The following is a 144,179-nucleotide window of genomic DNA, read 5'->3' as shown; positions in this document are numbered from 1 at the left end:
TCTGTGTCCCTCTGTGAATCTGCTGCCAGGCAACATTTTAAATCGAGTACCAGGCTTTCAGGCCCTGTCTGTGTCCCTTTGTGAATCTGCTGCCGGGCAACATTTCTACCTTTTAATACCTTGAAAGATGAAAGTGAAAGTACTTTTAAAAATAACATAAGATTTACCAAAAACCTTTTATAAGAGAAACTAACTTTTTCAAAGCAGGATGATCAAAGGGCTTTCAGGCCCTGTCTCTCTCTCCCTGTGTGAATCTGCTGCCGGGCAACATTTCTACCTTTTAATACCTTGAAAGATGAAAGTGAAAGTACTTATAAACCATTTTTGGTAAATCTTATGTTATTTTTAAAAGAGATACTAACTTTCAAAGTAGTTTGAGCTGGAAGCTGAAGTCATGGCAGTGAAACAATGGCTGCCACATCCCCGAGATGAAAACGATTAGTCCCGCCCGCACACACACACACCGATTGGCCAACCATCAGGGGACCGTACTGTAGGATTGGTCAATCGTGACGGCACAGGATTGGTCGAACCTTGACGTCAGTCAATCAATGCTAGCAGATAATGAGTTTAATTTTGAAGGTTTTTTGCATAAGGCGCGAACAATTTTCGTCCGACCGAAAAGTAAATACTTACGAGCGTCCCGGAAGCATAAGCTTTCTTCGGAGGCAACGCGCGCGTAGGTACGCCGTATAACGTTCGAGCGCATAGCCGGCCAGACGCACACCCGAGGACAGACAGAAGGACAGACAGAAGGACAGACAGATCGACTCCTTTATATATATAATAGAGACTAGCTGAAGTGCCCGGTGGTGCCGAGGCTTTTTCGAGGGCATGTTGTTGTTGGAAGAGAGAGAGAGAGCGACTGGGGGGAAGAGAGAGAGCGACTGGGGGGAAGAGAGAGAGCGACTGGGGGGAAGAGAGAGAGCGACTGGGGGGAAGAGAGAGAGCGACTGGGGGGAAGAGAGGGCGGGGAGGGCAGGGAGGGGGAGGAAGGGCAGGGAGGGGGAGGGAGGGCAGGGAGGGGGAGGGAGGGCAGGGGGGGGAGGGGAGGGGGGAGGGAGTGGGGGAGAGAAGGGGGAGCGGGGGAGAGAAGAGGGGTGAGAAGGGGAGAGAAGGGGGGAGCGGGGGAGAGAAGGGGGGTAGAGAAGGGGGGAGAGAAGAGGGGGGAGAGAAGGGGGGGAGAGAAGGGGGAGAGAAGGGGGGGAGAGAAGGGGGGGAGAGAAGGGGGAGGGGGGAGAGAAGGGGGGAGAGAAGGGGGGGAGGGGGGAGAGAAGGGGGGGAGGGGGGGAGAGAAGGGGGGGAGGGGGGGAGGGGAGGGGGAGAGAAGGGGGGGAGCGGGGGTGGGAGAGTGAGAGACAGAGGGAAGGAGAGAGAGAGGGCGAGTGGCCCGCGGCCGCAAATGGAGCCAAGCCCCGAGAACAGGTGCGAGCCAGCTTGAGACTGAGAGACAGCCACGTCTGGTTGCCGGGGTAACTCTTCCCCCCCTTCCGAGCCCCCGTCCTCCCGAGCACCGGCCGCGCCGCCCCGCCCCGCACTCCCAAGAGCCCCGCTCTCCGAGCCCCGGCCGCCCTGCACTCCCGAGAGCCCCGCTCTCCGAGACCCAGCCGCCCTGCACTCCCGAGAGCCCCGCTCTCCGAGCCCCGCCCGCCCCGCACTCCCGAGAGCCCCGCTCTCCGAGCCCCGCCCCCCCCGGCCGAGCCGGCTTGAAGTCCGCCGATTGCGGCTGTGAGAGACGGCCGGCGGGCCCGGTTGCCGGGGTAACCCTTCCCGCTCACCAAGCCCCGCCCGAGATCCGCACTCCCGAGAGCCCTGCCCCCCCACCCGAGCCGAGCGGGGAACAGAGAGAGATGCCGCGTCTCAGCTGCTCCTGCTGTGCGCGCACCCTGACCCTCGTGACCCTCATGGCTGACGCCGTTGCCCCGGGTAACGTGACACCGGGGGGGGGTGAGGAGCTTAGCAGAAGCCATGGGACAATTACCTAGCTCAGGCCTGGCTGGGCAAGAAAGGCCCAGGCTTTGAGGCCTAACAAAAACGGGGCAAGGTAGGAAAAAGAATCTTCAGGTTAGAGAAAATATTTACAAATGAATGAAGTTTTTTTTTAAACAATTTAATAAAAGCAATTTTATTTTGCTGGAAATGTATATTTGAAAAGAAAGACGCAGAAAGCAGGAAAAGAATGGAAGCAAGATGGCGGCTACTCACCTCGGTTCAGAACGATAAGGCCCGCCCACACACGCACCGATTGGTCGACCGTCAGGTCACCAAAGCGTAGGATTGGTCAATCGTCCCATCACTCGACCGTAGGAGGGCCCGGCCGCACGCGCCAGCAACCCGGCGTACGATTGGTCGACCTCGAGGTCACTCTGTCGCTAATGAGCGGATAATGAGATGCTAATGAGCGGAATGTTGAAGGTTTTTCGGATACCGCGGGCGCAATTTTTGTCCGGCCGGAACATAAATACGCTTACCATCGTTTTGGAACGCTGAGCTTTCTTTCGACGTAACGCACGCGTAGGTACGCTCTGTAACTTTCGAGCGCATAGCCGGACAGACGCACACCCGAGGACAGACAGAAGGACAGACAGAAGGACAGACAGAAGGACAGACAGATAGACAGACAGATCGATTCATTTATATATATAGATATATAGATACTTATATTACCATATATTTATCATATTACATTACTATTATTTCCAGTGGTAATTGAGGCTTTTTTGCACTATTCATCATATCCTGCAACTTGGACTGTTATTGCTATACTTTCTGCTTATTTGCTTATTGTTTTTATTTATACTTGGTTTTTACTTTTTGCTTTTATATTTATATGCTTGTATTGTGGGAGTGAGTGGGGAGTAAGCATTCCATTGTACTAGTTACATATGGCAATAAAATGATCTTGAATTTTGAATGTAACCTCTGACCCGCCTCCAAACCCGCCCTCTGAGCGTCGGCAAAATCATGGCCAAAGAGTTTCCAAAGGGATATAGGTAGGTTAAGTGAGTGGGCAAAAATTTGGCAGATGGAGTATAATGTGGGAAAATGTGAAGTTATCCACTTTGGTAGGAAGAATAGAAAAGAAAAATATTATTTAAATGGAGAGAGATTACAGAATGCTGCCTTACAAAAAGTTAGCATGCAGTTACAGCAAGTAATTAGGAAGGCAAATGGAATGTTGGCTTTTATTGCAAGGGGATGGAGTATAAAAGTAGGGAAGTCTTGCTACAACTGTACTTCTTCTTAGGCAGTCCCTTGGAACTGAGGATGACTTGCTTCCACATTAAAAATGAGTTCTCAGGTGACTGATGAGTCCAATGTGGGACCTACAGTCTCTATCACAGGTGGGGCAGACGGTGGTTGAAGGGGCGGGTGGGTGGGGTGCTTGGGTTGACGTGCGCTCCTTTCGCTATTTGCGCTTGGCTTCGCTTGCTCCCGGCGAAGAGACTCGAGGTGTTCGGCACCTTCCCGGATGCTTCTCCTCCACTTTGTATGGTCTTGGGCCAGGGGTTCCCAGGTGTCGGTGGGGATGTTGCACTTTTTCAAGGAGGCTTTGAGGGTGTCCTTGAAACATTTCCTCTGCCCACCTGGGGCTCTCTTGCCGTGTCGGAGCTCCGAGTAGAGCGCTTGTTTTGGGAGTCTCGTATCGGGCATGCGGACAATGTGACCCATCCATCGGAGCTGATTGAGCGTGGTCAAAGCTTCAATGCTGGGGATGTTGGCCTGAGCGAGAATGGATTTGCAGGATCTTGCGGAGGCAGTTTTGGTGGTACCTCTCCAGTGTAGAACTGTACAGGGCATTGGTGAGACCACACCTAGAGTACTGCGTACAGTTTTGGTCTCCTTATTTAAGGCGGGATATACTTGCATTGGAGGCAGTTCAGAGACGATTCACGAGGTTGATTCCTGAGATGAAGGGGTTGTCTTATGAGGAAAGGTTGAGCAGGTTGGGCCGATACTCATTGGAGTTTAGAAGAATGAGAGGTGATCTTATTGAAACACACAAGATTCTGAGAGGGCTGGACAGGGTAGATGCAGAGAGGATGTTTCCCCTCGTGGGGGAATCCAGAACTAGGGGGCATAGTTTCAGGATAAGGGGTCGCCCATTTAAGACTGAGATGAGGAGGAATTTCTTCTCTCACAGGGTCGTGAATCTTTGGAATTCTCTACCCCAGAGAGCTGTGGAGGCTGAGTCAATGAATATATTCAAGGCTGAGGTAGACAGATATTTGAGCTACAGGGAAGTCAAGGGTTATGGGGAACAGGCAGAAAAGTGGGTTTGAGGTCAAGATCAGATCAACCATGATCTTATTGAATGGTGGAGCAGAATAGAGGGGCTGAATGGCCTACTCCTGCTCCTATTTCTTATGTTCTTATGTTCTAATTCCATTTTAGCACAGCACATAGCGCTATTTCCAACTGATCATACTATCTCAGTGGGCACTCTGTACTGTACAACTTGCAGGCTGCATGGTTAACACAGACAATTTTGAAACAGACTGCAGCAAATACCACTTTAGAAAATACCTGTGGTAAACCACTTTTATCGTTCACTATCGTTACACTATAGTTATCACTGTTATATCGTTACTCTATGGTTATCACTGTTCACATTGTTGTATCACTATATGAGGTCGCCTCTTGTCACGCTGCTATACCTGGGCTGACCACTGCTGACTCCGCCCATGACTCCACCTACCTGCCCAGGTATAAAGGTAGTCGACTGGCTGGCATTCCTCCTTGTTGTATCCGATCACCCACGAGGGTGGGCTCTGTTATTTAGCCAATAAAAACCTATAGTTACTTTCTTAACTCGTCGCTTTTCATTGGATGAATTGATAGGTATATCAATTTTATTGGCTAAATTTTAAAATGTCGACACCTGAGCAGTCAAACGACCAGCCAAGCGACCAGCCAGACGCCCAGCTACAACAGCCATAGCAGCCGGCCTGGCTGCGAGCCCTCAGACCACCGTACCTGGATCTAAACCCACAGGCAGCAAACTCAGCCCTCGACTTCGAACACTGGCTGAGCTGCTTCGAAGCCTACCTGGGAGAGTCCGGCGTGCCTCAGAAATCCATGCTAAGGGTTCTGAACGCCCAAATGAGCCCTAAAGTATTCGCACTCATCCGGGACCTTAAAACATACGAGGACGCCATCAAACGGCTGAAAAGACAGTACCAAACCCCAGTAAATTCCATGTATGCCAGACACCTCCTAAGATCCCGCCCGCAACAGCCAGGAGAGCCCGTGGAGGAATTTTTACGGGTGCTACAAGCACTCGGCAGAGACTGTAACTTTAAAGCGGTAACGGCGGCAGAAAATACTGAAGACAATGTCCACGATGCCTTCGTGAAAGGCCTGCAGTCCGACTACTCACGGCAAAGACTACTGGAAGCAAGGGACCTCGACCTGGACAAAGCTGCAGCCCTCGCTCTCTCTCTAGAGGTGGCCCATCGGGACCTCGAGGCATACTCAAGGTACTGTAACTCGCGACCCTGGGACTTGGGACCGACCCCGACCGCGATACCCCCCGCAGCAACCCCCCGGGACCTACCTCAGCGTCGGCGTCCCGGACCCGATCGAGACCGCCACCCCCGGTACCGGCTCCGACATCGGACCCCCGCGATCGGGCCGCCGGCTGCTTCTTCTGCGGCCAGGCGAAACACCCGAGGTCGCGCTGCCCAGCCAGGAACTCTACCTGCTCAAACTGCATGAAGAAAGGCCACTTCGCTAAGGCCTGCAGAGGTGGATCATCAGAGGCCAGCAGTGCCTCATGCGAGCTGTGGGGGCGGCCATCTTCCTTCAAGGCAACAGAGGCCAGCATCCCCACGTGTGAGTCATGGGGCGGCCATCTTTGATACAGGCAACCGACACCAGCAGTGCCTCATGTGAGTTATGGGGGCAGCCATCTTCTCCGCCATTTTGTCCAACCTCGTGGGAGACGCCATTTTACCCACCACGCCCGACCGCCACCGTGCCCCTAGACCCGACTACCGCCTCAACCGCAGACTACAACAACTCGCTCAGCTATACACTAGCCTCCGTCACACTGGACCAGGCCCGCCCGCATCACCTGTCCAAGTCGATGATGGACATCAAAGTAAACGGCCACGCCACGACCTGCCTGTTCGACAGCGGAAGCACGGAGAGCTTCATCCACCCAGACACGGTGAGCCACTACTCCCTCCCTGTCCTGCCAACGCGCAACCGGATCTCGATGGCATCGAGGTCACACGCCACAGACATCAGCGGCTACTGTGTTGTGACCCTGTCGGTTAAGGGTACGGAGTATAAAAATTTTAAACTCCTCGTCCTGCCCCAGCTATGCGCTGCCGTCCTACTAGGCCTAGACTTCCAATCCCACCTCCAAAGCGTCACGCTAGCATACGGCGGACCCCTCCCCCCACTCACAGTCGACAACCAGCAGATTTTAAACCGCCCACCGTGTAACACCTGCGGCCTATCCACCCTCAAGGTCCCGCCACCTTCCCTGTTCGCTAACCTCACCCCCGACTGCAAACCCGTCGCTACCAAGAGCAGGCGGTACAGCGCCGGGGACAGAGCTTTCATTAGCTCTGAGGTGCAGCGTCTCCTGAAGGAGGGCATCATCGAGGGGAGCACCAGCCCCTGGCGTGCCCAGGTCATGGTCGTTAAGACCGGCAATAAAAACCGCCTGGTCATCGACTACAGCCAGACCATAAACAGGTACACCCAGCTGGACGCATACCCCCTTCCCCGCATATCTGATATGGTCAATCAGATTGCGCAGTACCGGGTATTCTCCACCATCGACCTTAAGTCGGCCTATCACCAACTCCCTATCCGCCCTGCGGACCGCCAGTATACAGCCTTCGAGGCGAACGGCCGCCTCTACCACTTCCTTAGGGTTCCCTTCGGCGTCACCAACGGGGTTTCGGTCTTCCAAAGGGAGATGGACCGGATGGTTGACCAGAACGGGCTGCAGGCCACGTTCCCTTATCTAGATAACGTCACCATCTGCGGCCGCGACCGGCAGGACCACGATGTTAATCTGGAGAGATTCCTCCGTACGGCCCAACGGCTGAACCTCACCTACAATAAGGATAAATGTGTGTTTAACACCTCGCGCCTTGCCATCCTCGGCTGTGTAGTAGAGAACGGAGTCATCGGCCCCGACCCCGAAAGAATGTGCCCCCTCATGGAGCTACCCCTCCCCCACTGTCCAAAGGCACTGAAGAGAACCCTGGGGCTCTTTGCCTACTATGCCCAATGGGTGCCCAATTATGCGGACAAAGCCAGACCCCTCATGAAGTCCACATCCTTCCCCCTTACGGAGGAAGCGTGCGCAGCCTTCTCCCTCATTAAGGGAGACATTGCCAAGGCCACTATGCACGCAGTGGATGAGTCCATCCCCTTCCAAGTCGAGAGCGATGCATCCGACTTCGCCCTAGCCGCCACCCTTAACCAGGAGGGGAGACCGGTGGCCTTCTTCTCAAGGACCCTACAGGGCCCTGAGATCCGACACTCGTCGGTCGAGGAGGCGGCCCAGGCGATTGTGGAGGCGGTACGACGCTGGAGGCACTACCTGGCAGGCAAACGATTTACCCTCCTTACCGACCAACGTTCGGTCGCTTTTATGTTTAATAACAATCTGAGGGGCAAAATCAAGAATGACAAGATCTTGAGGTGGAGAATCGAGCTCTCCACCTACGATTATGATATCTTGTACCGGCCAGGTAAGCTGAACGAACCCCCCGATGCTCTGTCACGAATTACATGCGCCAGCGCGCAAAGTGATAGACTTCAGACCCTCCACAACGACCTCTGCCACCCCGGGGTCACCAGACTTTACCACTTCATTAAGGCCCGCAACCTGCCCTACTCCATCGAGGAGGTCAGGACCATGACCAGGAACTGCCAGACCTGTGCCGAGTGCAAACCGCACTTCTTTAGGCCGGACAGAGCAAGCCTGATCAAGGCCACCCGCCCCTTCGAGCGCCTGAGCATCGACTTTAAGGGGCCCCTCCTGTCCTCTGACCGTAATGTGTACTTCCTCAACATTGTTGATGAGTACTCCCGTTTCCCCTTTGCCTTCCCCTGCCCAGACATGACCAGTACCACGGTCATTAAATGCCTGAACGACCTCTTCGCCTTGTTCGGGTTCCCAAACTATATACATAGTGACCGGGGCTCCTCCTTCATGAGCGAGGAACTCCGTCAGTTCCTACTAGCGAGAGGTATTGCTGCAAGCAGGACCACCAGCTACAACCCCCGAGGGAACGGCCAGGTAGAAAGAGAGAACGCGACGGTATGGAAGGCCGTCCTCTTAGCCTTAAAGTCTAAGGGCCTCCCAACCTCCCGCTGGCAGGAAGTCCTCCCGGCAGCGCTGCATTCCACCCGGTCACTACTTTGCACTGCCATCAACGCCGCCCCCCATGAACGAATGTTTGCTTTCCCCAGGAAGTCGACTACGGGAACCACGCTACCAACCTGGCTGACCTCTCCGGGGCCCGTCTTGCTGCGAAAGCACGTGAGGGCCCATAAAACGGACCCCCTGGTCGAGAGGGTGGACCTCCTGCACGCCAACCCCCAGTACGCCTATGTGGCATACCCAGACGGGCGGGAGGACACAGTCTCCTTACGAGACCTCGCACCCTCGGGCACTCCGGAGACACCACCTTCACCCCCCCCCACCAGCCCCCCAATTCCAGACCAGGTAGACGGCACGCCGGAACCGCACGAGCCTTCGCCGACCACGCAGACACCAGCATTAACACCGGATAATGCAACACCGCCGCTGCGACGATCAGAAAGGCTTACGAGGCCTCCGGACAGACTGACATACCAGAACTGGTAGTACACTTCACCCCGCCGGACTCAAATCTAAACAAGGGGTGAATGTGGTAAACCACTTTTATCGTTCACTATCGTTACACTATAGTTATCACTGTTATATCGTTACTCTATGGTTATCACTGTTCACACTGTTGTATCACTATACGAGGTCGCCTCTTGTCACGCTGCTATACCTGGGCTGACCACTGCTGACTCCGCCCATGACTCCACCTACCTGCCCAGGTATAAAGGTAGTCGACTGGCTGGCATTCCTCCTTGTTGTATCCGATCACCCACGAGGGTGGGCTCTGTTATTTAGCCAATAAAAACCTATAGTTACTTTCTTAACTCGTCGCTTTTCATTGGATGAATTGATAGGTATATCAATACCCCACTGTAACACACTGCTGTAGCACAGATTGCATTATAAAAACACCGTATTGTCTCAAATGCTGTACTATAGTAAAGACTGCAGTGTAGTATTGACGCTATTGTAAGATAAGACCACACTGACAGAGGTTTCGAAAACAGATCTGTATCAGACTGTTTTGTAATACAGATCATACTGTAACAGCCTGTGGCATAATAGGCCATAACCCAAAAGAACATCAAGTAAAATGATTCTGTGATAGGCCATACTGTAACAGACTGTCCTGTAATAGGCTACAATGTAATAGACTGTAACACTTTTATTATTATTTATTCAGTCCTGGGATGTGGGCGTTGCTGGCAAGGCCGGCATTTATTGTCCATCCCTAATTGCCCTTGAGAAGGTGGTGGTGAGCCGCCTTCTTGAACCGCTGCAGTCCATGTGGTGAAGGTGCTCCCACAGTTCTGTTAGGGAGGGAGTTCCAGGATTCTGACCCAACGATGATGAAGGAACAGCAATATATTTCCAAGTCAGGATGGTGTGTGACTTGGAGGGGAACTTGGAGGTTACAGGCAATTGCAGGGCACTCAGATTAATGTTGGTGATGGGGAAGCTTTTAGAAACAATAATCTGGGAGAAAATTAACAGCCTCTTGGACAAGTGTGGACCAATAAAGGAGAGCCAGCACGGATTTGTTACGGGCAAATCGTGTTTGACTAACTTGATTGACTTTTTTGATGAGGTAACAGAGAGGGTTGATGAGGGCAGTGCAGTAGATGTTTTGTATATGGGCATTCAGAACCATTCAATAAAGTACCACATACTAGGCTTGTTAGCAAAATTGAAGCCCATGGGATAAAAGGGGTGGTAGCAGCACGGATACACAACTGCCTCTGGGGTAGAAAACAGAGAGTTGTGGTGAATGGCTGTTTATTGGACTGGAGGGAGGTATACAGTGGCGTTTCCCAAGGTTCAGTACAAGGATTACGGTTCGATAATAGGCCATACTGTGACATGCTGTTCTCTAATAGAGCATTAACTATGACAATGTACTGCAATAGGCCATACTCTACCAGGATAAACTGTAATAGGCCATACTGTACCAGGATATACTGTAATAGGCCATACTGTACCAGGATATACTGTAATAGGCCATACTGTACCAGGATATATTGCAATAGGCCATACTGTACCAGGATATACTGTAATAGGACATACTCTACCAGGATAAACTGTAATAGGCCATACTCTACCAGGATAAGCTGTAATAGGCCATACTGTACCAGGATATACTGTAATAGGCCATACTGTACCAGGATATACTGTAATAGGCCACACTGTACCAGGATAAACTGCAATAGGCCAGACTGCACCAGGATATACTGTAATAGGCCATACTGTACCAGGATATACTGTAATAGGCCACACTGTACCAGGATAAACTGCAATAGGCCAGACTGTACCAGGATAAACTACAATAGGCCATACTGTACCAGGATATACTGCAATAGGCCATACTGTACCAGGATAAACTACAATAGGCCATACTGTACCAGGATATACTGCAATAGGCCATACTGTACCAGGATAAACTACAATAGGCCATACTGTACCAGGATATACGGTAATAGGCCATACTGTACCAGGATATACGGTAATAGGCCATACTGTACCAGGATATACTGTGATATGCCATACTGTACCAGGATATACTGCAATAGGACATACTGTACCAGGATATAGTGTAACAGGCCATACTGTACCAGGATATACTGTAATAGGCCATACTGTACCAGGATATACTGCAATACGCCATACTGTACCAGGATATACGGTAATAGGCCATACTGTACCAGGATATACTGTGATATGCCATACTGTACCAGGATATACTGCAATAGGACATACTCTACCAGGATATAATGTAATAGGCCATACTGTACCAGGATATACTGTAATAGGCCATACTGTACCAGGATATACTGCAATACGCCATACTGTACCAGGATATACTGCAATAGGCCATGCTGTACCAGGATAAACTGCAATAGGCCATACTGTACCAGGATATATTGCCACCACAAAACAAACTTTCCAATCCAACTTTATCCATCTATGCATCCAATATGATATCAAAAAATGAACTAATCACTCTTGTGCATTCCCTTAGTGACTGTCTTGCATGTGTTTTTGTCTATCCTAGCGCTCTTATGCAGTGCTACCCCAGTGGCTGCAGCATGGCTGGTGGAAGGCTGCTGACTTTCAGTGGGGGACACTGCAGTTGGCCTTGCTGGGTGATCTTGAGGAGCTGGTGGCTGGGAGTGTCAAATTGAGTGACACTGTTTCTTCTTCTTCTGCTTCACTCTTCACTCTCCTCTCCCTCTTCTTGTTCACCCACTGGCTGGGCAGGCTGGATTTCTTAGGTGTCTGAAATGAAGAAGGCACAAGAGTAGGATTCTGGTGAGGGGAGAAACATAGAAACATAGAAACATAGAAGATAGGAGCAGGAGTAGGCCATTCGGCCCCTCGAGCCTGCTCCGCCATTCAATGAGATCATGGTTGATCGTCCAAATTCAGTACCCTGTCCCTGCCTTCTCCCCATATCCCTTGATCCCTTTAGCCTTAAGAAATATATCCAACTCCTTCTTGAATATATTTAATGAATTGGCCTCTACGGCCTTCTTTGGTAGAGAATTCCACAGGTTCAACACTCTCTGTGTGAAGAAATTCCTCCTCATCTCTGTCCTAAATGGCTTACCCCTTATCCTTAGACTGTGACCCCTGGTTCTGGACTCCCCGACCATCGGGAACATCCTTCCAGCATCTAGTCTGTCTAGTCCTGTTAGAATTTTATAAGTTTCGATGAGATCCCCTCTCATTCTTCTAAACTCCAGCGAGTATAAGCCCAATCTACTCAATCTCTCCTCATACGTCATTCCGGCCATCCCAGGTATCAGCCTGGTGAATCTTCGCTGCACTCCCTCCATGGTAAGAACATCCTTCCTCAGATAAGGCGACCAAAACTGCACACAATACTTGAGATGTGGTCTCACCAAGGCCCTGTACAACTGCAGCAAGACATCCTTATTCCTGTACTCAAGCCCTCTCACTACGAAGGCCAACATACTATTTGCCTTCTTAACCGCCTGCTGCACCTGCATGCTTACTTTCAGCGACTGGTGCACAAGGACACCCAGGTCTCGTTGCACTTCCCCTTTTCCCAATCTATTGCCATTCAGATAATAATCTGCCTTCCTGTTTTTGACACCAAAGTGGATAACCTCACATTTATCCACATTATATTGCATCTGCCATGATTCTGCCCAATCACCCAACCTGTGCAAATCATACTGGAGTTTCTCGGTATCCTCCACACAGCACACACGCCCACCCAGCTTTGTGTCATCTGCAAACTCGGAGATATTACATCTAGTTCCCTCATCCAGATCATTAATATGTATTGCGAATAGCTGGGGTCCAAGTACCGATCCCTGCGGTACCCCACTAGTCACTGCCTGCCACTCGGAAAAAGAGCCGTTTATTCCAACTCTTTGCTTTCTATTATGTCCATGTATGATTGAGACACGGACAGCAGGAGTTGAACAAAACAAGTCTTTACTGATTGAAGTCAATCGGGAAACTGAAACTACAGAGGCTTACTAGCGCCTTTTATACAGGGGTGGTCACTGCCGGTACTGCAGTCTGAGACCAGTTATTCTCTTAAAGGCACATACACAACAATTCCTCCCCTTTTAGATAAACAGTACATAACATTCATTTAACAACTAAATGATAACTAATTACAATCACAATTATGGTTGCTAGATACATTGGTTAAGTTTAAGCAATTATAAGTTCAGTCTTCACAGAATCACACAATGCAGATAGAGGCCATTTCGGCCCATCGAGCCTGCACCGACACATATCCCACCCTATCCCCGCAACCCCACGTATTTAATCCCCCTAACACTAAGGGTCAATTTATCATAGACAATCAACCTACCCCGCACATCTTTGGACTGTGGGAGGAAACCGAAGCACCCGGAGAAAACCCACGCAAACACGGGGAGAATGTGCAAACTCCACACAGACAGTCACCTGAGGCCAGATTCGAACCCGGGTCCCTGGCGCTGTGAGGCAACAGTGCTAACCACTATGTCACCATGCTGCCTCTTTGAGGAGGCTTCCTGATTCTGTCTGGATAACATCTCTTTGGGGTATCAGGTTCTTCTGGCAAGGTTGAGTCGGGATCAATGTCGTTGTTTGGTTCATCTGCTTCCAATATCACCGATTCTGCGGTAGCTGCAATTGGTACATCGATTTCATTGCCAGGTGCATCAGACCGTGGTGTGGAGTTGACGTTTTCCAGTGACTCTAGAATCTGGTCAGCATGGCATCTTACAATGCTCTCTCCAACGTCCACGGTATACATGAGAGGTCCTTGCCGTGTACAAATCGTTCCTGGCTGCCATTTCTCAGTGCGGTAGTCCCGGGCCAAAACTGGTTGACCTATCTTAAAACTCCTGGTCGGCCTTTCATTCATATTCTGAAACTGCCTGTTCTCCACATCTCTTTGGACGTTTGGCTTAACCAAATCCAAGCGGCATCGTAGTCTTCGATTGAAGAACATCATGGCTGGAGTTTGGTTGGTAACCGCATGTGTCGCATTCCGGTAGGCAAACAAGAAGTTGTCCACCTTGTGTTGTCGGGGTATATCTTCATTACACATTGCTTTGATAGCCTTCTTGAATGTTTGAACAAACCTCTCGGCCAATCCATTAGTGGCTGGATGATATGGGGCAGATGTGTAATGCTTAACACCATTGTTCTTTAAGAACCTCCGGAACTCTTCAGACACAAACTGTGGTCCATTGCCAGAGCAAATCTGTTCAGGCAGCCCATTCCTGGTGAATATGGTTCGTAAAACTGTGATAGTTTTTTCCGTGGTGGTTGAGGACATTTTTATTACCTCTGGCCACTTTGAATGTGCATCCACCGCAATTAAAAACATCGAGTCCATGAAGGGACCAGCAAAATCAATGTGCACCCTTTGCCATGGAGATGAGGGCCACTCCCATGGATGTAGAGGAGCTTGTGGTGGGGCGTTTTGGACCTTCTGGCATCCTGCACAGCTCTTGATCATCTCTTCGATTTCTCTATCGATTCCCGGCCACCACACAAACGCTCTGGCTAAGTTCTTCATTTTTACCCCACCCAGATGACCCTCATGAAGCTCATTGAGCACTCTATCCGTCAACTTAGGTGGAATTACTACTCTGGATCCACACATCAAGGTTCCTCTGCACACTGACAGCTGTTCTCTTCTCGGCGAGAATGCTGGCAGCAGTGGTTCGCCATGTGCTGGCCATCCCTTCACCGTTAAATCATAGACCCGTGATAGTGTCGGGTCATTCCGTGTTTCCTTTTCTATGTTTGCATTCGTCACAGGGAGACATTCGACTATGGTCGAGTGGAATAACTCCATTGGATCCACTGCAAGGTCTACTTCTTCCACCATCGGCAACGGTAGGCGTGACAATCCATCAGCATTCCCATGCTGTTTAGTTCCTTTGTACTCGATGTCATATTGGTGTGCCCCTAGGAAAAGGGACCACCTCTGCAGCCGTTGCACTGTCATTATCGGTACGCCCTTCTGAGGGTTGAAAATGGAGACAAGAGGTTGATGATCGGTTAGTAGAGTAAATTTTTGACCGTGCAGGTAGTGATTGAACTTCTTCACCCCCCACACTAGGCTGAGGGCCTCTCTGTCAATCTGGGCGTAGTTACACTCGGCAAAAGTTAATTGGCATGACGCAAAAGCTATCGGCCTCTCTAAACCATCAAGGAATTTATGTGACAGTACCGCCCCAATGCCATAGGGAGACGCATCACACGCCAGTCTGATCGGCAGTGCTGGTTTGTAGTGAGCCAATACTTCTCTTGAAGTGATTAAGTCCTTACTCTTCTGAAAGGCCCGCTTACAGTCATTGCTCCATTTCCATGCTACTCCCGTTCGTAGCAGGGCGTTCAGTGGGTGCAGAATTGTCGACAAATTCGGCAAAAACTTATGGTAGTAATTCACCAATCCGAGGAATGACCTCAGTTGCGACACATTTTCAGGCGCTGGGTTAAGGAACAACCGCTTCAATTTTGTCAGGGGATTTATGTAACCTCTCTTCATCAATCACGTGGCCACAATACGATATCTGTTTCTTAAAAAACTCGCACTCGGGGCGGTTGGCTCGTAGCCCATGTTCCCGTAGTCTAGTGAGCACCTGTTCTAGGTTGTTAAGGTGTTCACTGTCATCTTCACCTGTCACAAGGATGTCGTCCAAGTAACACTGAGTCCCCGGAATCCCTTGCAGGACTTGTTCCATCGCTCTTTGCCATATCGCCGGAGCCGATGCTACTCCGAATACCAATCGATGATACTGGTAAAGACCTTTGTGAGTGTTTATCGTGAGATACTTCCTAGAGGATTCTTCAACCTCCATCTGCAAATATGCTTGTGCTAGGTCAATTTTTGTAAAACGCTTCCCTCCAGACAGTGAGGCGAAGATGTCTTCTATCCTTGGAAGAGGATATTGTACTGTGTGAAGGACTGGGTTCACCGTCACCTTGAAATCCCCACAGATGCGAACCTTCCTTGGCTCCTCAGACTTATTGCTTAACGTTTTCTTCATGACAGGAACGATGGGTGTCGCCCACTCGCTCCAGTCGACCTTAGACAACACGCCTGCCTTCTCCAGATTCTCCAGCTCTGCCTCGACGGCTGGGCGAATTACATATGGTACCGGTCTTGCTTTGAAAAACTTGGGAATTGCACTCTCTCCTATTTTTATCGAGGCGGTTACGCCTTTGAGAGTGCCCAGTTCTTGTTGAAATACCTCTTTGGCGTTAGCTAAGATTGTTGACAATCGTCCAGGAGTGACGTCGTCATCTTTTTTACCATCCACCGTCATTGCATGAATGGAGTGCCAATCTAAGCTTATCTTCCTGATCCATTCACGTCCCAATAATGGTGGTCCACCATTTTGCAGTATGTATAGATACAATTTCCGTATTTTCTTGCTGTTGTATTCGACAGGCACCCTTATTTTTCCTCTGGGGTATACTTTTTGCCCCGTATACGTCGTCAAGACAATGGATGACTCTCTCAAGGGTATGTGTGAGAATAGCCGCTCGTAGTCTCATCGATTCATGATGGTTAGCGCTGATCCTGTATCCAATTCCATTTTAACTTGGGACCCTGCTATCGTGAGGGTGACCCAAATGGTTTGGTGATCCTCTTTTGCGATTACATTGTGAAGTTTGAGACAGCTTAGTCTCCTGTTCCCGGGTTCACTATCGCTCATCTGGTCTTCGGAACTACTGTCCGTCATCTTTTGTACTTTCTTGTACGGTTCCTTAGTAGCCTTTTTGTTGTCGCTGGTATTCTTCCCAGACCTGCAAACTCGTGCAATGTGTCCATTCTTTCCGCATTGCCTGCATATTTTGTCCTTGGACCAGCAGTCCTTCTGGTCATGGTTAGTTCTGCCGCAGCGATAACATTTTGCAAATCCCCGTGTCATTTCGTGGGTGCCGTATTCCTGTGGCTTTTGTTGAATTTCCGCAGCTCCCCTGGCTGCTGCTTCGTATGATACTGCCACGCTGACAGCCTTATCTAGCGTCAGCTCTTTCTCTGAGAGTAACTTCTTCTGTGTTCCTTCACTCAGGAGTCCACAGACAAATTTGTCCCGTAGGGTATCTGCCAGTCCTGCTCCGAACTGGCAGTGCTTTGATAGCTTGCGTAGTTCCGTAAGGTACTCAGCATTGCTCTCATCTTTATGCTGAGCTCTCCTGTGGAATTTAAATCTTTCTGCTATCAACAGCGGTGCAGGGTTTAGGTGTTCCTGTAGGACAGCAACAATTTCGTTAAAACTCGTCGCCTTCGGTTTGGCTGGAGTAATCAGGTCCGCAATAGGCCGTACGTTCTAGTGCCCATTAAGTTTCGCAATACCGATGCCTTTTTCTCATCGGCTCTTTCGTTTGCCTCGCAATATACCTCGACTCTTTCCACATACGTGGTCCAGTCCTCTATTGTATTATCAAAGGCAGTGATACAGCCAGTCTTCGGCATCTTGAAAATCTAAAATGGCGCCTCCCGCGCTTTGCCTTCTTCCCTGATTTAAGATGGCGCCTCCCGCGCTTTGCCTTCTTCCCCGCTGTTGCTAGCGCTGCTTTCCGCGGTTTCCGTTGCAACCTGCAGCTCCTCGCGGTTTCCTGCGCGTTTAATATTTTTTTTTTCCCGTCGTGGAACAACCCTGTGGGACTCTTGCCTCCCTCTTCTCGGGTCTATACGCAGCCCGGCTTCATAGCACCAGCCACACCCTGTGTGCTCCACCCTCTCTCTCTCCTCTTCCCGACAACGCTGCTCGGCCCCGTTGCAAGCCACCCGCTCGAGTTCTAGACCGCCGCAGCCCAGGAAGGATCAGTGTACTACCTGCCACCAGCCCGATTAGCTGAAGCACCGTCGACAGGAACCAGGCCCCGCTTTCGACAGCTTCTCCAGCAATCTTCAACTCCGCTGACTCAGGGGTGGATGTCCACGGTCGCCGCCCGTTTCTACTGCTTCTTTCTTCCTTCTGGCCTCGACCTCTGCTCACTTCGCTGCAGGAATGGATCCTAGGAGGTGGTGCAGACTGTAGGTAAGTTCGTATCTGCTCGTCGCCAGTATTATATCCGTGTATGATTGAGACACGGACAGCAGGAGTTGAACAAAACAAGTCTTTACTGATTGAAGTCAATCGGGAAACTGAAACTACAGAGGCTTACTAGCGCCTTTTATACAGGGGTGGTCACTGCCGGTACTGCAGTCTGAGACCAGTTACTCTCTTAAAGGTACATACACAACACTTTCTGTCTGCCAACCAGATCCAATCCCATGTGCCTTAATTTTGCACGCTAATCTCTTATGCGGGACCTTATCGAAAGCCTTTTGAAAATCCAAATACACCACATCCACTGGTTCTCCCTTATCTATTTTACCAGTTACATCCTCAAAAAATTCCAGTAGATTAGTCAAGCACGATTTACCTTTTGTAAATCCATGTTGACTTTGTCCGATCTGGTCACTTTTTTCCAAGTGCTCTGCTATTGCATCCTTTATAATGGACTCTAGCATTTTCAGAATCGTGCCATTTATAGTATACAGTCTTTCCATATTAATCTTCCCAAAGCGCATCACTTCACACTTCTCCACATTGAACTCCATCTGCCGTGCTTCTGCCCATTTCACCATCCTGTCTCTGGCAACCTGAAGCCAATAACTATCCTCTTCACTAGCTACTACTTTGCTAAGTTTTATATCATCTGCAAATTTATAATGCTGCTCCTTATACCCATGTTTAGGTCTTTTATAAAACTTGAAAAGAGTAATAGACCCAAAGCTGACCCATGGGGAACATCACTGCGAACCACCTCCCAGTCTGAAGAACATCCATCCACCACCACCCTTTGCTTCCTGTCACTAAGCTAATTTTCTATCCATATCGCCATTTTTCCTTTAATTCCATGGGCTTCCATCTTCTTAATAAGCCTTCCGAAAGTCCATATATTCAATATTTATTGCGCTACCTTGATCAACCTTATCTGATACCTCATCAAAGAATTCAATCAAGTTAGTCAGACATGATTTACCTTTAACAAGTGGTGCACTTTGATTAATCCATGCCTTTCCAAATGAAAGTTTATTTTGCCACGATAATGGTTTCCAATAACTTTCCCACCACCGATGTTTGGCTGACTGGCCTGTAGTTTGATAGCAAAATACTGCAGATGTTGGAAATCCGAAATAACAACAGAAAATGCTGGAAAAACTCAGCAGGTCAGGCAACATCCGTGGAGAGAAATTTGAGTTGACGTTTCGGGTCGAACCCTTCTTCAAAACTGGAAAGAAAAGAAACTAGATCGAAGGCAGGGCTGCGATCAGACAAAAGAATAAAAGAAACAAAAGAAGTAAAAGAGATTAGAAGCTAGACGAGATGGTAATAGGCTGAGATTAGGTGTAAAGTGTACTGGCAGGGCAAGAGATAGCTGCCAGGTGTGAGAGAGAAACAAAAGGAAAAGGAGTGGAAAAATTACACGAAAAAATGAAATAGGGGCCGAGCTTATGATCTGAAATTGTTGAACTCGATATTGAGTCCGGAAGGCTGCAGAGTGCCGAATCGGAGTTTCCTGTAGTTTCCTGGTTTATCCCTCTCCCCTTTCTTGACTAGTGGTATAACAGTAGCAAGCCTCCAGTCCTCTGGCACTAGTCCTGTATCCAATGAGGCTTGAAAGATTGTGACCAATGCCTCTGCTATATCTACCTTTGATTCTTTCAGCAACCATCCGGACCAGGTGACTTACCAACTTTCAGTAATGTTATTCTTTTTAGTATGTCTTCTCTATGGATTACACTGCTGTCCATAACTTCCCTCTCCTCTTTGTGGGGAAGTGTGAAATTATCCACTTTGGTAGGAAGAATGGAAGAGCAGAATTTTTTTTTAAAGCAAAAGACTAGTAAATGTTGGTATTCAGAGGGATTTGGGGGTCCTTGTACACGAATCACAGAAAGTTAACATGCAGCTATAGCGAGCAATTAGGAAGGCAAATGTTATGTTAGTCTTTATTGCAAGAGAGTCAGAGTATAAGGGGTACAATAGCACTGTGGTTATGTTACTAGACTAGTAATCCAGAGGCCTGGACTAATGATCCAGTAGACACAAGTTTAAATCCGACCAGTTGGGGAATTTAAAATCAGTTAATTAAATAAATCTGGAATAAAAAGCTAGTATCAGTAATGGTGACCATGAAAATATCAGATTGTTGTAAAAACCTAAATGGTTCACTAATGTCCTTCATAGCATAACAACAACAACAACTTGTATTTATATAGCACCTTTAACATAGTAAAATGTCCCAAGGTGCTTCACAGGAGTGTAATAAGGCAAAAAATTGACACCAAGACACATAAGGAGAAATTAGGGCAGGTGACTAAAAGCTTAGTCAAAGAGGTAGGTTTTAAGGAGAGTCTTAAAGGAGGAAAGCGAGGTAGCGAGGTGGAGAGTTTTAGGGAGGGAATTCCAGAGCTTAGGGCCTCGGCAACAGAAGGCATGGCCACCGATGGTTGAGCGATTATAATCAGGGATCCTCAAGAGGGCAGAATTTGAGGAGCACAGATATCTCGGGGGGTGGGGGTTGTGGAGCTGGAAGATATCACAGAGATAGGGAGGGGCAAGGCCATGGAGTGATTTGAAAACAAGGATGAGAATTTTGAAATCAAGGTGTTACTTAACCGGGAGCCAATGTAGGTCAGTAAGCACAGGGGGTGATGGGCGAGCGGGACTTGGTGCGGGCTAGGACACAGGCAGGAGAGTTTTGGATGACCTCATGTAGAGTAGAATGTGGGAGGCCAGCCAGGAGTGTGTTGGAATAGTCAAGTCTAGAGGTAACAAAGGCATGGATGAGGGTTTTAACAGCAAATGAGGTGAGGCAAGGGTGGAGATGGGCGATGTTACGGAGGTGGAAGTAGACGGTCTTAGTTATGCCGCGGATATGTGGTCGGAAGCTCATTTCAGGGTCAAATACGACACCAAGGTTGCGAACAGTGCGGTTCAGCCTCAGACAGATGTTAGGGAGAGGGATGGAGTCAGTGACTAGGGAACGGAGTTTGTGGCGGGGACCGAAAACAATGGCTTCGGTCTTCCCAATATTTAATTGGAGAAAATTTCTGCTCATCCAGAACTGGATGTCGGACAAGCAGTCTGACAATTTAGAGAATGTGGAGGAGCTGAGAGAAGAGGTAGTGAGGTAGAGCTGGGTGTCGTCAGTGTACATGTGGAAACTGACGCTGTGTTTTCAGATGATGTCACCAAGGGACAGCATATAAATGAGAAATAGGAGGGGCCAAGGATAGATCCTTGGGGGACACCAGAGGTAACGATGCGGGAGCGGGAAGAGAAGTCATTGCAGGCGATTCTCTGGTTACAATTAGATAGATAAGAACCAGGCGAGTGCAGTCCCACCCAGCTGGACGATGGTGGAGAGGCGTTGGAGGAGGATGGAGTGGTCAACCATGTCAAAGGCTGCAGACAAGTCGAGAAGGATGAGGAGAGATAGTTTACCTTTGTCACTGTCACAAAGGATGTCATTTGTGACTTTGATGAGAGCCGTTTCGGTACTGTGGCTGGGGTGGAAACCAGATTGGAGGGGTTCAAACATGGAGTTCTGGGAAAGATGGGCATGGATTTGGGAAGCAACAACACATTCAAGGACTTTGGAGAGGAAAGGGAGGTTGGAGATGGGGTGCTAGTTTGCAAGGACGGAGGGATCAAGGGTTGGTTTTTTGAGGAGAGGGGTGATGACGGCAGATTTGAAGGAGTGGGAGACAGTACCTGAGGAGAGAGAACCATTAACAATGTCAGCTAACATGGGAGCCAGGAAAGGAAGTTGGATGGTCAGCAGTTTAGTGGGAGTATCGTCGAGGGAGCAGGAAGTGGGTCTCATAATGAGCGTGGAGAGGTCAAGAGGGGAGATCAGAGAGAAACTGGAGAAAGATACGAGTTCAGAGCTAGGGCAGGGAGGAACCTTAGAGGAAGTTTGGCCCAGTGGGCTAGGGGAAGGAAGTGAAGTGGCAGCGGCAGCTGATCGGATGGCCTCAATCTTAGAGACAAGGAAGTCCATGAGCTCCTCACACTTGTTGGAGGAGACAGGGGAGAAGGGTTTCAGAAGACGGTTATCAGAAGAAAATAGTAGCCAGGGGTTATCTTTGCATTCCAGAATGATCCTAGAATAATGCACTGAACCAGTCACATAAATACTGTGGCTACAAGAACAGGTCAGGCTGGGTATTCTGCGGCGAGTGAGTCACCTCCTGACTCCCCAAAACCTTTCCACTACCTACAAGGCACAAGTCAGAGGCTCTTCTGTAATAGGCCATATTTTACTAGACTGTTCTGTAATAGGCCATACTGTAAAAGGTTGTTCTGCAATTGGTCAAACTGTAACAGGCTGTTCTATAATAGCCCATACAGTAATAGCCTGTTCTGTAATAGGCCATACTATAACATTCTACTGTAATTAATCATGCTGTAACAGGCTGTACTCTAATGGGCCATACTGTAACAGGCTGTACTCTAATAGGCCATACGGTAACAGGCTGTACTCTAATGGGCCATACGGTAACAGGCTGTACTCTAATGGGCCATACTGTAACAGGCTGTACTCTAATGGGCCATACTGTAACAGGCTGTACTCTAATGGGCCATACTGTAACAAGCTGTACTCTAATGGGCCATACTGTAACAGGCTGTACTCTAATGGGCCATACTGTAACAGGCTGTACTCTAATGGGCCATACTATAACAGGCTGTGCTCTAATGGGCCATACTGTAACAGGCTGTACTGTGATAGGTGATATTCTACCAGGCTGTCCTGTAAAAGGTCATACTGTACCAGGTGTGCTGTAATTTGGCCATACTGTAATAGACTGTTCTGCAGTAGGCCATACAGTACACATGTCTGCAACTCAAGGAACTTCAGCTCAGAGTTGTTGAGCTGGAGTCCAAGGTGCAGACAATGCAGGGTATCAGGAAGGGGCGAGTTACCTGGACATTTTGACCCAGGAGACGGTCACACCCCTTAGGTTAGGTAGTGCTTTAGAATTGGTTAGTGGTCAGGGACAGGAGGGTGTGACTGTGACTCAGGCCGGTAAGGGGACCCCAGGTGCAGTGGTGGAGGAGCTTCAGCCTTTGCCCTTATCCAACAGCTACGAAGTACTTGGTACCGGTGTGGATGAGAACAAAGACTGCAGGGAGGATGGGCAAATTGACCACGGCACCGTGGTACAGGAGGCCATTCAAGTGGGGGGAGCGAAAAGGAATGTGGTGGAGGTAGGGGATAGTATAGTCCGGGGGATAGATACAGTTCTCTGCAAATGCGACCAGGAGTCCCAAAGGCTGTGTTGCCTGCTCAGTGCCAGGGTTAAGGACATCTTCTAACTTTTTACTATTGGAATAAGGTCAGAGATTGATCTGGAAGGGACGGGTTGATTTGTGATAGAAGGGACTGCACTGGAGAGGGTACAGAGGCGATTTACAAGGTCAGTGCTGGGGCCACTGCTTTTTTTGATATATATATAAATGACATGGATATTGGAATACAGAGTAGAATTTCTAAATTTGCCAATGACACCAAACTTTGGGGTGTGGCAGTCAGTGAGGATGATACCAATCGACTGCAACAGGACATAGAGAGGCTAGCAGAATGGGCAGACAAGGGGCAGATGAAGTGTGAGCTGATGCACTTTGTCAGAAGGAACAGGGAGAGGCAATATACACTTAATGGCACAGTTTTAAAGAGTGTGCAGGGACAGAGGGGCCTGGGAGTTAATGTGCACAGGTCCCTGAAGGTGGCAGGGCATATTGAGAGAGTAGTTAACAAAGCATATGGGATCTTGGGCTTCATAAATAGAGGTATTGAGTACAAAATTAGAGAAGTTATGCTGAACATTTATAAAGAGCTGGTTAGGCCACAACTGGAGTATTGCGTCCAGTTCTGGTCACCACACTTTAGGAAGGATGTGAAGGCCCTTGAGAGGGTGCAGAGGAGATTTACCAGGATGGTTCCGGGGATGGGGGAATCTTAGCTTCAAGGACAGGTTGGAGAAGCTGGATTTGTTTTCATTAGAGCAAAGGTGGTTGAGGGGTGATTTGCTAGAGGTGTACAAGATTATGACGGGTTTGGACAGGCTAGACAGGGAAAGGCTGTTGCCACTAGTTGATGGTACAAGGACTAGGGGACACAGATTTAAGGTTTTGAGCAAGAGATACAGGGGGGATGGGAGGAAAAACTTTTTTACACAGCGAGTGGTGATGACCTGGAATTCGCTGCCGACGGAAGTGGTGGAAGCGGAGACACGCAATGTTTTCAAGGGGAGACTGGATAGGCACTTGAGGGAAATAAACTTGCAGGGCTACGGGGATAGAGCGGGGGAGTGGGACTGACTGGATTGCTCTACAGAGAGCCGGCACGGACTCGATGGGCCGAATGGCTTCCTTCTGTGCCATTATGGCTCTATGACTCTATGACTGGAGAATTTTAGCTATGAGGAAAGGTTGGATAGAAAGAAATACTTGCATTTATATAGCGCCTTTCACGACCACTGGACATCTCAAAGCGCTTTACAGTCAATGAAGTACTTTTGAAGTGGAGTCACTGTTGTAATAGGCTGGAGTTGTTTTCTTTGAAGCAGAGGAGGCTGAGAAGAGACTAATTTAAGGTGTCTAAAAATATGAGGGGCCTAGATAGAGTGGATAGATAGGACCTATTTCCCTTAGCGAGCGGTCAATAACAAGGGGGTATAGATTTAAAGTAATTGGTAGAAGGATTAGAGGGGAGTTGAGGGGAACTTTTTTCACCCAGAGGGTGGTGGGGGTCTGGAACTCACTGCCTGAAAGGGTGGGAGAGGCAGAAACCGTCATCACATTTAAATAGCACTTGGATATGCACTTGAAGTGTTGCAACCTACAGGACTACGGACCAAGAGCTGGAAAGTGGGATTAGGCTGGTTGGCTCTTTTTCAGCCGGCACAGACACGATGGGCCGAATGGACTTCTTCTGTGCTGTAAATTTCTATGATCTCCTCCCGGCTGGAGTATAACTTGGAGAAGGAGGGGGAGGATCCAGTTGTGGGTTCCATGTAGGAGCCAACAACATAGGGAGAACTCGGAATGAGGTCCTGCTGAAGGAGTTTGAGGAGCTAGGGTACAATTTATAAGGCAGATCCTCAAAGGTAATAATCCCTGGATTACTACCTTTGCCACGCGCAGATTGGCGTAGGGATAAACAGATTAGAGGTTTAAATGCATGGCTGAAAGAGTGGTGTGGGAGGCAGGGGTTTCAATTCATGGGGCACTGGCACCAGTACTGGGGAAAGAGAGATCTGTTCCGTTGGGATGGACTCCACTTAAATTAAACATAGAAACATAGAAGATAGGAGCAGGAGTAGGCCATTCGGCCCTTCGAGCCTGCTCCGCCATTCAATGAGATCATGGCTGATCATCCAAATTCAGTACCCTGTCCCTGCCTTCTCCCCATATCCCTTGATCCCTTTAGCCTCAAGAAATATATCCAACTCTTTCTTGAATATATTTAATGAATTGGCCTCCACCGCCCTCTGTGGTAGAGAATTCCACAGGTTCACCACTCTCTGGGTGAAGAAATTCCTCCTCATTTCAGTCCTAAATGGCTTACCCCTTATCCTTAGACTGTGACCCCTGGTTCTGGACTCCCCAGCCATCAGAAACATCCTTTCTGCATCTAGTCTGTCCAGACCTGACAGAATTTTATAGGTTTCGATGAGATCCCCTCTCAATCTTCTAAACTCCAGTGAATATAAGCCCAATTGACACAATCTCTCCTCGTACGTCATTCCTGCCATCCCAGGTATCAGCCTGGTGAATCTTCGCTGCACTCCCTCCATGGCAAGAACGTCCTTCCTCAGGTATGGTGACCAAAACTGCACACAATACTCAAGGTGCGGTCTCACCAAGGCCCTGTACAACTGTAGCAAGACATCCTTGTTCCTGTACTCGAACCCTCTTGCTACGAAGGCCAACATACCATTTGCCTTCTTGGGCTGGGACCAGTGTCCTGGTGAATAGACAGGGCTTTAAACTAATAAGTGTAAATTTATTAGATTAAAGAGAACATTCAAGGTTGTAGAGCAGAGTAGCGATTTAGGTAAAATCAAGCTGATTGTGTCAGGAAGGGACAGAGAGGTTTTTTAAATTTGTTTTTATGGGATGTGGGTGTTGCTGGCGAGGCCAGCATTTATTGCCCATCCCTAATTGCCCTTGAGAAGGTGGTGATGAGCCGCCTTCTTGAGCTGCTACAGTCCGTATGGTGAAGGTACTCCCACAGTGCTGTTAGGCAGGGAGTTCCAGGATTTTGACACAGCGACGATGAAGGAGCGGCGATATATTTTGAAGTCAGGATGGTGTGTGACTTGGAGGTGGTGGTGTTCCCATGCGCCTGCTGCCCTTGTCCTTTTAGGTGGAAGAGGTCGCGGGTTTGGGAGGTGCTGCCGATGAAGACTTGGCGAGTTGCTGCAGTGCATCTTGTAGATGGTACACACTGCAGCCACGGTGCGCCGGTGGGGGAGGGAGTGAATGTTTAAGGTGGTGGATGGGGTGCCAATCAAGCGGGCTGCTTTGTCCTGGATTGTGTCGAGCTTCTTGAGTGTTGAGAGTTTAATAATGGTAATAGGGCATCAGCAACTCTGGCCACATCAGGGAAAAATAGTAAAACATTAAAATTAAATGTGCGATATCCGAATTCTTAACCAGATCGATGAATTAATGGCACAAATAGAGATAAATGGGTTTGACCTAGTAGCCATTATTGAGACATGGTTGCAGGGTAAGAAAGGTTGGGAACTAAATATTCCAGGGTGCTTGACTTTTACAAAAAATAGGCAAAATGGAAAAGGAGTTAGTGTAGCCCTGATAATAAAGGATGAGATAAAGGCACTAGCCCAGGAAATCAGAATGTAGAATCAGTATGGGTGGAGCTAAGAAATAAAAAAGAGCAGAAAACACTGGTTGGATTAGTTTATAGGGCCCCGAGCAGTATTCATAGTGTCGGACAGAGTATAAATCAGGAAATTTTAAGAGCATGTAACAAGGGTAATGCAATAATTGTGGGGGACATTAATCTTCATATAGACCAGGCAAACCAAATTGGCAAAAGTAGCTTGGAGGACCAGTTTATGGAATGCATTCGAGACAGGTTTCTAGAACAATATGTCGAGGAACCAACTAGGAAATAGGTCATTGTAGATCTAGTATTGTGTAATGAGACAGGGTTAATTAGTAAACTTATGGTAAAGGATCCTCTGGGGAAGAGTGATCATAATATGATAGGATTTCACATTAAGTTTGAGACTGATGTGGTTAAGTCCGAAACTAAGGTCTTAGATTTAAACAAAGCCAATTACATAGGCATGAGAGGTGAATTGGCTTTGGTAGATTTGGAAATTAGATTAAAAGATATGATGGTAGATAAGCAATGGCAAACATTTAAAGAAATACTTCATATTTCTCAATGAATATACATTCCTTTGAGGAATAAAATCTTCACTGGAAAAGTGGTATGGCCATGGCTAACTAGACAAGTTAAAGATAGTATTAGATTATAGAATAGAATCATAGAATGGTACAGCACAGAAGGAGGCCATTCAGCCCATCGAGTCTGTGCCGGCTCTTTCAAAGAGAAATCCAGTTAGTCCCACTCCCCCGATCTTTCCCCATAGCCCTGCAATTTTTTCTCCTTCAAGTACAGAGATGAGGAGGAATTTCTTCACCCAGAGAGTGGTGAACCTGTGGAATTCTCTGCCACAGAAGGCAGTAGAGGCCAATTCATTAAATATATTCAAGAAGGAGTTGGATATATTTCTTGAGGCTAAAGGGATCAAGTGATATGGGGAGAAAGCAGGAACAGGGTATTGAATTTGGATGATCAGCCATGATCTCATTGAATGGCGGAGCAGGCTCGAGGGGCCGAATGGCCTACTCCTGCTCCTATCTTCTATGTTTCTATGTTTTTTAAGTATTTATCCACTGGGTACAGTAGCATAGTAGTTATGTTACTGGACTAGTAACCCAGAGTTCAAATCCCACCACAGGCAGCTGGGGAATTTAAATTCCATTAAATAAATCTGGAATTAAAAGCTAGTATTTTTGGGATGGCAGGCTATAACTAGTGGGGTACCACAAGGATCTGTACTTCGGCCTCAACTATTTACAATCTATATCAATGACTTAGAAGAGGGGGCAATTCTAATATATCCAGGTTTGCTGATGATACAAAGGAAAGTAAGCAGTGAGGAGGACACAAAGAGGCTGCAAAGGCTGTACTTTAGTAGGTTGTACTGTGAAGACTGAACTGTAATAGGCCATACTGTACCATGCTGCACCGTAAGAGGTGAGAATGTAACATGTGCAGGTCTGCAACAGAAGGAAGTGATTTACTTGCAGAAACACATTTGTTTTGAGAACACACAGCTCCGATGGAAGCAAAGGAAGTGAGAAGTTGGAGGTTGAGTTAAGTGAGAGATGCTGTACTCACTTTCAGCCTGACCACAGTGTTGAGCTCCATTAATAACAGACTGCCATTTCCTCTCCAGGGCTCTGCATACCCTAGAAGTTAATAACTACTTCAGTGATGCAGGTTTACGGGGTTGCACTTGCCACAGCTTCGATTGCAAATGGTCCTTGCTAATCATTTCAAAGCAAAAAAAACATGGAGTCGCTGCATACACAGATCACAGCTGGTCTGATATCTCCAACTTCAGCTCAGTAAAGCAAAGCAAATCAGAGACAAGCAGACTACAAGGTGGAAAGTGGGGCCATTGAACTTCTTATACAACCATTGGACCTGCTTTTCCCCACTACATCCCCAGTATAAAGGCCCAGTACAGAGTATCACCAGCATACAGGACAAGAACAGAGTATCCCCAGTATACAGGCCCAGTACAGAGTATACCCAACATACAGGCCTAGTACAGAGTATCCTCAGTATACAGGCCAAGTACAGAGTATCCTCAGTATACAGGCCCAGTACAGAGTATCCCCAGAATACAGGCCCAGCACAGAGTATCCCCAGTATACAGGTCCAGTACAGAGTATCCCCAGTATACAGGCCCAGTACAGAGTACCCACAGTATACAGGCCCAGTACTGAGTATCCCCAGTATACAGGCCCAGTACAGAGTATGCCCAGTATACAGGCCCAGTACAGAGTATCCCCAGTATACAGGCCCAGTACAGAGTATCCCCAGTATGCAGGCCCAGTACAGAGAATCTCCAGTATACAGGCTCAGTACAGAGTATCGCCAGTATACAGGCCCAGTACAGAGTACCAACAGTATACAGGCCCAGTACAGAGTATCCGCAGTATACAGGCCCAGTACAGAGTATCCCCAGTATACAGGACCAGTACAGAGTATCCCTAGTATAAAGACCCAGTACAGAGTATCCCCGGTATACAGGCCCAGGACAGAGTATCCTCGGTATTCAGGCCCAGTACAGAGTATCCCTGGTATACAGGCCCAGTACAAAGTATCCCCGGTATACAGGCCCAGTACAGAGTATCCCCGGTATACAGGCCCAGTACAGAGTATCCCCAGTATACAGACCCAGTACAGAGTATCCCCAGTATACAGGCCCAGTACAGAGTATCCCCGGTATACAGGCCCAGTACAGATTATCCACAGTATACAGGCCCAGTACAGAGTATCCCCAGTATACAGGCCCAGTACAGCGTATCCCCAGTATACAGGCCCAGTACAGAGTATCCCCAGTATAGAGGCCCAGTACAGAGTATCCCCAGTATACAGGCCCAGTACAGAGTATCCCCAGTATACAGGCCCAGTACAGAGTATCCCCGGTATACAGGCCCAGTACAAAGTATCCCCGATATATAGGCCCAGTACAGAGTATCCCCAGTATACAGGCCCAGTACAGAGTGTCCCCAGTATACAGGCCCAGTACAGAGTATCCCCAGTATACAGGCTCAGTACAGAGTATCCCCAGTATACAGGCCCAGGATAGAGTATCCCCAGCATACAGGCCCAGGACAGAGTATCCCCAGTATAAAGGCCCAGTACACAGAATCCCCAGTATACAGCCCCAGTACATGGTATCCCCAGTATACAGGCCCAGTACAGAGTATCCCCAGTATACAGGCCCAGGACAGATTATCCCCAGTATACAGGCCCAGTACAGAGTATCCCCAGTATACAGGCCCAGTACAGATTATCCCCAGTATAGAGACCCAGTAGAGAGTATTCTCAGTATACAGGCCCAGTACAGATTATCCCCAGTATACAGGCCCAGTACAGATTATCCCCAGTATACAGGCCCAGTGCAGATTATCCCCAGTATACAGGCCCAGTACAGAGTATCCCCAGTGTACAGGCCCAGTACAGAGTATCCCCAGTATATAGGCCCAGTACAGATTTTCCCCAGTATACAGGCCCAGTACAGAGCACCCCCGGTATACAGGCCCAGTACAGAGTATCCCCAGTATACAGGCCCAGCACAGAATATGTGGTTAGCACAGTTGCCTCACAGCGCCAGGGACCTGGGTTCGAATCCGGCCTCGGGTGATTGTGTGGAGTTTGCACATTCTCCCCGTGTTTGCGTGGGTTTCCTCCGGGTGCTCCGGTTTCCTCCCACAGTCCAAAGATATGCGGGTTAGGTTGATTGGCTGTGATAAATTGACCCTTAGTGTTAGGGGGATTAAATACGTGGGGTTACGGGGATAGGGTGGGATATGTGTTGGTGTAGGGGTTACGGGGATCGGGTGAGATGTGTCGGTGCAGGCTCGATGGGCCGAAATGGCCTCTATCTGCACTGTGGGGTTTCTGTGATTCTGTAAATATCCCCAGTATACAGGCCCAGTAGAGAGTATCCCCAGTATACAGGCCCAGTACACAGTATCTCCAGTATACAGGCCCGGTACAGTGGATCCCCAGTATACAGGCCCAGTACAGAATATGCCCAGTATACAGGCCCAGTACAGAGTATCCCCAGTATACAGGCCCAGTACACAGTATCCCCAGAATACAGGCACAGGACAGAGTATCCCCAGTATACTGGCGAAGTATAGAGTATCGCCAGTATGCAGGCCAAGTACAGAGTATCCCCAGTACACAGGCCCAGTACAGAGTATCCCCAGTATACAGGCCCAGGACAGAGTATCCCCAGCATACAGGCCCAGTACAGAGTATCCCCAGTATACAGGCCCAGTACAGAGTAACCCCAGTATGCAGGCCCAGGACAGAGTATCCCCAGCATACAGGCCCAGTACAGAGTATCCCCAGTATACAGGCCCAGTACAGAGTAACCCCAGGATAGAGGCCCAGTACAGATAATCTCCAGTATACAGGCCCAGTACAGAGTATCCCCAGTATTCAGGCCCAGTACAGAGTATCCCCAGTATACAGGCCAAGTACAGAGTGTCCCCAGTATGAAGGCCCAGTACAGAGTATCCCCAGTATACAGGCCAAGTACAGAGTATCCACAGCATAAAGGCCCAGTACAGAGTATCCCCAATATACAGGCCCAGTACAGAGAATCCCCAGTATACAGGCCCAGTACAGGATAACCACAGTATACAGGCCCAGTACAGAGTATCCCCAGTATACAGGCCCAGGACAGATTATCCCCAGTATACAGGCCCAGTACAGAGTATCCCCAGTATACAGGCCCAGTACAGTGTATCCCCAGTATACAGGCCCAGTACAGATTATCCCCAGTATACAGGCCCAGTACAGAGTATCCCCAGTATAGAGGCCCAGTACAGAGTATCCCCAGTATAGAGGCCCACTACAGATTATCCCCAGCATACAGGCCCAGTACAGAGTACCCCCAGTATAAAGGCCCAGTACAGAATATCCCCAGTATACAGGCACAGTACAGAGTATCGCCAGCATACAGGCCCAGTAGAGAGTATCCTCAGTATACAGGCCCAGTACAGAGCACCCCCAGTATACAGGCCCAGTACAGAGTATCCCCAGTATACAGGCCCAGTACAGATTATCCCCAGTATACAGGCCCAGTACAGAGTATCGCCAGTATACAGGCCCAGTACAGAGTATCCCCAGTACACAGGCCCAGCACAGAATATCCCCAGTATACAGGCCCAGTACAGATTATCCCCAGTATACTGGCCCAGTACAGAGTATCCTCAGTATACAGGCCCAGTACAAAGTATCCCCAGTGTACAGGCCCAGTACAGATTATCCCCAGTATACAGGCCCAGGACAGATAATCCCCAGTATACAGGCCCAGTACAGAGTATCCCCAGTATACAGGCCCAGTACAGTGTATCCCCAGTATACAGGCCCAGTACAGAGTATCCCCAGTATACAGGCCCAGGACAGATTATCCCCAGTATACAGGCCCAGTACAGAGTATCCCCAGTATACAGGCCCAGTACAGTGTATCCCCAGTATACAGGCCCAGGACAGATTATCCCCAGTATACAGGCCCAGTACAGAGTATCCCCAGTATAGAGGCCCAGTACAGAGTATCCCCAGTATAGAGGCCCACTACAGATTATCCCCAGCATACAGGCCCAGTACAGAGTACCCCCAGTTTAAAGGCCCAGTACAGAATATCCCCAGTATACAAGCACAGTACAGAGTATCGCCAGCATACAGGACCAGTAGAGAGTATCCTCAGTATACAGGCCCAGTACAGAGCACCCCCAGTATACAGGCCCAGTACAGAGTATCCCCAGTATACAGGCCCAGTACAGATTATCCCCAGTATACAGGCCCAGTACAGAGTATCGCCAGTATACAAGCCCAGTACAGAGTATCCCCAGTACACAGGCCCAGCACAGAATATCCCCAGTATACAGGCCCAGTACAGATTATCCCCAGTATACTGGCCCAGTACAGAGTATCCTCAGTATACAGGCCCAGTACAAAGTATCCCCAGTGTACAGGCCCAGTACAGATTATCCCCAGTATACAGGCCTAGTACAGAGTCTCCACAGTATACAGGCCCAGTACAGCGTATCCCCAGTATACAGACCCAGTACAGAGTATCCCCACTATACAGGCCCAGTACAGAGTATCCCCAGTATACAGGCCCAGTACAGAGTGTCCCCAGTATACAGGCCCAGTACAGAGTATCCCCAGCATACAGACACAGCACAGAATATCCCCAGCATACAGGCCAAGTACAGAGTATCCCCAGTATACAGGCCCAGTACGGAGTATCCACAGTAAACAGGCCCAGTACAGAGTATCCCCAGTATACAGGCCCAGTACAGAGTAACCCCAGTATACAGGTACAGTACAGAGTAACCCCAATATACAGGCCCAGTACACAGTAACCCCAGTATACAGGCCCAGTACAGATTATCCACAGCATACAGGCCCAGTACAGAGTATCCCCAGTATACAGGCCCAGTACACAATACCTCCAGTATACAGGCCCGGTACAGTGTATCCCAAGTATACAGGCCCAGTACAGAGTATCCCCAGTATACAGGCCCAGTGCAGAGTATCCCCAGTATACAGGCCCAGTCCAGATTATCCTCAGCATACAGGCCCAGTAGAGAGTATCCTCAGTATATAGGCCCAGTACAGAGTATCACTAGTATACAGGCCCAGTACAGTGTATCCCCAGTATAGATTCCCAGTACGGAGTATCCCCAGTATACAGGCCCAGTACAGATTATGCCCAGTATACAGGCCCAGTACAGAGTATCCCCAGTATACAGGCCCAGTACAGAGTATCCCCAGTATACAGGCCCAGTACAGAGTATCCCCAGTATACAGGCCCAGTACAGAGTATCCCCAGTATACAGGCCCAGTACAGAGTACCCACAGTATACAGGCCCAGTACAGAGTATCCCCAGTATACAGGCTCAGTACAGAGTATCGCCAGTATACAGGCCCAGTACAGAGTATCTCCAGTATACAGGCCCAGTAGAGAGTATCCTCAGTATAGATTCCCAGTACGGAGTATCCCCAGTATACAGGCCCAGTACAGATTATGCCCAGTATACAGGCCCAGTACAGAGTACCCACTGTATACAGGCCCAGTACAGAGTATCCCCAGTATACAGGCCCAGTACAGAGTATCCCCAGTATACAGGCCCAGTACAGAGTAACCCCAGTATACAGGCCCAGTACAGAGTACCCACAGTATACAGGCCCAGTACAGAGTATCCCCAGTATACAGGCTCAGTACAGAGTATCGCCAGTATACAGGCCCAGTACAGAGTATCTCCAGTATACAGGCCCAGTACAGAGTATCCCCAGTATACAGGCCTTGTACAGAGTATCCCCATTGTACAGGCCCAATACAGAGTATCACCAGTATACAGGCCCAGTACAGAGTATCCCCAGTATACAGGCCTAGTGCAGAGTATCCCCAGTATACAGGCCCAGTACAGAATATCCCCAGTATACAGGCCCAGTACAGAATAACCTCAGTATACAGGCCCAGTACAGAGTATCGCCAGTATACAGGCCCAGTACAGAGTATCCCCAGTATACAGGCCCAGTACAGATTATCCCCAGCATAATGGCCCAGGACAGAGCATCCCCAGTATACAGGCCCAGTACAGAGTATCCCCAGTATACAGGCCCAGTACAGAGTATCCCCAGTATACATTCCCAGTACAGAGTATCCCCAGTATACAGGCCCAGTACAGAGTATCCCCAGTATACAGGCCCAGTACAAATTATCCCTAGTATACAGGCCCAGTACAGAATATCCCCAGTATACAGGCCCAATACAAATTATCCCCGGTATACAGGCCCAGTACAGAGTATCCCCGGTGTACAGGCCCTGTACAGAGTATCCCCAGTATACAGGCCCAGTACAGAGTATCCCCAGTATACAGGCCCAGTACAGAGTATCCCCAGTATACAGGCCCAGTACAGAGTATCCCCAGTGTACAGGCCCAGTACAGAGTATCCCCAGTATACATGCCAAGTACAGAGTATCCCCAGTATACAGGCCCAGTACAGAGTATCCCCAGCATACAGGCCCAGTACAGAGTATCCCCAGTATACAGGCCCAGTACAGAGTATCCCCAGTATACAGGCCCAGTACAGAGTATCCGTAGTATACAGGCTCAGTACAGAATATCCCCAGTATACAGGCCCAGTACAGAGTGTCCCCAGTATACAGGCCCAGTTGAGAATATCCCCAGTGTGCAGGCCCAGTGCAGAAAATCACCAGTATACAGGCCCAGGAGAGAGTATCCCCAGTATACAGGCCCAGTACAGAGTATCCCCAGTGTACAGGCCCAATACAGAGTATCCCCAGTATACAGGCTCAGTACAGAGTATCCACAGGTTACAGGCCCAGTTGAGAGTATCCCCAGTATACAGGCCCAGTAGAGAGTATCCCCAGTATACAGGCCCAGTACAGAGTATCCCCAGTATACAGGCCTAGTGCAGATTATCCCCAGTATACAGGCCCAGTACAGAATATCCCCAGTATACAGGCCCAGTACAGAATACCCTCAGTATACAGGCCCAGTACAGAGTATCCCCAGTATACAGGCCCAGTACAGAGTATCCCCAGTGTACAGGCCCAGTACAGAGTATCCCCAGTATACAGGCCAAGTACAGAGTATCCCCAGTATACAGGCTCAGTACAGAGTATCGCCAGTATACAGGCCCAGTACAGAGTATCTCCAGTATACAGGCCCAGTACAGAGTATCCCCAGTATACAGGCCTTGTACAGAGTATCCCCATTGTACAGGCCCAATACAGAGTATCACCAGTATACAGGCCCAGTACAGAGTATCCCCAGTATACAGGCCTAGTGCAGAGTATCCCCAGTATACAGGCCCAGTACAGAATATCCCCAGTATACAGGCCCAGTACAGAATAACCTCAGTATACAGGCCCAGTACAGAGTATCGCCAGTATACAGGCCCAGTACAGAGTATCCCCAGTATACAGGCCCAGTACAGATTATCCCCAGCATAATGGCCCAGGACAGAGCATCCCCAGTATACAGGCCCAGTACAGAGTATCCCCAGTATACAGGCCCAGTACAGAGTATCCCCAGTATACATTCCCAGTACAGAGTATCCCCAGTATACAGGCCCAGTACAGAGTATCCCCAGTATACAGGCCCAGTACAAATTATCCCTAGTATACAGGCCCAGTACAGAATATCCCCAGTATACAGGCCCAATACAAATTATCCCCGGTATACAGGCCCAGTACAGAGTATCCCCGGTGTACAGGCCCTGTACAGAGTATCCCCAGTATACAGGCCCAGTACAGAGTATCCCCAGTATACAGGTCCAGTACAGAGTATCCCCAGTATACAGGCCCAGTACAGAGTATCCCCAGTATACAGGCCCAGTACAGAGTATCCCCAGTGTACAGGCCCAGTACAGAGTATCCCCAGTATACAGGCCAAGTACAGAGTATCCCCAGTATACAGGCCCAGTACAGAGTATCCCCAGCATACAGGCCCAGTACAGAGTATCCCCAGTATACAGGCCCAGTACAGAGTATCCCCAGTATACAGGCCCAGTACAGAGTATCCGTAGTATACAGGCTCAGTACAGAATATCCCCAGTATACAGGCCCAGTACAGAGTGTCCCCAGTATACAGGCCCAGTTGAGAATATCCCCAGTGTGCAGGCCCAGTGCAGAAAATCACCAGTATACAGGCCCAGGAGAGAGTATCCCCAGTATACAGGCCCAGTACAGAGTATCCCCAGTGTACAGGCCCAATACAGAGTATCCCCAGTATACAGGCTCAGTACAGAGTATCCACAGGTTACAGGCCCAGTTGAGAGTATCCCCAGTATACAGGCCCAGTAGAGAGTATCCCCAGTATACAGGCTCAGTACAGAGTATCCCCAGTATACAGGCCTAGTGCAGATTATCCCCAGTATACAGGCCCAGTACAGAATATCCCCAGTATACAGGCCCAGTACAGAATACCCTCAGTATACAGGCCCAGCACAGAGTATCCCCAGTATACAGGCCCAGTACAGAGTATCCCCAGTATACAGGCCCAGTACGGATTATCCCCAGCATAAAGGCCCAGTACAGAGTATCCTCAGTATACAGGCCCAATACAGAGTATCCCCAGTATACAGGCCTAATACAGAGTATCCCCAGTACACAGGCCCAGTACAGAGTATCCCCAGTATACAGGCCCAGTACAGAGTATCCCCAGTATACAGGCCCAGTACAAATTATCCCCAGTATACAGGCCCAGTACAGAATATCCCCAGTATACAGGCCCAGTACAAATTATCCCCGGTATACAGGCCCAGTACAGAGTAACCCCGGTATACAGGCCCTGTACAGAGTATCCCCAGTATACAGGCCCAGTACAGAGTATCCCCAGTATACAGGCCCAGTAAAGAGTATCCCCAGTATACAGGCCCAGTACAGAGTATCCCCAGTATACAGGCCCAGTACAAAGTATCCCCAGTGTACAGGCCCAGTACAGAGTATCCCCAGTATACAGGCCCAGTACAGAGTATCCCCAGTATACAGGCCCAGTACAGAGTATCCCCAGTATACAGGCCCAGTACAGAGTATCCCTAGTATACAGGCTCAGTACAGAGTATCCCCAGTATACAGGCCCAGTACAGAGTGTCCCCAGTATACAGGCCCAGTTGAGAATATCCCCAGTGTACAGGCCCAGTACAGAGAATCACCAGTATACAGGCCAGTAGAGAGTATCCCCAGTATACAGGCCCAGTACAGAGTATCCCCAGTGAACAGGCCCAATACAGAGTATCCCCAGTATACAGGCCCAGTACAGAGTATCCCCAGGTTACAGGCCCAGTTGAGAGTATCCCCAGTATACAGGCCCAGTACAGAGTATCCGCAGTATACAGGCCCAGTAGATAGTGTCCCCAGTATACAGGCCCAGTACAGAGTATCCCCAGTATACAGGACCAGGACAAAGTATACCCGGTATACAGGCCCAGTACAGAGGCTCCCCGGTATACAGGCCCTGTACAGAGTATCCCCAGTATACAGGCCCAGTACAGAGTATCCCCAGTATTCAGGCCCTTTACAGTGTATCCCCAGTATACAGTCCCAGTACAGAGTATCCACAGTATACGGGCCCAGTACAGAGTATCCACAGTATACGGGCCCAGTACAGCGTATCCCCAGTATACAGGCCCAGTACAGAGTATCCCCTGTATACAGGCCCAGCACAGAGTATCCCCAGTGTACAGGCCCAGTACAGAGTATCCCCAGTGTACAGGCACAGTACAAAGTATCCCCAGTATACAGGCCCAGTGCAGAGTATCCCCAGTATACAGGCCTAGTGCAGATTTTCCCCAGTTTACAGGGCCAGTACAGAATATCCCCAGTATACAGGCCCAGTACAGAATACCCTCAGTATACAGGCCCAGTACAGAGTATCAACAGTATACAGGCCCAGTACAGAGTATCCCCAGTATGCAGGCCCATTACAGATTATCCCCAGCATACAGGCCCAGTACAGAGTATCCCCAGTATACAGGCCCAGTACAGAGTATCCCCAGTATACAGGCCCAGTACAGAGTATCCCCAGTATACAGGCCCAGTACAGGGTATCCCCAGTATACAGGCCCAGTACAGAGTATCCACAGTACACAGGCCCATTACAGCGTATCCCCAATATACAGGCCCAGTCCAGAGTATCCCCAGTATACAGGCTCAGTACAGAGTATCCCCAGTGTACAGGCCCAGTACAGAGTATCCCCAGTAGACAGGCCCAGTACAGAGTATCCCCAGTATACAGGCTCAGTACAGAGTATCCCCAGTATACAGACCAGTACAGAGTGTCCCCAGTATACAGGCCCAGTACATAGTATCCCCAGTATACAGGCCCAGTACAGAGTATCCCCAGTATACAGGCTCAGTACAGAGCATCCCCAGTATACAGGCCCAGTACAGAGTGTCCCCAGTGTACAGACCCAGTACAGAGTATCCCCAGTATACAGGCCCAGTCCAGATTATCCTCAGCATACAGGCCCAGTAGAGAGTATCCTCAGTATATAGGCCCAGTACAGAGTATCCCTAGTACACAGGCCCAGTACAGTGTATCCCCAGTATACAGGCCCAGTACAGAGTATACCCAGTATTCAGGCCCAGTACAGAGTATCCCCAGTATTCAGGCCCTTTACAGAGTATCCCCAGTATACAGTCCCAGTACAGAGTATCCACAGTAAACGGGCCCAGTACAGAGTATCCACAGTATACGGGCCCAGTACAGCGTATCCCCAGTATACAGGCCCAGTACAGAGTATCCCCTGTATACAGGCCCAGCACAGAGTATCCCCAGTGTACAGGCCCAGTACAGAGTATCCCCAGTGTACAGGCACAGTACAGAGTATCCCCAGTATACAGGCCCAGTGCAGAGTATCCCCAGTATACAGGCCTAGTGCAGATTTTCCCCAGTTTACAGGGCCAGTACAGAATATCCCCAGTATACAGGCCCAGTGCAGAATACCCTCAGTATCCAGGCCCAGTACAGAGTATCCACAGTATACAGGCCCAGTACAGAGTATCCCCAGTATGCAGGCCCAGTACAGATTATCCCCAGCATACAGGCCCAGTACAGAATATCCCCAGTATACAGGCCCAGTACAGAGTATCCCCAGTATACAGGCCCAGTACAGGGTATCCCCAGTATACAGGCCCAGTACAGAGTATCCACAGTACACAGGCCCATTACAGCGTATCCCCAATATACAGGCCCAGTCCAGAGTATCCCCAGTATACAGGCTCAGTACAGAGTATCCCCAGTATACAGGCCCAGTACAGAGTATCCCCAGTATACAGGCCCAGTACAGAGTATCCCCAGTATACAGGCTCAGTACAGAGTATCCCCAGTATACAGACCAGTACAGAGTGTCCCCAGTATACAGGCCCAGTACAGAGTATCCCCAGTATACAGGCCCAGTACAGAGTATCCCCAGTATACAGGCCCAGTACAGAGTATCCCCAGCATACAGGCTCAGTACAGAATATCCCCAGTATACAGGCCCAGTGCAGAGTATCCCCAATATACAGGCCCAGCGCAGAGTATCCTCAGTATACAGGCCCAGTACAGAGTATCCCCAGTATACAGGCCCAGTACAGAGTATCCCCAGTATACAGGCCCAGTACGGAGTATCCCCATTATACAGGCCCAGTACAGAGTATCCCCAGTATACAGGCCCAGTACAGAGTATCCCCAGTATACAGGCCCAGGGCAGAATATCCCCAGTATAGAGGCCCAGTACAGAGTATCCCCAATATACAGGCCCAGTACAGAATATCCCCAGTATACAGGCCCATTACAGCGTATCCCCAATATACAGTCCCAGTACAGAGTAACCCCAGTATACAGACTCAGTACAGAATATCCCCAGTATACAGGCCCAGTACAGAGTATCCCCAGCATACAGGCCCAGTACAGAGTATCCCCAGTATACAGGCTCAGTACAGAGTATCCCCAGTATACAGGCCCAGTACAGAGTGTCCCCATTATACAGGCCCAGTACAGAGTATCCCCAGTGTACAGGCCCAGCGCAGAGTATCCTCAATATACAGGCCCAGTACAGAGTATCCCCAGTATACAGGCTCAGTACAGAACATCCCCAGTATACAGGCCTAGTACAGAGTATCCCCAGTATACAGGCCCAGCGCAGAGTATCCTCAGTATACAGGCCCAGTACAGAGTATCCCCAGTATACAGGCCCAGTACAGAGTATCCCCAGCATACAGTCCCAGTACTGAGTATCCTCAGTATACAGACCCAGTACAGAACATCCCCAATATACAGGCCCAGTACAGAGTATCCCCAGTATACAGGCCCAGTTGAGAATATCCCCAGTATACAGGCCCAGTACAGAGTATCCCCAATATAGAGGCCCAGTGCAGAATATTCCCAGTATACAGGCCCATTACAGCGTATCCCCAATATACAGGCCCAGTACAGAGTATCCCCAGTATACTGGACCAGTACAGATTACCCCCAGCATACAGGCCCAGTACAGAGTATCCCCAGTATACAGGCCCAGTTGAGAATATCCCCAGTATACAGGCCCAGTACAGAGAATCACCAGTATACAGGCCCAGTAGAGAGTATCCCCAGTATACAGGCCCAGTACAGAGTATCCCCGGTATACAGGCCCAGTACAGAGTATCCCCAGTATACAGGCCCAGTACAGAATATTTCCAGTATACAGGCCCAGTACAAAGTATCCCCGGTATACAGGCCCAGTACAGAATATCCCCAGTATACAGGCCCATTACAGAGTATCCCCAGTATACAGGCCCAGTACAGAGTATCCACAGTATACAGGCCCAGTACAGAGTATCCCCAGTATACAGGCTCTGTACAGAGTATCCCCATTATACAGGCCCAGTACAGAGTGTCCCCAGTATACAGGCACAGTACAGAGTATCCCCAGTATACAGGCCCAGCGCAGAGTATCCTCAGTATACAGGCCCAGTACAGAGTATCCCCAGTATACAGGCTCAGTACAGAACATCCCCAGTATACAGGCCCAGTACAGAGTATCCCCAGTATACAGGCCCAGCGCAGAGTATCCTCAGTATACAGGCCCAGTACAGAGTATCCCCAGTATACAGGCCCAGTGCAGAGTATCCCCAGTATACAGGCCCAGTACAGAGTATCCCCAGTATACAGGCCCAGTACAGACTATCCCCAGTATACAGGCCCAGTACAGAGTATCCCCAGTATACAGGCCCAGTACAGAGTATCCCCAGTATACAGGCCCAGTACAGAGTATCCCCAGTATACAGGCTCAGTACAGAGTATCCCCAGTATACAGGCCCAGTACAGAGTATCCCCAGTATACAGGCCCAGCGCAGAGCATCCTCAGTATACAGGCCCAGTACAGAGTATCCCCAGTATACTGGCCCAGTACAGAGTATCCCCAGCATATAGGCCCAGTACAGAATATCCCCAGTATAAAGGCCCAGTTGCGAATATCCCCAGTATACAGGCCCAGTACAGAGAATCACCAGTATACAGGCCCAGTAGAGAGTATCCCCAGTATACAGGCCCAGTACAGAGTATCCCCATTATACAGGCCCAGTACAGAGTATCCCCAGTATATAGGCCCAGTACAGAGTATCCCCAGTATACAGGCCCAGTACAGATCACACCCACCATACAGGCCCAGTACAGAGTATCCCCAGTATACAGGATCAGTACAGAGTATCCCCAGTATACAGGCCCAGTACAGAGTATCCCCAGTATACAGGCCCATTACAGCGTATCCCCAATATACAGGCCCAGTAAAGAGTATCCCCAGTATACAGGCTCATAACAGAGTATCCCCATTATACAGGCACAGTACAGCGTATCCCCAGTGTACAGGCCCAGTACAGAGTATGCCCAGTATACAGGCTCAGCACAGAGTATCCCCAGTATTCAGGCCCAGTGCAGAGGGTGCCCAGTATATAGGCCCAGTACAGAGTATCCCCAGTATACAGGCCCAGCGCAGAGTATCCTCAATATACAGGCCCAGTACAGAGTATCCCCAATATACAGGCTCAGTACAGAACATCCCCAGTATACAGGCCCAGTACAGTGTAATCCCAAGATACAGGCCCAGCGCAGAGTATCCTCAGTATACAGGCCCAGTACAGATTATCCCCAGTATAAAGGCCCAGTACAGAGTATCCCCAGCATACAGTCCCAGTACAGAGTATCCTCAGTATACAGGCCCAGTACAGAACATGCCCAGTATACAGGCCCAGTCCAGAGTATCCCCAGTATACAGGCCCAGTTGAGAATATCCCCAGTATACAGGCCCAGTCCAGAGTATCCCTAATATACTGGCCCAGTACAGAATATCCCCAGTATACAGGCCCATTACGGCGTATCCCCAATATACAGGCACAGTACAGAGTATCCCTAGTATACTGGCCCAGTCCAGAGTATCCCCAGCATACAGGCCCAGTACAGAGTATCCCCAGTATACAGGCCCAGTACGGAGTATCCACAGTAAACAGGCCCAGTACAGAGTATCCCCAGTATACAGGCCCAGTACAGAGTAACCCCAGTATACAGGTACAGTACAGAGTAACCCCAATATACAGGCCCAGTACACAGTAACCCCAGTATACAGGCCCAGTACAGATTATCCACAGCATACAGGCCCAGTACAGAGTATCCCCAGTATACAGGCCCAGTACACAATACCTCCAGTATACAGGCCCGGTACAGTGTATCCCAAGTATACAGGCCCAGTACAGAGTATCCCCAGTATACAGGCCCAGTGCAGAGTATCCCCAGTATACAGGCCCAGTCCAGATTATCCTCAGCATACAGGCCCAGTAGAGAGTATCCTCAGTATATAGGCCCAGTACAGAGTATCACTAGTATACAGGCCCAGTACAGTGTATCCCCAGTATAGATTCCCAGTACGGAGTATCCCCAGTATACAGGCCCAGTACAGATTATGCCCAGTATACAGGCCCAGTACAGAGTATCCCCAGTATACAGGCCCAGTACAGAGTATCCCCAGTATACAGGCCCAGTACAGAGTATCCCCAGTATACAGGCCCAGTACAGAGTATCCCCAGTATACAGGCCCAGTACAGAGTACCCACAGTATACAGGCCCAGTACAGAGTATCCCCAGTATACAGGCTCAGTACAGAGTATCGCCAGTATACAGGCCCAGTACAGAGTATCTCCAGTATACAGGCCCAGTAGAGAGTATCCTCAGTATAGATTCCCAGTACGGAGTATCCCCAGTATACAGGCCCAGTACAGATTATGCCCAGTATACAGGCCCAGTACAGAGTACCCACTGTATACAGGCCCAGTACAGAGTATCCCCAGTATACAGGCCCAGTACAGAGTATCCCCAGTATACAGGCCCAGTACAGAGTAACCCCAGTATACAGGCCCAGTACAGAGTACCCACAGTATACAGGCCCAGTACAGAGTATCCCCAGTATACAGGCTCAGTACAGAGTATCGCCAGTATACAGGCCCAGTACAGAGTATCTCCAGTATACAGGCCCAGTACAGAGTATCCCCAGTATACAGGCCTTGTACAGAGTATCCCCATTGTACAGGCCCAATACAGAGTATCACCAGTATACAGGCCCAGTACAGAGTATCCCCAGTATACAGGCCTAGTGCAGAGTATCCCCAGTATACAGGCCCAGTACAGAATATCCCCAGTATACAGGCCCAGTACAGAATAACCTCAGTATACAGGCCCAGTACAGAGTATCGCCAGTATACAGGCCCAGTACAGAGTATCCCCAGTATACAGGCCCAGTACAGATTATCCCCAGCATAATGGCCCAGGACAGAGCATCCCCAGTATACAGGCCCAGTACAGAGTATCCCCAGTATACAGGCCCAGTACAGAGTATCCCCAGTATACATTCCCAGTACAGAGTATCCCCAGTATACAGGCCCAGTACAGAGTATCCCCAGTATACAGGCCCAGTACAAATTATCCCTAGTATACAGGCCCAGTACAGAATATCCCCAGTATACAGGCCCAATACAAATTATCCCCGGTATACAGGCCCAGTACAGAGTATCCCCGGTGTACAGGCCCTGTACAGAGTATCCCCAGTATACAGGCCCAGTACAGAGTATCCCCAGTATACAGGCCCAGTACAGAGTATCCCCAGTATACAGGCCCAGTACAGAGTATCCCCAGTATACAGGCCCAGTACAGAGTATCCCCAGTGTACAGGCCCAGTACAGAGTATCCCCAGTATACATGCCAAGTACAGAGTATCCCCAGTATACAGGCCCAGTACAGAGTATCCCCAGCATACAGGCCCAGTACAGAGTATCCCCAGTATACAGGCCCAGTACAGAGTATCCCCAGTATACAGGCCCAGTACAGAGTATCCGTAGTATACAGGCTCAGTACAGAATATCCCCAGTATACAGGCCCAGTACAGAGTGTCCCCAGTATACAGGCCCAGTTGAGAATATCCCCAGTGTGCAGGCCCAGTGCAGAAAATCACCAGTATACAGGCCCAGGAGAGAGTATCCCCAGTATACAGGCCCAGTACAGAGTATCCCCAGTGTACAGGCCCAATACAGAGTATCCCCAGTATACAGGCTCAGTACAGAGTATCCACAGGTTACAGGCCCAGTTGAGAGTATCCCCAGTATACAGGCCCAGTAGAGAGTATCCCCAGTATACAGGCCCAGTACAGAGTATCCCCAGTATACAGGCCTAGTGCAGATTATCCCCAGTATACAGGCCCAGTACAGAATATCCCCAGTATACAGGCCCAGTACAGAATACCCTCAGTATACAGGCCCAGTACAGAGTATCCCCAGTATACAGGCCCAGTACAGAGTATCCCCAGTGTACAGGCCCAGTACAGAGTATCCCCAGTATACAGGCCAAGTACAGAGTATCCCCAGTATACAGGCTCAGTACAGAGTATCGCCAGTATACAGGCCCAGTACAGAGTATCTCCAGTATACAGGCCCAGTACAGAGTATCCCCAGTATACAGGCCTTGTACAGAGTATCCCCATTGTACAGGCCCAATACAGAGTATCACCAGTATACAGGCCCAGTACAGAGTATCCCCAGTATACAGGCCTAGTGCAGAGTATCCCCAGTATACAGGCCCAGTACAGAATATCCCCAGTATACAGGCCCAGTACAGAATAACCTCAGTATACAGGCCCAGTACAGAGTATCGCCAGTATACAGGCCCAGTACAGAGTATCCCCAGTATACAGGCCCAGTACAGATTATCCCCAGCATAATGGCCCAGGACAGAGCATCCCCAGTATACAGGCCCAGTACAGAGTATCCCCAGTATACAGGCCCAGTACAGAGTATCCCCAGTATACATTCCCAGTACAGAGTATCCCCAGTATACAGGCCCAGTACAGAGTATCCCCAGTATACAGGCCCAGTACAAATTATCCCTAGTATACAGGCCCAGTACAGAATATCCCCAGTATACAGGCCCAATACAAATTATCCCCGGTATACAGGCCCAGTACAGAGTATCCCCGGTGTACAGGCCCTGTACAGAGTATCCCCAGTATACAGGCCCAGTACAGAGTATCCCCAGTATACAGGTCCAGTACAGAGTATCCCCAGTATACAGGCCCAGTACAGAGTATCCCCAGTATACAGGCCCAGTACAGAGTATCCCCAGTGTACAGGCCCAGTACAGAGTATCCCCAGTATACAGGCCAAGTACAGAGTATCCCCAGTATACAGGCCCAGTACAGAGTATCCCCAGCATACAGGCCCAGTACAGAGTATCCCCAGTATACAGGCCCAGTACAGAGTATCCCCAGTATACAGGCCCAGTACAGAGTATCCGTAGTATACAGGCTCAGTACAGAATATCCCCAGTATACAGGCCCAGTACAGAGTGTCCCCAGTATACAGGCCCAGTTGAGAATATCCCCAGTGTGCAGGCCCAGTGCAGAAAATCACCAGTATACAGGCCCAGGAGAGAGTATCCCCAGTATACAGGCCCAGTACAGAGTATCCCCAGTGTACAGGCCCAATACAGAGTATCCCCAGTATACAGGCTCAGTACAGAGTATCCACAGGTTACAGGCCCAGTTGAGAGTATCCCCAGTATACAGGCCCAGTAGAGAGTATCCCCAGTATACAGGCCCAGTACAGAGTATCCCCAGTATACAGGCCTAGTGCAGATTATCCCCAGTATACAGGCCCAGTACAGAATATCCCCAGTATACAGGCCCAGTACAGAATACCCTCAGTATACAGGCCCAGCACAGAGTATCCCCAGTATACAGGCCCAGTACAGAGTATCCCCAGTATACAGGCCCAGTACGGATTATCCCCAGCATAAAGGCCCAGTACAGAGTATCCTCAGTATACAGGCCCAATACAGAGTATCCCCAGTATACAGGCCTAATACAGAGTATCCCCAGTACACAGGCCCAGTACAGAGTATCCCCAGTATACAGGCCCAGTACAGAGTATCCCCAGTATACAGGCCCAGTACAAATTATCCCCAGTATACAGGCCCAGTACAGAATATCCCCAGTATACAGGCCCAGTACAAATTATCCCCGGTATACAGGCCCAGTACAGAGTAACCCCGGTATACAGGCCCTGTACAGAGTATCCCCAGTATACAGGCCCAGTACAGAGTATCCCCAGTATACAGGCCCAGTAAAGAGTATCCCCAGTATACAGGCCCAGTACAGAGTATCCCCAGTATACAGGCCCAGTACAAAGTATCCCCAGTGTACAGGCCCAGTACAGAGTATCCCCAGTATACAGGCCCAGTACAGAGTATCCCCAGTATACAGGCCCAGTACAGAGTATCCCCAGTATACAGGCCCAGTACAGAGTATCCCTAGTATACAGGCTCAGTACAGAGTATCCCCAGTATACAGGCCCAGTACAGAGTGTCCCCAGTATACAGGCCCAGTTGAGAATATCCCCAGTGTACAGGCCCAGTACAGAGAATCACCAGTATACAGGCCAGTAGAGAGTATCCCCAGTATACAGGCCCAGTACAGAGTATCCCCAGTGAACAGGCCCAATACAGAGTATCCCCAGTATACAGGCCCAGTACAGAGTATCCCCAGGTTACAGGCCCAGTTGAGAGTATCCCCAGTATACAGGCCCAGTACAGAGTATCCGCAGTATACAGGCCCAGTAGATAGTGTCCCCAGTATACAGGCCCAGTACAGAGTATCCCCAGTATACAGGACCAGGACAAAGTATACCCGGTATACAGGCCCAGTACAGAGGCTCCCCGGTATACAGGCCCTGTACAGAGTATCCCCAGTATACAGGCCCAGTACAGAGTATCCCCAGTATTCAGGCCCTTTACAGTGTATCCCCAGTATACAGTCCCAGTACAGAGTATCCACAGTATACGGGCCCAGTACAGAGTATCCACAGTATACGGGCCCAGTACAGCGTATCCCCAGTATACAGGCCCAGTACAGAGTATCCCCTGTATACAGGCCCAGCACAGAGTATCCCCAGTGTACAGGCCCAGTACAGAGTATCCCCAGTGTACAGGCACAGTACAAAGTATCCCCAGTATACAGGCCCAGTGCAGAGTATCCCCAGTATACAGGCCTAGTGCAGATTTTCCCCAGTTTACAGGGCCAGTACAGAATATCCCCAGTATACAGGCCCAGTACAGAATACCCTCAGTATACAGGCCCAGTACAGAGTATCAACAGTATACAGGCCCAGTACAGAGTATCCCCAGTATGCAGGCCCATTACAGATTATCCCCAGCATACAGGCCCAGTACAGAGTATCCCCAGTATACAGGCCCAGTACAGAGTATCCCCAGTATACAGGCCCAGTACAGAGTATCCCCAGTATACAGGCCCAGTACAGGGTATCCCCAGTATACAGGCCCAGTACAGAGTATCCACAGTACACAGGCCCATTACAGCGTATCCCCAATATACAGGCCCAGTCCAGAGTATCCCCAGTATACAGGCTCAGTACAGAGTATCCCCAGTGTACAGGCCCAGTACAGAGTATCCCCAGTAGACAGGCCCAGTACAGAGTATCCCCAGTATACAGGCTCAGTACAGAGTATCCCCAGTATACAGACCAGTACAGAGTGTCCCCAGTATACAGGCCCAGTACATAGTATCCCCAGTATACAGGCCCAGTACAGAGTATCCCCAGTATACAGGCTCAGTACAGAGCATCCCCAGTATACAGGCCCAGTACAGAGTGTCCCCAGTGTACAGACCCAGTACAGAGTATCCCCAGTATACAGGCCCAGTCCAGATTATCCTCAGCATACAGGCCCAGTAGAGAGTATCCTCAGTATATAGGCCCAGTACAGAGTATCCCTAGTACACAGGCCCAGTACAGTGTATCCCCAGTATACAGGCCCAGTACAGAGTATACCCAGTATTCAGGCCCAGTACAGAGTATCCCCAGTATTCAGGCCCTTTACAGAGTATCCCCAGTATACAGTCCCAGTACAGAGTATCCACAGTAAACGGGCCCAGTACAGAGTATCCACAGTATACGGGCCCAGTACAGCGTATCCCCAGTATACAGGCCCAGTACAGAGTATCCCCTGTATACAGGCCCAGCACAGAGTATCCCCAGTGTACAGGCCCAGTACAGAGTATCCCCAGTGTACAGGCACAGTACAGAGTATCCCCAGTATACAGGCCCAGTGCAGAGTATCCCCAGTATACAGGCCTAGTGCAGATTTTCCCCAGTTTACAGGGCCAGTACAGAATATCCCCAGTATACAGGCCCAGTACAGAATACCCTCAGTATCCAGGCCCAGTACAGAGTATCCACAGTATACAGGCCCAGTACAGAGTATCCCCAGTATGCAGGCCCAGTACAGATTATCCCCAGCATACAGGCCCAGTACAGAATATCCCCAGTATACAGGCCCAGTACAGAGTATCCCCAGTATACAGGCCCAGTACAGGGTATCCCCAGTATACAGGCCCAGTACAGAGTATCCACAGTACACAGGCCCATTACAGCGTATCCCCAATATACAGGCCCAGTCCAGAGTATCCCCAGTATACAGGCTCAGTACAGAGTATCCCCAGTATACAGGCCCAGTACAGAGTATCCCCAGTATACAGGCCCAGTACAGAGTATCCCCAGTATACAGGCTCAGTACAGAGTATCCCCAGTATACAGACCAGTACAGAGTGTCCCCAGTATACAGGCCCAGTACAGAGTATCCCCAGTATACAGGCCCAGTACAGAGTATCCCCAGTATACAGGCTCAGTACAGAGCATTCCCAGTATACAGGCCCAGTGCAGAGTGTCCCCAGTATACAGGCCAAGTACAGAGTATCCCCAGTATACAGGCCCTGCGCAGAGTATCCTCAGTATACAGGCCCAGTACAGAGTATCCCCAGCATACAGGCTCAGTACAGAATATCCCCAGTATACAGGCCCAGTGCAGAGTATCCCCAATATACAGGCCCAGCGCAGAGTATCCTCAGTATACAGGCCCAGTACAGAGTATCCCCAGTATACAGGCCCAGTACAGAGTATCCCCAGTATACAGGCCCAGTACGGAGTATCCCCATTATACAGGCCCAGTACAGAGTATCCCCAGTATACAGGCCCAGTACAGAGTATCCCCAGTATACAGGCCCAGGGCAGAATATCCCCAGTATAGAGGCCCAGTACAGAGTATCCCCAATATACAGGCCCAGTACAGAATATCCCCAGTATACAGGCCCATTACAGCGTATCCCCAATATACAGTCCCAGTACAGAGTAACCCCAGTATACAGACTCAGTACAGAATATCCCCAGTATACAGGCCCAGTACAGAGTATCCCCAGCATACAGGCCCAGTACAGAGTATCCCCAGTATACAGGCTCAGTACAGAGTATCCCCAGTATACAGGCCCAGTACAGAGTGTCCCCATTATACAGGCCCAGTACAGAGTATCCCCAGTGTACAGGCCCAGCGCAGAGTATCCTCAATATACAGGCCCAGTACAGAGTATCCCCAGTATACAGGCTCAGTACAGAACATCCCCAGTATACAGGCCTAGTACAGAGTATCCCCAGTATACAGGCCCAGCGCAGAGTATCCTCAGTATACAGGCCCAGTACAGAGTATCCCCAGTATACAGGCCCAGTACAGAGTATCCCCAGCATACAGTCCCAGTACTGAGTATCCTCAGTATACAGACCCAGTACAGAACATCCCCAATATACAGGCCCAGTACAGAGTATCCCCAGTATACAGGCCCAGTTGAGAATATCCCCAGTATACAGGCCCAGTACAGAGTATCCCCAATATAGAGGCCCAGTGCAGAATATTCCCAGTATACAGGCCCATTACAGCGTATCCCCAATATACAGGCCCAGTACAGAGTATCCCCAGTATACTGGACCAGTACAGATTACCCCCAGCATACAGGCCCAGTACAGAGTATCCCCAGTATACAGGCCCAGTTGAGAATATCCCCAGTATACAGGCCCAGTACAGAGAATCACCAGTATACAGGCCCAGTAGAGAGTATCCCCAGTATACAGGCCCAGTACAGAGTATCCCCGGTATACAGGCCCAGTACAGAGTATCCCCAGTATACAGGCCCAGTACAGAATATTTCCAGTATACAGGCCCAGTACAAAGTATCCCCGGTATACAGGCCCAGTACAGAATATCCCCAGTATACAGGCCCATTACAGAGTATCCCCAGTATACAGGCCCAGTACAGAGTATCCACAGTATACAGGCCCAGTACAGAGTATCCCCAGTATACAGGCTCTGTACAGAGTATCCCCATTATACAGGCCCAGTACAGAGTGTCCCCAGTATACAGGCACAGTACAGAGTATCCCCAGTATACAGGCCCAGCGCAGAGTATCCTCAGTATACAGGCCCAGTACAGAGTATCCCCAGTATACAGGCTCAGTACAGAACATCCCCAGTATACAGGCCCAGTACAGAGTATCCCCAGTATACAGGCCCAGCGCAGAGTATCCTCAGTATACAGGCCCAGTACAGAGTATCCCCAGTATACAGGCCCAGTGCAGAGTATCCCCAGTATACAGGCCCAGTACAGAGTATCCCCAGTATACAGGCCCAGTACAGACTATCCCCAGTATACAGGCCCAGTACAGAGTATCCCCAGTATACAGGCCCAGTACAGAGTATCCCCAGTATACAGGCCCAGTACAGAGTATCCCCAGTATACAGGCTCAGTACAGAGTATCCCCAGTATACAGGCCCAGTACAGAGTATCCCCAGTATACAGGCCCAGCGCAGAGCATCCTCAGTATACAGGCCCAGTACAGAGTATCCCCAGTATACTGGCCCAGTACAGAGTATCCCCAGCATATAGGCCCAGTACAGAATATCCCCAGTATAAAGGCCCAGTTGCGAATATCCCCAGTATACAGGCCCAGTACAGAGAATCACCAGTATACAGGCCCAGTAGAGAGTATCCCCAGTATACAGGCCCAGTACAGAGTATCCCCATTATACAGGCCCAGTACAGAGTATCCCCAGTATATAGGCCCAGTACAGAGTATCCCCAGTATACAGGCCCAGTACAGATCACACCCACCATACAGGCCCAGTACAGAGTATCCCCAGTATACAGGATCAGTACAGAGTATCCCCAGTATACAGGCCCAGTACAGAGTATCCCCAGTATACAGGCCCATTACAGCGTATCCCCAATATACAGGCCCAGTAAAGAGTATCCCCAGTATACAGGCTCATAACAGAGTATCCCCATTATACAGGCACAGTACAGCGTATCCCCAGTGTACAGGCCCAGTACAGAGTATGCCCAGTATACAGGCTCAGCACAGAGTATCCCCAGTATTCAGGCCCAGTGCAGAGGGTGCCCAGTATATAGGCCCAGTACAGAGTATCCCCAGTATACAGGCCCAGCGCAGAGTATCCTCAATATACAGGCCCAGTACAGAGTATCCCCAATATACAGGCTCAGTACAGAACATCCCCAGTATACAGGCCCAGTACAGTGTAATCCCAAGATACAGGCCCAGCGCAGAGTATCCTCAGTATACAGGCCCAGTACAGATTATCCCCAGTATAAAGGCCCAGTACAGAGTATCCCCAGCATACAGTCCCAGTACAGAGTATCCTCAGTATACAGGCCCAGTACAGAACATGCCCAGTATACAGGCCCAGTCCAGAGTATCCCCAGTATACAGGCCCAGTTGAGAATATCCCCAGTATACAGGCCCAGTCCAGAGTATCCCTAATATACTGGCCCAGTACAGAATATCCCCAGTATACAGGCCCATTACGGCGTATCCCCAATATACAGGCACAGTACAGAGTATCCCTAGTATACTGGCCCAGTCCAGAGTATCCCCAGCATACAGGCCCAGTACAGAGTATCCCCAGTATACAGGCCCAGTTGAGAATATCCCCAGTATACAGGCCCAGTACAGAGAAACTCCAGTATACAGGCCCAGTAGAGAGTATCCCCAGTATACAGGCCCAGTACAGAGTATCACCAGTATGCAGGCCCAGTACAGAGTATCCCCGGTATACAGGCCCAGTGCAGAGTATCCCCAGTATACAGGCCCAGTACAGAGCATCCCCAGTATACAGGCCCAGTACAGAGTATCCCCAGTACACAAGCCCAGTACAGAGTATCCCCAGTATACAGGCCTAGTACAGAGTATCCACAGTGTACAGGCCCAATACAGAGTATCCCCAGTATACAGGCCCAGTACAGAGTATCCCCAGCACACAGGCCCAGTTGAGAGTATTCCCAGTATACAGGCCCAGTACAGAGTATCCGCAGTATACAGGCCCAGTAGAGAGTGTCCCCAGTATACAGGGCCAGTACAGAGTACCCCAGTATACAGGACCAGTACAAGGTATCCCCGGTGTACAGGACCAGGACAGAGTCTCCCCGGTATACAGGCCCTGTACAGAGTATCCCCAGTATACAGGCCCAATACAGAGTATCCCCAGTATACAGGCCCAGTACAGAGTATCCCCAGTATACAGGCCCAGTACAGAGTATCCCCAGTAAACAGGCCCTGTACAGAGCATCCCCAGTATACAGGCCCAGTACAGATTATACCCAGCATACAGGCCCAGTACAGAGTATCCCCAGTATACAGGCCCAGTACAGAGTATCCCCAGTATACAGGTCCAGTACAGAGTATCACCAGTATACAGGCCCAGTACCGAGTATCCCTAGTATACAGGCCCAGTACAGATTATCCCAAGTATACAGGCCCAGTACAAATTTTCCCCAGTATAGAGGCCCAGTACAGAATATCCCCAGTATACAGGCCCATTACAAAGTATCCCCGGTATACAGGCCCAGCACAGAGTGTCCCCGGGATCCAGAACCAGTACAGAGTATTCCCAGTATATATGCCCAGTACAGAGTATCCACAGTATACAGGCCCAGTGCAGAGTATCCCCAGTATGCAGGCCCAGTACAGAGTATCCCCAGTCGACATGCCCAGTACAGAGTATCCCCAGTATACAGGCCCAGTACAGAGTATCCCCAGTATACAGGCCCAGTACAGAGTATCCCCAGTATACAGGCCCAGTACAGAGTATCCCCAGTATACAGGCCCAGTACAGAGTATCCACAGTATACAGGCCCAGTACAAATTATCCCCAGTATACAGGCCCAGTACAGAATATCCCCAGTATACAGGCCCAGTACAAAGTATCCCGGGTATACAGGCCCAGTACAGAGTATCTCCAGTATAAATTCCCAGTACAGAGTATCCCCAGTATACAGGCCCAGTACAGAGTATCCACAGTATACAGGCCCAGTACAGAGTATCCCCAGCATACAGGCCCAGTACAGAGTATCCCCAGTCTACAGGCCCAGTACAGAGTATCCCCAGTATACAGGCACAGTACAGAGTATCCCCAGTATACAGGCCCAGCACAGCGTATCCCCAATATACAGGCCCAGTACAGAGTATCCCCAATATACAGGCCCAGTACAGAAGATCCCCAGTATACAGGCCCATTACAGCGTATCCCCAATATACAGGCCCAGTACAGAATATCCCCAGTATACTGGCCCAGTACAGAGTATCCCCAGCATACAGGCCCAGTACAGAATATTCCCAGTATACAGGCCCAGTTGAGAATATCCCCAGTATACAGGCCCAGTACAGAGTATCCCCAGTGCACAGGCCCAGCGCAGAGTATCCTCAGTATACAGGCCCAGTAGAGAGTATCCCCAGTATACAGGCTCAGTACAGAACATCCCCAGTATACAGGCCCAGTACAGAGCATCCCCAGTATACAGGCCCAGCGCAGAGTATCCTCAGTATACAGGCCCAGTCCAAAGTATCCCCAGTATACAGGCCCAGTACAGAGTATCCCCAATATACAGGCCCGGTACAGAGTATCCCCAGTATACAGGCCCAGTACAGGGTATACCCAGTATACAGGCCCAGTACAGAGTATCCCAAGTACACAGGCACAGGACAGAGTATCCCCAGTATACAGGCCCAGTACAGAGTATCCCCAGTATACAGGCTCAGTACAGAGTATCGCCAGTATACAGGTCCAGTAGAGAGTATCCCCAGTATACAGGCCTAGTACAGAGTATCCCCAGCATACAGTCCCAGTACAGATTATCCTCAGTATACAGGCCCAGTACAGAACATCCCCAGTATACAGGCCCAGTAGAGAGTAACCCCAGTAGACAGGCCAAGTACAGAGTATCCCCAGTGTACAGGCCCAGTACAGATTATCCCCAGTAAACAGGCCCAGGACAGAGTATCCCCAGCATACAGGCCCAGTACAGGGTATCCCCAGTATACAGGCCCAGTACACAGTATCCCCAGTATACAGGCCCAGTACAGAGTATCCCCAGTATACAGGCTCAGTACAGGGTATCCCCAGTATACAGGCCCAGTACAGAGTAGGCCCAGTAAATATTATCCCCAGTATACAGGCCCAGTACGGAGTATCCCCAGTATACAGGACCCGTACAGCGTATCTCCAGAATACAGGCCAAGTACGGAGTATCCCCAGTATACAGGCCCAGTACAGAGTATCCCCTGTATACAGGCCCAGTACAGAGCACCCCCAGTATACAGGCCCAGTACAGAGTATCCCCAGAATACAGGCCCAGCACAGAATATCACCAGTATACAGGCCCAGTACCTAGTAACCCCAGTATACAGGCCCAGTACACAGTATCTCCAGTATACAGGCCCGGTACAGTGTATCCCCAGTATACAGGCCCAGTACAGAATATCCCCAGTATACGGGCCCAGTACAGAGTATCCCCAGTATACAAACGCAGTACACAGTATTCGCAGAATACAGGCACAGTACAGATTATCGCCAGTATACTGGCCAAGTACAGAGTATCGCCAGTATACAGGCCAAGTACAGAGTATCCCCAGTACACAGGCCCAGTACAGAGTATCCACAGTATACAGGCCCAGGACAGAGTATCCCCTGCATACAGGCCCAGTACAGAGTATCCCCAGAATACAGGCCCAGTACAGAGTATCCCCAGTATACAGGCCCAGTACAGAGTATCCCCAGTATACAGGCCCAGTACAGAGAATCCCCAGTATACAGGCTCAGTACAGAGTATCCCCAGTATACAGGCTCAGTACAGAGTATTGCCAGTATACAGGCCCAGTACAGATTATCCCCAGTATACAGGCCCAATACAGAGTATCCCCAGCATACAGGCCCAGTACAGACTATCCCCAGTATACAGGCCCAGTACAGAGTATCCCCAGTATACAGGCCCAGTACAGAGTATCCCCAGTATACAGGCCCAGTACAGAGTGTCCCAAGTATACAGGCCCAGTGCAGAGCATCCACAGTGTACAGGCCCAGTACAGAGTATACCGAGTATACAGGCCCAGAACAGAGTATCCCCAATAGACAGGCCCAGTACAGAGTATCCCCAGTATACAGGCCCAGTACAGAGTATACCCGGTCTACTGGCCCAGTACAGAGCATCCCCAGTATACAGGCCCAGTACAGAGATCCCCAGTATACAGGCCCAGTACAGAATATATCCAGTATACAGGCCCAGGACAGAGTATCCCCAGTATACTGGCCCAGTACAGAGTATCCCCAGTATACAGGTCCAGTACAGAGTATCCCCAGTATACAGGCCCAGTTGAGAATATCCCCAGTATACAGGCCCAATACAGAGTACCCCAATATACAGGCCCAGTACAGAATATCCCCAGTATCCAGGCCCATTACAGCATATCCCCAATATACAGGGCCGGTACAGAATATCCCCAGTATACTGGCCCGGTACAGATTTTCCCCAGTATACAGGCCCAGTACAGAGTATCCCCAGTGTACAGGCCCAGTACAGAGTATCCCCAGCATACAGTCCCAGTACAGAGTATCCTCAGAATGCAGGCCCAGTACATAACATCCCCAGTATACAGGCCCAGTACAGAGTATCCCCAGTATACAGGCCCAGTTGAGAATATCCCCAGTATACAGGCCCAGTACAGAGTATCCCCAATATACAGGCCCAGTACAGAATATCCCCAGTATACAGGCCCATTACAGCGTATCCCCAATATGCAGGCCCAGTACAGAGTATCCCCAGTATACTGGCCCAGTACAGAGTACCCCCAGCATACAGGCCCAGTACACAGTATCCCCAGTATACAGGCCCAGTACAGAGTATCCCCAGTATACAGGCCCAGTACAGAGTATCCCCAGTATACAGGGTCAGTACAGATTATCCCCGTTATACAGGCCCAGTACAGAGTATCCCCGGTATACAGGCCCAGTACAGATTATCCCCAGTATACAGGCCCAGTACAGAGTATCCCCAGTATACAGGCCCAGTACAGAGTATCCCCAGTATACAGGGTCAGGACAGAGTATCCCCATTATACAGGCCCAGTACAGAGTGTCCCCAGTATACAGGCCCAGTACAGAGTATCCCCAGTATACAGGCCCAGCGCAGAGTATCCTCAGTATACAGGCCCAGTACACAGTATCCCCACTGTACAGGCTCAGTACAGAACATCCCCAGTATACAGGCCCAGTACAGAGTATCCCCAGTATACAGGCCCAGCGCAGAGTATCCTCAGTATACAGGCCCAGTACAGAGTATCCTCAGTATACAGGCCCAGTACAGAGACTCCCCGGTATACAGGCCCTGTACAGAGTATCCCCAGTATACAGGCCCAGTACAGAGTATCCCCAGTATACAGGCCCAGCACAGAGTATCCCCAGTATACAGTCCCAGTACAGAATATCCTCAGTATACGGCCCCAGTACAGAGTATCCCCAGTATTCAGGCCCAGTACAGAGTATCCCCCGTATACAGGCCCAGCACAGAGTATCCCCAGTGTACAGGCCCAGCACAGATTCTCCCCAGTACACAGGCCCAGTAGAGAGTATCCTCAGTATACAGGTCCAGTACAGAGTATCCCCAGTATACAGGCCCAGTACAGAGTATCCCCAGTATACAGGCCCAGTACAGAGTATCCCCAGTATACAGGCCTAGTGCAGAGTATCCTCAGAATACAGGCCCAGTACAGAATATCCCCAGTCTACAGGCCCAGTACAGAATTCCCTCAGTATACAGGCCCAGTACAGAGTATCCCCAGTATACAGGCCCAGTACAGAGTATCCCCAGTATACAGGCCCAGTACAGATTATCCCCAGCATAATGGCCCAGTACAGAGAATCCCCAGTATAGAGGCCCAGTACAGATTATCCCCAGTATACAGGCCCAGTACAGAGTATCCCCAGTATACAGGCCCAGTACAAATTATCCACAGTATACAGGCCCTGTACAGAATATCCCCAGTATACAGGCCCAGTACAAATTATCCCCGGTATACAGGCCCAGTACACAGTATCCCCGGTATACAGGCCCTGTACAGAGTATCCGCAGTATACAGGCCCAGTACAGAGTATCCCCAGTATACAGGCCCAGTACAGAGTATCCCCAGTATACAGGCCCAGTACAGAGTATCCCCAGTATACAGGCCCAGTACACATAATCCCCAGTGTACAGGCCCAGTACAGAGCATCCCCAGTATACAGGCCCAGTACAGAGTATCCCCAGTATACAGGCCCAGTACAGAGTATCCCCAGCATACAGGCCCAGTACAGAGTATCCCCAGTGTACAGGCCCAGTACAGAGTATCCCCAGTATACAGGCCCAGTACAGAGTATCCCTAGTATACAGGCTCAGTACAGAGTATCCCCAGTATACAGGCCCAGTACAGAGTGTCCCCAGTATACAGGCCCTGTTGAGAATATCCCCAGTGTACAGGCCCAGTACAGAGAATCACCAGTATACAGGCCCAGTAGAGAGTATCCCCAGTATACAGGCCCAGTACAGAGTATCCCCAGTGTACAGGCCCAATACAGAGTATCCCCAGTATACAGGCCCAGTACAGAGTATCCCAAGGTTACAGGCCCAGTACAGAGTATCCTCAGTATACAGGCCCAGTACAGAACATCCCCAGTATACAGGCCCAGTAGAGAGTAACCCCAGTAGACAGGCCAAGTACAGAGTACCCCCAGTGTACAGGCCCAGTACAGAATATCCCCAGTATACAGGCCCAGTACAAAGTATCCCGGGTATACAGGCCCAGTACAGAGTATCTCCAGTATAAATTCCCAGTACAGAGTATCCCCAGTATACAGGCCCAGTACAGAGTATCCACAGTATACAGGCCTAGTACAGAGTATCCCCAGCATACAGTCCCAGTACAGAGTATCCTCAGTATACAGGCCCAGTACAGAACATCCCCAGTATACAGGCCCAGTAGAGAGTAACCCCAGTAGACAGGCCAAGTACAGAGTATCCCCAGTGTACAGGCCCAGTACAGATTATCCCCAGTAAACAGGCCCAGGACAGAGTATCCCCAGCATACAGGCCCAGTACAGGGTATCCCCAGTATACAGGCCCAGTACACAGTATCCCCAGTATACAGGCCCATTACAGAGTATCCCCAGTATACAGGCTCAGTACAGGGTATCCCCAGTATACAGGCCCAGTACAGAGTAGGCCCAGTAAATATTATCCCCAGTATACAGGCCCAGTACGGAGTATCCCCAGTATACAGGACCCGTACAGCGTATCTCCAGAATACAGGCCAAGTACGGAGTATCCCCAGTATACAGGCCCAGTACAGAGTATCCCCTGTATACAGGCCCAGTACAGAGCACCCCCAGTATACAGGCCCAGTAGAGAGTATCCCCAGTATACAGGCCCAGTACAGAGTATCCCAAGGTTACAGGCCCAGTACACAGTATCTCCAGTATACAGGCCCAGTACAGAGTATCCCCTGTATACAGGCCCAGTACAGAGCACCCCCAGTATACAGGCCCAGTAGAGAGTATCCCCAGTATACAGGCCCAGTACAGAGTATCCCAAGGTTACAGGCCCAGTACACAGTATCTCCAGTATACAGGCCCGGTACAGTGTATCCCAAGGTTACAGGCCCAGTACAGAGTATCTCCAGTATACAGGCCCGGTACAGTGTATCCCCAGTATACAAACGCAGTACACAGTATTCGCAGAATACAGGCACAGTACAGATTATCGCCAGTATACTGGCCAAGTACAGAGTATCGCCAGTATACAGGCCAAGTACAGAGTATCCCCAGTACACAGGCCCAGTACAGAGTATCCACAGTATACGGGCCCAGTACAGAGTATCCCCTGCATACAGGCCCAGTACAGAGTATCCCCAGTATACAGGCCCAGTACAGAGTATCCCCAGTATACAGGCCCAGTACAGAATATCCCCAGTATACAGGCCCAGTACAGAGAATCCCCAGTATACAGGCTCAGTACAGAGTATCCCCAGTATACAGGCTCAGTACAGAGTATTGCCAGTATACAGCCCCAGTACAGATTATCCCCAGTATACAGGCCCAATACAGAGTATCCCCAGCATACAGGCCCAGTACAGACTATCCCCAGTATACAGGCCCAGTACAGAGTATCCCCAGTATACAGGCCCAGTACAGAGTATCCCCAGTATACAGGCCCAGTACAGAGTGTCCCAAGTATACAGGCCCAGTGCAGAGCATCCACAGTGTACAGGCCCAGTACAGAGTATACCGAGTATACAGGCCCAGAACAGAGTATCCCCAATAGACAGGCCCAGTACAGAGTATCCCCAGTATACAGGCCCAGTACAGAGTATACCCGGTCTACTGGCCCAGTACAGAGCATCCCCAGTATACAGGCCCAGTACAGAGATCCCCAGTATACAGGCCCAGTACAGAATATATCCAGTATACAGGCCCAGGACAGAGTATCCCCAGTATACTGGCCCAGTACAGAGTATCCCCAGTATACAGGTCCAGTACAGAGTATCCCCAGTATACAGGCCCAGTTGAGAATATCCCCAGTATACAGGCCCAATACAGAGTACCCCAATATACAGGCCCAGTACAGAATATCCCCAGTATACAGGCCCATTACAGCATATCCCCAATATACAGGGCCGGTACAGAATATCCCCAGTATACTGGCCCAGTACAGATTTTCCCCAGTATACAGGCCCAGTACAGAGTATCCCCAGTGTACAGGCCCAGTACAGAGTATCCCCAGCATACAGTCCCAGTACAGAGTATCCTCAGAATGCAGGCCCAGCACATAACATCCCCAGTATACAGGCCCAGTACAGAGTATCCCCAGTATACAGGCCCAGTTGAGAATATCCCCAGTATACAGGCCCAGTACAGAGTATCCCCAATATACAGGCCCAGTACAGAATATCCCCAGTATACAGGCCCATTACAGCGTATCCCCAATATGCAGGCCCAGTACAGAGTATCCCCAGTATACTGGCCCAGTACAGAGTACCCCCAGCATACAGGCCCAGTACACAGTATCCCCAGTATACAGGCCCAGTACAGAGTATCCCCAGTATACAGGCCCAGTACAGAGTATCCCCAGTATACAGGGTCAGTACAGATTATCCCCATTATACAGGCCCAGTACAGAGTATCCCCGGTATACAGGCCCAGTACAGATTATCCCCAGTATACAGGCCCAGTACAGAGTATCCCCAGTATACAGGCCCAGTACAGAGTATCCCCAGTATACAGGGTCAGGACAGAGTATCCCCATTATACAGGCCCAGTACAGAGTGTCCCCAGTATACAGGCCCAGTACAGAGTATCCCCAGTATACAGGCCCAGCGCAGAGTATCCTCAGTATACAGGCCCAGTACACAGTATCCCCACTGTACAGGCTCAGTACAGAACATCCCCAGTATACAGGCCCAGTACAGAGTATCCCCAGTATACAGGCCCAGCGCAGAGTATCCTCAGTATACAGGCCCAGTACAGAGTATCCTCAGTATACAGGCCCAGTACAGAGACTCCCCGGTATACAGGCCCTGTACAGAGTATCCCCAGTATACAGGCCCAGTACAGAGTATCCCCAGTATACAGGCCCAGCACAGAGTATCCCCAGTATACAGTCCCAGTACAGAATATCCTCAGTATACGGCCCCAGTACAGAGTATCCCCAGTATTCAGGCCCAGTACAGAGTATCCCCCGTATACAGGCCCAGCACAGAGTATCCCCAGTGTACAGGCCCAGCACAGATTCTCCCCAGTACACAGGCCCAGTAGAGAGTATCCTCAGTATACAGGTCCAGTACAGAGTATCCCCAGTATACAGGCCCAGTACAGAGTATCCCCAGTATACAGGCCCAGTACAGAGTATCCCCAGTATACAGGCCTAGTGCAGAGTATCCTCAGAATACAGGCCCAGTACAGAATATCCCCAGTCTACAGGCCCAGTACAGAATTCCCTCAGTATACAGGCCCAGTACAGAGTATCCCCAGTATACAGGCCCAGTACAGAGTATCCCCAGTATACAGGCCCAGTACAGATTATCCCCAGCATAATGGCCCAGTACAGAGAATCCCCAGTATAGAGGCCCAGTACAGATTATCCCCAGTATACAGGCCCAGTACAAATTATCCACAGTATAAAGGCCCTGTACAGAATATCCCCAGTATACAGGCCCAGTACAAATTATCCCCGGTATACAGGCCCAGTACACAGTATCCCCGGTATACAGGCCCTGTACAGAGTATCCGCAGTATACAGGCCCAGTACAGAGTATCCCCAGTATACAGGCCCAGTACAGAGTATCCCCAGTATACAGGCCCAGTACAGAGTATCACCAGTATACAGGCCCAGTACACATAATCCCCAGTGTACAGGCCCAGTACAGAGCATCCCCAGTATACAGGCCCAGTACAGAGTATCCCCAGTATACAGGCCCAGTACAGAGTATCCCCAGCATACAGGCCCAGTACAGAGTATCCCCAGTGTACAGGCCCAGTACAGAGTATCCCCAGTATACAGGCCCAGTACAGAGTATCCCTAGTATACAGGCTCAGTACAGAGTATCCCCAGTATACAGGCCCAGTACAGAGTGTCCCCAGTATACAGGCCCTGTTGAGAATATCCCCAGTGTACAGGCCCAGTACAGAGAATCACCAGTATACAGGCCCAGTAGAGAGTATCCCCAGTATACAGGCCCAGTACAGAGTATCCCCAGTGTACAGGCCCAATACAGAGTATCCCCAGTATACAGGCCCAGTACAGAGTATCCCAAGGTTACAGGCCCAGTTGAGAGTATCCCCAGTATACAGGCCCAGTACAGAGTATCCGCAGTATGCAGGCCCAGTACAGAGTATCCCCAGTATACAGGACCAGTACAAAGTATACCCGGAATACAGGCCCAGTACAGAGACTCCCCGGTATACAGGCCCTGTACAGAGTGTCCACAGTGTACAGGCCCAGTACAGCGTATCCCCAGTATACAGGCTCAGTACAGAGTATCCCGAGTTTACAGGCCAAGTACAGAGTATCCCCAGTATACAGGCCCAGCACAGCGTATCCCCAGTATACAGGCCCAGTACAGAGTATCCCCAGTATACAGGCCCAGTACAGAGTATCCCCAGTATAATGGCCCAGTACAGATTACCCCCATTATACAGGCCCAGTACAGAGTATCCCCAGTATACAGGCCCAGTACAGAGTATCCCCAGTATACAGGCCCAGTACAGATTATCCCCAGTACACAGGCCCAGTAGAGAGTATCCTCAGTATACAGACCCAGTACAGAATATCCCCAGTATACAGGCCCAGTACAGAATACCCTCAGTATACAGGCCCAGCACAGAGTATCCGCAGTATACAGGCCCAGTAGAGAGTATCCCCAGTATACAGGCCCAGTACAGAGTATCCCCAGTATACAGGCCTAGTACAGATTATCCCCATTATACAGGCCCAGTACAGAGTATCCCCAGTATACAGACCCAGTACAGAGTATCCCCAGCATACAGGCCCAGTACAGATTATCCCCAGTACACAGGCCCAGTAGAGATGATCCTCAGTATGCAGGTCCAGTACAGAGTATCCCCAGTATAAATGACCAGTACAGAGTATCCCCAGTATACAGACCCAGTACAGAGTATCCCCAGTATACAGGCCTAGTGTAGAGTATCCCCAGTGTACAGGCCCAGTACAGAATATCCCCAGTATACAGGCCCAGTACAGAGTATCCCCAGTATACAGACCCAGTACAGAGTATCCCCAGTATACAGGCCTAGTGTAGAGTATCCCCAGTGTACAGGCCCAGTACAGAATATCCCCAGTATACAGGCCCAGTACAGAGTATCCCCAGTATGCAGGCCCAGTACAGATTACCCCCGGCATAAAGGCCTGGTACAGAGTATGCCCAGTATACAGGCCCAGTACAGAGTATCCCCAGTATACAGGCCCAGTACAGAGTATCCCCAGAATACAGGCCCACTACAGAGTATCCCCAGTATACAGGCCCAGTACCGACTATCCCCAGTATACAGGCCCAGTACAAATTATCCCCAGTATACAGGCCCAGTACAGAATATCCCCAGTATACAGGCCCAGTACAAATTATCCCCGGTATACAGGCCCAGTACAGAGTATCCCCGGTACACAGGCCCTGTACAGAGTATCCCCAGTATACAGGCCCAGTTCAGAGTATCCCTAGTATACAGGCCCAGTACAGAGTATCCCCAGTATACAGGCCCAGTACAGAGTATCCCCAGTATACAGGCCCAGTACAGAGTATCCCCAGTGTATCGGCCCAGTACAGAGTATCCCCAGTATACAGGCCCAGTACAGAGTATCCCCAGTATACAGGCCCAGTACAGAGTATCCCCAGCATACAGGCCCAGTACAGAGTATCCCCAGTATACAGGCCCAGTACAGAGTATCCCCAGTACACAGGCCCAGTACAGAGTATCCCTAGTATACAGGCTCAGTGCAGAGTATCCCCAGTATACAGGCCCAGTACAGAGTGTCCCCAGTGTACAGGCCCAGTACAGAGTATCCCCAGTATACAGGCCCAGTACAGAGTATCCCCAGTATACAGGCCCAGTACAGAGTATCCCCAGTATACAGGCCTAGTGCAGATTTTCCCCAGTTTAAAGGCCCAGTACAGAATATCCCCAGTATACAGGCCCAGTACAGAATACCCTCAGTATACAGGCCCAGTACAGAGTATCCCCAGTAAACAGGCCCCATACAGAGTATCCCCAGTATACAGGCCCAGTACAGATTATCCCCAGCATCGAGGCCCAGTACAGAGTATCCCCAGTATACAGGCCCAGTACAGAGTATCCCCAGTATACAGGCCCAGTACAGAGTATCCCCAGTATACAGGCCCAGCACAGAGTATCCCCAGTATACAGGCCCAGTACAGAGTATCCCCAGTATACAGGCCCAGTCCAGATTATCCACAGTATACAGGCCCAGTACAGATTATCCCCATTATACAGGCCCAGTACAGAGTATCCCCAGTATACAGGCCCAGTACAGAATAACCTCAGTATACAGGCCCAGTACAGAGTATCCCCAGTAAACAGGCCCCATACAGAGTATCCCCAGTATACAGGCCCAGTACAGATTATCCCCAGCATCGAGGCCCAGTACAGAGTATCCCCAGTATACAGGCCCAGTACAGAGTATCCCCAGTATACAGGCCCAGTACAGAGTATCCCCAGTATACAGGCCCAGCACAGAGTATCCCCAGTATACAGGCCCAGTACAGAGTATCCCCAGTATACAGGCCCAGTACAGATTATCCCCAGTATACAGGCCCAGTACAGATTATCCCCAGTATACAGGCCCAGTACAGATTATCCCCATTATACAGGCCCAGTACAGAGTATCCCCAGTATACAGGCCCAGTACAGATTATCCCCAGTACACAGGCCCAGTAGAGAGTATCCTCAGTATACAGGCCCAGTACAGAGTATCCCCAGTATACAGGCCCAGTACAGAGTATCCCCAGTATACAGGCCCAGCACAGAGTATCACCAGTATACAGGCCCAGTACAGAGTATCCCCAGTATACAGGCCCAGTACAGATTATCCCCAGTATACAGGCCCAGTACAGATTATCCCCATTATACAGGCCCAGTACAGAGTATCCCCAGTATACAGGCCCAGTACAGATTATCCCCAGCATCGAGGCCCAGTACAGAGTATCCACAGTATACAGGCCCAGTACAGAGTATCCCCAGTATACAGGCCCAGTAGAGAGTATCCCCAGTATACAGGCCCAGCACAGAGTATCCCCAGTATACAGGCCCAGTACAGAGTATCCCCAGTATACAGGCCCAGTACAGAGTATCCCCAGTATACAGGCCCAGTACAGAGTATCCCCAGTATACAGGCCCAGCACAGAGTATCCCCAGTATACAGGCCCAGTACAGAGTATCCCCAGTATACAGGCCCAGTACAGATTATCCCCAGTATACAGGCCCAGTACAGATTATCCCCATTATACAGGCCCAGTACAGAGTATCCCCAGTATACAGGCCCAGTACAGAATACCCTCAGTATATAGGCCCAGTACAGAGTATCCCCAGTAAACAGGCCCCATACAGAGTATCCCCAGTATACAGGCCCAGTACAGATTATCCCCAGCATCGAGGCCCAGTACAGAGTATCCCCAGTATACAGGCCCAGTACAGAGTATCCCCAGTATACAGGCCCAGTACAGAGTATCCCCAGTATACAGGCCCAGCACAGAGTATCCCCAGTATACAGGCCCAGTACAGAGTATCCCCAGTATACAGGCCCAGTACAGATTATCCCCAGTATACAGGCCCAGTACAGATTATCCCCAGTATACAGGCCCAGTACAGATTATCCCCATTATACAGGCCCAGTACAGAGTATCCCCAGTATACAGGCCCAGTACAGATTATCCCCAGTACACAGGCCCAGTAGAGAGTATCCTCAGTATACAGGTCCAGTACAGAGTATCCCCAGTATACAGGCCCAGTACAGAGTATCCCCAGTATACAGGCCCAGTACAGAGTATCCCCAGAATACAGGCCTAGTGCAGAGTATCCCCAGTATACAGGCCCAGTACAGAATATCCCCAGTATACAGGCCCATTACAGCGTATCACCAATATACAGGTCCAGTACAGAGTATCCCCAGTATACAGGCTCAGTACAGAGTATCCCCAGTATACAGGCTCAGTACAGAGTATTGCCATTATACAGGCCCAGTACAGATTATCCCCAGTATACAGGCCCAATACAGAGTATCCCCAGCATACAGGCCCAGTACAGACTATCCCCAGTATACAGGCCCGGTACAGAGTATCCCCAGTATACAGGCCCAGTACAGAGTATCCCCAGTATACAGGCCCAATACAGAGTGTCCCAAGTATACAGGCCCAGTACATAGTATCCCCAGTATACAGGCCCAGTGCAGAGTATCCCCAGTATACAGGCCCAGTACAGAGTATCCGCAGTATACAGGCCCAGTAGAGAGTATCCCCAGTATACAGGCCCAGTACAGAGTATCCCCAGTATACAGGACCAGTACAAAGTATACCCGGTATACAGGCCCAGTACAGAGTGTCCCGAGTGTACAGGCGCAGTACAGCGTATCCCCAGTATACAGGCTCAGTACAGAGTATCCCCAGTATACAGGCCAAGTACAGAGTATCCCCAGTATACAGGCCCAGCACAGAGTATCCGCAGTATACAGGCCCAGTAGAGATTATCCCCAGTATACAGGCCCAGTACAGAGTATCCCCAGTATACAGGCCTAGTACAGATTATCCCCATTATACAGGCCCAGTACAGAGTATCCCCAGTATACAGGCCCAGTACAGAGTATCCCCAGCATACAGGCCCAGTACAGATTATCCCCAGTACACAGGCCCAGTCGAGATGTTCCTCAGTATACAGGTCCAGTACAGAGTATCCCCAGTATACAGGCCCAGTACAAAGTATACCCGGTATACAGGCCCAGTACAGAGACTCCCCGGTATACAGGCCAAGTACAAAGAATCCCCAGTATACTGGCCCAGTACAGAATATCCCCAGTATACAGGCCCAGTACAGAGTATCCCCAGTGTACAGACCCAGTACAGAGTATCCCCAGTATACAGGCCTAGTGTAGAGTATCCCCAGTGTACAGGCCCAGTACAGAATATCCCCAGTATACAGGCCCAGTACAGAGTATCCCCAGTATGCAGGCCCAGTACAGATTACCCCCGGCATAAAGGCCTGGTACAGAGTATGCCCAGCATACAGGCCCAGTACAGAGTATCCCCAGTATACAGGCCCAGTACAGAGTATCCCCGGTATACAGGCCCTGTACAGAGTATCCCCAGTATACAGGCCCAGTTCAGAGTATCCCTAGTATACAGGCCCAGTACAGAGTATCCCCAGTATACAGGCCCAGTACAGAGTATCCCCAGTATACAGGCCCAGTACAGAGTAACCCCAGTGTATAGGCCCAGTACAGAGTATCCCCAGTATACAGGCCCAGTACAGAGTATCCCCAGTATACAGGCCCAGTACAGAGTATCCCCAGCATACAGGCCCAGTACAGAATATCCCCAGTATACAGGCCCAGTACAGAGTATCCCCAGTACACAGGCCCAGTACAGAGTATCCCTAGTATACAGGCTCAGTGCAGAGTATCCCCAGTATACAGGCCCAGTACAGAGTGTCCACAGTGTACAGGCCCAGTACAGAGTATCCCCAGTATACAGGCCCAGTACAGAGTATCCCCAGTATACAGGCCCAGTACAGAGTATCCCCAGTATACAGGCCTAGTGCAGATTTTCCCCAGTTTAAAGGCCCAGTACAGAATATCCCCAGTATACAGGCCCAGTACAGAATACCCTCAGTATACAGGCCCAGTACAGAGTATCCCCAGTAAACAGGCCCCATACAGAGTATCCCCAGTATACAGGCCCAGTACAGATTATCCCCAGCATAGAGGCCCAGTACAGAGTATCCCCAGTATACAGGCCCAGTACAGAGTATCCCCAGTATACAGGCGCAGTACAGAGTATCCCCAGTATACAGGCCCAGCACACAGTATCCCCAGTATACAGGCCCAGTACAGAGTATCCCCAGTATACAGGCCCAGTACAGATTATCCCCAGTATACAGGCCCAGTACAGATTATCCCCATTATACAGGCCAAGTACAGAGTATCCCCAGTATACAGGCCCAGTACAGAGTATCCCCAGTATACAGGCCCAGTGCAGAGTATCCCCAGTATGCAGGCCCAGAACAGAGTATCCCCAGTCGACATGCCCAGTACAGAGTATCCCCAGTATACAGGCCCAGTACAGAGTATCCCCAGTATACAGGCCCAGTACAGAGTATCCCCAGTATACAGGCCCAGTACAGAGTATCCCCAGTATACAGGCCAAGTACAGAGTATCCACAGTATACAGGCCCAGTACAAATTATCCCCAGTATACAGGCCCAGTACAGAATATCCCCAGTATACAGGCCCAGTACAAAGTATCCCGGGTATACAGGCCCAGTACAGAGTATCTCCAGTATAAATTCCCAGTACAGAGTATCCCCAGTATACAGGCCCAGTACAGAGTATCCACAGTATACAGGCCCAGTACAGAGTATCCCCAGCATACAGGCCCAGTACAGAGTATCCCCAGTCTACAGGCCCAGTACAGAGTATCCCCAGTATACAGGCACAGTACAGAGTATCCCCAGTATACAGGCCAAGCACAGCGTATCCCCAATATACAGGCCCAGTACAGAGTATCCCCAATATACAGGCCCAGTACAGAAGATCCCCAGTATACAGGCCCATTACAGCGTATCACCAATATACAGGCCCAGTACAGAATATCCCCAGTATACTGGCCCAGTACAGAGTATCCCCAGCATACAGGCCCAGTACAGAATATCCCCAGTATACAGGCCCAGTTGAGAATATCCCCAGTATACAGGCCCAGTACAGAGTATCCCCAGTGCACAGGCCCAGCGCAGAGTATCCTCAGTATACAGGCCCAGTAGAGAGTATCCCCAGTATACAGGCTCAGTACAGAACATCCCCAGTATACAGGCCCAGTACAGAGCATCCCCAGTATACAGGCCCAGCGCAGAGTATCCTCAGTATACAGGCCCAGTCCGAAGTATCCCCAGTATACAGGCCCAGTACAGAGTATCCCCAATATACAGGCCCGGTACAGAGTATCCCCAGTATACAGGCCCAGTACAGGGTATCCCCAGTATACAGGCCCAGTACAGAGTATCCCAAGTACACAGGCACAGGACAGAGTATCCCCAGTATACAGGCCCAGTACAGAGTATCCCCAGTATACAGGCTCAGTACAGAGTATCGCCAGTATACAGGTCCAGTAGAGAGTATCCCCAGTATACAGGCCTAGTACAGAGTATCCCCAGCATACAGTCCCAGTACAGAGTATCCTCAGTATACAGGCCCAGTACAGAACATCCCCAGTATACAGGCCCAGTAGAGAGTAACCCCAGTAGACAGGCCAAGTACAGAGTATCCCCAGTGTACAGGCCCAGTACAGATTATCCCCAGTAAACAGGCCCAGGACAGAGTATCCCCAGCATACAGGCCCAGTACAGGGTATCCCCAGTATACAGGCCCAGTACACATTATCCCCAGTATACAGGCCCAGTACAGAGTATCCCCAGTATACAGGCTCAGTACAGCGTATCCCCAGTATACAGGCCCAGTACAGAGTAGGCCTAGTAAATATTATCCCCAGTATACAGGCCCAGTACGGAGTATCCCCAGTATACAGGACCCGTACAGCGTATCTCCAGAATACAGGCCAACTACGGAGTATCCCCAGTATACAGGCCCAGTACAGAGTATCCCCTGTATACAGGCCCAGTACAGAGCACCCCCAGTATACAGGCCCAGTACAGAGTATCCCCAGAATACAGGCCCAGCACAGAATATCACCAGTATACAGGCCCAGTACCTAGTAACCCCAGTATTCAGGCCCAGTACACAGTATCTCCAGTATACAGGCCCGGTACAGTGTATCCCCAGTATACAGGCCCAGTACAGAATATCCCCAGTATACGGGCCCAGTACAGAGTATCCCCAGTATACAAACGCAGTACACAGTACTCGCAGAATACAGGCACAGTACAGATTATCGCCAGTATACTGGCCAAGTACAGAGTATCGCCAGTATACAGGCCAAGTACAGAGTATCCCCAGTACACAGGCCCAGTACAGAGTATCCACAGTATACAGGCCCAGGACAGAGTATCCCCTGCATACAGGCCCAGTACAGAGTATCCCCAGTATACAGGCCCAGTACAGAGTATCCCCAGTATACAGGCCCAGTACAGAGTATCCCCAGTATACAGGCCCAGTACAGAGTATCCCCAGTATACAGGCTCAGTACAGAGTATCGCCAGTATACAGGCCCAGTACAGATTATCCCCAGTATACAGGCCCAATACAGAGTATCCCCAGCATACAGGCCCAGTACAGACTATCCCCAGTATACAGGCCCAGTACAGAGTATCCCCAGTATACAGGCCCAGTACAGAGTATCCCCAGTATACAGGCCCAGTACAGAGTGTCCCAAGTATACAGGCCCAGTACATAGTATCCCCAGTATACAGGCCCAGTGCAGAGCATCCACAGTGTACAGGCCCAGTACAGAGTATACCGAGTATACAGGCCCAGAACAGAGTATCCCCAATAGACAGGCCCAGTACAGAGTATCCCCAGTATACAGGCCCAGTACAGAGTATACCCGGTCTACTGGCCCAGTACAGAGCATCCCCAGTATACAGGCCCAGTACAGAGATCCCCAGTATACAGGCCCAGTACAGAATATATCCAGTATACAGGCCCAGGACAGAGTATCCCCAGTATACTGGCCCAGTACAGAGTATCCCCAGTATACAGGTCCAGTACAGAGTATCCCCAGTATACAGGCCCAGTTGAGAATATCCCCAGTATACAGGCCCAATACAGAGTACCCCAATATACAGGCCCAGTACAGAATATCCCCAGTATACAGGCCCATTACAGCATATCCCCAATATACAGGCCCGGTACAGAATATCCCCAGTATACTGGCCCAGTACAGATTTTCCCCAGTATACAGGCCCAGTACAGAGTATCCCCAGTGTACAGGCCCAGTACAGAGTATCCCCAGCATACAGTCCCAGTACAGAGTATCCTCAGAATGCAGGCCCAGTACATAACATCCCCAGTATACAGGCCCAGTTGAGAATATCCCCAGTATACAGGCCCAGTACAGAGTATCCCCAATATACAGGCCCAGTACAGAATATCCCCAGTATACAGGCCCATTACAGCGTATCCCCAATATGCAGGCCCAGTACAGAGTATCCCCAGTATACTGGCCCAGTACAGAGTACCCCCAGCATACAGGCCCAGTACACAGTATCCCCAGTATACAGGCCCAGTACAGAGTATCCCCAGTATACAGGCCCAGTACAGAGTATCCCCAGTATACAGGGTCAGTACAGATTATCCCCATTATACAGGCCCAGTACAGAGTATCCCTGGTATACAGGCCCAGTACAGATTATCCCCAGTATACAGGCCCAGTACAGAGTATCCCCAGTATACAGGCCCAGTACAGAGTATCCCCAGTATACAGGGTCTGGACAGAGTATCCCCATTATACAGGCCCAGTACAGAGTGTCCCCAGTATACAGGCACAGTACAGAGTATCCCCAGTATACAGGCCCAGCGCAGAGTATCCTCAGTATACAGGCCCAGTACACAGTATCCCCACTGTACAGGCTCAGTACAGAACATCCCCAGTATACAGGCCCAGTACAGTGTATCCCCAGTATACAGGCCCAGCGCAGAGTATCCTCAGTATACAGGCCCAGTACAGAGTATCCTCAGTATACAGGCCCAGTACAGAGACTCCCCGGTATACAGGCCCTGTACAGAGTATCCCCAGTATACAGGCCCAGTACAGAGTATCCCCAGTATACAGGCCCAGCACAGAGTATCCCCAGTATACAGTCCCAGTACAGAATATCCTCAGTATACGGCCCCAGTACAGAGTATCCCCAGTATTCAGGCCCAGTACAGAGTATCCCCCGTATACAGGCCCAGCACAGAGTATCCCCAGTGTACAGGCCCAGCACAGATTCTCCCCAGTACACAGGCCCAGTAGAGAGTATCCTCAGTATACAGGTCCAGTACAGAGTATCCCCAGTATACAGGCCCAGTACAGTGTATCCCCAGTATACAGGCCCAGTACAGAGTATCCCCAGTATACAGGCCTAGTGCAGAGTATCCTCAGTATACAGGCCCAGTACAGAATATCCCCAGTCTACAGGCCCAGTACAGAATTCCCTCAGTATACAGGCCCAGTACAGAGTATCCCCAGTATACAGGCCCAGTACAGAGTATCCCCAGTATACAGGCCCAGTACAGATTATCCCCAGCATAATGGCCCAGTACAGAGAATCCCCAGTATAGATGCCCAGTACAGATTATCCCCAGTATACAGGCCCAGTACAGAGTATCCCCAGTATACAGGCCCAGTACAAATTATCCACAGTATACAGGCCCTGTACAGAATATCCCCAGTATACAGGCCCAGTACAAATTATCCCCGGTATACAGGCCCAGTACACAGTATCCCCGGTATACAGGCCCTGTACAGAGTATCCGCAGTATACAGGCCCAGTACAGAGTATCCCCAGTATACAGGCCCAGTACAGAGTATCCCCAGTATACAGGCCCAGTACAGAGTATCCCCAGTATACAGGCCCAGTACACAGTATCCCCAGTGTACAGGCCCAGTACAGAGCATCCCCAGTATACAGGCCCAGTACAGAGTATCCCCAGTATACAGGCCCAGTGCAGAGTATCCCCAGCATACAGGCCCAGTACAGAGTATCCCCAGTGTACAGGCCCAGTACAGAGTATCCCCAGTATACAGGCCCAGTACAGAGTATCCCTAGTATACAGGCTCAGTACAGAGTATCCCCAGTATACAGGCCCAGTACAGAGTGTCCCCAGTATACAGGCCCTGTTGAGAATATCCCCAGTGTACAGGCCCAGTACAGAGAATCACCAGTATACAGGCCCAGTAGAGAGTATCCCCAGTATACAGGCCCAGTACAGAGTATCCCCAGTGTACAGGCCCAATACAGAGTATCCCCAGTATACAGGCCCAGTACAGAGTATCCCCAGGTTACAGGCCCAGTTGAGAGTATCCCCAGTATACAGGCCCAGTACAGAGTATCCGCAGTATGCAGGCCCAGTAGAGAGTATCCCCACTATACAGGCCCAGTACAGAGTATCCCCAGTATACAGGACCAGTACAAAGTATACCCGGAATACAGGCCCAGTACAGAGACTCCCCGGTATACAGGCCCTGTACAGAGCGTCCCCAGTGTACAGGCCCAGTACAGCGTATCCCCAGTATACAGGCTCAGTACAGAGTATCCCCAGTTTACAGGCCAAGTACAGCGTATCCCCAGTATACAGGCCCAGCACAGCGTATCCCCAGTATTCAGGCCCAGTACAGAGTATCCCCAGTATACAGGCCCTGTACAGAGTATCCCCAGTATAAAGGCCCAGTACAGATTACCCCCATTATACAGGCCCAGTACAGAGTATCCCCAGTATACAGGCCCAGTACAGAGTATCCCCAGTATACAGGCCCAGTACAGATTATCCCCAGTACACAGGCCCAGTAGAGAGTATCCTCAGTATACAGGTCCAGTACAGAGTATCCCCAGTATTCAGGCCCAGTACAGAGTATCCCCAGTATACAGACCCAGTACAGAATATCCCCAGTATACAGGCCCAGTACAGAATATCCTCAGTATACAGGCCCAGTACAGAGTATCCCCAGTATACAGGCCCAGTACAGAGTATCCCCAGTATGCAGGCCCAGTACAGATTATCCCCAGCATAAAGGCCCAGTACAGAGTATCCCCAGTATACAGGCCCAGTACAGAGTATCCCCAGTATACAGGCCCAGTACAGAGTATCCCCAGTATACAGGCCCAGTACAGAGTATCCCCAGTATACAGGCCCAGTACAGAGTATCCCCATTATACAGGCCCAGTACAAATTATCCCCGGTATACAGGCCCAGTACAGAGTATCCCCGGTATACAGGCCCTGTACAGAGTATCCCCAGTATACAGGCCCAGTACAGAGTATCCCCAGTATACAGGCCCAGTACAGAGTATCCCCAGTATACAGGCCCAGTACAGAGTATCCCCAGTATACAGGCCCAGTACAGAGTATCCCCAGTGTACAGGCCCAGTACAGAATATCCCCAGTATACAGGCCCAGTACAGAGTATCCCCAGTATACAGACCCAGTACAGAGTATCCCCAGTATACAGGCCTAGTGTAGAGTATCCCCAGTGTACAGGCCCAGTACAGAATATCCCCAGTATACAGGCCCAGTACAGAGTATCCCCAGTATGCAGGCCCAGTACAGATTACCCCCGGCATAAAGGCCTGGTACAGAGTATGCCCAGTATACAGGCCCAGTACAGAGTATCCCCAGTATACAGGCCCAGTACAGAGTATCCCCAGAATACAGGCCCAGTACAGAGTATCCCCAGTATACAGGCCCAGTACCGACTATCCCCAGTATACAGGCCCAGTACAAATTATCCCCAGTATACAGGCCCAGTACAGAATATCCCCAGTATACAGGCCCAGTACAAATTATCCCCGGTATACAGGCCCAGTACAGAGTATCCCCGGTACACAGGCCCTGTACAGAGTATCCCCAGTATACAGGCCCAGTACAGTGTATCCCCAGTATACAGGCCCAGTACAGAGTATCCCCAGTGTATCGGCCCAGTACAGAGTATCCCCAGTATACAGGCCCAGTACAGAGTATCCCCAGTATACAGGCCCAGTACAGAGTATCCCCAGCATACAGGCCCAGTACAGAGTATCCCCAGTATACAGGCCCAGTACAGAGTATCCCCAGTACACAGGCCCAGTACAGAGTATCCCTAGTATACAGGCTCAGTGCAGAGTATCCCCAGTATACAGGCCCGGTACAGAGTGTCCCCAGTGTACAGGCCCAGTACAGAGTATCCCCAGTATACAGGCCCAGTACAGAGTATCCCCAGTATACAGGCCCAGTACAGAGTATCCCCAGTATACAGGCCTAGTGCAGATTTTCCCCAGTTTAAAGGCCCAGTACAGAATATCCCCAGTATACAGGCCCAGTACAGAATACCCTCAGTATACAAGCCCAGTACAGAGTATCCCCAGTAAACAGGCCCCATACAGAGTATCCCCAGTATACAGGCCCAGTACAGATTATCCCCAGCATCGAGGCCCAGTACAGAGTATCCCCAGTATACAGGCCCAGTACAGAGTATCCCCAGTATACAGGCCCAGTACAGAGTATCCCCAGTATACAGGCCCAGCACAGAGTATCCCCAGTATACAGGCCCAGTACAGAGTATCCCCAGTATACAGGCCCAGTACAGATTATCCACAGTATACAGGCCCAGTACAGATTATCCCCATTATACAGGCCCAGTACAGAGTATCCCCAGTATACAGGCCCAGTACAGAATACCCTCAGTATACAGGCCCAGTACAGAGTATCCCCAGTAAACAGGCCCCATACAGAGTATCCCCAGTATACAGGCCCAGTACAGATTATCCCCAGCATCGAGGCCCAGTACAGAGTATCCCCAGTATACAGGCCCAGTACACAGTATCCCCAGTATACAGGCCCAGTACAGAGTATCCCCAGTATACAGGCCCAGCACAGAGTATCCCCAGTATACAGGCCCAGTACAGAGTATCCCCAGTATACAGGCCCAGTACAGATTATCCCCTGTATACAGGCCCAGTACAGATTATCCCCAGTATACAGGCCCAGTACAGATTATCCCCATTATACAGGCCCAGTACAGAGTATCCCCAGTCTACAGGCCCAGTACAGATTATCCCCAGTACACAGGCCCAGTAGAGAGTATCCTCAGTATACAGGCCCAGTACAGAGTATCCCCAGTATACAGGCCCAGTACAGAGTATCCCCAGTATACAGGCCCAGCACAGAGTATCCCCAGTATACAGGCCCAGTACAGAGTATCCCCAGTATACAGGCCCAGTACAGATTATCCCCAGTATACAGGCCCAGTACAGATTATCCCCATTATACAGGCCCAGTACAGAGTATCCCCAGTATACAGGCCCAGTACAGATTATCCCCAGCATCGAGGCCCAGTACAGAGTATCCACAGTATACAGGCCCAGTACAGAGTATCCCCAGTATACAGGCCCAGTACAGAGTATCCCCAGTATACAGGCCCAGCACAGAGTATCCCCAGTATACAGGCCCAGTACAGAGTATCCCCAGTATACAGGCCCAGTACAGAGTATCCCCAGTATACAGGCCCAGTACAGAGTATCCCCAGTATACAGGCCCAGCACAGAGTATCCCCAGTATACAGGCCCAGTACAGAGTATCCCCAGTATACAAGCCCAGTACAGATTATCCCCAGTATACAGGCCCAGTACAGATTATCCCCATTATACAGGCCCAGTACAGAGTATCCCCAGTATAAAGGCCCAGTACAGAATACCCTCAGTATACAGGCCCAGTACAGAGTATCCCCAGTAAACATGCCCCATACAGAGTATCCCCAGTATACAGGCCCAGTACAGATTATCCCCAGCATCGAGGCCCAGTACAGAGTATCCCCAGTATACAGGCCCAGTACAGAGTATCCCCAGTATACAGGCCCAGTACAGAGTATCCCCAGTATACAGGCCCAGCACAGAGTATCCCCAGTATACAGGCCCAGTACAGAGTATCCCCAGTATACAGGCCCAGTAGAGATTATCCCCAGTATACAGGCCCAGTACAGATTATCCCCAGTATACAGGCCCAGTACAGATTATCCCCATTATACAGGCCCAGTACAGAGTATCCCCAGTATACAGGCCCAGTACAGATTATCCCCAGTACACAGGCCCAGTAGAGAGTATCCTCAGTATACAGGTCCAGTACAGAGTATCCCCAGTATACAGGCCCAGTACAGAGTATCCCCAGTATACAGGCCCAGTACAGAGTATCCCCAGAATACAGGCCTAGTGCAGAGTATCCCCAGTATACAGGCCCAGTACAGAATATCCCCAGTATACAGGCCCATTACAGCGTATCACCAAAATACAGGTCCAGTACAGAGTATCCCCAGTATACAGGCTCAGTACAGAGTATCCCCAGTATACAGGCTCAGTACAGAGTATTGCCATTATACAGGCCCAGTACAGATTATCCCCAGTATACAGGCCCAATACAGAGTATCCCCAGCATACAGGCCCAGTACAGACTATCCCCAGTATACAGGCCCGGTACAGAGTATCCCCAGTATACAGGCCCAGTACAGAGTATCCCCAGTATACAGGCCCAATACAGAGTGTCCCAAGTATACAGGCCCAGTACATAGTATCCCCAGTATACAGGCCCAGTGCAGAGTATCCCCAGTATACAGGCCCAGTACAGAGTATCCGCAGTATACAGGCCCAGTAGAGAGTATCCCCAGTATACAGGCCCAGTACAGAGTATCCCCAGTATACAGGACCAGTACAAAGTATACCCGGTATACAGGCTCAGTACAGAGACTCCCCGGTATACAGGCCCTGTACAGAGTGTCCCGAGTGTACAGGCGCAGTACAGCGTATCCCCAGTATACAGGCTCAGTACAGAGTATCCCCAGTATACAGGCCAAGTACAGAGTATCCCCAGTATACAGGCCCAGCACAGAGTATCCGCAGTATACAGGCCCAGTAGAGATTATCCCCAGTATACAGGCCCAGTACAGAGTATCCCCAGTATACAGGCCTAGTACAGATTATCCCCATTATAAAGGCCCAGTACAGAGTATCCCCAGTATACAGGCCCAGTACAGAGTATCCCCAGCATACAGGCCCAGTACAGATTATCCCTAGTACACAGGCCCAGTCGAGATGATCCTCAGTATATAGGTCCAGTACAGAGTATCCCCAGTATACAGGCCCAGTACAAAGTATACCCGGTATACAGGCCCAGTACAGAGACTCCCCGGTATACAGGCCAAGTACAGAGAATCCCCAGTATACTGGCCCAGTACAGAATATCCCCAGTATACAGGCCCAGTACAGAGTATCCCCAGTGTACAGACCCAGTACAGAGTATCCCCAGTATACAGGCCTAGTGTAGAGTATCCCCAGTGTACAGGCCCAGTACAGAATATCCCCAGTATACAGGCCCAGTACAGAGTATCCCCAGTATGCAGGCCCAGTACAGATTACCCCCGGCATAAAGGCCTGGTACAGAGTATGCCCAGTATACAGGCCCAGTACAGAGTATCCCCAGTATACAGGCCCAGTACAGAGTATCCCCGGTATACAGGCCCTGTACAGAGTATCCCCAGTATACAGGCCCAGTTCAGAGTATCCCTAGTATACAGGCCCAGTACAGAGTATCCCCAGTATACAGGCCCAGTACAGAGTATCCCCAGTATACAGGCCCAGTACAGAGTAACCCCAGTGTATAGGCCCAGTACAGAGTATCCCCAGTATACAGGCCCAGTACAGAGTATCCCCAGTATACAGGCCCAGTACAGAGTATCCCCAGCATACAGGCCCAGTACAGAATATCCCCAGTATACAGGCCCAGTACAGAGTATCCCCAGTACACAGGCCCAGTACAGAGTATCCCTAGTATACAGGCTCAGTGCAGAGTATCCCCAGTATACAGGCCCAGTACAGAGTGTCCACAGTGTACAGGCCCAGTACAGAGTATCCCCAGTATACAGGCCCAGTACAGAGTATCCCCAGTATACAGGCCCAGTACAGAGTATCCCCAGTATACAGGCCTAGTGCAGATTTTCCCCAGTTTAAAGGCCCAGTACAGAATATCCCCAGTATACAGGCCCAGTACAGAATACCCTCTGTATACAGGCCCAGTACAGAGTATCCCCAGTAAACAGGCCCCATACAGAGTATCCCCAGTATACAGGCCCAGTTCAGATTATCCCCAGCATAGAGGCCCAGTACAGAGTATCCCCAGTATACAGGCCCAGTACAGAGTATCCCCAGTATACAGGCGCAGTACAGAGTATCCCCAGTATACAGGCCCAGCACAGAGTATCCCCAGTATACAGGCCCAGTACAGAGTATCCCCAGTATACAGGCCCAGTACAGATTATCCCCAGTATACAGGCCCAGTACAGATTATCCCCATTATACAGGCCAAGTACAGAGTATCCCCAGTATACAGGCCCAGTAGAGAGTATCCTCAGTATACAGGTCCAGTACAGAGTATCCCCAGTATACAGGCCCAGTACAGAGTATCCCCAGTATACAGGCCCAGTACAGAGTATCCCCAGAATACAGGCCTAGTGCAGAGTATCCCCAGTATACAGGCCCAGTACAGAATATCCCCAGTATACAGGCCCATTACAGCGTATCACCAATATACAGGTCCAGTACAGAGTATCACCAGTATACAGGCTCAGTACAGAGTATCCCCAGTATACAGGCTCAGTACAGAGTATTGCCAGTATACAGGCCCAGTACAGATTATCCCCAGTATACAGGCCCAATACAGAGTATCCCCAGCATACAGGCCGAGTACAGACTATCCCCAGTATACAGGCCCGGTACAGAATATCCCCAGTATACAGGCCCAGTACAGAGTATCCCCAGTATACAGGCCCAGTACAGAGTGTCCCAAGTATACAGGCCCAGTACATAGTATCCCCAGTATACAGGCCCAGTGCAGAGAATCCACAGTATACAGGCCCAGTACAGAGTATACCGAGTATACAGGCCCAGTACAGAGTATCCCCAGTATACAGGCCCAGTACAGAGTATCCCCAATAGACCGGCCCAGTACAGAGTATCCCCAGTATACAGGCCCAGTACAGAGTATACCCGGTATACAGGCCAAGTACAGAGTATCCCCAGTATACTGGCCCAGTACAGAGCATCCCCAGTATACAGGCCCAATACAGAGTATCCCCAGTACACAGGCCCAGTACAGAGTATCCCCAGTATACAGGCCCAGTACAGAGTATCCCCAGTATACAGGCCCAGTACAGAGTATCCCCAGTGTACAGGCCCAATACAGAGTATCCCCAGTATACAGGCCCAGTCCAGAGTATCCCCAGGTTGCAGGCCCAGTTGAGAGTATCCCCAGTATACAGGCCCAGTACAGAGTATCCGCAGTATACAGGCCCAGTAGAGAGTATCCCCAGTATACAGGCCCAGTACAGAGTATCCCCAGTATACAGGACCAGTACAAAGTATACCCGGTATACAGGCCCAGTACAGAGACTCCCCGGTATACAGGCCCTGTACAGAGTGTCCCCAGTGTACAGGCGCAGTACAGCGTATCCCCAGTATACAGGCTCAGTACAGAGTATCCCCAGTATACAGGCCAAGTAGAGAGTATCCCCAGTATACAGGCCCAGCACAGAGTATCCGCAGTATACAGGCCCAGTAGAGAGTATCCCCAGTATACAGGCCCAGTACAGAGTATCCCCAGTATACAGGCCTAGTACAGATTATCCCCATTATACAGGCCCAGTACAGAGTATCCCCAGTATACAGGCCCAGTACAGAGTATCCCCAGCATACAGGCCCAGTACAGATTATCCCCAGTACACAGGCCCAGTCGAGATGATCCTCAGTATACAGGTCCAGTACAGAGTATCCCCAGTATAAAGGCCCAGTACAGAGTATCCCCAGTATACAGACCCAGTACAGAGTATCCCCAGTATACAGCCTAGTGTAGAGTATCCCCAGTGTACAGGCCCAGTACAGAATATCCCCAGTATACAGGCCCAGTACAGAGTATCCCCAGTATACAGACCCAGTATAGAGTATCCCCAGTATACAGGCCCAGTACAGAGTATCCCCAGTGTATAGGCCCAGTACAGAGTATCCCCAGTATACAGGCCCAGTACAGAGTATCCCCAGTATACAGGCCCAGTATAGAGTATCCCCAGTATACAGGCCCAGTACAGAGTATCCCCAGCATACAGGCCCAGTACAGAGTATCCCCAGTATACAGGCCCAGTACAGAGTATCCCCAGTACACAGGCCCAGTACAGAGTATCCCTAGGATACAGGCTCAGTACAGAGTATCCCCAGTATACAGGCCCAGTACAGAGTATACCCGGTATACAGGCCAAGTACAGAGTATCCCCAGTATACTGGCCCAGTACAGAGCATCCCCAGTATACAGGCCCAATACAGAGTATCCCCAGTACACAGGCCCAGTACAGAGTATCCCCAGTATACAGGCCCAGTACAGAGTATCCCCAGTATACAGGCCCAGTACAGAGTATCCCCAGTGTACAGGCCCAATACAGAGTATCCCCAGTATACAGGCCCAGTCCAGAGTATCCCCAGGTTGCAGGCCCAGTTGAGAGTATCCCCAGTATACAGGCCCAGTACAGAGTATCCGCAGTATACAGGCCCAGTAGAGAGTATCCCCAGTATACAGGCCCAGTACAGAGTATCCCCAGTATACAGGACCAGTACAAAGTATACCCGGTATACAGGCCCAGTACAGAGACTCCCCGGTATACAGGCCCTGTACAGAGTGTCCCCAGTGTACAGGCGCAGTACAGCGTATCCCCAGTATACAGGCCCAGTACAGAGTATCCCCAGTATGCAGGCCCAGTACAGATTACCCCCGGCATAAAGGCCTGGTACAGAGTATGCCCAGTATACAGGCGCAGTACAGAGTATCCCCAGTATACTGGCCCAGTACAGAGCATCCCCAGTATACAGGCCCAATACAGAGTATCCCCAGTACACAGGCCCAGTACAGAGTATCCCCAGTATACAGGCCCAGTACAGAGTATCCCCAGTATACAGGCCCAGTACAGAGTATCCCCAGTGTACAGGCCCAATATAGAGTATCCCCAGTATACAGGCCCAGTCCAGAGTATCCCCAGGTTGCAGGCCCAGTTGAGAGTATCCCCAGTATACAGGCCCAGTACAGAGTATCCGCAGTATACAGGCCCAGTAGAGTGTATCCCCAGTATACAGGCCCAGTACAGAGTATCCCCAGTATACAGGACCAGTACAAAGTATACCCGGTATACAGGCCCAGTACAGAGACTCCCCGGTATACAGGCCCTGTACAGAGTGTCCCCAGTGTACAGGCGCAGTACAGCGTATCCCCAGTATACAGGCTCAGTACAGAGTATCCCCAGTATACAGGCCAAGTACAGAGTATCCCCAGTATACAGGCCCAGCACAGAGTATCCGCAGTATACAGGCCCAGTAGAGAGTATCCCCAGTATACAGGCCCAGTACAGAGTATCCCCAGTATACAGGCCTAGTACAGATTATCCCCATTATACAGGCCCAGTACAGAGTATCCCCTGTATACAGGCCCAGTACAGAGTATCCCCAGCATACAGGCCCAGTACAGATTATCCCCAGTACACAGGCCCAGTCGAGATGATCCTCAGTATACAGGTCCAGTACAGAGTATCCGCAGTATAAAGGCCCAGTACAGAGTATCCCCAGTATACAGACCCAGTACAGAGTATCCCCAGTATACAGCCTAGTGTAGAGTATCCCCAGTGTACAGGCCCAGTACAGATTATCCCCAGTATACAGGCCCAATACAGAGTATCCCCAGGATACAGGCCGAGTACAGACTATCCCCAATATACAGGCCCGGTACAGAATATCCCCAGTATACAGGCCCAGTACAGAGTATCCCCAGTATACAGGCCCAGTACAGAGTGTCCCAAGTATACAGGCCCAGTACATAGTATCCCCAGTATACAGGCCCAGTGCAGAGAATCCACAGTATACAGGCCCAGTACAGAGTATACCGAGTATACAGGCCCAGTACAGAGTATCCCCAGTATACAGGCCCAGTACAGAGTATCCCCAATAGACCGGCCCAGTACAGAGTATCCCCAGTATACAGGCCCAGTACAGAGTATACCCGGTATACAGGCCAAGTACAGAGTATCCCCAGTATACTGGCCCAGTACAGAGCATCCCCAGTATACAGGCCCAATACAGAGTATCCCCAGTACACAGGCCCAGTACAGAGTATCCCCAGTATACAGGCCCAGTACAGAGTATCCCCAGTATACAGGCCCAGTACAGAGTATCCCCAGTGTACAGGCCCAATACAGAGTATCCCCAGTATACAGGCCCAGTCCAGAGTATCCAAAGGTTGCAGGCCCAGTTGAGAGTATCCCCAGTATACAGGCCCAGTACAGAGTATCCGCAGTATACAGGCCCAGTAGAGAGTATCCCCAGTATACAGGCCCAGTACAGAGTATCCCCAGTATACAGGACCAGTACAAAGTATACCCGGTATACAGGCCCAGTACAGAGACTCCCCGGTATACAGGCCCTGTACAGAGTGTCCCCAGTGTACAGGCGCAGTACAGCGTATCCCCAGTATACAGGCTCAGTACAGAGTATCCCCAGTATACAGGCCAAGTAGAGAGTATCCCCAGTATACAGGCCCAGCACAGAGTATCCGCAGTATACAGGCCCAGTAGAGAGTATCCCCAGTATACAGGCCCAGTACAGAGTATCCCAGTATACAGGCCTAGTACAGATTATCCCCATTATACAGGCCCAGTACAGAGTATCCCCAGTATACAGGCCCAGTACAGAGTATCCCCAGCATACAGGCCCAGTACAGATTATCCCCAGTACACAGGCCCAGTCGAGATGATCCTCAGTATACAGGTCCAGTACAGAGTATCCCCAGTATAAAGGCCCAGTACAGAGTATCCCCAGTATACAGACCCAGTACAGAGTATCCCCAGTATACAGCCTAGTGTAGAGTATCCCCAGTGTACAGGCCCAGTACAGAATATCCCCAGTATACAGGCCCAGTACAGAGTATCCCCAGTATACAGACCCAGTATAGAGTATCCCCAGTATACAGGCCCAGTACAGAGTATCCCCAGTATACAGGCCCAGTACAGAGTATCCCCAGCATACAGGCCCAGTACAGAGTATCCCCAGTATACAGGCCCAGTACAGAGTATCCCCAGTACACAGGCCCAGTACAGAGTATCCCTAGGATACAGGCTCAGTACAGAGTATCCCCAGTATACAGGCCCAGTACAGAGTATACCCGGTATACAGGCCAAGTACAGAGTATCCCCAGTATACTGGCCCAGTACAGAGCATCCCCAGTATACAGGCCCAATACAGAGTATCCCCAGTACACAGGCCCAGTACAGAGTATCCCCAGTATACAGGCCCAGTACAGAGTATCCCCAGTATACAGGCCCAGTACAGAGTATCCCCAGTGTACAGGCCCAATACAGAGTATCCCCAGTATACAGGCCCAGTCCAGAGTATCCCCAGGTTGCAGGCCCAGTTGAGAGTATCCCCAGTATACAGGCCCAGTACAGAATATCCGCAGTATACAGGCCCAGTAGAGAGTATCCCCAGTATACAGGCCCAGTACAGAGTATCCCCAGTATACAGGACCAGTACAAAGTATACCCGGTATACAGGCCCAGTACAGAGACTCCCCGGTATACAGGCCCTGTACAGAGTGTCCCCAGTGTACAGGCGCAGTACAGCGTATCCCCAGTATACAGGCCCAGTACAGAGTATCCCCAGTATGCAGGCCCAGTACAGATTACCCCCGGCATAAAGGCCTGGTACAGAGTATGCCCAGTATACAGGCGCAGTACAGAGTATCCCCAGTATACTGGCCCAGTACAGAGCATCCCCAGTATACAGGCCCAATACAGAGTATCCCCAGTACACAGGCCCAGTACAGAGTATCCCCAGTATACAGGCCCAGTACAGAGTATCCCCAGTATACAGGCCCAGTACAGAGTATCCCCAGTGTACAGGCCCAATACAGAGTATCCCCAGTATACAGGCCCAGTCCAGAGTATCCCCAGGTTGCAGGCCCAGTTGAGAGTATCCCCAGTATACAGGCCCAGTACAGAGTATCCGCAGTATACAGGCCCAGTAGAGTGTATCCCCAGTATACAGGCCCAGTACAGAGTATCCCCAGTATACAGGACCAGTACAAAGTATACCCGGTATACAGGCCCAGTACAGAGACTCCCCGGTATACAGGCCCTGTACAGAGTGTCCCCAGTGTACAGGCGCAGTACAGCGTATCCCCAGTATACAGGCTCAGTACAGAGTATCCCCAGTATACAGGCCAAGTACAGAGTATCCCCAGTATACAGGCCCAGCACAGAGTATCCGCAGTATACAGGCCCAGTAGAGAGTATCCCCAGTATACAGGCCCAGTACAGAGTATCCCCAGTATACAGGCCTAGTACAGATTATCCCCATTATACAGGCCCAGTACAGAGTATCCCCAGTATACAGGCCCAGTACAGAGTATCCCCAGCATACAGGCCCAGTACAGATTATCCCCAGTACACAGGCCCAGTCGAGATGATCCTCAGTATACAGGTCCAGTACAGAGTATCCCCAGTATAAAGGCCCAGTACAGAGTATCCCCAGTATACAGACCCAGTACAGAGTATCCCCAGTATACAGCCTAGTGTAGAGTATCCCCAGTGTACAGGCCCAGTACAGAATATCCCCAGTATACAGGCCCAGTACAGAGTATCCCCAGTATACAGACCCAGTACAGAGTATCCCCAGTATACAGGCCTAGTGTAGAGTATCCCCAGTGTACAGGCCCAGTACAGAATATCCCCAGTATACAGGCCCAGTACAGAGTATCCCCAGTATGCAGGCCCAGTACAGATTACCCCCGGCATAAAGGCCTGGTACAGAGTATGCCCAGTATACAGGCCCAGTACAGAGTATCCCCAGTATACAGGCCCAGTACAGAGTATCCCCAGTATACAGGCCCACCCAGTACAGAGTATCCCCAGTATACAGGCCAGTACCGAGTATCCCCAGTATACGGCCCAGTACAAATTATCCCCGGTATACAGGCCCAGTACAGAGTATCCCCGGTATACAGGCCCTGTACAGAGTATCCCCAGTATACAGGCCCAGTTCAGAGTATCCCTAGTATACAGGCCCAGTACAGAGTATGCCCCAGTCTCCAGGCCCAGAACAGAGTATCCCCAGTATACAGGCCCAGTACAGAGTATCCCCAGTGTATAGGCCCAGTACAGAGCATCCCCAGTATACAGGCCCAATACAGAGTATCCCCAGTACACAGGCCCAGTACAGAGTATCCCAGTATACAGGCCCAGTACAGAGTATCCCCAGTATACAGGCCCAGTACAGAGTATCCCCAGTGTACAGGCCCAATACAGAGTATCCCCAGTATACAGGCCCAGTCCAGAGTATCCCCAGGTTGCAGGCCCAGTTGAGAGTATCCCCAGTATACAGGCCCAGTACAGAGTATCCGCAGTATACAGGCCCAGTAGAGTGTATCCCCAGTATACAGGCCCAGTACAGAGTATCCCAGTATACAGGACCAGTACAAAGTATACCCGGTATACAGGCCCAGTACAGAGACTCCCCGGTATACAGGCCCTGTACAGAGTGTCCCCAGTGTACAGGCGCAGTACAGCGTATCCCCAGTATACAGGCTCAGTACAGAGTATCCCCAGCATACAGGCCAAGTACAGAGTATCCCCAGTATACAGGCCCAGCACAGAGTATCCGCAGTATACAGGCCCAGTAGAGAGTATCCCCAGTATACAGGCCCAGTACAGAGTATCCCCAGTATACAGGCCTAGTGCAGATTATCCCCATTATACAGGCCCAGTACAGAGTATCCCCAGTATACAGGCCCAGTACAGAGTATCCCCAGCATACAGGCCCAGTACAGATTATCCCCAGTACACAGGCCAGTCGAGATGATCCTCAGTATACAGGTCAGTACAGAGTATCCCCAGTATAAAGGCCCAGTACAGAGTATCCCCAGTATACAGACCCAGTACAGAGTATCCCCAGTATACAGCCTAGTGTAGAGTATCCCCAGTGTACAGGCCCAGTACAGAATATCCCCAGTATACAGGCCCAGTACAGAGTATTCCCCAGTATACAGACCCAGTACAGAGTATCCCCAGTATACAGGCCTAGTGTAGAGTATCCCCAGTGTACAGGCCCAGTACAGAATATCCCCAGTATACAGGCCCAGTACAGAGTATCCCCAGTATGCAGGCCCAGTACAGATTACCCCCGGCATAAAGGCCTGGTACAGAGTATGCCAGTATACAGGCCCAGTACAGAGTATCCCCAGTATACAGGCCCAGTACAGAGTATCCCCAGTATACAGGCCCAGTACAGAGTATCCCCAGTATACAGGCCCAGTACCGAGTATCCCAGTATACAGGCCCAGTACAAATTATCCCCGGTATACAGGCCCAGTACAGAGTATCCCCGGTATACAGGCCCTGTACAGAGTATCCCCAGTATACAGGCCCAGTTCAGAGTATCCCTAGTATACAGGCCCAGTACAGAGTATCCCCAGTCTACAGGCCCAGAACAGAGTATCCCCAGTATACAGGCCCAGTACAGAGTATCCCAGTGTATAGGCCCAGTACAGAGCATCCCCAGTATACAGGCCCAATACAGAGTATCCCCAGTACACAGGCCCAGTACAGAGTATCCCAGTATACAGGCCCAGTACAGAGTATCCCCAGTATACAGGCCCAGTACAGAGTATCCCCAGTGTACAGGCCCAATACAGAGTATCCCCAGTATACAGGGCCAGTCCAGAGTATCCCCAGGTTGCAGGCCCAGTTGAGAGTATCCCCAGTATACAGGCCCAGTACAGAGTATCCGCAGTATACAGGCCCAGTAGAGAGTATCCCCAGTATACAGGCCCAGTACAGAGTATCCCCAGTATACAGGACCAGTACAAAGTATACCCGGTATACAGGCCCAGTACAGAGACTCCCCGGTATACAGGCCCTGTACAGAGTGTCCCCAGTGTACAGGCGTCAGTACAGCGTATCCCCAGTATACAGGCTCAGTACAGAGTATCCCCAGTATACAGGCCAAGTAGAGAGTATCCCCAGTATACAGGCACAGCACAGAGTATCCGCAGTATACAGGCCCAGTAGAGAGTATCCCCAGTATACAGGCCCAGTACAGAGTATCCCAGTATACAGGCCTAGTACAGATTATCCCCATTATACAGGCCCAGTACAGAGTATCCCCAGTATACAGGCCCAGTACAGAGTATCCCCAGCATGCAGGCCCAGTACAGATTATCCCCAGTACACAGGCCCAGTCGAGATGATCCTCAGTATACAGGTCCAGTACAGAGTATCCCCAGTATAAAGGCCCAGTACAGAGTATCCCCAGTATACAGACCCAGTACAGAGTATCCCCAGTATACAGCCTAGTGTAGAGTATCCCCAGTGTACAGGCCCAGTACAGAATATCCCCAGTATACAGGCCCAGTACAGAGTATCCCCAGTATACAGACCCAGTACAGAGTATCCCCAGTATACAGGCCTAGTGTAGAGTATCCCCAGTGTACAGGCCCAGTACAGAATATCCCCAGTATACAGGCCAGGTACAGAGTATCCCCAGTATGCAGGCCCAGTACAGATTACCCCCGGCATAAAGGCCTGGTACAGAGTATGCCCAGTATACAGGCCCAGTACAGAGTATCCCCAGTATACAGGCCCAGTACAGAGTATCCCCAGTATACAGGCCCAGTACAGAGTACCCCAGTATACAGGCCCAGTACTGAGTATCCCCAGTATACAGGCCCAGTACAAATTATCCCCAGTATACAGGCCCAGTACAGAATATCCCCAGTATACAGGCCCAGTACAGAGTATCCCCAGTGTATAGGCCCAGTACAGAGTATCCCCAGTATACAGGCCCAGTATAGAGTATCCCCAGTATACAGGCCCAGTACAGAGTATCCCCAGCATACAGGCCCAGTACAGAGTATCCCCAGTATACAGGCCCAGTACAGAGTATCCCCAGTACACAGGCCCAGTACAGAGTATCCCTAGGATACAGGCTCAGTACAGATTATCCCCAGTATACAGGCCCAGTACAGAGTATACCCGGTATACAGGCCAAGTACAGAGTATCCCCAGTATACTGGCCCAGTACAGAGCATCCCCAGTATACAGGCCCAATACAGAGTATCCCCAGTACACAGGCCCAGTACAGAGTATCCCCAGTATACAGGCCCAGTACAGAGTATCCCCAGTATACAGGCCCAGTACAGAGTATCCCCAGTGTACAGGCCCAATACAGAGTATCCCCAGTATACAGGCCCAGTCCAGAGTATCCCCAGGTTGCAGGCCCAGTTGAGAGTATCCCCAGTATACAGGCCCAGTACAGAGTATCCGCAGTATACAGGCCCAGTAGAGAGTATCCCCAGTATACAGGCCCAGTACAGAGTATCCCCAGTATACAGGACCAGTACAAAGTATACCCGGTATACAGGCCCAGTACAGAGACTCCCCGGTATACAGGCCCTGTACAGAGTGTCCCCAGTGTACAGGCGCAGTACAGCGTATCCCCAGTATACAGGCCCAGTACAGAGTATCCCCAGTATGCAGGCCCAGTACAGATTACCCCCGGCATAAAGGCCTGGTACAGAGTATGCCCAGTATACAGGCGCAGTACAGAGTATCCCCAGTATACTGGCCCAGTACAGAGCATCCCCAGTATACAGGCCCAATACAGAGTATCCCCAGTACACAGGCCCAGTACAGAGTATCCCCAGTATACAGGCCCAGTACAGAGTATCCCCAGTATACAGGCCCAGTACAGAGTATCCCCAGTGTACAGGCCCAATACAGAGTATCCCCAGTATACAGGCCCAGTCCAGAGTATCCCCAGGTTGCAGGCCCAGTTGAGAGTATCCCCAGTATACAGGCCCAGTACAGAGTATCCGCAGTATACAGGCCCAGTAGAGTGTATCCCCAGTATACAGGCCCAGTACAGAGTATCCCCAGTATACAGGACCAGTACAAAGTATACCCGGTATACAGGCCCAGTACAGAGACTCCCCGGTATACAGGCCCTGTACAGAGTGTCCCCAGTGTACAGGCGCAGTACAGCGTATCCGCAGTATACAGGCTCAGTACAGAGTATCCCCAGTATACAGGCCAAGTACAGAGTATCCCCAGTATACAGGCCCAGCACAGAGTATCCGCAGTATACAGGCCCAGTAGAGAGTATCCCCAGTATACAGGCCCAGTACAGAGTATCCCCAGTATACAGGCCTAGTACAGATTATCCCCATTATACAGGCCCAGTACAGAGTATCCCCAGTATACAGGCCCAGTACAGAGTATCCCCAGCATACAGGCCCAGTACAGATTATCCCCAGTACACAGTCCCAGTCGAGATGATCCTCAGTATACAGGTCCAGTACAGAGTATCCCCAGTATAAAGGCCCAGTACAGAGTATCCCCAGTATACAGACCCAGTACAGAGTATCCCCAGTATACAGCCTAGTGTAGAGTATCCCCAGTGTACAGGCCCAGTACAGAATATCCCCAGTATACAGGCCCAGTACAGAGTATCCCCAGTATACAGACCCAGTACAGAGTATCCCCAGTATACAGGCCTAGTGTAGAGTATCCCCAGTGTACAGGCCCAGTACAGAATATCCCCAGTATACAGGCCCAGTACAGAGTATCCCCAGTATGCAGGCCCAGTACAGATTACCCCCGGCATAAAGGCCTGGTACAGAGTATGCCAAGTATACAGGCCCAGTACAGAGTATCCCCAGTATACAGGCCCAGTACAGAGTATCCCCAGTATACAGGCCCAGTACAGAGTATCCCCAGTATACAGGCCCAGTACCGAGTATCCCCAGTATACAGGCCCAGTACAAATTATCCCCGGTATACAGGCCCAGTACAGAGTATCCCCGGTATACAGGCCCTGTACAGAGTATCCCCAGTATACAGGCCCAGTTCAGAGTATCCCTAGTATACAGGCCCAGTACAGAGTATCCCCAGTCTACAGGCCCAGAACAGAGTATCCCCAGTATACAGGCCCAGTACAGAGTATCCCCAGTGTATAGGCCCAGTACAGAGTATCCCCAGTATACAGGCCCAGTATAGAGTATCCCCAGTATACAGGCCCAGTACAGAGTATCCCCAGCATACAGGCCCAGTACAGAGTATCCCCAGTATACAGGCCCAGTACAGAGTATCCCCAGTACACAGGCCCAGTACAGAGTATCCCTAGTACACAGGCTCATAACAGAGTATCCCCAGTATACAGGCCCAGTACAGAGTATACCCGGTATACAGGCCAAGTACAGAGTATCCCCAGTATACTGGCCCAGTACAGAGCCTCCCCAGTATACAGGCCCAATACAGAGTATCCCCAGTACACAGGCCCAGTACAGAGTATCCCCAGTATACAGGCCCAGTACAGAGTATCCCCAGTATACAGGCCCAGTACAGAGTATCCCCAGTGTACAGGCCCAATACAGAGTATCCCCAGTATACAGGCCCAGTCCAGAGTATCCCCAGGTTGCAGGCCCAGTTGAGAGTATCCCCAGTATACAGGCCCAGTACAGAGTATCCGCAGTATACAGGCCCAGTAGAGAGTATCCCCAGTATACAGGCCCAGTACAGAGTATCCCCAGTATACAGGACCAGTACAAAGTATACCCGGTATACAGGCCCAGTACAGAGACTCCCCGGTATACAGGCCCTGTACAGAGTGTCCCCAGTGTACAGGCGCAGTACAGCGTATCCCCAGTATACAGGCTCAGTACAGAGTATCCCCAGTATACAGGCCAAGTACAGAGTATCCCCAGTATACAGGCCCAGCACAGAGTATCCGCAGTATACAGGCCCAGTATAGAGTATCCCCAGTATACAGGCCCAGTACAGAGTATCCCCAGTATACAGGCCTAGTACAGATTATCCCCATTATACAGGCCCAGTACAGAGTATCCCCAGTATACAGGCCCAGTACAGAGTATCCCCAGCATACAGGCCCAGTACAGATTATCCCCAGTACACAGGCCCAGTCGAGATGATCCTCAGTATACAGGTCCAGTACAGAGTATCCCCAGTATAAAGGCCCAGTACAGAGTATCCCCAGTATACAGACCCAGTACAGAGTATCCCCAGTATACAGGCCTAGTGTAGAGTATCCCCAGTGTACAGGCCCAGTACAGAATATCCCCAGTATACAGGCCCAGTACAGAGTATCCCCAGTGTACAGACCCAGTACAGAGTATCCCCAGTATACAGGCTTAGTGTAGAGTATCCCCAGTGTACAGGCCCAGTACAGAATATCCCCAGTATACAGGCCCAGTACAGAGTATCCCCAGTATGCAGGCCCAGTACAGATTACCCCCGGCATAAAGGCCTGGTACAGATTATGCCCAGTATACAGGCCCAGTACAGAGAATCCCCAGTATACAGGCCCAGTACAGAGTATCCCTGGTATACAGGCCCTGTACAGAGTATCCCCAGTCTACAGGCCCAGTTCAGAGTATCCCCAGTATACAGGCCCAGTACAGAGTAACCCCAGTGTATAGGCCCAGTACAGAGTATCCCCAGTATACAGGCCCAGTACAGAATATCCCCAGTATACAGGCCCAGTACAGAGTATCCCCAGTATACAGGCCCAGTACAGATTATCCCCAGCATACAGGCCCAGTACAGAGTATCCCCAGTATACAGGCCCAGTACAGAGTATCCCCAGTATACAGGCCCAGTACAGAGTATCCCCAGTATACAGGCCCAGCACAGAGTATCCCCAGTATACAGGCCCAGTACAGAGTATCCCCAGTATACAGGCCCAGCACAGATTATCCCCAGTATACAGGCCCAGTACAGATTATCCCCATTATACAGGCCCAGTACAGAGTATCCCCAGTATACAGGCCCAGTACAGATTATCCCCAGTACACAGGCCCAGTAGAGAGTATCCTCAGTATACAGGTCCAGTACAGAGTATCCCCAGTATACAGGCCCAGTACAGAGTATCCCCAGTATACAGGCCCAGTACAGAGTATCACCAGAATACAGGCCTAGTGCAGAGTATCCCCAGTATACAGGCCCAGTACGGCATATCCCCAGTATACAGGCCCATTACAGCGTATCACCAATATACAGGTCCAGTACAGAGTATCCCCAGTATACAGGCTCAGTACAGAGTATCCCCAGTATACAGGCTCAGTACAGAGTATTGCCAGTATACAGGCCCAGTACAGATTATCCCCAGTATACAGGCCCAATACAGAGTATCCCCAGCATACAGGCCCAGTACAGATTATCCCCAGTATACAGGCCCGGTACAGAGTATCCCAAGTATACAGGCCCAGTACAGAGTATCCCCAGTATACAGGCCCAGTACAGAGTGTCCCAAGTATACAGGCCCAGTACATAGTATCCCCAGTATACAAGCCCAGTGCAGAGAATCCACAGTATACAGGCCCAGTACAGAGTATAGCGAGTATACAGGCCCAGTACAGAGTATCCCCAGTATACAGGCCCAGTACAGAGAATCCCCAATAGACCGGCCCAGTACAGAGTATCCCCAGTATACAGGCCCAGTACAGAGTATACCCGGTATACAGGCCAAGTACTGAGTATCCCCAGTATACTGGCCCAGTACAGAGCATCCCCAGTATACAGGCCCAATACAGAGTATCCCCAGTACACAGGCCCAGTACAGAGTATCCCCAGTATACAGGCCCAGTACAGAGTATCCCCAGTATACAGGCCCAGTACAGAGTATCCCCAGTGTACAGGCCCAATACAGAGTATCCCCAGTATACAGGCCCAGTCCAGAGTATCCCCAGGTTGCAGGCCCAGTTGAGAGTATCCCCAGTATACAGGCCCAGTACAGAGTATCCGCAGTATACAGGCCCAGTAGAGAGTATCCCCAGTATACAGGCCCAGTACAGAGTATCCCCAGTATACAGGACCAGTACAAAGTATACCCGGTATACAGGCCCAGTACAGAGACTCCCCAGTATACAGGCCTAGTACAGATTATCCCCATTATACAGGCCCAGTACAGAGTATCCCCAGTATACAGGCCCAGTACAGAGTATCCCCAGCATACAGGCCCAGTACAGATTATCCCCAGTACACAGGCCCAGTCGAGATGATCCTCAGTATACAGGTCCAGTACAGAGTATCCCCAGTATAAAGGCCCAGTACAGAGTATCCCCAGTATACAGACCCAGTACAGAGTATCCCCAGTATACAGCCTAGTGTAGAGTATCCCCAGTGTACAGGCCCAGTACAGAATATCCCCAGTATACAGGCCCAGTACAGAGTATCCCCAGTATACAGACCCAGTACAGAGTATCCCCAGTATACAGGCCTAGTGTAGAGTATCCCCAGTGTACAGGCCCAGTACAGAATATCCCCAGTATACAGGCCCAGTACAGAGTATCCCCAGTATGCAGGCCCAGTACAGATTACCCCCGGCATAAAGGCCTTGTACAGAGTATGCCCAGTATACAGGCCCAGTACAGAGTATCCCCAGTATACAGGCCCAGTGCAGAGTATCCCCAGTATACAGGCCCAGTACAGAGTATCCCCAGTATACAGGCCCAGTACCGAGTATCCCCAGTATACAGGCCCAGTACAAATTATCCCCAGTATACAGGCCCAGTACAGAATATCCCCAGTATACAGGCCCAGTACAAATTATCCCCGGTATACAGGCCCAGTACAGAGTATCCCCGGTATACAGGCCCTGTACAGAGTATCCCCAGTATACAGGCCCAGTTCAGAGTAACCCTAGTATACAGGCCCAGTACAGATTATCCCCAGTCTACAGGCCCAGAACAGAGTATCCCCAGTATACAGGCCCAGTACAGAGTATCCCCAGTGTATAGGCCCAGTACAGAGTATCCCCAGTATACAGGCCCAGTATAGAGTATCCCCAGTATACAGGCCCAGTACAGAGTATCCCCAGCATACAGGCCCAGTACAGAGTATCCCCAGTATACAGGCCCAGTACAGAGTATCCCCAGTACACAGGCCCAGTACAGAGTATCCCTAGTATACAGGCTCAGTACAGAGTATCCCCAGTATACAGGCCCAGTACAGAGTATTCCCGGTATACAGGCCAAGTACAGAGTATCCCCAGTATACTGGTCCAGTACAGAGCATCCCCAGTATACAGGCCCAATACAGAGTATCCCCAGTACACAGGCCCAGTACAGAGTATCCCCAGTATACAGGCCCAGTACAGAGTATCCCCAGTATACAGGCCCAGTACAGAGTATCCCGAGTGTACAGGCCCAATACAGAGTATCCCCAGTATACAGGCCCAGTCCAGAGTATCCCCAGGTTGCAGGCCCAGTTGAGAGTATCCCCAGTATACAGGCCCAGTACAGAGTATCCGCAGTATACAGGCCCAGTAGAGAGTATCCCCAGTATACAGGCCCAGTACAGAGTATCCCCAGTATACAGGACCAGTACAAAGTATACCCGGTATACAGGCCCAGTACAGAGACTCCCCGGTATACAGGCCCTGTACAGAGTGTCCCCAGTGTACAGGCGCAGTACAGCGTATCCCCAGTATACAGGCTCAGTACAGAGTATCCCCAGTATACAGGCCAAGTACAGAGTATCCCCAGTATACAGGCCCAGCACAGAGTATCCGCAGTATACAGGCCCAGTAGAGAGTATCCCCAGTATACAGGCCCAGTACAGAGTATCCCCAGTATACAGGCCTAGTACAGATTATCCCCATTATACAGGCCCAGTACAGAGTATCCCCAGTATACAGGCCCAGTACAGAGTATCCCCAGTATACAGGCCTAGTACAGATTATCCCCATTATACAGGCCCAGTACAGAGTATCCCGAGTGTACAGGCCCAATACAGAGTATCCCCAGTATACAGGCCCAGTCCAGAGTATCCCCAGGTTGCAGGCCCAGTTGAGAGTATCCCCAGTATACAGGCCCAGTACAGAGTATCCGCAGTATACAGGCCCAGTAGAGAGTATCCCCAGTATACAGGCCCAGTACAGAGTATCCCCAGTATACAGGACCAGTACAAAGTATACCCGGTATACAGGCCCAGTACAGAGACTCCCCGGTATACAGGCCCTGTACAGAGTGTCCCCAGTGTACAGGCGCAGTACAGCGTATCCCCAGTATACAGGCTCAGTACAGAGTATCCCCAGTATACAGGCCAAGTACAGAGTATCCCCAGTATACAGGCCCAGCACAGAGTATCCGCAGTATACAGGCCCAGTAGAGAGTATCCCCAGTATACAGGCCCAGTACAGAGTATCCCCAGTATACAGGCCTAGTACAGATTATCCCCATTATACAGGCCCAGTACAGAGTATCCCCAGTATACAGGCCCAGTACAGAGTATCCCCAGCATACAGGCCCAGTACAGATTATCCTCAGTACACAGGCCCAGTCGAGATGATCCTCAGTATACAGGTCCAGTACAGAGTATCCCCAGTATAAAGGCCCAGTACAGAGTATCCCCAGTATACAGACCCAGTACAGAGTATCCCCAGTATACAGGCCTAGTGTAGAGTATCCCCAGTGTACAGGCCCAGTACAGAATATCCCCAGTATACAGGCCCAGTACAGAGTATCCCCAGTGTACAGACCCAGTACAGAGTATCCCCAGTATACAGGCCTAGTGTAGAGTATCCCCAGTGTACAGGCCCAGTACAGAATATCCCCAGTATACAGGCCCAGTACAGAATATCCCCAGTATGCAGGCCCAGTACAGATTACCCCCGGCATAAAGGCCTGGTACAGAGTATGCCCAGTATACAGGCCCAGTAAAGAGTTTCCCCAGTATACAGGCCCAGTACAGAGTATCCCCGGTATACAGGCCCTGTACAGAGTATCCCCAGTATACAGGCCCAGTTCAGAGTATCCCTAGTATACAGGCCCAGTACAGAGTATCCCCAGTATACAGGGCCAGTACAGAGTATCCCCAGTATACAGGCCCAGTACAGAGTAACCCCAGTGTATAGGCCCAGTACAGAGTATCCCCAGTATACAGGCCCAGTACAGAGTATCCCCAGTATACAGGCCCAGTACAGAGTATCCCCAGCATACAGGCCCAGTACAGAATATCCCCAGTATACAGGCCCAGTACAGAGTATCCCCAGTACACAGGCCCAGTACAGAGTATCCCTAGTATACAGGCTCAGTGCAGAGTATCCACAGTATACAGGCCCAGTACAGAGTGTCCCCAGTGTACAGGCCCAGTACAGAGTATCCCCAGTATACAGGCCCAGTACAGAGTATCCCCAGTATACAGGCCCAGTACAGAGTATCCCCAGTATACAGGCCTAGTGCAGATTTTCCCCAGTTTAAAGGCCCAGTACAGAATATCCCCAGTATACAGGCCCAGTACAGAATACCCTCAGTATACAGGCCCAGTACAGAGTATCCCCAGTAAACAGGCCCCATACAGAGTATCCCCAGTATACAGGCCCAGTACAGATTATCCCCAGCATAGAGGCCCAGTACAGAGTATCCCCAGTATACAGGCCCAGTACAGAGTATCCCCAGTATACAGGCCCAGTACAGAGTATCCCCAGTATACAGGCCCAGCACAGAGTATCCCCAGTATACAGGCCCAGTACAGAGTATCCCCAGTATACAGGCCCAGTACAGATTATCCCCAGTATACAGGCCCAGTACAGATTATCCCCATTATACAGGCCCAGTACAGAGTATCCCCAGTATACAGGCCCAGTACAGATTATCCCCAGTACACAGGCCCAGTAGAGAGTATCCTCAGTATACAGGTCCAGTACAGAGTATCCCCAGTATACAGGCCCAGTACAGAGTATCCCCAGTATACAGGCCCAGTACAGAGTATCCCCAGAATACAGGCCTAGTGCAGAGTATCCCCAGTATACAGGCCCAGTACAGAATATCCCCAGTATACAGGCCCATTACAGCGTATCACCAATATACAGGTCCAGTACAGAGTATCCCCAGTATACAGGCTCAGTACAGAGTATCCCCAGTATACAGGCTCAGTACAGAGTATTGCCAGTATACAGGCCCAGTACAGATTATCCCCAGTATACAGGCCCAATACAGAGTATCCCCAGCATACAGGCCCAGTACAGACTATCCCCAGTATACAGGCCCAGTACAGAGTATCCCCAGTATACAGGCCCAGTACAGAGTATCCCCAGTATACAGGCCCAGTACAGAGTGTCCCAAGTATACAGGCCCAGTACATAGTATCCCCAGTATACAGGCCCAGTGCAGAGAATCCACAGTATACTGGCACAGTACAGAGTATACCGAGTATACAGGCCCAGTACAGAGTATCCCCAGTATACAGGCCCAGTACAGAGAATCCCCAATAGACCGGCCCAGTACAGAGTATCCCCAGTATACAGGCCCAGTACAGAGTATACCCGGTATACAGGCCAAGTACAGAGTATCCCCAGTATACTGGCCCAGTACAGAGCATCCCCAGTATACAGGCCCAATACAGAGTATCCCCAGTACACAGGCCCAGTACAGAGTATCCCCAGTATACAGGCCCAGTACAGAGTATCCCCAGTATACAGGCCCAGTACAGAGTATCCCCAGTGTACAGGCCCAATACAGAGTATCCCCAGTATACAGGCCCAGTCCAGAGTATCCCCAGGTTGCAGGCCCAGTTGAGAGTATCCCCAGTATACAGGCCCAGTACAGAGTATCCGCAGTATACAGGCCCAGTAGAGAGTATCCCCAGTATACAGGCCCAGTACAGAGTATCCCCAGTATACAGGACCAGTACAAAGTATAACCGGTATACAGGCCCAGTACAGAGACTCCCCGGTATACAGGCCCTTTACAGAGTGTCCCCAGTGTACAGGCGCAGTACAGCGTATCCCCAGAATACAGGCTCAGTACAGAGTATCCCCAGTATACAGGCCAAGTACAGAGTATCCCCAGTATACAGGCCCAGCACAGAGTATCCGCAGTATACAGGCCCAGTAGAGAGTATCCCCAGTATACAGGCCCAGTACAGAATATCCCCAGTATACAGGCCTAGTACAGATTATCCCCATTATACTGGCCCAGTACAGAGTATCCCCAGTATACAGGCCCAGTACAGAGTATCCCCAGCATACAGGCCCAGTACAGATTATCCCCAGTACACAGGCCCAGTCGAGATGATCCTCAGTATACAGGTCCAGTACAGAGTATCCCCAGTATAAAGGCCCAGTACAGAGTATCCCCAGTATACAGACCCAGTACAGAGTATCCCCAGTATACAGCCTAGTGTAGAGTATCCCCAGTGTACAGGCCCAGTACAGAATATCCCCAGTATACAGGCCCAGTACAGAGTATCCCCAGTATACAGACCCAGTACAGAGTATCCCCAGTATACAGGCCTAGTGTAGAGTATCCCCAGTGTACAGGCCCAGTACAGAATATCCCCAGTATACAGGCCCAGTACAGAGTATCCCCAGTGTACAGGCCCAGTACAGAATATCCCCAGTATACAGGCCCAGTACAGAATATCCCCAGTATACAGGCCCAGTACAGAATATCCCCAGTATACAGGCCCAGTACAGAATATCCCCAGTATACAGGCCCAGTAGAGAGTATCCCCAGTATGCAGGCCCAGTACAGATTACCCCCGGCATAAAGGCCTGGTACAGAGTATGCCCAGTATACAGGCCCAGTACAGAGTATCCCCAGTATACAGGCCCAGTACAGAGTATCCCCAGTATACAGGCCCAGTACAGAGTATCCCCAGTATACAGGCCCAGTACCGAGTATCCCCAGTATACAGGCCCAGTACAAATTATCCCCAGTATACAGGCCCAGTACAGAATATCCCCAGTATACAGGCCCAGTACAAATTATCCCCGGTATACAGGCCCAGTACAGAGTATCCCCGGTATACAGGCCCTGTACAGAGTATCCCCAGTATACAGGCCCAGTTCAGAGTATCCCTAGTATACAGGCCCAGTACAGAGTATCCCCAGTCTACAGGCCCAGAACAGAGTATCCCCAGTATACAGGCCCAGTACAGAGTATCCCCAGTGTATAGGCCCAGTACAGAGTATCCCCAGTATACAGGCCCAGTATAGAGTATCCCCAGTATACAGGCCCAGTACAGAGTATCCCCAGCATACAGGCCCAGTACAGAGTATCCCCAGTATACAGGCCCAGTACAGAGTATCCCCAGTACACAGGCCCAGTACAGAGTATCCCTAGTATACAGGCTCAGTACAGAGTATCCCCAGTATACAGGCCCAGTACAGAGTGTCCCCAGTGTACAGGCCCAGTACAGAGTATCCCCAGTATACAGGCCCAGTACAGAGTATCCCCAGTATACAGGCCCAGTACAGAGTATCCCCAGTATACAGGCCTAGTGCAGATTTTCCCCAGTTTAAAGGCCCAGTACAGAATATCCCCAGTATACAGGCCCAGTACAGAATACCCTCAGTATACAGGCCCAGTACAAAGTATCCCCAGTAAACAGGCCCCGTACAGAGTATCCCCAGTATACAGGCCCAGTACAGATTACCCCAGCATAGAGGCCCAGTACAGAGTATCCCCAGTATACAGGCCCAGTACAGAGTATCCCCAGTATACAGGCCCAGTACAGAGTATCCCCAGTATACAGGCCCAGCACAGAGTATCCCCAGTATACAGGCCCAGTACAGAGTATCCCCAGTATACAGGCCCAGTACAGATTATCCCCAGTATACAGGCCCAGTACAGATTATCCCCATTATACAGGCCCAGTACAGAGTATCCCCAGTATACAGGCCCAGTACAGATTATCCCCAGTACACAGGCCCAGTAGAGAGTATCTTCAGTATACAGGTCCACTACAGAGTATCCCCAGTATACAGGCCCAGTACAGAGTATCCCAAGTATACAGGCCCAGTACAGAGTATCCCCAGAATACAGGCCTAGTGCAGAGTATCCCCAGTATACAGGCCCAGTACAGATTATCCCCAGTATACAGGCCCAGTACAGATTATCCCCATTATACAGGCCCAGTACAGAGTATCCCCAGTATACAGACCCAGTACAGATTATCCCCAGTACACAGGCCCAGTAGAGAGTATCCTCAGTATACAGGTCCAGTACAGAGTATCCCCAGTATACAGGCCCAGTACAGAGTATCCCCAGTATACAGGCCCAGTACAGAGTATCCCCAGAATACAGGCCTAGTGCAGAGTATCCCCAGTATACAGGCCCAGTACAGAATATCCCCAGTATACAGGCCCATTACAGCGTATCACCAATATACAGGTCCAGTACAGAGTATCCCCAGTATACAGGCTCAGTACAGAGTATCCCCAATATACAGGCTCAGTACAGAGTATTGCCAGTATACAGGCCCAGTACAGATTATCCCCAGTATACAGGCCCAATACAGAGTATCCCCAGCATACAGGCCCAGTACAGACTATCCCCAGTATACAGGCCCGGTACAGAGTATCCCCAGTATACAGGCCCAGTACAGAGTATCCCCAGTATACAGGCCCAGTACAGAGTGTCCCAAGTATACAGGCCCAGTACAAAGTATACCGAGTGTACAGGCCCAGTACAGAGTATCCCCAGTATACAGGCCCAGTACAGAGTATCCCCAATAGACCGGCCCAGTACAGAGTATCCCCAGTATACAGGCCCAGTACAGAGTATACCCGATATACAGGCCAAGTACAGAGTATCCCCAGTATACTGGCCCAGTACAGAGCATCCCCAGTATACAGGCCCAATACAGAGTATCCCCAGTACACAGGCCCAGTACAGAGTATCCCCAGTATACAGGCCCAGTACAGAGTATCCCCAGTATACAGGCCCAGTACAGAGTATCCCCAGTGTACAGGCCCAATACAGTGTATCCCCAGTATACAGGCCCAGTCCAGAGTATCCCCAGGTTGCAGGCCCAGTTGAGAGTATCCCCAGTATACAGGCCCAGTACAGAGTATCCGCAGTATACAGGCCCAGTAGAGAGTATCCCCAGTATACAGGCCCAGTACAGAGTATCCCCAGTATACAGGACCAGTACAAAGTATACCCGGTATACAGGCCCAGTACAGAGACTCCCCGGTATACAGGCCCTGTACAGAGTGTCCCCAGTGTACAGGCGCAGTACAGCGTATCCCCAGTATACAGGCTCAGTACAGAGTATCCCCAGTATACAGGCCAAGTACAGAGTATCCCCAGTATACAGGCCCAGCACAGAGTATCCGCAGTATACAGGCCCAGTAGAGAGTATCCCCAGTATACAGGCCTAGTACAGATTATCCCCATTATACAGGCCCAGTACAGAGTATCCCCAGTATACAGGCCCAGTACAGAGTATCCCCAGCATACAGGCCCAGTACAGATTATCCCCAGTACACAGGCCCAGTAGAGATGATCCTCAGTATACAGGTCCAGTACAGAGTATCCCCAGTATAAAGGCCCAGTACAGAGTATCCCCAGTATACAGACCCAGTACAGAGTATCCCCAGTATACAGGCCTAGTGTAGAGTATCCCCAGTGTACAGGCCCAGGACAGAATATCCCCAGTATACAGGCCCAGTACAGAGTATCCCCAGTATGCAGGCCCAGTACAGATTACTCCCGGCATAAAGGCCTGGTACAGAGTATGCCCAGTATACAGGCCCAGTACAGAGTATCCCCAGTATACAGGCCCAGTACAGAGTATCCCCAGTATACAGGCCCAGTACAGAGTATCCCCAGTATACAGGCTCAGTACAGAGTATCCCCAGTATACAGGCTCAGTACAGAGTATTGCCAGTATACAGGCCCAGTACAGATTATCCCCAGTATACAGGCCCAATACAGAGTATCCCCAGCATACAGGCCCAGTACAGACTATCCCCAGTATACAGGCCCGGTACAGAGTATCCCCAGTATACAGGCCCAGTACAGAGTATCCCCAGTATACAGGCCCAGTACAGAGTGTCCCAAGTATACAGGCCCAGTACATAGTATCCCCAGTATACAGGCCCAGTGCAGAGAATCCACAGTATACAGGCCCAGTACAGAGTATACCGAGTATACAGGCCCAGTACAGAGTATCCCCAGTATACAGGCCCAGTAGAGAGTATCCCCAATATACCGGCCCAGTACAGAGTATCCCCAGTATACAGGCCCAGTACAGAGTATACCCGGTATACAGGCCAAGTACAGAGTATCCACAGTATACAGGCCCAGTACAGAGTGTCCCCAGTGTACAGGCCCAGTACAGAGTATCCCCAGTATACAGGCCCAGTACAGAGTACCCCCAGTATACAGGCCCAGTACAGAGTATCCCCAGTATACAGGCCTAGTGCAGATTTTCCCCAGTTTAAAGGCCCAGTACAGAATATCCACAGTATACAGGCCCAGTACAGAATACCCTCAGTATACAGGCCCAGTACAGAGTATCCCCAGTAAACAGGCCCCGTACAGAGTATCCCCAGTATACAGGCCCAGTACAGATTATCCCCAGCATAGAGGCCCAGTACAGAGTATCCCCAGTATACAGGCCCAGTACAGAGTATCCCCAGTATACAGGCCCAGTACAGCGTATCCCCAGTATACAGGCCCAGCACAGAGTATCCCCAGTATACAGGCCCAGTACAGAGTATCCCCAGTATACAGGCCCAGTACAGATTTTCCCCAGTATACAGGCCCAGTACAGATTATCCCCATTATACAGGCCCAGTACAGAGTATCCCCAGTATACAGGCCCAGTACAGATTATCCCCAGTACACAGGCCCAGTAGAGAGTATCCTCAGTATACAGGTCCAGTACAGAGTATCCCCAGTATACAGGCCCAGTACAGAGTATCCCCAGTATACAGGCCCAGTACAGAGTATCCCCAGAATACAGGCCTAGTGCAGAGTATCCCCAGTATACAGGCCCAGTACAGAATATCCCCAGTATACAGGCCCATTACAGCGTATCACCAATATACAGGTCCAGTACAGAGTATCCCCAGTATACAGGCTCAGTACAGAGTATCCCCAGTATTCAGGCTCAGTACAGAGTATTGCCAGTATACAGGCCCAGTACAGATTATCCCCAGTATACAGGCCCAATACAGAGTATCCCCAGCATACAGGCCCAGTACAGACTATCCCCAGTATACAGGCCCGGTACAGAGTATCCCCAGTATACAGGCCCAGTACAGAGTATCCCCAGTATACAGGCCCAGTACAGAGTGTCCCAAGTATACAGGCCCAGTACATAGTATCCCCAGTATACAGGCCCAGTGCAGAGAATCCACAGTATACAGGCCCAGTACAGAGTATACCGAGTATACAGGCCCAGTACAGAGTATCCCCAGTATACAGGCCCAGTACAGACTATCCCCAATATACCGGCCCAGTACAGAGTATCCCCAGTATACAGGCCCAGTACAGAGTATACCCGGTATACAGGCCAAGTACAGAGTATCCACAGTATACAGGCCCAGTACAGATTATCGCCAGTATACTGGCCCAGTACAGAGTATCCCCAGTATACTGGCCCAGTACAGAGTATCCCCAGTATACAGGTTCAGTACAGAGTATCCCCAGTATACAGGCCCAGTTGAGAATATCCCCAGTATACAGGCCCAATACAGAGTACCCCAATATACAGGCCCAGTACAGAATATCCCCAGTGTACAGGCCCATTACAGCATATCCCCAATATACAGGCCCGGCACAGAATATCCCCAGTATACTGGCCCAGTACAGATTATCCCCAGTATACAGGCCCAGTACAGAGTATCCCCAGTGTGCAGGCCCAGTACAAAGTATGCCCAGCATACAGTCCCAGTACAGAGTATCCTCAGTATGCAGGCCCAGTACATAACATCCCCAGTATACAGGCCCAGTACAGAGTATCCCCAGTATACAGGCCCAGTTGAGAATATCCCCAGTATACAGGCCCAGTACAGAGTATCCCCAATATACAGGCCCAGTACAGAATATCCACAGTATACAGGCTCATTACAGCGTATCCCCAATATGCAGGCCCAATACAGAGTATCCCCAGTATACTGGTCCAGTACAGAGTACCCCCAGCATACAGGCCCAGTACAGAGTATCCCCAGTGTACAGGCCCAGTTGAGAATATCCCCAGTATACAGGCCCAGTACAGAGAATCACGAGTATACAGGCCCAGTACAGAGTATCCCCGGTATACAGGCCCAGTACAGATTATCCCCAGTATACAGGCCCAGTACAGAGTATCCCCAGTATACAGGCCCAGTACAGAGCATCCCCAGTATACAGGCTCAGTACAGAGTATCCCCATTATACAGGCCCAGTACAGAGTGTCCCCAGTATACAGGCCCAGTGCAGAGTATCCCCAGTATACAGGCCCAGCGCAGAGTATCCTCAGTATACAGGCCCAGTACACAGTATCCCCACTGTACAGGCTCAGTACAGAACATCCCCAGTATACAGGCCCAGTACAGAGTATCCCCAGTATACAGGCCCAGCGCAGAGTATCCCCAGTATACAGGCCCAGTACAGAGTATCCCGAGTATACAGGCTCAGTACAGAGTATCCCCAGTATACAGGCCCAGTGCAGAGTGTCCCCAGTATACAGGCCCAGTTGAGAATATCCCCAGTGTACAGGCCCAGTACAGAGAATCACCAGTATACAGGCCCAGTAGAGAGTATCCCCAGTATACAGGCCCAGTACAGAGTATCCCCAGTGTACAGGCCCAATACAGAGTATCCCCAGTATACAGGCCCAGTACAGAGTATCCACAGGTTACAGGCCCAGTTGAGAGTATCCCCAGTATACAGGCCCAGTACAGAGTATCCCCAGTGTACAGGCCCAGTACAGAATATCCCCAGTATACAGGCCCAGTACAGAGTATCCCCAGTGTACAGGCCCAGTACAGAGTATCCCCAGTATACAGGCCCATTACAGCGTATCCCCAGTATACAGGCCCAGTACAGAGTATCCCCAGTATACTGGCCCAGTACAGGGTATCCCCAGTTTGCAGGTCCAGTACAGAGTATCCCCAGTATACAGGCCAAGTACAGAGTATCCCCAGTATACAGGCCCAGTACAGATTATCCCCAGTATACAGGCCCAGTACAGAGTATCCCCAGTAAACAGGCCAGTACAGAGTATCCCCAGTATACAGGCCCAGTACAGAGTATGCACAGTATACAGGCCCAGTACAGAGTATCCAAAGTATACAGGCCCAGTACAAATTATCCCCAGTATACAGGCCCAGTACAGAATATCCCCAGTATACAGGCCCAGTACAAAGTATCCCCGGTATACAGGCCCAGTACAGAGTATCCCCAGTATACAGGCCCTTTACAGAGTATCCCCAGTATACAGGCCCAGTACAGAGTATCCCCAGTATACAGGCCCTTTACAGAGTATCCCCAGTATACAGGCCCAGTACAGAATATCCCCAGCATACAGGCCCAGTACAGAGTATCCCCAGTATACAGGCCCAGTACAGAGTATCCCCAGTATACAGGCCCTTTACAGAGTATCCCCAGTATACAGGCCCAGTACAGAATATCCCCAGCATACAGGCCCTTTACAGAGTATCCCCAGTATACAGGCCCAGTACAGAATATCCCCAGCATACAGGCCCAGTACAGAGTATCCCCAGTATACAGGCCCAGTACAGAGTATCCCCAGTACACAGGCCCAGTACAGAGTATCCCTAGTATACAGGCTCAGTACAGAGTGTCCCCAGTATACAGGCCCAGTACAGAGTGTCCCCAGTGTACAGGCCCAGTACAGAGTATCCCCAGTATACAGGCCCAGTACAGAGTATCCCCAGTATACAGGCCCAGTACAGAGCATCCCCAGTAAACAGGCCCCGTACAGAATACCCTCAGTATAGAGGCCCAGTACAGAGTATCCCCAGTAAACAGGCCCCGTACAGAGTATCCCCAGTATACAGGCCCAGTACAGATTATCCCCAGCATAGAGGCCCAGTACAGAGTATCCCCAGTATACAGGCCCAGTACAGAGTATCCCCAGTATACAGGCCCAGTACAGAGTATCCCCAGTATACAGGCCCAGCACAGAGTATCCCCAGTATACAGGCCCAGTACAGAGTATCCCCAGTATACAGGCCCAGTACAGATTATCCCCAGATTACAGGCCCAGTACAGATTATCCCCATTATACAGGCCCAGTACAGAGTATCCCCAGTATACAGGCCCAGTACAGATTATCCCCAGTACACAGGCCCAGTACAGAGTATACCCGGTATACAGGCCAAGTACAGAGTATCCACAGTATACAGGCCCAGTACAGATTATCGCCAGTATACTGGCCCAGTACAGAGTATCCCCAGTATACTGGCCCAGTACAGAGTATCCCCAGTATACAGGTTCAGTACAGAGTATCCCCAGTATACAGGCCCAGTTGAGAATATCCCCAGTATACAGGCCCAATACAGAGTACCCCAATATACAGGCCCAGTACAGAATATCCCCAGTGTACAGGCCCATTACAGCATATCCCCAATATACAGGCCCGGCACAGAATATCCCCAGTATACTGGCCCAGTACAGATTATCCCCAGTATACAGGCCCAGTACAGAGTATCACCAGTGTGCAGGCCCAGTACAGAGTATGCCCAGCATACAGTCCCAGTACAGAGTATCCTCAGTATGCAGGCCCAGTACATAACATCCCCAGTATACAGGCCCAGTACAGAGTATCCCCAGTATACAGGCCCAGTTGAGAATATCCCCAGTATACAGGCCCAGTACAGAGTATCCCCAATATACAGGCCCAGTACAGAATATCCACAGTATACAGGCTCATTACAGCGTATCCCCAATATGCAGGCCCAATACAGAGTATCCCCAGTATACTGGTCCAATACAGAGTACCCCCAGCATACAGGCCCAGTACAGAGTATCCCCAGTGTACAGGCCCAGTTGAGAATATCCCCAGTATACAGGCCCAGTACAGAGAATCACGAGTATACAGGCCCAGTACAGAGTATCCCCGGTATACAGGCCCAGTACAGAGTATCCCCAGTGTACAGGCCCAGTACAGACTACCCTCAGTATACAGGCCCAGTACAGAGTATCCCCAGTATACAGGCCAAGTACAGAGTATCCCCAGTATACAGGCCCAGTACAGATTATCCCCAGTATACAGGCCCAGTACAGAGTATCCCCAGTAAACAGGCCAGTACAGAGTATCCCCAGTATACAGGCCCAGTACAGAGTATGCACAGTATACAGGCCCAGTACAGAGTATCCACAGTATACAGGCCCAGTACAAATTATCCCCAGTATACAGGCACTTTACAGAGTATCCCCAGTATACAGGCCCAGTACAGAGTATCCCCAGTATACAGGCCCTTTACAGAGTATCCCCAGTATACAGGCCCAGTACAGAATATCCCCAGCATACAGGCCCAGTACAGAGTATCCCCAGTATACAGGCCCAGTACAGAGTATCCCCAGTACACAGGCCCAGTACAGAGTATCCCTAGTATACAGGCTCAGTACAGAGTGTCCCCAGTATACAGGCCCAGTACAGAGTGTCCCCAGTGTACAGGCCCAGTACAGAGTATCCCCAGTATACAGGCCCAGTACAGAGTATCCCCAGTATACAGGCCCAGTACAGAGCATCCCCAGTAAACAGGCCCCGTACAGAATACCCTCAGTATAGAGGCCCAGTACAGAGTATCCCCAGTAAACAGGCCCCGTACAGAGTATCCCCAGAATACAGGCCTAGTGCAGAGTATCCCCAGTATACAGGCCCAGTACAGAATATCCCCAGTATACAGGCCCATTACAGCGTATCACCAATATACAGGTCCAGTACAGAGTATCCCCAGTATACAGGCTCAGTACAGAGTATCCCCAGTATACAGGCTCAGTACAGAGTATTGCCAGTATACAGGCCCAGTACAGATTATCCCCAGTATACAGGCCCAATACAGAGTATCCCCAGCATACAGGCCCAGTACAGACTATCCCCAGTATACAGGCCCAGTACAGAGTATCCCCAGTATACAGGCCCAGTACAGAGTGTCCCAAGTATACAGGCCCAGTACATAGTATCCCCAGTATACAGGCCCAGTGCAGAGAATCCACAGTATACAGGCCCAGTACAGAGTATACCGAGTATACAGGCCCAGTACAGAGTATCCCCAGTATACAGGCCCAGTACAGAGTATCCCCAATAGACCGGCCCAGTACAGAGTATCCCCAGTATACAGGCCCAGTACAGAGTATACCCGGTATACAGGCCAAGTACAGAGTATCCACAGTATACAGGCCCAGTACAGATTATCGCCAGTATACTGGCCCAGTACAGAGTATCCCCAGTATACTGGCCCAGTACAGAGTATCCCCAGTATACAGGTTCAGTACAGAGTATCCCCAGTATACAGGCCCAGTTGAGAATATCCCCAGTATACAGGCCAAATACAGAGTACCCCAATATACAGGCCCAGTACAGAATATCCCCAGTGTACAGGCCCATTACAGCATATCCCCAATATACAGGCCCGGCACAGAATATCCCCAGTATACTGGCCCAGTACAGATTATCCCCAGTATACAGGCCCAGTACAGAGTATCCCCAGTGTACAGGCCCAGTACAGAGTATCCCCAGCATACAGTCCCAGTACAGAGTATCCTCAGTATGCAGGCCCAGTACATAACATCCCCAGTATACAGGTCCAGTACAGAGTATCCCCAGTATACAGGCCCAGTTGAGAATATCCCCAGTATACAGGCCCAGTAGAGAGTATCCCCAATATACAGGCCCAGTACAGAATATCCACAGTATACAGGCTCATTACAGCGTATCCCCAATATGCAGGCCCAATACAGAGTATCCCCAGTATACTGGTCCAGTACAGAGTACCCCCAGCATACAGGCCCAGTACAGAGTATCCCCAGTGTACAGGCCCAGTTGAGAATATCCCCAGTATACAGGCCCAGTACAGAGAATCACCAGTATACAGGCCCAGTACAGAGTATCCCCGGTATACAGGCCCAGTACAGATTATCCCCAGTATACAGGCCCAGTACAGAGTATCCCCAGTATACAGGCCCAGTACAGAGTATCCCCAGTATACAGGCTCAGTACAGAGTATCCCCATTATACAGGGCCAGTACAGAGTGTCCCCAGTATACAGGCCCAGTACAGAGTATCCCCAGTATACAGGCCCAGCGCAGAGTATCCTCAGTATACAGGCCCAGTACACAGTATCCCCACTGTACAGGCTCAGTACAGAACATCCCCAGTATACAGGCCCAGTACAGAGTATCCCCAGTATACAGGCCCAGCGCAGAGTATCCCCAGTATACAGGCCCAGTACAGAGTATCCCTAGTATACAGGCTCAGTACAGAGTATCCCCAGTATACAGGCCCAGTGCAGAGTGTCCCCAGTATATAGGCCCAGTTGAGAATATCCCCAGTGTACAGGCCCAGTACAGAGAATCACCAGTATACAGGCCCAGTAGAGAGTATCCCCAGTATACAGGCCCAGTACAGAGTATCCCCAGTGTACAGGCCCAATACAGAGTATCCCCAGTATACAGGCCCAGTACAGAGCAGCCCCAGGTTACAGGCCCAGTTGAGAGTATCCCCAGTATACAGGTCCAGTACAGAGTATCCCCAGTGTACAGGCCCAGTACAGAGTATCCCCAGTATACAGGCCCAGTACAGAGTATCCCCAGTGTACAGGCCCAGTACAGAGTATCCCCAGTATACAGGCCCATTACAGCGTATCCCCAGTATACAGGCCCAGTACAGAGCATCCCCAGTATACTGGCCCAGTACAGGGTATCCCCAGTATACAGGTCCAGTACAGAGTACCCCCAGCATACAGGCCCAGTACAGAGTATCCCCAGTGTACAGGCCCAGTTGAGAATATCCCCAGTATACAGGCCCAGTACAGAGAATCACGAGTATACAGGCCCAGTACAGAGTATCCCCGGTATACAGGCCCAGTACAGATTATACCCAGTATACAGGCTCAGTACAGAGTATCCCCAGTGTACAGGCCCAGTACAGAGTATCCCCAGTATACAGGCCCATTACAGCGTATCCCCAGTATACAGGCCCAGTACAGAGTATCCCCAGTATACTGGCCCAGTACAGGGTATCCCCAGTTTGCAGGTCCAGTACAGAGTATCCCCAGTGTACAGGCCCAGTACAGAATACCCTCAGTATACAGGCCCAGTACAGAGTATCCCCAGTATACAGGCCAAGTACAGAGTATCCCCAGTATACAGGCCCAGTACAGATTATCCCCAGTATACAGGCCCAGTACAGAGTATCCCCAGTAAACAGGCCAGTACAGAGTATCCCCAGTATACAGGCCCAGTACAGAGTATGCACAGTATACAGGCCCAGTACAGAGTATCCACAGTATACAGGCCCAGTACAAATTATCCCCAGTATACAGGCACTTTACAGAGTATCCCCAGTATACAGGCCCAGTACAGAGTATCCCCAGTATACAGGCCCTTTACAGAGTATCCCCAGTATACAGGCCCAGTACAGAATTATCCCCAGTATACAGGCCCATTTGAGAATATCCCCAGTATACAGGCCCAGTACAGGGTATCCCCAGTATACAGGCCCAGTAGAGAGTATCCCCAGTACACAGGCCCAGTACAGAGTATCCCCAGTATACAGGCCCAGTACAAAATATCCCCGGTATACAGGCCCAGTACAGAGTATCCCCGGTATACAGGCCCAGTGCAGAGTATCCTCAGTATACAGGCCTAGTACAGAGTATCCCCAGTATACAGGCCCAGTACAGAGTATCCCCAGTATACATGGCCAGTACAGAGTATCCCCAGTGTACAGGCCCAGTGCAGAGTATCCCCAGTATACAGGCCAAGTACAGAGTATCCCCAGTACACAGGCCCAGTACAGAGTATCCCCAGTATACAGGCCCAGTACAGAGTACCCCAGTATACAGGCCCAGTATAGAATATCCCCAGTATACAGGCCCAGTACAGAGTATCCCCAGTATACAGGCCCAGTTGAGAGTATCCCCAGTATACAGGCCGAGTACAGAGTATCCGCAGTATACAGGCCCAGTAGAGAGTATCCCCAGTATACAGGCCCAGTGCAGAGTATCCCCAGTATACAGGCCCAGTACAAATTATCCCCGGTATACAGGCCCAGTACAGAGTATCCCCAGTATACAGGCCCAGTACAGAGTATCCCCAGTATACAGGCCCAGTACAGAGTATCCCCAGTATACAGGCCCAGTACAGAGTATCCCCAGTATACAGGCCCAGTACAGAGTATCCCCAGTATACAGGCCCAGTACAGAGCATCGCCAGTATACAGGCCCAGTACAGAGTATCCTCAGTATACTGGCCCAGTATAGAATATCCCCAGTATACAGGCCCAGTACAGAGTATCCCCAGTATACAGGCCCAGTACAGAGTATCCCCAGTATACAGGCCCAGTACAGAGTATCCCCAGTATACAGGCCCAGTACAGAGTATTCCCAGTATACAGGCCCAGTACAAATTATCCCCAGTATACAGGCCCAGTACAGAATATCCCCAGTGTACAGGCCCAGTACAAAGTATCACCGATATACAGGCCCAGTACAGAGTATCCCCGGTATACAGGCCCAGTACAGAATATCCCCAGTATACAGGCCCAGTACAGAGTATCCCCAGTATACAGGCCCAGTACAGAGTATCCCCAGTATACAGGCCCAGTACAGAGTATCCCCAGTATACCGGCCCAGTACAGAGCATCCCCAGTATACTGGTCCCGTACAGAGATCCCCAGCATACAGGCCCAGTACAGAGTATCCCCAGTATACAGGTCCAGTACAGAGTATCCCCAGTATACAGGCCCAGTTGAGAATATCCCCAGTATACAGGCCCAGTAGAGAGTATCCCCAATATACAGGCCCAGTACAGAATATCCACAGTATACAGGCTCATTACAGCGTATCCCCAATAGGCAGGCCCAATACAGAGTATCCCCAGTATACTGGTCCAGTACAGAGTACCCCCAGCATACAGGCCCAGTACAGAGTATCCCCAGTGTACAGGCCCAGTTGAGAATATCCCCAGTATACAGGCCCAGTACAGAGAATCACCAGTATACAGGCCCAGTACAGAGTATCCCCGGTATACAGGCCCAGTACAGATTATCCCCAGTATACAGGCCCAGTACAGAGTATCCCCAGTATACAGGCCCAGTACAGAGTATCCCCAGTATACAGGCTCAGTACAGAGTATCCCCATTATACAGGGCCAGTACAGAGTGTCCCCAGTATACAGGCCAAGTACAGAGTATCCCCAGTATACAGGCCCAGCGCAGAGTATCCTCAGTATACAGGCCCAGTACACAGTATCCCCACTGTACAGGCTCAGTACAGAACATCCCCAGTATACAGGCCCAGTACAGAGTATCCCCAGTATACAGGCCCAGCGCAGAGTATCCCCAGTATACAGGCCCAGTACAGAGTATCCCTAGTATACAGGCTCAGTACAGAGTATCCCCAGTATACAGGCCCAGTGCAGAGTGTCCCCAGTATATAGGCCCAGTTGAGAATATCCCCAGTGTACAGGCCCAGTACAGAGAATCACCAGTATACAGGCCCAGTAGAGAGTATCCCCAGTATACAGGCCCAGTACAGAGTATCCCCAGTGTACAGGCCCAATACAGAGTATCCCCAGTATACAGGCCCAGTACAGAGCATCCCCAGGTTACAGGCCCAGTTGAGAGTATCCCCAGTATACAGGTCCAGTACAGAGTATCCCCAGTGTACAGGCCCAGTACAGAGTATCCCCAGTATACAGGCCCAGTACAGAGTATCCCCAGTGTACAGGCCCAGTACAGAGTATCCCCAGTATACAGGCCCATTACAGCGTATCCCCAGTATACAGGCCCAGTACAGAGCATCCCCAGTATACTGGCCCAGTACAGGGTATCCCCAGTATACAGGTCCAGTACAGAGTATCCCCAGTGTACAGGCCCAGTACAGAATACCCTCAGTATACAGGCCTAGTACAGATTATCCCCAGTATACAGGCCCAGTACAGAGTATCCCCAGTATACAGGCCCAGTACAGAGTATCCCCAGTATACAGGCCCAGTACAGAGTATGCACAGTATACAGGCCCAGTACAGAGTATCCACAGTATACAGGCCCAGTACAAATTATCCCCAGTATACAGGCCCAGTACAGAATATCCCCAGTATACAGGCCCAGTACAAAGTATCCCCGGTATACAGGCCCAGTACAGAGTATCCCCAGTATACAGGCCCTTGACAGAGTATCCCCAGTATACAGGCCCAGTACAGAGTATCGCCAGTATACCGGCCCCGTACAGAGTATCCCCAGTTTACAGGCCCAGTTCAGAGTATCCCCAATAGACCGGCCCAATACAGAGTATCCCCAGTATACAGGCCCAGTACAGAGTATCGCCAGTATACCGGCCCAGTACAGAGTATCCCCAGTTTACAGGCCCATTACAGAGTATCCCCAATAGACCGGCCCAGTACAGAGTATCCCCAGTATACAGGCCCAGTACAGAGTATCATCAGTATACAGGCCCAGTACAGAGTATCCCCAATTTACAGGCCCAGTACAGAGTATCCCCAATAGACCGGCCCAGTACAGAGTATCCCCGGTATACAGGCCCAGTACAGAGTATCCCCAGTATACAGCCCCAGTACAGAGTATCCCCAGTATACAGGCCCAGGACAGAGTATCCCCAGTATACAGGCCCAGTACAGAGTATCCCCAGTATACAGGCCCAGTACAGAGTATCCCCAGTATACAGGCCCAGTACAGATTATCCCCAGTAAACAGGCCCAGTACAGAGTATCCCCAGTATACAGGCCCATTACAGTGTATCCCCAGTATACAGGCCCAGTACAGAGTATCCCCAGTATACTGGCCCAGTACAGGGTATCCCCAGTATACAGGTCCAGTACAGAGTATCCCCAGTGTACAGGCCCAGTTGAGAGTATCCCCAGTATACAGGCTCATTACAGCGTATCCCCAATATACAGGCCCAGTACAGGGTATCCCCAGTATACTGGCCCAGGACAGAGGATCCCCAGTTTACAGGCCCAGTACAGATTATCCCCAGTATACAGGCCCATTTGAGAATATCCCCAGTATACAGGCCCAGTACAGAGTATCCCCAGTATACAGGCCCAGTAGAGAGTATCCCCAGTACACAGGCCCAGTACAGAGTATCCCCAGTATACAGGCCCAGTACAAAATATCCCCGGTATACAGGCCCAGTACAGAGTATCCCCGGTATACAGGCCCAGTGCAGAGTATCCTCAGTATACAGGCCTAGTACAGAGTATCCCCAGTATACAGGCCCAGTACAGAGTATCCCCAGTATACATGGCCAGTACAGAGTATCCCCAGTGTACAGGCCCAGTGCAGAGTATCCCCAGTATACAGGCCAAGTACAGAGTATCCCCAGTACACAGGCCCAGTACAGAGTATCCCCAGTATACAGGCCCAGTACAGAGTACCCCAGTATACAGGCCCAGTATAGAATATCCCCAGTATACAGGCCCAGTACAGAGTATCCCCAGTATACAGGCCCAGTTGAGAGTATCCCCAGTATACAGGCCGAGTACAGAGTATCCGCAGTATACAGGCCCAGTAGAGAGTATCCCCAGTATACAGGCCCAGTGCAGAGTATCCCCAGTATACAGGCCCAGTACAAATTATCCCCGGTATACAGGCCCAGTACAGAGTATCCCCAGTATACAGGCCCAGTACAGAGTATCCCCAGTATACAGGCCCAGTACAGAGTATCCCCAGTATACAGGCCCAGTACAGAGTATCCCCAGTATACAGGCCCAGTACAGAGTATCCCCAGTATACAGGCCCAGTACAGAGCATCGCCAGTATACAGGCCCAGTACAGAGTATCCTCAGTATACTGGCCCAGTATAGAATATCCCCAGTATACAGGCCCAGTACAGAGTATCCCCAGTATACAGGCCCAGTACAGAGTATCCCCAGTATACAGGCCCAGTACAGAGTATCCCCAGTATACAGGCCCAGTACAGAGTATTCCCAGTATACAGGCCCAGTACAAATTATCCCCAGTATACAGGCCCAGTACAGAATATCCCCAGTGTACAGGCCCAGTACAAAGTATCACCGATATACAGGCCCAGTACAGAGTATCCCCGGTATACAGGCCCAGTACAGAATATCCCCAGTATACAGGCCCAGTACAGAGTATCCCCAGTATACAGGCCCAGTACAGAGTATCCCCAGTATACAGGCCCAGTACAGAGTATCCCCAGTATACCGGCCCAGTACAGAGCATCCCCAGTATACTGGTCCCGTACAGAGATCCCCAGCATACAGGCCCAGTACAGAGTATCCCCAGTATACAGGCCCAGTACAGAGTATCCCCAGTATACAGGCCCAGTACAGAGTATCCCCAAGTATACAGGCCCAGTACAGTGTATCCCCAGTATACAGGCCCAGTACAGCGTATCCCCAGTAAACAGGCCCAGTACAGAGTATCCCCAGTATACAGGCCCATTACAGCGTATCCCCAGTATACAGGCGCAGTACAGAGTATCCCCAGTATGCTGGCCCAGTACAGAGTATCCCCAGTATACAGACCCAGTACAGAGTATCCCCAGTATACAGGCCCAGTACAGAGTATCCCCAGTATACAGGCCTAGTGCAGATTTTCCCCAGTTTAAAGGCCCAGTACAGAATATCCCCAGTACACAGGCCCAGTACAGAATACCCTCAGTATACAGGCCCTGTACAGAGTATCCCCAGTAAACAGGCCCCGTACAGAGTATCCCCAGTATACAGGCCCAGTACAGATTATCCCCAGCATAGAGGCCCAGTACAGAGTATCCCCAGTATACAGGCCCAGTAGAGAGTATCCCCAGTATACAGGCCCAGTACAGAGTATCCCCAGTATACAGGCCCAGAACAGAGTATCCCCAGTATACAGGCCCAGTACAGAGTATCCCCAGTATACAGGCCCAGTACAGATTATCCCCAGTATACAGGCCCAGTACAGATTATCCCCATTATACAGGCGCAGTACAGAGTATCCCCAGTATACAGGCCCAGTACAGATTATCCCCAGTACACAGGCCCAGTAGAGAGTATCCTCAGTATACAGGTCCAGTACAGAGTATCCCCAGTATACAGGCCCAGTACAGAGTATCCCCAGTATACAGGCCCAGTACAGAGTATCCCCAGAATACAGGCCTAGTGCAGAGTATCCCCAGTATACAGGCCCAGTACAGAATATCCCCAGTATACAGGCCCATTACAGCGTATCACCAATATACAGGTGCAGTACAGAGTATCCCCAGTATACAGGCCCAGTACAGAGTATCCCCAGTATACAGGCCCATTACAGTGTATCCCCAGTATACAGGCCCAGTACAGAGTATCCCCAGTATACTGGCCCAGTACAGGGTATCCCCAGTATACAGGTCCAGTACAGAGTATCCCCAGTGTACAGGCCCAGTTGAGAGTATCCCCAGTATACAGGCTCATTACAGCGTATCCCCAATATACAGGCCCAGTACAGGGTATCCCCAGTATACTGGCCCAGGACAGAGGATCCCCAGTTTACAGGCCCAGTACAGATTATCCCCAGTATACAGGCCCATTTGAGAATATCCCCAGTATACAGGCCCAGTACAGAGTATCCCCAGTATACAGGCCCAGTAGAGAGTATCCCCAGTACACAGGCCCAGTACAGAGTATCCCCAGTATACAGGCCCAGTACAAAATATCCCCGGTATACAGGCCCAGTACAGAGTATCCCCGGTATACAGGCCCAGTGCAGAGTATCCTCAGTATACAGGCCTAGTACAGAGTATCCCCAGTATACAGGCCCAGTACAGAGTATCCCCAGTATACATGGCCAGTACAGAGTATCCCCAGTGTACAGGCCCAGTGCAGAGTATCCCCAGTATACAGGCCAAGTACAGAGTATCCCCAGTACACAGGCCCAGTACAGAGTATCCCCAGTATACAGGCCCAGTACAGAGTACCCCAGTATACAGGCCCAGTATAGAATATCCCCAGTATACAGGCCCAGTACAGAGTATCCCCAGTATACAGGCCCAGTTGAGAGTATCCCCAGTATACAGGCCGAGTACAGAGTATCCGCAGTATACAGGCCCAGTAGAGAGTATCCCCAGTATACAGGCCCAGTGCAGAGTATCCCCAGTATACAGGCCCAGTACAAATTATCCCCGGTATACAGGCCCAGTACAGAGTATCCCCAGTATACAGGCCCAGTACAGTGTATCCCCAGTATACAGGCCCAGTACAGAGTATCCCCAGTATACAGGCCCAGTACAGAGTATCCCCAGTATACAGGCCCAGTACAGAGTATCCCCAGTATACAGGCCCAGTACAGAGCATCGCCAGTATACAGGCCCAGTACAGAGTATCCTCAGTATACTGGCCCAGTATAGAATATCCCCAGTATACAGGCCCAGTACAGAGTATCCCCAGTATACAGGCCCAGTACAGAGTATCCCCAGTATACAGGCCCAGTACAGAGTATCCCCAGTATACAGGCCCAGTACAGAGTATTCCCAGTATACAGGCCCAGTACAAATTATCCCCAGTATACAGGCCCAGTACAGAATATCCCCAGTGTACAGGCCCAGTACAAAGTATCACCGATATACAGGCCCAGTACAGAGTATCCCCGGTATACAGGCCCAGTACAGAATATCCCCAGTATACAGGCTCAGTACAGAGTATCCCCAGTATACAGGCCCAGTACAGAGTATCCCCAGTATACAGGCCCAGTACAGAGTATCCCCAGTATACCGGCCCAGTACAGAGCATCCCCAGTATACTGGTCCCGTACAGAGATCCCCAGCATACAGGCCCAGTACAGAGTATCCCCAGTATACAGGCCCAGTACAGAGTATCCCCAGTATACAGGCCCAGTACAGAGTATCCCCAAGTATACAGGCCCAGTACAGTGTATCCCCAGTATACAGGCCCAGTACAGCGTATCCCCAGTAAACAGGCCCAGTACAGAGTATCCCCAGTATACAGGCCCATTACAGCGTATCCCCAGTATACAGGCGCAGTACAGAGTATCCCCAGTATGCTGGCCCAGTACAGAGTATCCCCAGTATACAGACCCAGTACAGAGTATCCCCAGTATACAGGCCCAGTACAGAGTATCCCCAGTATACAGGCCTAGTGCAGATTTTCCCCAGTTTAAAGGCCCAGTACAGAATATCCCCAGTACACAGGCCCAGTACAGAATACCCTCAGTATACAGGCCCTGTACAGAGTATCCCCAGTAAACAGGCCCCGTACAGAGTATCCCCAGTATACAGGCCCAGTACAGATTATCCCCAGCATAGAGGCCCAGTACAGAGTATCCCCAGTATACAGGCCCAGTAGAGAGTATCCCCAGTATACAGGCCCAGTACAGAGTATCCCCAGTATACAGGCCCAGAACAGAGTATCCCCAGTATACAGGCCCAGTACAGAGTATCCCCAGTATACAGGCCCAGTACAGATTATCCCCAGTATACAGGCCCAGTACAGATTATCCCCATTATACAGGCCCAGTACAGAGTATCCCCAGTATACAGGCCCAGTACAGATTATCCCCAGTACACAGGCCCAGTAGAGAGTATCCTCAGTATACAGGTCCAGTACAGAGTATCCCCAGTATACAGGCCCAGTACAGAGTATCCCCAGTATACAGGCCCAGTACAGAGTATCCCCAGAATACAGGCCTAGTGCAGAGTATCCCCAGTATACAGGCCCAGTACAGAATATCCCCAGTATACAGGCCCATTACAGCGTATCACCAATATACAGGTGCAGTACAGAGTATCCCCAGTATACAGGCTCAGTACAGAGTATCCCCAGTGTACAGCCTCAGTACAGAGTATTGCCAGTATACAGGCCCAGTACAGATTATCCCCAGTATACAGGCCCAATACAGAGTATCCCCAGCATACAGGCCCTGTACAGACTATCCCCAGTATACAGGCCCGGTACAGAGTATCCCCAGTATACAGGCCCAGTACAGAGTATCCCCAGTATACAGGCCCAGTACAGAGTGTCCCAAGTATACAGGCCCAGTACATAGTATCCCCAGTATACAGGCCCAGTGCAGAGAATCCACAGTATACAGGCCCAGTACAGAGTATACCGAGTATACAGGCCCAGTACAGAGTATCCCCAGTATACAGGCCCAGTACAGAGTATCCTACAGAGGTCCTACAAGTAGAATTTAGGGAGTTAGGAGCCAAACTAAAAAGTAGGACCTCGAAGGTAGTAATCTCTGGATTACTACCAGTGCCACGTGCTAGTAAGAGTACAGAGAACAGGATAGTTAGGCTAAATACGTGGCTTGAGCAGTGGTGTAAGAGGGAGGGTTTTAAATTTTTGAGGCATTGGAACCAGTTTTGTGGTAGGTGTGACCTATACAAAAGGGACGGTCTACACCTGTGCAGAGATGGAACTGATGTTCTCGGGGTAATTTTTGATAAAGCAGTTCGGGAGCATTTAAACTAGTATGGCAGGGGGCTAGAAACCTATGTAGTGAAATAGAGGAAAGTGAAAGGCAGACAGAAATAAATGATAAAAGGGTGAGGAACAAAAAACAAAGGGCCAAACTAATTCATAAAAAATGTGAGCATAAAAAAAGCCTGAGGGTTTTATACCTTAATGCGAGAAGCATCAGGAACAAGGTAGATGAATTAGCTGTGGAAATAGAGGTTAATAATTATGATCTAATTGGGATTACGGAAACATGGTTGCAGGGTGAGCAGGGCTGGGAGCTTAACATACAGGGGTATTCAGTATTTAGGAAGGATCGACAAAAAAGAAAGGGAGGAGGGGTAGCATTGCTAGTAAAAGAGGGGATAAATGCAATTGAAAGGAAGGATATTAACTCAGTTAATACAGAATCTATATGGGTGGAGCTAAGAAATAGCGAGGGGCGAAAAACATTAATAGGAGTGGTATATAGGCCTCCAAATAGTAAAATAGAGGTTAGGGAGGGCATCACGAGGGAAATTAGAGAAGCGTGCAATAAGAGCACAGCTGTCATCATAGGTGACTTTAACTTACATATAGATTGGACTAGCCTAATCAGTAAAAATAATGAGGAGGAGGAATTCCTTGAGTGTTTGAGGGATGGTTATCTGGATCAATATGTCGAGGAACCAACTCGGGAACAGGCTATATTGGACTGGGTACTGTGCAATGAGAAGGGACTAATCAGTAATCTTGTTGTACGGGGACCCTTGGGTCAGAGCGATCATAACATGATCGATTTCTCACTCGAAATGGAGAGCGAAGAAATTGACTCAGAGACTAAGGTCCTGAATTTAAACAAGGGGAATTATGATGCCATGAGACGGGAACTGAGTAGGTCTGAGTGGACAACGTTCCTGGGAGGACTGGAGGTAGATAAACAATGGCAAACATTTAAAGATAGAATGACAAAATTGCAAAAATTGTTTATACCAATCTGGCATAAAAGGAAATCTAAAAAGGTGACTCAACCGTGGATAACAGGGGAAATTAGAGACAGCATAAAATCCAAAGATAGGGCGTATAAAATAGCCAAAAAAAGCGCCAGAGCGGAAGATTGGGAACAGTTTAAGATAGAGCAAAGGAGGGCAAAGGGCATAATCAAGAGGGGCAAAATAGCTTACGAAAACAAGCTGGCGGAAAATATAAAAACTAACTCCAAAAGCTTTTATAAGTATATCAAAAGGAAAAGACTGGTGAAAACCAAAGTTGGTCCATTGCAGTCAGATACGGGGGAATATATAATGGGAAATAAGGAAATGGCAGATCAACTAAATGCATACTTTGGGTCAGTCTTTACGAAGGAAGACACAAAAAACCTCCCTGGGATATCGGGAAAAATAGGGACATTGGCAAAGGAGGAACTGACGCAAATCAATATCTCTAAGGATATGGTGTTAAGGAAGCTAAAGGGATTGAAGGTGGACAAATCCCCAGGGCCTGATAACATGCATCCTAGGGTACTGAAGGAGGTGGCCCTAGAGATAGCGGATGCACTAAGGATGATTTTTCAGAATTCATTAGACTCGGGAACAGTACCGATGGATTGGAGGGTAGCTAACGTTACCCCACTATTCAAAAAGGGGGGTAGGGAAAAAGCAGGTAATTACAGACCTGTAAGCCTTACATCAGTTGTGGGCAAAATGCTGGAGTCCATCATTAAGGATGAAATAGCGGAGCACTTAGCAAATGGGGACAGGATAGGACAGAGTCAACATGGATTTACAAAGGGTAAATCGTGCTTGACTAATCTATTGGAATTTTTTGAGGGAGTAACTGGTAGAATAGATGGGGGAGAGCCAGTAGATGTGGTGTACCTGGACTTCCAAAAGGCCTTCGATAAGGTCCCACATAAAAGATTAGCATGGAAAATTGAGGCTCATGGGATAAAGGGGAAAGTTTTGGCGTGGATAGGGAACTGGCTGTCAGATAGAAAACAGAGAGTTGGAATAAACGGCTCATTTTCTGAATGGCAGGCAGTAACAAGTGGGGTACCACAGGGATCTGTCCTGGGCCCCCAGCTGTTCACAATTTACATTAATGACCTGGATCAGGGAGTCGGATGCAGCATTTCCAAATTTGCAGACGACACTAAACTAGGAGGGGGGGTGGGCTCAGAGGAAGAGACCAGGAAGCTCCAGAGCGATTTGGACAGACTGGGCGATTGGGCGGATAAATGGCAGATGCACTATAATGTGGACAAGTGCGAAGTTATCCACCTTGGGTGCAGGAACGGGAGGGCAAATTATTATTTAAATGGCAATAGATTGGGAGAGGGGGAAGTACAGAGAGACCTGGGTGTTCTTGTACACCAGTCACTGAAGGCGAGCATGCAGGTGCAACAGGCGGTCAAGAAGGCAAACGGTATGCTGGCCTTCATAGCAAAAGGGTTAGAATACAGGAACAGGGATACCTTGCTGCAGCTGTACAGGGCACTGGTGAGACCACACCTCGAGTACTGTGTACAGTTTTGGTCGCCTCATCTGAGGAAGGATGTTCTTGCCATGGAGGGGGTGCAGCGGCGATTCACCAGGCTGATACCAGGAATGGCGGGAATGACCTATGAGGAGAGACTATGTAGTTTAGGGATGTACACACTGGAGTTTAGAAGATTGAGAGGGGACCTCATAGAAGTGTATAAAATTCTGACAGGTCTAGACAGACTGGATGCAGAAGGAATGTTTCCCTTGGCGGGTGAGAACAGAACTAGAGGACATAATTTAAGGATAAGGGCTAAACCATTTAGGACAGAGATGAGGGGGAATTTCTTCACTCAGAGAGTGGTGAACCTGTGGAACTCATTGCCACAGAGGGCAGTGTACGCCAGCTCATTAAATATATTTAAGAGGGAATTAGATATATTTCTACGGGCAAAAGGGGTTAAGGGTTACGGAGAGAAGGCGGGGACGGGATACTGAATTAAAGGATCAGCCATGATCTCATCGAATGGCGGAGCAGGCACGAAGGGCCGAATGGCCTACTCCTGCTCCTATCTTCTATGTATCTATGTATCTATCCCCAATAGACCGGCCCAGTACAGAGTATCCCCAGTATACAGGCCCAGTACAGAGTATACCCGGTATACAGGCCCAGTAGAGAGCATCCCCAGTATACAGGCCCAGTACAGAGATCCCCAGTATACAGGCCCAGTACAGAATATCTCCAGTATACAGGCCCAGGACAGAGTATCCCCAGTACACTGGCCCAGTACAGAGTATCCCCAGTATACAGGTTCAGTACAGAGTATCCCCAGTATACAGGCCCAGTTGAGAATATCCCCAGTATACAGGCCCAATACAGAGTACCCCAATATACAGGCCCAGTACAGAATATCCCCAGTGTACAGGCCCATTACAGCATATCCCCAATATACAGGCCCGGTACAGAATATCCCCAGTATACTGGCCCAGTACAGATTATCCCCAGTATACAGGCCCAGTACAGAGTATCCCCAGTGTACAGGCCCAGTACAGAGTATCCCCAGCACACAGTCCCAGTACAGAGTATCCTCAGTATGCAGGCCCAGTACATAACATCCCCAGTATACAGGCCCAGTACAGAGTACCCCCAGCACACAGGCCCAGTACAGAGTATCCCCAGTGTACAGGCCCAGTTGAGAATATCCCCAGTATACAGGCCCAGTACAGAGAATCACCAGTATACAGGCCCAGTACAGAGTATCCCCGGTATACAGGCCCAGTACAGATTATCCCCAGTATACAGGCCCAGTACATAGTAACCCCAGTATACAGGCCCAGTACAGAGTATCCCCAGTATACAGGCTCAGTACAGAGTATCCCCATTATACAGGCCCAGTACAGAGTGTCCCCAGTATACAGGCCCAGTACAGAGTATCCCCAGTATACAGGCCCAGCGCAGAGTATCCTCAGTATACAGGCCCAGTACACAGTATCCCCACTGTACAGGCTCAGTACAGAACATCTCCAGTATACAGGCCCAGTACAGAGTATCCCCAGTATACAAGCCCAGCGCAGAGTATCCCCAGTATACAGGCCCAGTACAGAGTATCCCTAGTATACAGGCTCAGTGCAGAGTATCCCCAGTATACAGGCCCAGTGCAGAGTGTCCCCAGTATACAGGCCCAGTTGAGAATATCCCCAGTGTACAGGCCCAGTACAGAGAATCACCAGTATACAGGCCCAGTAGAGAGTATCCCCAGTATACAGGCCCAGTACAGAGTATCCCCAGTGTACAGGCCCAATACAGAGTATCCCCAGTATACAGGCCCAGTACAGAGTATCCCCAGGTTACAGGCCCAGTTGAGAGTATCCCCAGTATACAGGCCCAGTACAGAGTATCCCCAGTGTACAGGCCCAGTACAGAGTATCCCCAGTATACCGGCCCAGTACAGAGTATCCCCAGTGTACAGGCCCAGTACAGAGTATCCCCAGTATACAGGCCCATTCCAGCATATCCCCAGTATACAGGCCCAGTACAGAGTATCCCCAGTATACTGGCCCAGTACAGGGTATCCCCAGTATACAGGTCCAGTACAGAATATCCCCAGTGTACAGGCCCAGTTGAGAATATCCCCAGTATACAGGCCCAGTACAGAATACCCTCAGTATACAGGCCCAGTACAGAGTATCCCCAGTATACAGGCCAAGTACAGAGTATCCCCAGTATACAGGCCCAGTACAGATTATCCCCAGTATACAGGCCCAGTACAGAGTATCCCCAGTATACAGGCCCAGTACAGAGTATCCCCAGTATACAGGCCCAGTACAGAGTATGCACAGTATACAGGCCCAGTACAGAGTATCCACAGTATACAGGCCCAGTACAAATTATCCCCAGTATACAGGCCCAGTACAGAATATCCCCAGTATACAGGCCCAGTACAAAGTATCCCCGGTATACAGGCCCAGTACAGAGTATCCCCAGTATACAGGCCCTTTACAGAGTATCCCCAGTATACAGGCCCAGTACAGAGTATCGCCAGTATACCGGCCCCGTACAGAGTATCCCCAGTTTACAGGCCCAGTGCAGAGTATCCCCAATAGACCGGCCCAGTACAGAGTATCCCCAGTATACAGGCCCAGTACAGAGTATCGCCAGTATACCGGCCCAGTACAGAGTATCCCCAGTTTACAGGCCCAGTACAGAGTATCCCCAATAGACCGGCCCAGTACAGAGTATCCCCAGTATACAGGCCCAGTACAGAGTATCATCAGTATACAGGCCCAGTACAGAGTATCCCCAATTTACAGGCCCAGTACAGAGTATCCACAATAGACCGGCCCAGTACAGAGTATCCCCGGTATACAGGCCCAGTACAGAGTATCCCCAGTATACAGGCCCAGTAGAGAGTATCCCCAGTATACAGGCCCAGTACAGAGTATCCCCAGTATACAGGCCCAGTACAAAATATCCCCGGTATACAGGCCCAGTACAGAGTATCCCCGGTATACAGGCCCAGTGCAGAGTATCCCCAGTATACAGGCCTAGTACAGAGTATCCCCAGTATACAGGCCCAGTACAGAGTATCCCCAGTATACAGGCCCAGTACAGAGTATCCCCAGTGTACAGGCCCAGTGCAGAGTATCCCCAGTATACAGGCCAAGTACAGAGTATCCCCAGTACACAGGCCCAGTACAGAGTATCCCCAGTATACAGGCCCAGTACAGTGTACCCCAGTATACAGGCCCAGTATAGAATATCCCCAGTATACAGGCCCAGTACAGAGTATCCCCAGTATACAGGCCCAGTTGAGAGTATCCCCAGTATACAGGCCGAGTACAGAGTATCCGCAGTATACAGGCCCAGTCGAGAGTATCCCCAGTATACAGGCCCAGTGCAGAGTATCCCCAGTATACAGGCCCAGTACAAAGTATCCCCGGTATACAGGCCCAGTACAGAGTATCCCCAGTATACAGGCCCAGTACAGAGTATCCCCAGTATACAGGCCCAGTACAGAGTATCCCCAGTATACAGGCCCAGTACAGAGTATCCCCAGTATACAGGCCCAGTACAGAGCATCCCCAGTATACAGGTCCAGTACAGAGCATCGCCAGTATACAGGCCCAGTACAGAGTATCCTCAGTATACTGGCCCAGTACAGAATATTGCCAGTATACAGGCCCAGTACAGAGTATCCCCAGTATACAGGCCCAGTACAGAGTATCCCCAGTATACAGGCCCAGTACAGAGTATCCCCAGTATACAGGCCCAGTACAGAGTATTCCCAGTATACAGGCCCAGTACAAATTATCCCCAGTATACAGGCCCAGTACAGAATATCCCCAGTGTACAGGCCCAGTACAAAGTATCCCCGGTATACAGGCCCAGTACAGAGTATCCCCGGTATACAGGCCCAGTACAGAATATCCCCAGTACACAGGCCCAGTACAGAGTGTCCCCAGTATACAGGCCCAGGACAGAGTATCCCCAGTATACAGGCCCAGTACAGAGTATCCCCAGTATACCGGCCCAGTACAGAGCATCCCCAGTATACTGGTCCAGTACAGAGATCCCCAGCATACAGGCCCAGTACAGAGTATCCCCAGTATACAGGCCCAGTACAGAGTATCCCCAGTATACAGGCCCAGTACAGAGTATCCCCAAGTATACAGGCCCAGTACAGAGAACCCCCAGTATACAGGCCCAGTACAGCGTATTCCCAGTAAACAGGCCCAGTACAGGGTATCCCCAGTATACAGGCCCATTACAGCGTATCCCCAGTAAACAGGCGCAGTACAGAGTATCCCCAGTATACTGGCCCAGTACAGGGTATCCCCAGTATACAGGTCCAGGACAGAGTATCCCCAGTGTACAGGCCCAGTAGAGAGTATCCCCAGTATACAGGCCCAGTGCAGAGTATCCCCAGTATACAGGCCCAGTACAAGGTATCCCCGGTATACAGGCCCAGTACAGAGTATCCCCAGTATACAGGCCCAGTTCAGAGTATCCCCAGTATACAGGCCCAGTACAGAGTATCCCCAGTATACAGGCCCAGTACAGAGTATCCCCAGTATACAGGCCCAGTACAGAGTATCCCCAGTATACAGGCCCAGTACAGAGCATCGCCAGTATACAGGCCCAGTACAGAGTATCCTCAGTATACTGGCCCAGTACAGAATATCCCCAGTATACAGGCCCAGTACAGAGTATCCCCAGTATACAGGCCCAGTACAGAGTATCCCCAGTATACAGGCCCAGTACAGAGTATCCCCAGTATACAGGCCCAGTACAGAGTATTCCCAGTATACAGGCCCAGTACAAATTATCCCCAGTATACAGGCCCAGTACAGAATATCCCCAGTATACAGGCCCAGTACAAAGTATCCCCGGTATACAGGCCCAGTACAGAGTATCCCCGGTATACAGGCCCAGTACAGAATATCCCCAGTATACAGGCCCAGTACAGAGTATCCCCAGTATACAGGCCCAGTACAGAATATCCCCAGTATACAGGCCCAGTACAGAGTATCCCCAGTATACAGGCCCAGTACAGAGTATCCCCAGTGTACAGGCCCAGTACAGAGTACCCCCAGTATACAGGCCCAGTACAGAGTATCCCCAGTATACTGGCCCAGTACAGAGTATCCCCAGTATACAGGCCTGGTGCAGAGTATCCCCAGTATACAGGCCCAGTACAGAATATTCCCAGTATACAGGCCCAGTACAGAATATCCTCAGTATACAGGCCCAGTACAGAGTATCCCCAGTATACAGGCCCAGTACAGAGTATCCCCAGTATACAGGCCCAGTACAGATTCTCCCCAGTATACAGGCCCAGTACAAATTTTCCCCAGTATACAGGCCCAGTACAGAGTATCCCCAGTATACAGGCCCAGTACAGAGTATCCCCAATATACAGGCCCAGTACAGAGTATCCCCAGAATACAGGCCCAGTACAGAGTACCCCCAGTATACAGGCCCAGTACAGAGTATCCCCAGTATACAGGCCCAGTACAGTGTATCCCCAGTATACAGGCCCAGTACAGAATATCCCCCATATACAGGCCCAGTACAGAGTATCCCCAGTATACAGGCCCAGTACAGACTATCCCCAGTATACAGGCCCAGTACAGAATATCCCCAGTATACAGGCCCAGTACAATGTATCCCCGGTATACAGGCCCAGTACAGAGTATCCCCGGTATACAGGCCCAGTACAGAATATCCCCAGTATACAGGCCCAGTACAGAGTATCCCCAGTATACAGGCCCAGTACAGAGTATCCCCAGTATACAGGCCCAGTACAGAGTATCCCCAGTATACAGGCCCAGTACAGAGTATCCCCAGTGTACATGCCCAGTACAGAGTACCCCCAGTATACAGGCCCAGTACAGAGTATCCCCAGTATACTGGCCCAGTACAGAGTATCCCCAGTATACAGGCCTGGTGCAGAGTATCCCCAGTATACAGGCCCAGTACAGAATATTCCCAGTATACAGGCCCAGTACAGAATATCCTCAGTATACAGGCCCAGTACAGAGTATCCCCAGTATACAGGCCCAGTACAGAGTATCCCCAGTATACAGGCCCAGTACAGATTCTCCCCAGTATACAGGCCCAGTACAAAGTTTCCCCAGTATACAGGCCCAGTACAGAGTATCCCCAGTATACAGGCCCAGTACAGAGTATCCCCAATATACAGGCCCAGTACAGAGTATCCCCAGAATACAGGCCCAGTACAGAGTACCCCCAGTATACAGGCCCAGTACAGAGTATCCCCAGTATACAGGCCCAGTACAGTGTATCCCCAGTATACAGGCCCAGTACAGAATATCCCCCGTATACAGGCCCAGTACAGAGTATCCCCAGTATACAGGCCCAGTACAGACTATCCCCAGTATACAGGCCCAGTACAGAGTATCCCCAGTATACAGGCCCAGTACAGACTATCCCCAGTATACAGGCCCAGTACAGACTATCCCCAGTATACAGGCCCAGTACAGAGTATCCCCAGTATACAGGCCCGGTACAGAGTATCCCCAGTATACAGGCCCAGTACAGACTATCCCCAGTATACAGGCCCAGTACAGTGTATCCCCAGTATACAGGCCCAGTACAGAATATCCCCCGTATACAGGCCCAGTACAGAGTATCCCCAGTATAGAGGCCCAGTACAGACTATCCCCAGTATACAGGCCCAGTACAGAGTATCCCCAGTATACAGGCCCAGTACAGAGTATCCCCAGTATACAGGCCCAGTACAGACTATCCCCAGTATACAGGCCCAGTACAGAGTATCCCCAGTATACAGGCCCGGTACAGATTATCCCCAGTATACAAGCCCAGTACAGAGTGGGAATCGTGCATGTGAGGTCCTTGTGTGTAGAGCACTTGTTTGGTGTCTGTGCATCTGGAATGCGTGCGTGTGCGGTCCATGTGCGTGGGGTCTGTGGCCTTGACTTTCATTGGGCCGTGAGGCGGGCTTTGAGGCGAGCAGCGGGGTTAAAATCGCAAAAAATGGAGGGTGTGATCCCCCCCCCCCCGCCTAACTCCCGACTCCGAGCAATTTTAACTCAGGCTTGTCTGATGGTGCCGACTCCGTCCCGCATCCAACAGGCGGGTCTGGTCTTTGAACCCCTTAATTACCAGTAAATGGCCTCTGTAATCCTATTTTAACAGGCCCTTGCGAATTTAACCCTTTTCCCACGTAAAACACGCCTGGTGGGAATCACAAATGTGAAACCTGGCGGGAGCACTATTGGATTGCTGACTATCAACAGCAGGTCAACCATTAAATAGGAGATTTGATCAGCCATCATTTGCAAGTGGCAGGACTTCGTGGTCTCAGGTCTGGGGCAACTTTTAGAAGGCTTAAGCACACCTGTGGAAGGTTGGAGCCTCACACCCATCTCCAATGTGACCTCCTGGGAAACCCCTCTCGCCACCTTCACTCAGCGCTTCCTCAATGGAGGCATATACCAGCATGGGAGCCATTTATTTCCTTCCATTCTGGGCATTAGATGAGCTCGAACACCAGCCGCGGCAGCTGCAGAACCAGGAACAACAGCAGCAGCAACAGGAGCGCCAGGCTGCTGCTCACCCACCTGAAGCTGCACAGGCCAGAAGGGACCAGTGCCTGGAAGTGGCTTCAGAACACCTTTCTGCACATCAAGGGGCCATGGGGACCCGTTTCTGCACTGGCAGTCCTACTCAGAAGGACTTCCATAAAGGTCTGGTTTCTCTGTTCAATAGATGACCATCGCTCCTCCAGAGATGTCATTCTATTATGAACACTCACCATGTTTTCTGCACTGTGGTGACTTATCTCCTCCATGGAGGTTGCCATCCTTTCCATCGTGATGCGTTGATGCGCCAATGACTCCACAAAGGCTCTGCTCATGGTCGCTATGGACTTCTCCATTCGCTCCACACTCGCATCGACCCTGGAGACAAAACCTGCCAGAGACTCCTGCATCTGTTCCTGGAGGTCCAGCACCGCTGATCTTATGGATGGACCCAGAGTCAGAGGGTCGACATGCAGCTGAGCCGAGCTGGCAGAGTCCTGCGCCCTCTGACTAGCACTCTCCACTGCTGTCCCTGTCTCCACAACCTGCTGATGCTCACTTGTGAGCTGTGATACACCAGGTGACAACACTGCTCTATGTCCCGAAGGTCCCACCGAGGTGTGAGTGTCTGCACTGGTGCTGGGTGCGCTGCATTCTGCTGACCCTGCACCCTCAGAGGTTGTAGCTTCCTCTGAGGAGTCTGGATGCTCAGGCTGTTCCTCCTGGCTAGTGGGGACGGCTGCTTGCGATGGTCCTGTGGGGGAGTAAAGGAAAGAGTCAGAGATGTGATGCCAAGGTTACATGCACATTGCATATTGCAGATGCTCATAAGTCCATCTGTTAGAACTTCAGAATCATTATCAGTGACTCATGCAATGCCAATGAGAGAGATGGAAAACTATTCTGTCATCAGCTTACTGTGATACACCCGTCTGTCTGTCCCCACTTGCGCATCTTCCTCCACTCCTACGATCTCCAGGACCACCTCCTCCCAGGGGGTGAGTTGGGCTAGTGAGGGTGGCCCTCCTCCTGTCCTCGCTCTTTCTCGCTTATTGTGAGCTCTCTTTTCCTGCAATGAGGGAGACAAGTGGAGCTTGAGTGAGAATGAAGGAGTGAGTGTAGAGATTCCATAGCATAGATACTTAGAAGGAGACAAAGATGGAGTGAGGTGGCAAGACCAAGGGCCCTCCCTGTGTGTTGTCAGTTGTGTTCAAAGCATCAGAGTGATAGGGAGTGTGAGGGCTGCATAGCCGAATAGTTATGTGAATGTGACCATAGAGAGAAAGGGAAATGGATAAGGGTGCGTGGATGTCAGTGTCAAGTGGGATGTGAAGGAAGAGATTGCTAAAGCTGAGTGCTGGTGAGGAAAGGTTCAGACTGAGGGTGATGGGAAATTCATACTCACTTTTCCAGTGCGCAGGTCATGAAATCTCTTCCTGCACTGAATCCAGGTTCTGCAGGGTACTGAAAATGAGTTGACCTCCTCTGCCTCCTGGATCCACACAGCCTTGGTCTGCTGGGGAGGCTTCTTCCTCCCTGAAGAAGGGAAGAGCACCTCTTTATGAGCTCCTGCTCCCTCAACTAAAGCTTGCAGGGCAATGTCATCAAACCTGGGAGCAGACCTAGGTCTCTTGATGGTCATTCTGCCTCCAGGTACCTCTAGCATGAAAGGCCAAAAGGTTGGCAGTCTGCAGAAGAAGCAAGGCTTGTTGCAGACCTTAAATGCAGCAGCAATAATGACGTCATCGGAGGGGACTTTCAGTCATGAAACATCCCTTTGCAAAGGCTTCCCACACGTTGGAAATCAATTGGCCAATTGAGTTAAAATTGCATCAATCTCCCAAACACGAAATTCGGATAACATGACAACATCCCGCACCTGAGCTAAAATTACCTCGTGTGTTTGTGGTCCGTGTGTGTGGGATCTGTGCTTGTGGGGTCTGTGTGTGTGGGGTCCGTGTGTGTGGGGTCCGTGTGTGTGGGGTCCGTGTGTGTGGGGTCTGTGTGTGTGGGGTCCGTGTGTGTGGGGTCCGTGTGTGTGGGGTCTGTGTGTGTGGGGTCCGTGTGTGTGGGGTCCGTGTGTGTGGGGTCTGTGTGTGTGGGGTCTGTGCATGTGGGGTCCGTGTGTGTGGGGTCCGTGTGTGTGGGGTCTGTGCATGTGGGGTCTCTGTGTGTGGGGTCCGTGCGTGTGGGGTCTGTGCATGTGGGGTCTGTGTGTGTGGGGTCCGTGTGTGTGGGGCCTGTGTGTGTGGGGTCCGTTTGTGTGGGGTCCGTGCGTGTGGGGTCCGTGTGTGTGGGGTCTGTGTGCATGGGGTCTGTGTGTGTGGGGCCTGTGTGTGTGGGGTCTGTGTGTGTGGGGTCTGTGTGCATGGGGTCTGTGTGCATGGGGTCTGTGTGCATGGGGTCTGTGTGTGTGGGGCCTGTGTGTGTGGGGTCTGTGTGTGTGGGGCCTGTGTGTGTGGGGTCTGTGTGTGTGGGGTCTGTGTGCATGGGGTCTGTGTGCATGGGGTCTGTGTGCATGGGGTCTGTGTGTGTGGAGCCTGTGTGTGTGGGGTCTGTGTGTGTGGGGCCTGTGTGTGTGGGGTCCGTTTGTGTGGGGTCCATGTATGTGGGGTCTGTGCGTGTGGGGTCCGTTTGTGTGGGGCCTGTGTGTGTGGGGTCCGTTTGTGTAGGGTCTGTGCGTGTGGGGTCTGTGTGTGTGGAGCCTGTGTGTGTGGGGGCCGTGTGTGTGGGGTCCGTGTGTGTGGGGTCTGTGTGTGTGGGGTCCGTGTGTGTGGGGTCTGTGCGTGTGGGGTCTGTGTGTGTGGGGTCTGTGTGTGTGGGGTCCGTGTGTGTGGGGTCTGTGCGTGTGGGGTCTGTGTGTGTGGGGTCTGTGTGTGTGGGGTCCGTGTGTGTGGGGTCTGTGTGTGTGGGGTCTGTGTGTGTGGGGTCCGTGTGTGTGGAGCCTGTGTGTGTGGGCCATGTGTGTGGGGTCCGTGTGTGTGGGGTCCGTGTGTGTGGAGCCTGTGTGTGGGGGCCATGTGTGTGTGGGGTCCGTGTGTGTGGGGTCTGTGTGTGTGGGGTCCGTGTGTGTGGGGTCTGTGTGTGGGGGGTCCGTGTGTGTGGGGTCTGTGTGTGTGGGGTCCGTGTGTGTGGGGTCCGTGTGTGTGGGGTCTGTGTGTGTGGGGTCCGTGTGTGTGGGGTCTGTGTGTGTGGGGTCCGTGTGTGTGGGGTCTGTGTGTGTGGGGTCCGTGTGTGTGGGGTCTGTGTGTGTGGGGTCCGTGTGTGTGGGGTCTGTGTGTGGGGGTTCTGTGTATGTGGGGTCTGTGTGTGTGGGGTCCGTGTGTGTGGGGTCCATGTATGTGGGGTCTGTGTGTGTGGGGTCTGTGTGTGTGGGGTCCGTGTGTGTGGGGTCTGTGTGTGGGGGTTCTGTGTATGTAGACTCTGTGTGTGTGACGACTGTGTGTGTGGAGTCTGTGTGTGTGGGGGCCGTGTGTGTGGGGTCCGTGTGTGTGGGGTCCATGTGTGTGGGGTCTGTGCGTGTGGGGTCCGTGTGTGTGGGGTCCGTGTGTGTGGGGTCTGTGTGTGTGGGGTCTGTGCATGTGGGGTCCGTGTGTGTGGGGTCCGTGTGTGTGGGGTCTGTGCATGTGGGGTCCGTGTGTGTGGGGTCCGTGTGTGTGGGGTCTGTGCATGTGGGGTCTCTGTGTGTGGGGTCCGTGTGTGTGGGGTCCGTGTGTGTGGGGTCTGTGCATGTGGGGTCCGTGTGTGTGGGGTCTGTGCATGTGGGGTCTGTGTGTGTGGGGTCCATGTGTGTGGGGTCCGTGTGTGTGGGGTCCGTGTGTGTGGGGTCCGTGCGTGTGGGGTCTGTGCATGTGGGGTCCGTGTGTGTGGGGTCTGTGCATGTGGGGTCTGTGTGTGTGGGGTCCATGTGTGTGGGGTCCGTGTGTGTGGGGTCCGTGTGTGTGGGGTCTGTGTGTGTGGGTTCTGTGCGTGTGGGGTCTGTGCGTGTGGGGTCTGTGCGTGTGGGGTCCATGTATGTGGAGCCTGTGTGTGTGGGGTTTGTGCATGTGGGGTCCGTGTGTGTGGGGTCTGTGCGTGTGGGGTCTGTGCGTGTGGGGTGTTTGGGGTCTGTGTGTGTGGGGTCTGTGTGAATGGGGTCTGTGTGTGTGGAGTCTGTGTGAATGGGGTCTGTGTGTGTGTGAAGTCTGTGCATGTGGGGTCTGTGTGCGTGGAGTCTGTGTCTGTGGGGTCTGTGTTTGTGGGGTCTTTGCGTGTGGCGTCATGGGGGTGATTTTCATTCAGAAGTCGGGAAGGAGGCGGGAGTACAACTTTTGGGCTTGTAGTCCCGCCTCCATCGAGATACAGCCAATACACGTGATTTTAACTTGATTGACCTTGTTGAGCCCGCCCAGCGGGCTCAACAGGCCAATTAAGGGCCACCCAGCAACAGGTGACCTCACAGACTGAAATTTCATCTGTCAAGAGATCTTGACAGATGAAATATCAGTGTCTCACAGCTGTTTGAAGCTGTCAAACACTGACAGTCTTACTTCTAACCTGTGTCCTTCTACACAGACTCAGTTAGAAATCTCACCGGCACAGAAAGCTGCAGGCTGTCACTTTTAACAGTTCGCAGCCATTCTGCTTTCTGTGCCGGTTAGATGACAGACTCCCGAAACCTAGAGGAAAGAAGGCTAAAAAGGTAAGTACAGGTAATTTAAACTTCTTTACACACTTTAGACACACCAAACACACTTACCTTTGCACTCATGCACCCATCACTCACCTGAACACCGACATCTCGACCCCTCCAAGTCCTTCAACCCGACGGCCCGCCTCCTCTAACTTGGCGTGGTTGGAGCCGTTGGGAATCCCACACTTCAAGCTTTAAAATAGGGATTAGGCTAAAAACTGCCTGTTAACTACCTGCTAACAGGCAGTTAATTGGCACTAATCCCTTCCCGCCTCGGGTAGGCGGGTCCCAGTGCAGGGCGGGAACCCGCCCCCTTTGAAACATAGAAACATAGAAACATAGAAGATAGGAGCAGGAGTAGGCCATTCGGCCCCTCGAGCCTGCTCCGCCATTCAATGCGATCATGGCTGATCATCTAAATTCAGTACCCGGTGTGGTAAACCACTTTTATCGTTCACTATCGTTACACTATGGTTATCACTGTTTATATCGTTACACTATGGTTATCACTGTTTACACTGTTGTGTCACTACACAAGGTCACCTCTTGTCACGCTGTTATACCTGGGCTGACCACAGCTGACTCCGCCCATGGCTCCGCCTGCTTGCCCAGGTATAAAGGTGGTCGACTGGCTGGTATTCCTCCTTGTTGGACCCGATCGCCCACGAGGGTGGGCTCTGTTATTTAGCCAATAAAAACCTATAGTTACTATCTTAACTCGTCGCTTTTCATTGGATGGATTGATAGGTATATCAATCGGTCCCTGCCTTCTCCCCATACCCCTTGACCCCTTTAGCCTTAAGAAATATATTCAACTACTTCTTGAATATATTTAATGAATTGGCCTCTGCTGCCTTCTGTGGTAGAGAATTCCACAGGTTCACCACTCTCTAGGTGAAGAAATTCCTCCCATTTCTGTCCTAAATAGCCTACCCCTTATCCTTAGACTGTGATCCCTGGTTCTGGACTCCCCGACCATCGGGAACATCCTTCCTGCATCTAGTCTGCCCAGTCCTGTCAGAATTTTATAAGTTTCAATGAGATCCCCTCTCATTCTTCTAAACTTCAGCGAGTACAAGCCCAATCGACCCAATCCCTCCTCATACGTCATTCCTGCCATCCCAGGTATCAGCCTGGTGAATCTTCGCTGAACTCCTTCCATGGCAAGAACATCCTTCCTCAGATAAGGCGACCAAAACTGCACACAATACTCAAGATGTGGTCTCACCAAGGCCCTGTACAACTGCAGCAAGACATCCTTGTTCCTGTACTCAAACCCTCTCGCTACGAAGGCCAACATACCATTTGCCTTCTTAACCGCCTGCTGCACGTGCATGCTTACCTTCAACGACTGGTGCACAAGGACGCCCAGGTCTCGTTGCACTTCCCCTTCTCCCAATCTATTGCTATTCAGATAATAATCTGCCTTCCTGTTTTTGCCACCAAAGTGGATAACCTCACATTTATCCACGTTATATTGCATCTGCCATGCTTCTGCCCAATCACCCAACCTGTCCAAATCATCCTGGAGTTTCTCGGCATCCTCCTCACTGCACACACGCCCACCCAGCATTGTGTCGTCTGCAAATTTGGAGATATTACATTTAGTTCCCTTGTCTAAATCATTAATATATATTGTGAATAGCTGGGGTCCAAGGACCGATCCCTGTGGTACCCCACTAGTCACTGCCTGCCACTCGGAAAAAGACCCGTTTATTCCAACACTTTGCTTTCTGTCTGCCAACCAGTTCTCTATCCAAGTCAATACCTTGCCCCCAATCCCATGTGCCTTAACGTTACACGCTAATCTCTTATGCGGGACCTTATCGAAAGCCTTCTGAAAGTCAAAATACACCACATCCATTGGTTCTCCCTTATCTATTTTGCCAGTTACATCCTCAAAAAATTCCAGTAGATTAGTCAAGCACGATTTACCTTTTGTAAATCCATGTTGACTTTGTCCGATCCTGTCTGTTTTCCAAGTGCAATGCTATTACATCTTTTATAATGGACTCTAGCATTTTCCCCACTACCGATGTCAGGCTTACCGGTCTGTAATTCCCCGTTTTCTCTCTACCACCTTTTTTGAATAGTGGGGTAACATTAGCTGCCCTCCAATCCATGGGTACTGTTCCAGATTTCATCAAATGTTGGAAGATGATCAGCAAAGCATCTACTATTTCTAGGGCCACTTCCTTAAGTACCCTAGGATGTAGATTATCAGGCCCTGGGGATTTATCGGCCTTCAATCCCATCAATTTCCCTAACACCATTTCCCTACAAATACTGATTTCTTTCAGTTGCTCCCTTTCATCAGACCCTATGTTCCCCGACATCTCTGGGAGGTTATTTGTGTCCTCCTTTGTGAAGACAGAACCAAAATATGTATTTAATTGGTCTGCCATTTCTTTGTTCCCCATTATAAATTCCCCTGATTCTGACTGCAAGGGACCTATGCTTGACTTCACCAATCTTTTTCTCTTCACGTATCTATAAAAGCTTTTACAGTCAGTTTCTATGTTCCCACCAAGCTTACTCTCATATTCTATTTTCCCCCTCTTAATTAATCCCTTTGCCCTCCTTTGTTGAATCCTAAACTGCTCCCAATCCTCAGGTTTACTGCTTTTTCTGGCCAATTTATATGTCCTCTCCTTGGATCTTATGCTATCCCTAATTTCCCTTGTTAGCCACGGTTGAGTCACCTTTTTGGTGAGTGGCTTGTTGGCAATCTTCTTCATCCCTCCATCTGCACCTGACTTTATGGCCAGAGGGTGCGCGATGCCCCAATGGCCATCTGTCAGCCAGCACCCATGGCCCTTTCTGGGTACGCACACGCACATTCAACTCAGGGCATCATGTAAGGGCTGATCCACCATGGGGGGGCATGAGATGACAACTCAAGGCATCATGTAAGGGCTGATCCACCATGGGGGGGCATGAGATGACAACTCAGGGCATCATGTAAGGGCTGATCCACCATGGGGGGGCATGAGATGACAACTCAGGGCAGCATGTTTCAGAACTTCCCGTCCTTTCTCCTGCAGGGCAAGCTGGCCAGGAACTGGAGGGAACAGATTCGTACTGGCGGGGGCCCTCCTCATCTGCAGGAACTGACGGACCTGGAGGAAAGAGTCCACCAGATTGTTGGAGGCTGGATGATTGGTCCTGTCACCACTGGAGCTGCCGACCCCATTGTGCACAGCGATGGTAAGGTCATCACCTTTCTGAACTGTCTCCTTCCACTTGTCCCCCCCACCAGCATGCTTTTTCAGTCTGGACCCATGTCAGAGCATTGCAGCACTCTTGCATCCCTTGCTGCCACCCTGGCCTTTCGCTAAATCCACTCTTCAACCTCCCTGCTTTCAGATGCTGCATCACCAGCTCGGGAGCCGGGCCATCTAGCTGCCAGGGACACTGACTCCGGAGGCGACGAGCAGGAGGAAGCTGGACTATCCGTCCCACCCTCAGGCGAGCCAGCCCATCTGCAGACTGGGGATAGTGCTTCCCTGGAAGGGAGCGGGGGGGATGGATCTGAGGAGGAACCAGTTGCAGGAACCAGTGGCCTCCAGCAGCGCAAGGGGGGTAGGGAAGTTCGGGAGCCGTCTACCCGGAGGGCGCGTCAGGCCACGATGACTGCTGCACAGAGGGCAGAAGAGGTGCATTCCCTCACAGAAATGAACGCCCAGGCTCGACTCAGGCACACTGTGCTGATGGCTGCAGTTGCAAGGATGCCTGAAGCCATCGAGACACTGGCAAGGAGTGTGCAAGACATCGGGGCAGCACAGGAAAGGAGTGCCCAGGGCGTGGGGACATCACTGGAAAGGACTGTGCAGGGCGTCGCAACATCACTGGAAAGGACTGTCCATGGCTTCACCGATGCACTGGCACCTGCCACGCAAGTGCTGAGTGCTGCCACGCAGTCTCTCGCTGGCCTCATGTAGAGGCAGATTGAGGCCACAGAAGCACTGACTGCTGCCACCCTCCATGGATCAGGCAGGATTACCCGGGGCCCTTGCAGCACCACAGCAGGCCAGCAATCTGTGGACCAGCCGATGGGTTCGCATGCTGCGGTGCTGCCCCGTCAGAGTGCCAGTGTGTCGGCCGACCACGGAGCAGGTGTCCGCTCTCAGGATGTCAGCATTCCTGATGCCAATGCTGGCACGTCTCCACTGCAGCTGCCATCACCTGCAGGACAGACTGCTTCCACCCATGCCCAATTGGAGCAGTCAGCATCCGGCCCCTCCAAGCCCAGAGTCCGCCCAGGCCGTCCCTCAGGGGCATCAGTGCTTTCGGACAGTCAGCAGGCATCCCCCAGTCTTCATACAGCCACTGCGGTCCCATTACGGAGGAGCTGCAGGGAGGGAAGGGGCCGTTCTCACAAGAGAAGTAGATCACCATCAAAGCGGAAAGAGTAGAAGGTGCTGCTGAAATGTCCTATTTCTAGAAATCAAGGCCGTGGATGCTGGTCTGAATGTTAGTCATGTTTTGGATAGTGTCCCGGGTGTGTGTGCCACTTGGTCTGAATGTTAGTCATGTTTTGGATAGTCTCCCGGGTGTGTGAGGCACTTGATCTGAATGTTAGTCATGTTTTGGATAGTCTCCCGGGTGTGCGAGTCACGGATGTGTTAGTTTGTTAGTTAAGCTTTCAGTTGCCATTGCTTTGTCATGCTGGAAGGAAGCACAGTTTTCAAAATAAACAAAGAATTTTAATGTCATTGGCCATGTCTGCTATTTACAATCATTATGGCCTTCATAGGCTTTGGGTTATCCGAATGGTTCCATTCGTGGTCTTCGAATGGCACCAAGCAGTCCGTGAGAGGGGCCTAGAACCGACTCCTTATCAGCCTCAGACGGACGGCCCTTCCACTTTCTCGGACCCTCCCATCTTGGTCCTCCTCCTCCTCCTCCTCCTCCTCCTCCTCCTTCTCCTGCTCCTGCTCCTGCTCCTCCTCCTGCTCCTCCTCCTCCTCTGCTGGTCCTTCAATGTCTGCTGGCATTGGCTGGGTGCGCAGGGTGGCGAGGTTATGGAGCATGCAGCAGACAGCGACGAAGTGGGAGACTCTCTCTGGTGAATACTGCAAGGCTCCTCCCGAATGGTCCAAACAGCGGAACCGTTGCTTGAGCACGCCGATTGTGTGCTCCACAATGTTCCTCATCGCCTGATGGCTGACGTTGTAGTGCTCTTCTGCAGGGGTGCTGGGCGTACGGAGCGGGGTCATCAGCCATGGGCACAGTGGATAGCCCTTGTCGCCGAGAAGCCAGCCTTCTGGGTGAGCCTGGGCCTCGAAAAGGTCAGCGACTGAAGTCTGGCGCAGGATGAAAGCGTCGTGGCTGCTGCCTGGGAACTGTGCATTGACCGCCAGGATCAGCTGCCGGTGGTCACAGACCAGCTGCACATTCAAGGAGTGGAACCCCTTGCGGTTGCGGAACTCCTCAGGATTCTGTACAGGCGCCCGCAAAGCCACGTGCGTGCAGTCAATGGCGCCCTGCACCATGGGGAAGTCCGCTATTGCCGCGAAGCCCTCTGCGCGCTCCCGCTGTTTCTCCGATGTCACATTGAAGGATATGTACTGACGCTGCCTTTCAAACAGGGCATCTGTAACCTGCTGGATGCAGCTATGCACCGCAAACTGGGATATGTTGGCAATGTCCCCAGTTGCTGACTGGAAGGAGCCGGTCGCATAGAAATTCAATGCCACTGTTACCTTCACAGCCACCGACAGAGAGGTCCTGCACCTTATCTGCGGCTGCAGATCTTCCTGAAGCAGGTGGCACAGCTCAGTCACCACCTCCTTTCGGAATCGCAGCCTCCTAACACACTGCTCCTCCGACATGTTGAGATAAGAGAACTGCTGCCTGAATACCCTGGCAGCGTAAGGTCTGGTGTGGCTGTGATGAAATATGTCATTCATCAGACTCTGTCTTTAACCACACATATTGTATTGCCTGCTCCTGTGTTTGTATTGCCTGCTCCTGTGTTTTCACCCTGTATTGTATATAGTGCACCGCCCCCTTTCTCCCCATTGGGTGTGTCGGCTCCGCCCATACCTGGCCCTACGTAAGACAAGCCCAGGCTTGTCTTGCTGCAGAACAGCAGAGATGGACCGCATGGTCGATGACCACCACTTGCAGGCAACCTTCCCCTATCTCGACAACGTCACCATCTGCGGCCACAACCAACAGGACCACGACTCAAACCTCGCGAGGTTTCTGAAAACCACACAAAAACTCAACCTCACTTACAACGAGGACAAGTGCGTTTTCAACACCACGCGCCTCTGCATACTAGGCAGCGTGGTGGAGAATGGGGAAATCGGACCAGGCCCTGACTGATTGCGCCCCCTACGGGAGCTGCCCCTGCCCAACACACCCAAAGCCCTGAAAAGGTGCCTGGGGTTATTCTCGTATTATGCCCAATGGGTCCCTAACTACTCCGATAAAGCCCGCCCCCTCTTGAAAGCATCCTCTTTCCCGCTCTCTGCCTTCAAAAGCATTAAGCAGGATATTGAGCGGGCCACGCGACAGGCAGTGGACGAGAACACGCCCTTTCAAGTGGAAAGTGATGCGTCTGACTTTGCCTTGGCAGCCACCCTCAACCAGGCGGGGCGGCCCGTAGCTTTCTTCTCGAGGACCCTCCAGGGGCCCGAGATCAGACACTCCTCCGTGGAAAAGGAGGCCCAAGCCATCGTGGAGGCAGTGCGCCACTGGCAGCACTACCTAGCCGGCAAACGCTTCGCCCTACTTACCGACCAGCGGTCGGTAGCGTTTATGTTCAATAATAAACAGAGGGGGAAGATTAAAAATGATAAGATTCTTAGGTGGCGGATCGAGCTCTCCACCTTCGAGTACGACATCATATACCGGTCGGGGGCCCTTAACGAATCCCCCGACGCCCTCTCACGAGGGATGTGTGCCAACGCCACCGGGGATCGGCTACAGACCCTCCACAACGACCTCTGCCATCCAGGGGTCACACGGCTGTTCCACTTCATAAAGTCCCGCAACTTACCCTACTCGATTGAGGAAGTCCGGTCTCTGACCAGGAACTGCCGCACTTGCGCTGAGTGCAAGCCTCGGTTCTACCGCCCTGATAGAGCCCACCTAATCAAAGCTACACGGCCCTTTGAGCGGCTTAGCTTAGATTTCAAGGGCCCCCTCCCATCCGTCGACCGCAATGTTTACTTCCTGAACATTGTGGACGAATACTCCCGTTTCCCATTCGCCTTCCCCTGCCCAGACATGACCAGCGCCACGGTCATTAAATGCCTCAACAGCCTGTTCTGCTTGTTCGGTATGCCAAGCTATATCCACACAGATAGGGGGGCGTCCTTCATGAGTGAAGAGCTACGCCAGTACATGCTGTCCAAGGGGATTGCCACGAGCCGTACCACCAGCTACAACCCCCGGGGTAACGGTCAGGTGGAGCGAGAGAACGGGACAGTATGGAGGGCAGTCACTCTAACTCTAAGGACCAAGGGCCTCCCTATCTCCCGCTGGCAGGAAGTCCTCCCAGATGTGCTCCACTCAATATGGTCACTATTGTGTACCGCCACTAATGCCACGCCTCATGAGCTAATGTTTGTGTTTCCCCGGAAATCCACCTCAGGCGTATCCATACCGTCATTGCTCTCCACCCCAGGTCCGGTACTTCTGCGGAAGCATGTGAGGGGCCACAAGACGGACCCTCTCGTGGAGCCAGTGCACCTGCTCCACGCCAACCCACAATATGCGTATGTCCGGCACGCCGACGGACGGGAGGACACTGTGTCCATAAAAGATCTCGCCCCAGCCGGTAACAACAGCAACAACGACAACGACTACAACAACAACGGCAACAACGACAACAACCACAACAACTATTACCCACCCACTCCACCCACTATTCTTTCATCACCCCCGGAAGAACACCAGCCAACGGTACCCTCACCACCTACTCCTTCAACAACCCCGGTGGCGCCCCCGGCAGAGACCCAGGAGGTCACCTGGGACACCCAGCCGGCACCCGCGGCACCGCAACCGTTACGTCGGTCACAGAGGACTATCACACCCCCGGACAGACTAAATCTGTAGAAGGGGTGAATGTGATGAAATATGTCATTCATCAGACTCTGTATTTAACTACACATATTGTATTGCCTGCTCCTGTGTTTGTATTGCCTGCTCCTGTGTTTTCACCCTGTATTGTATATAGTGCACCGCCCCCTTTCTCCCCATTGGGTGTGTCGGCTCCGCCCATACCTGGCCCTACTTAAGACAAGCCCAGGCTTGTCTTGCAGCAGAACAGCAGAATGCTAGGTGAAGCTAGGTGAAGACACAGGCATCTTTCTTTGCTAATAAAAGCCTTGTTTTATCCAGTTAACTTTGAGCCTTGAAGTTATTGAGGCGCATCAGTGGCGACGTCTGTTGGCCCTCCTCCGTCTGGCCATTCCTGGCCCTCTCTCCCTCCGTCCCTGTGCCCTTTCCAGATGGTCGAGCAGCAGGACGTTCCCCTCCAAAGCAGCCCCCATAATAATAGGTCAGCAGAAATTAAATAGGGTGTAAACGCTCACCAGCAGCAGAGTGATGGTATGAAGGCTGAAGGTCCTCTGGCAGCGCTG

Source organism: Somniosus microcephalus, chromosome 20 (genome assembly GCF_052327205.1).
Source record: "Somniosus microcephalus isolate GS21.2 chromosome 20, FLI_Smic_1.0, whole genome shotgun sequence".
Lineage (NCBI taxonomy): Eukaryota > Metazoa > Chordata > Chondrichthyes > Squaliformes > Somniosidae > Somniosus > Somniosus microcephalus.
This window is presented reverse-complemented; position numbering follows the sequence as displayed.